This window comes from Mesoplodon mirus (assembly GCF_964341445.2).
Source record: "Mesoplodon mirus genome assembly, chromosome: 14".
Taxonomy (NCBI): Eukaryota; Metazoa; Chordata; class Mammalia; order Artiodactyla; family Ziphiidae; genus Mesoplodon; species Mesoplodon mirus.
The window spans coordinates 39,619,413-39,763,591 of NC_138990.1; the positions used below are offsets into that span (position 1 = coordinate 39,619,413).

General features: G+C 39.1%; 1 protein-coding gene across 11 annotated transcripts; it reads right to left on the reverse strand.

Annotated features, from left to right (window-relative positions):
• Positions 1-2,604: 2,604 nt before the first annotated feature.
• PUM2 (pumilio RNA binding family member 2) lies at positions 2,605-96,396 on the reverse strand. 11 transcript variants are annotated; one of them, XM_082642068.1, is made up of 21 exons: positions 96,263-96,396; positions 75,100-75,168; positions 67,122-67,230; positions 63,894-64,081; positions 63,170-63,339; positions 60,046-60,316; positions 59,710-59,803; positions 51,984-52,109; positions 49,120-49,262; positions 47,499-47,628; positions 36,378-36,521; positions 35,971-36,261; positions 31,600-31,836; positions 16,018-16,285; positions 14,696-14,825; positions 12,972-13,100; positions 9,128-9,265; positions 8,063-8,188; positions 7,714-7,835; positions 6,958-7,150; positions 2,605-5,603 (listed from the first exon to the last, which is right to left on the reverse strand). In XM_082642068.1, exons 2-21 carry the CDS (start codon positions 75,148-75,150, stop codon positions 5,472-5,474), a joined length of 3,192 nt encoding a protein of 1,063 aa, XP_082498194.1. In that variant the 5' UTR covers positions 75,151-75,168; positions 96,263-96,396; the 3' UTR covers positions 2,605-5,471. The 11 variants fall into 11 exon arrangements, with proteins under 11 accessions (XP_082498194.1, XP_082498192.1, XP_082498193.1 ...); XM_082642066.1 differs by having other exon boundaries at positions 12,966-13,100; XM_082642067.1 differs by lacking the exon at positions 96,263-96,396 and adding an exon at positions 95,778-95,920 and having other exon boundaries at positions 12,966-13,100.
• Between the last annotated feature and the right edge of the window lie 47,783 nt (positions 96,397-144,179).

Below are 144,179 nucleotides of genomic sequence, written 5' to 3' on the forward strand. Positions count from 1 at the left end.
CAGGAAGATCCCACATGCCGTGGAGCAACTAAGCCCGTGCACCACAACTACTGAGCCTGCACTCTAGAGCCCGTGAGCCACAACTACTGGCCTGCGCTCTAGAGCCTTCGAGCCACAGCTACTGAAGCCCGCGCACCTAGAGCCCGTGCTCCGCAACAAGAGAAGCCACCACAGTGAGAGGCCTGCGCACGACAATGAAGAGTAGCCCCCGGGGTTCCCTGGTGGCGCAGTGGTTGAGAGTCTGCCTGCCGATGCAGGGGACACGGGTTCCTGCCCCGGTCCCGGAGGATCCCACATGCTGCGGAGCGGCTGGGCCCCTGAGCCATGGCCGCTGAGCCTGCGCGTCCGGAGCCTGTGCTCCGCAATGGGAGAGGCCACAACAGTGAGAGGCCCGCGTACCGCAAAAAAAAAAAAAAGAGTAGCCCCCGCTCGCCGCAACTAGAGAAAGCCCGCATGCAGCAATGAAGACACAACACAGCCAAAAATAAATAAAATAAATAAATTTTAAAAAGAAATCAATATATTGGCAGACCACTCCTTTTACTGAAGCATAATCCCAGAACCAAGGGCCCCCAAACTACTCAGTGAAAATGATGCAAGGGATAGGTGTGAGGAATGGCAGAGACCAAAAACCTCAGTGGCTTCTGAGCCTCTAATATGCTTTCCTAGGTGTGTGTTTTTGTGAGATAGATTTCCCTACCACATTGCCTTTGATTTCCTCACGTTGGCTCCATCCTGGCAGCCATACACATCAGGGCAAAGTACCAAAAAAAAAGACTAACTGTACCAAGAAAAAGAATTAAAGTGCTGTAAAGTTCCTTACTCATATCTTCAGTAGTTTTCCTACTTAGTGATTTATCTGCAGCTTGAATCGAGAGCTCATTTGCAGAAACGTGAGCTCCACGCCAAATGTTCTGAGGTTGTATGTAGGCAAATTAAAAACAAAAATCCCTTTTCAGTTAACTGTAACAGGAGGCACCGAGTACTCACTGCCCCTGCATATCACACATATTTTCATTTAATCCTCACAATTTTAGGAGGCGGGTATTTCTTCCCTTGCCAACACGAGGAAATTAAGGCTTAAAAGATGAAAGTGCTTGCCTAACCATGTAAAACTAAAGGTACCTGGGCAGTCTAGGTCCAGAATCCAAACTGAACCATTACAAGCTAATGCCCAGGAAAATTTGAATCTTAAGGTAGCCAATTTCTTTCTTAAACTATCAAATAGAATACAGAGCTATTTCACTTAAGGTCCTGGTAAATATTTAGAAAAGAAAGTTGTATGACTGGAACATAAACAAGAAATTATCTACAGGATGTGGAGGTAATAAAGTTCAACAAATATTCAACCTAATTTTGAGCTTCCCACAGGATCCATCCTGTAGTTGTAAGGTTCTTAGTATCGAAAGTACTCTCAGATCTGAGGTTCTGTGGGAAGTCAGGATATTATTCCTACTGTACAGATAGATAACTTAAAGGCCGAAAGGGTTACCACACAGACCACACGCCTCAGGGCCCAACCTAGGCCTGACCCACTCCTTTTCCCTCGGCAGTGCCTTCCAGAGGCCCACTGCAGCCTCTTCCAAGTGGGCACTATGCCTTCTCACCTCTGTCTAGAGATGAATTTACTAAATGTCCGTAGCATCCAAATCCCATCAGATATGTTAACCCAGGCCTTTCAAGTTAGATGGGTAAGGCAGACTGTGAATGCTGCTCCTCAGGGCTTTCTCTGCCTTCCCCTACTCGCCCACCCCCTTCTGAGAAACCACTGTCATTAGGGCAAATATTAACTACCCAGGTCGCTTTAGGAAACTACTTTTCTGAAGTTGACAAGCTAGGGTGGGAGGACATGACATTTATTTCCTTTTTAGGATCTTTAATTTCATCACTACACGTGGCGCAAGTAAACAACTCCAGAGGGACTTTCAGTTTGGAATAGAACCAAACCAGGATAAAATTAAAATGGAGGATAAACAATGTGTACGATGAAAACTCCTTTTCCCATTTAGTTTTATAAGATCACCATTTTGGATTCTACTGAATTATCTGTATAGATTTTAAAAAAGTTAGCTATAGAAGGGACAGGAAAATGGGAACAGTATTAGCAGCGGTTGAGAATTAGGTTCTAGGTATCTTTTAATATATATTCTCAATTCTTAAAACCATGGATTTAAAAATGGTTCCATCTCATAGTAAAGATGAAGGCACTGAGGCTGAGATAACACACCCAAGTTCACAAGGTTTGTAAACAGTGAGGTTAACTTTAAATCCATGCCTGAACCCAAACTGTACTTAGTCTCCTGAAGTGCATGTGGAAAGGAAACAAACACGTGTGGGTAAAGATATGTGATTTAATTTGATCCTCAAAAACCATCATTTTATCAGTATCATTTTATCAGTAAGGAAACAGGCTTAAAGTTTCATCATATGAGGTGTGTAATCACGCTATGTAATTAGATTATGAATATTAAAAGACAGAATTAATACCATCAGTGTAATCAGTGGCCCTAGACTAGCATCCATGTGATAAAGATATTTTTGTTTTCCTTCAATCAGAGTAAACCTGAATGGTCAATGGAACTGTAATTGAGGTACAGAGGGGTATTTTATCTAGAGAAAAACACAAGACCAGGTTTATTTCATACAGTGTTATTCACACATTTTTCATTTTCTAATTTATACATAATATACAAAGAAGTGAAGATAACATTATTTCATATGAACCAATAAGAGCCAGGACTTAAGACAAACTGGTCCAGAAACAATCCATATCAAGACACCCAAGAGTAAAGCCTAAGTGGTTCTGCCCAATTAAGTTTATTCTGAAATGTCATTTTCAGATTATACCAAAACTCCATGCCAATTTATTAAAAGGTGGAATTAGAGAGGTGGGCACCAAAAATAGCAGACCGCAAAATTTCTAGAAAATAAAATAAACCCTAAAATATTGGGGAGATTGGTTGTCAACACTGGGATACATGGGAACATCAGGAACCCGACAATTGTTCAGTTTCCCAATGTGCCATTCTCTAGGACTTTCTAAATTTGCAGAAATAATCTGCCTGTGTGAACAGAAGATAAGGATAAAGGAAAACCAGGAATTCAACTGTGCAAATCCAGGAAAGTCGCCACCAATCCGCAACAAGGACAACTTTGATCCTGAAACCATGAGCTGATACTGGGAACAAAAGTTCAACACAGGTCCAAGACATTCTGAGGCTGGCAAAACAAAGTGGGGAAGAGTGGCAGAGAGCAGTTCTGTACGGAGGGGAAAAGGCTCTGTTACTGTGACTGGGACATGCTGATGAACTAGTGTGACTATGAGAAGGGACCGTGACAGTGATAAGTGGTTAAATTTTATGGCCTCAACATGGAATGTTGGGTTAGAAAACTAGAATAACTCAACATCAAACAGGAAGAAGTACGCCTGGCGCCCAAACTCCATGCCGCTAGTCTTAGGTTCATGATAGGAACAGCTATGTGAAAAAACCTTTATATTCAATATTGTGCTCAGAAGATTGCTTTTCTTCTGCAGACTTCTAATAAAAAAATCCCTCACATGTTCAAATTGAAAGAGATAGCATGGTTCATTAGTTTTTAGCATTAAACATAAGTGGGTCAACATAAAAGTTTTATACAAAATACTGACTTCAACAAAATACAAAGCACTTTCTTTATCTTTCAGAAACTGAATATACAAAGCAAGTTTTTTTTCCAAAATATTTTCATAGGCAAAGGATTAAAAACGATTTTAATTATACACATATGGTCACAATTTTGCCTTAAAAAGATTGTTGGGAAATGTACATAAGGCCGCTTGTAAATGTACATCATGTTACTGTTATGTCTTATGTCCAGAGAAAAAATGTTATCATACAGATTTGCTATTACTTGGGAGTAGGCTATTCAAAAATACAGTACTCTTCTGTACAAAGAAAAAAGTCACATCACATTTAATAAGATGGAAAAAGCATTGGCCTCCATGGTAACCAAATATCTCAGTCCAATACTTTCTTTTATGCACAGTACCCTGACTTCTTGAAAGTGATCCAAATCCTAGCATGTCCATATTAACAGAGTCAACAACTATGTTATAAAACAAAATGTTTTTCACAATAATAAAAAGAAAGCTGGTTCATACTTCTGAAACCATATAAAGATAAAAAATTTTTAAAAAATCACTCTTGATTTGGAGAAATAAATTTACATTATACAACACTATATGCCAGGTCAGAGGGCAGGGACATAAATGTACACTAAAATGCAAATGTTTCCCAAAGAGATAAAACAAATTCCATTTACAGCATTAAGGTTTACAAATGTACACCTGTACAACCAAAGAAAACATCATTACTAAATTAGCAAGGCTTTTTATAATAAACATTGAAACAAGATTTGCTTTCAAAGTGTAAACTTACATCTATTACTACACACACACAATGCATATATTTATAGGAAGCAAAAAAAGCTATCTGAATATGTAATCATGCTTAAATGTTGAGCTATCAAATTCACTTTTCAGTGGCCCCTTTTCACCTCTATCTGGTTCCTACTTTCTGAATCTACTATGAAAAAGCAAAATTAATCTCAACACTTTTTCAACATGTCCTTGTAATTCTATAAGCAAAACAATATACAAATCTCCACTCTTTCTCATCACAAACCAAACTGAAAAGTTAAAATGGAACTTAACTTTTCGTTTAGCGTACTTTAACTGGATGGAAGTGTCACCATGATATTGTTTTTTCTACCTCTTACAACAATTACATATGTAAGTATATACAATACTTCTGTACATTGCCAGAGACATTTTGGGGCAGTATTTGTATTAAAACCACATCTACTGTAAATAATGTAAGTTCTTTTCATTTCAAATCATTTAATTCTTGTCTTACTTGCCGAGTTTTTATTTGCACGATAGTTTGTGAATTACCAAAATACAACTTAACTTTCTTTAAAAAATATTAATAATATTTATGCAGTTGATTGTTAATCTGTTATAAAAGGCTTCACACAAAGGACAAAAAAAACCCCATAAGGACTATATTTCTATATACATTTCTATAAACCTGTTGTGCTATGGGGTCCATAGACCTACCAGACTGCAAGCCAGTTTATTAAAAGAATACTGTACTTTTTCCTTTAAAAACTATTTTTGTGACTTTACAAGGTAAAAATTTACAAAATATGTGACAGCATTTTTTGATACAGTTACATCATATACAGGCATTCTGTGCTTTGCCAGCAATCCAATCTGATAGGTCTCCACTCAGGGCTGAATATAATTTATAATTCACCACCCCCCACCCCCAAATATACACAAGAACCTTAAAAAATTTACAAATGGATGAATAAAGTCAATAAATAGTTTCACTTTAAAAAAAATTTGAAGATTCATAGTTGAGTTGTGTTTTGATAATTCACAAAAGAAACGTTCCTCTCACATGGTTACATCATCTTCTCTTTTTCCTTTACAGCATTCCATTTGGTGGTCCTCCAATAGGCCCTAGATCTGGGCTATTTTTCAAATAATATTTTTCCAACTTGGCCAGTATATGCTTCCCGTATGTGTATTTGCGCAAAGTAGTAATGTGAGGTCGAATCTGAAAAATAAATGATCTGCTTAGGAAATCTAAGTTATTTTAGTTTCTGATTCCTTAAAAAAGTGCCCCCAAATTTGGGTGATTTGGAAGAATAACTGAAATTTTAAATTTCAAATCCAAAGAAAGTTGTTTGCAAAAGCAGTTCTGTTCCACTCAATCTCTCCCAACTTCTACTCTCAAAATTGTTCAATGAATAAACAAACCACTATTCCTATAAACTACTACACGTGCAAACAGTAGAGGGCTCCAAACATAGCAGAGAAGTACCACTAATGAGCTATTATATTCTTATAAGGTTTACGAGGGCAAAATTCTATAACTCTATGCAACTGGACAAAAATTCAAAACAAAATGGAGCAAAAGACATGAACAAGCAATGAGACGTGTGATAGCTAATACATTTAACACGTTCAATATCTCCTTAATTGTTTTAAAAATGCAAATGAGAAGAAACATATCATTATCTTTCCATCCAGACTGGCAAAGATTTTATAAATAATAACTGGTACTGATGAGAAGAGTAAAACAGGCACTCTTCTCAAATACTAGATAGAAAAAGAAATACTAGATAGATCTGCAAACTTGTAAAAGATTTCTGGAGAGCTACTTGGCAGAAATCTATTAAAATGTAACGTGTTCACATACTCTGTGCCAGCAATTCCACATCTAGGGATTTACCTTACAAAAACACTTAATTATGCAAAGATGTTTATATAAACACTGCTAAGAACAGTTATTAAATAATCAAAAGGCCCTAAATATGATATTGATTAAATAATGTAGTTGTTAAAAATAAGACTGAAAAAAATGTTATATACATTCTTAAGCAGAACTACTAAATTTTTAAAAACAGAAAATCAACAGGGCAAAAATACTACCAGTGTTCTTTTTAACAGTACGTTTTCCTGTGGAAATTAATGATTTCTTAAAGAATCATTTGATTCTAGCAGGAGAGAGAAAACAGCTTAACTCATTAAAAAAAAAAATCAAACCGATATAAATTTTCTCTTTAAGAAAATTTACTAGGTTAGTGAGAAAATTTAATCAGATTTTAAAATAAATGTTCAGCCAATGTATATGGCAAATCAAATATACCTAAATAAGATGAAGGGAAAAACAATGCTAACGGTAGGTAAATAGATGAGAAATGAATGGGATTTTACTGAGTTGATTACCTTAAGAATTTAATAAAGGGGTATATCATACCTACATCTGCCAACGGTTTTCCACGGATTTTAATTTTTTTTCTGCAGTTGTACCAATTCTGAGGAAATTAAAGCCTAGGGAAGTTAAATGAGTAGGCTGAAGTCACACAAACTGAATCACCTATTTTAAGTGCTACAAACTGTATTACCTTGTGCATGATTATCTTTCTCTGAGCAGGCTCAGCCATGTCAATCATCTTCTGAACTACATAGTTGGCATACTGGTCCTTCATCATGGTGTATAAGGCACTGTGAGGACCGTCATTCTGGCAGCAAACTTCATCGATCAGTAATGCTCTCTCAGCACGGGAGGCATGAGTGACACACTTTTCTACTACATTGCTAGAAAATTAAAGTACACACACAAAAAGTTATTTTGTTATTTTTTAGTAGAAAAATTTCCTTGGTTTTTGAAAGTAGTTGCTCAATGCACTGGAAGACAGAAGAGTCAAAATAGGATTCTCTTGTAATTCTCTTACAGTTACTTTCAAAACAGAAATTAATATCATAGAAGAACCCATATTGGATATCTGCAAGTTTAATTACAGGCCTCAAAATTATAATTAAATAATAATTAAAACTGTAATTCGGGGGGGGGAAGTAGGTCATTAATAAGGTCTGAGGCTTTCATGAACATGCACTAAATAAATTAGATTTGCCTTTATTTACACATCTTGGGAAGAAATAATTTTCCAAATACAGATCTCAAAAATGGAATATACGAGGGCAAACCCATTTGTCGTGTAGATTCTATAAGAACAAAAGCAACATTCTATTATGTACCTTTTGCCTCTACTAAAAAAGACAATATTCCAACATTATATTCTATATGCATTTCTGTGCTTACTAATAAAAGCCAGAGAGTTGAAAGACTTGACCCCTGGGATTAGAAAATAACACAATACCTGGCAAATTTGTGTTGACTCAGGGCTAAGACCTTTCCTCTGATTTCAGAAACAATTTTGCTCTTGTCTTCAGGTCGACCATGTTCCAGTACATGCTGAATAACATAATTGCCATACTGATCCTAAGTGCAGATATTAAAAAATTACTTTCCTTAAGAATAATGGTAATTCTTCAAAAAGATGTTCATCAATTTTCTAAAAATCCAATAGTACAATCAGGAGAATACAACAGGCTTTTGTCTCACTGAGTGTTTCTATAATGTGTTAACAATAAATTATATTTCCTTTTTAAAAAATCAGAATATTTTCAAAAATATATAAACATTTCAAAATATTAGGGAGTTTATACCTGTACCAACTGCTCTGTATGTTGGTGAAGTTCTTCTAAGATAGGTAAGGTCTGTTCTGCAGTGCAGTGCTCTAGGATGCGCTGGATTACTCTGCAGCCGTAAGGATGAGTTGAAAGTACAAACACCTTAAGACAATTAGAAGAAATAAATTTCCATTCTGTGACATTTTTGGAAGGACATGTTTTTGATAACATGCTGAATTAATTTAAAATAGAATGGGGAATTCACATTTATTGATAATATGCCAACTGTCATGTGACAAAGGCTGGGAAGCAGGGTACTGAATTTAGGAGCTAACGGATATCCTTTTGGTTTGTTTTTATACTGATTTTTAAAAAACTCTTTGTTTTATACTGGAGTATAGCCGATTAACAATGTTGTGATAGTTTCAGGTACACAGCAAAGCAAATCAGCCATGATACACATGTATCCGTTCTCTCCCAAACTTCCCTCCTATCCACGCTGCCACATACCATTAAGCAGAGTTCCCTGTGTTATACAGTAGGTCTTGGTTATCCATCTGATATACAGCAGTGGTACATGTCAATCCCACGCTCCCTAACTATCCCTTCCGCCACCGCCGGTAACCATAAGTTCACTAACGGATATTTTGATCAAAAGGAACCTAATCAGAAGATGGAAGGCATGTAATAATGACAAAGAATGGATTGTGCAGTAGGGGTAGTGCATGTTGTAAATAGAAGCTATTAATTATTATGTAATTAATTACTGATATTTATTTTGCCTTTTATTATACAGTCCTAAGTCTTCTTCCCTCCTCTCCCTCTCCCAGAAAATTTGGAAAACACTGTTGGGTTTACAATAGTGGTAAGTAGTTGTCTTTAATTCTTAGAGTAATATAAATTAAACTCTTATTTCTACATTTTTCAGCTGCAAAAAATGAAGCTATCTATTGACTCTATGAAAGAGGCAGAAATTAATGCACGTTCAGTATTTATCTCCTATTTTTGTATGAAAGTACTGGGTATTATCTTTTGATTTATAAAAACTATGTCAGTTAACACTCAAATTCTAACTAATTAGAAGCCAAAAATCAATCTTACTTGTCCTTTGAAAGCATCAATGATGAACTGTAGTGACTGTGGCTGAACACATTCAATACATTTTTGTACAACATGGTTTCCATTTTGATCTTTCACACATTTGAGTACATGACCATCTAGCTCCTTTACCATTTCACTCTGCAAAAGAGAAGACATTTAAATTACCTCACCAAACAGCACAGAAGGATTTTACATAAAAGTACTGAGATAGGAACAAAAAAGTATACTCAAAAATTTGTTTGCAATTTTTTATACGTCAAAGTTTAAAATTCCCACCCCATTCCCCAAAGTGTAATAAGCAGAAGCCACTGAAGGTGAGAATTACTAAAACATTTTACAGAATTATAATGTAAATGATATCTGCTGAAATATAACTTAGTGGTACTCAATTTGCTATATACTACTATCTTCACTGTGTACATCATCCACTTATCTTTCTCAACTGACAACTAATATAATGATTTTAGAATTCTACGTTTTTTATCTACGTAGCATACCCCTTCCCCCAAATAATAATTATCCTTATCATTTTTTGGCTGTGCCGCACAGCATGCAGGATCTTAGTTCCCCAACCAGGGATTGAACCTGTGCCCCCTGCAGTGGAAGCAAGGAGTCCTAACCACTGAACTGCCAGGGAATGCCCCCAAGTAATTATTTGTGATGTCTCCTTGAGTTTATCAAGTGCCCGGAAAAGGGTAAGAAGCTGAGCGAGCACTGATGGGCTATGTGATTTTCACGTAATATCTCAATTATGAGAAGAAATTATTGTTGAGCACTTTTACTCTTCTTTTTAATAATCTTATAACAAAGAACTTGATTCAGGGAATCCCTTGGCAGTCGAGTCGTTAGGACTCCGAGCTTCCATTGCTGGGGCCTGTGTTTGATCCTTGGTCGGGGAAATAAGATCCTGCAAGCCACTTGGTGCGGCCAAAAAAAAAAAAAAAAAAAAAAAAAAAAAAAAAAAAAAAAAAAAAAAAGAACCTGACTCAATATAACTTTCCTTTATCATTTGATACCTTCTTCAGGGACAGATTCTCAGGCGATTTTAGATTTTTGCTCATTTAATGGGCAAAAATGACACCTTTCAATTTATATTTGATTACTAATAAGGTTAAACTTATTTACAGTAAGGTTTATTTACTAAGTACATTTTCTTTTAACTAACAATCTTAATATTTTTCTCATAAGTTTGTAAGACTTCATTAAATAAACATCTTAATCCTTAGGGAAAAATATAGGTAGCCACACAATAACCTGCGTGCCTTATTAGTGCAGTAGGAAATAGCATTGTGAAGAAATGGAGTAAACCTAGTGTAAACATATTCACAGTTTTTTTTTTTGGCTGCGCCGTGCAGCATGCAGGGTTTTAGTTCCCTGACCAGGGATCGAACCCATGTCCCCTGCAGTGGAAGTGCAGAGCCCTAACCACTGGACCACCAGGGAATTCCCGGTATTCACATTTAAAATATCTCTCACCCAGGGACTTCCCTGGTGGCGGAGAGGTTAAGAATCCACCTGTCAATGCAGGGGACACGGGTTTTTGATCCCTGGTCTGGGAAGATCCCACATGCCACGGAGCAACTAAGCCTGTGCGCCACAACTATGGAGCCTGCGCTCTAGAGCCCACGAGACACAAATACGGAGCCCGCACGCCACGACTACTGAAGCTCACACGCTCTAGGGCCCGCATGCTGCAACTACCGAAGCCCGCACGCCTAGAGCCCGTGCTTGGCAACAAAGGAAGCCACTGCAATGAGAAGCCGCACACCACAACAAAGAGTAGCACCTGCTTACTGCAACCAGAGAAAGCCCGCGCGCAGGAACGGAGACCCAATGCAGCCAAAAAAATCCCCAAAACTCTCTCACCCAAAAAACTCTCAACTGTATTCTGACATAACTAGAGGAATCCTTGAAGTCAAGATATCACACAAATGTTAGTTATAAACTAAAAATATGGACTGAATTACAAAATCAAATGTACTTAAGAATCCAAACAGGAGGGAATTCCCTGGTGGTCCAGAGGTTAGGACCCTGCACTCTCACTGCTGAGGGCCTGGGTTCGATCCCTTGTCAAGGAACTAAAATCCCATAAGCCATGGAGAGCGGGGTGGGGGAAGAATCCAAATAGGAAATGTAATACCATTAATCATCTGAAGCTTACTCCCAATGCTTTATATTTTCAAATATTAAAGACACGTAACATATCGTTGTTTTTATTTATTTATTTATTTTGCGGTACGCGGGCCTCTCACTGTTGTGGCCTCTCCTGTTGCGGAGCACAGGCTCCGGACGCGCAGGCTCAGCAGCCATGGCTCACGGGCCCAGCCGCCCCGCGGCATTTGGGATCCTCCTGGACCAGGGCACAAACCCGTGTCCCCTGCATCGGCAGGCGGACTCTCAACCACTGCGCCACCAGGGAAGCCCTCGTTTTTTTTTTTTTTTAAAGAAAGAATTGGAAAATTTTACTCAAGCCAAACTTGAGGATTATAACCTGGGAAGGGAATCTCAGAAAGCTCTGAGAACTGTTCCCAAAATAAAGTATCTATACCAGTCTGAGAGTTAAGAGCAGAGAAGTTCTAAGTACCAATATAGCCAAACTGTTAATCTAATCTCTCTCCATTATGACACATCTTCAATGACTCCAAAACTCAGGATTTCCTCAAGAGGAACAATGCTATTTTCTCACAGATGTTCACTGCTGTGATTAATGTATATACGTAACACATACATATCCATCCATATATATTATTGCCTTTAATTCTCGAATTTATCATATGAATGTAGGTTGAAAGTCAAAGCCAATCTCTTTCCAAACTAATTACCAATACCTTTTAAAAAATAATTATTTTCTTTACTCTTATTATATTTCATTGTAATATATAAACCAGTTATATACAGTATCTATGGGAGGTTATGAATTTCATTTTAAAAGTCTGTTTACCTCATGCGCAAACCATGCTAATTAATTAGTGGTGCTACACAGTTTCTTTAAAAAATCTAGTGGATAAGCAATTTTCCTCATCCCCTACTCTCCTTAATATCTTTGTCTATTTAAAATAATTTAAAAATTTATTTTGACCATTTACAAGAAAATTCCTATGAGTACATAATTGGAATTGTACTAATCTCTTTTTTACTTAAAATACTTAGAACTTTCCAACCAAGAACATGGTATACTTCCCAATTAATTTATATGTGCTCTCTTTTCTCTTAAAGAACTGTACATCTTGTTAAGAGGATGCTTAGGCTACTTTTCCTGTTGAATGAAATTTTTAAAACTTTGTATATATATATATATATATATATATTTTTTTTTTTTTTTTTGGCCACGTCACGCAGCTTGTGGGATCTTAGCTCCCCGACCAGGAACTGAACCAATCCCTCAGCAGTGAAAGCGCGGAGTCCTAACCACTGGACCACCAGGGAATTCCCTGTATATACATTTTTAACTGGCATATAGGAATGCAATTGGTTTTAAAATATTTATTCTTACGATAGAAGTTTAAGTGTAATCCAAATAAACACTGGGAATAGTAAAATGTATTCCTGATACTACAGAAAATCAAATGAGTAGTGGTAGCAGAAACACCCACCATCTAGCACTCTGCTTGACATACAGTAGGTACTCAAATACTTTCACTTAGAAATGAAAAGATGAAGAAAATAGAGGACAGATCAAAGATGTGTTGTGTAACTTTCAATTAATTACATACTGTTTGAGATAGATTTTAAAAAATATTTTAGTCTGTGGAAATATTTAACATTTCACTCCAAGATTACTGTAAGATAAAAATTTAAAAATTGGATAAAATAATACAAAAATTTTGTCTTAACTTACAATTACCTGCTGGTCAGATGAAATAGACTCTAATGCTTTCTGAATAACACGGCAGCCATACATCTGCAATGCTAAGGGTAGAACATGACCACGAATACGAGTAGCCAGGGCTAATTTTTGATCCAAACTCCCAAACTGACAGAAAAAAAAATTAATAAAAATGACTATAATATTACTTTGTTAAACTTGAATAACCCACTGCTTGCACTCTATTTAATCTATTTATAAAATATCACATTTGGCAAGTATGTAGGGAGAAGACATTTAGGTAAAAGCGAATTAAGATAGACCAAGAGATGCTTGAAATAATATCACTTTTTAGAGGGTAAGTCATTCTATCTACTATTTCCTTTTTACTAACATATTAACCACCTGTTATTCTTTTAAAGTAAACATCTTCACTCTTCATTTCAAACAAACACCCCCACTGTCTTTTAATAAAACGAATTTCTGAGGCATACATTCAGACCAAATAATTCTCAACTATATTCTGACTGTGGAGGAAATCTGTTAAGTCAAGCTACAACATAGATGTTTAGTTATAAACTAAAAAATTTGCTGAATTACAAAATAAATGACACCTAACAAATCCACATAAAGACTGTACTACTATTCATTAATTGTTTCACATAAGACTTACTCCTAATGCTTTATATTTTCAAATATATTTCAAATATTAATCAGGATTGGTATTAAACTTCTCATTTAATATAAGACCATACACTTAAAAAATATATACCATAAAATATGACATTTTAACCATTTTTAATTCAGTGGCATTGACTATATTCTCACCATGTGCAATCACCACCACAATCTGATTCCAAATCTCTTCCATTGCCCCAAACAGAAACACTGTACTCTTTAAGCAATATCCCCCTATTCCCCCTCTTACCCCAACCGGTCTACTAGTAAGACTAGGAAACCCTAGTTGGCTTTATGTCCCTATGAATTTGCTTTTTCTAGGTATTTCACATAAATGGAGCCCTGTAATGTTTGTTCTTTTGTACCTGGCTTATTTCACTTAGTTCCATCCATGTGTAAGCATGTATCAAAGCTTCATTCCTTCTTATGGCTGAACAATATTCTACTGCATGTATATATCACATTCTGTTTATACATTCATCTGCTGGATTGTTTCCACCTTTTGGCTATTATAAACAATGCTGAAATGAACACTGGTGTTTAAGTCCTTGTTTTCAATCCTTTTGGGTATATACCTAGGATGGAATTGCTGGGTTATATGGTAATTTTATGTTTAGTTTTTTGAGGAACTGCCAAACTTTTCCACAGTGGCTGCACCATTTTACATTCCCACCAACAATGTACAAGGGTTCTCATTTCTCCACATCTTCACCAACATTTGTTATTTTCTGTTTTTTAAATTACAGCCATCCCACTAGATGTAAAATAGACTCTCCTTGTGGTTTTCATTTGCATTTCCCTAATGACTAAGGGTGCTGAGCTTCTTTTCATGTGCTTACTGCACATTTGAATATCTCCTATGGAGAAATATCTATTCAAGCCCTTTGTCCATTTTTTAACTGAGCTGTCTTTCCGTTGTTGAGTTTCATGAATTCTTCATATATTCTGGATATAAAATCTTTATCAGATTTTTGATCTGCAAATATTTTCTCCCAAGCTCACATATTTTTATATGAAAATAAACTCATCCAACTTTCAGAGCTTTTCTAAGCATTAAGCATATACAAACATGTATGTGTGCTTACCTCAAAAAATTTCTGTATAACATAGTTGCCAAAAACATCTGTCATTAATTGATAGGCTGCTTGTAGAATTTCATTAAATACCATCTGTCGCTCAGCTGGAGTAGCTCTCTCTAGCTTTTGCTGTATGAATCTATGTGGGAAAAATTTTAATGCCATGACAGTATATTGATAATAAGCTCTGGCAATATCCAAATCTGACTCGAGTATTATACACCCCGATATATATTGGATATATACATATATATATGTGGATACATACATATCCACATAAATAAAATCATTTCCAGAAATAGTACTAATACATTTTATTCAATTTAAAATAAAAAGAACAAAGCATTTCTTTGTTAACACCTTAATTTAAAATAACTTCTAGTTAGACTGGCAAAAAATCTGGACATGAAGATGTTTAATGCCTCTTAAGTTAGTTCTGGTTGTATTATAATCAATGAAAAACTACAAAGATATTACTGGTATTCATTGATTTTTAATAATCATATTATTACTAAGTATTTTTAGAACATAATAAAAGAAACCTTTAGAAATAAAATTCATGAGACACAACTTAATTCCTAACTAAGCTAGCTACTGTGGACTTCCTTGATGGTCCAGTGGTTAAGACTCCATGCTCCCAATGTAGGGGGCATGGGTTCGATCCCTGGTTGGGGAAGATCCCGCATGCCATGGCCAAAAAAAGAAGCTAGCCATTGTGAGTGACACAAGGTCGATTTGCTACTCTTAAGGAACTTTAAGAACTTTCAACCATAGGGAGATAAAATCTGTATGCAACTATATAATCAAAAATGATTTAAAAAAATTTTAGATTTACTTTAAAAAGATACCTCAAATTTAATAAATGTGTTAGAATTCTACTACTAATTTCCTTTCTGTGTATTATCTTGAGAACACTAATTTGCATGTACCTCAAGCATTAGAGTACACGTGGTCTGTTTAATGTAAACTTTGTTTTAAATATTTTTTTAGACAAAGTATATATCAGGGACACAAGTCCATAAATGTAATTTGGAGCATTATTTTCAAAAGCAAATTTGAAGAAATTAAATGTATTCTGTCAATGTAATAAAGATAATCCAATAAAAGGACACTGCTATACTTTTACTACAGAAAACTGAAGAACCATAAAAAATAAATTAAAAACCTGTATTTTTACAGTTGATCCTAACAGGAAAGAAAAATCCATATTGGATATTTATTTTTTAAACAATTCTAACTTTTATAAAGGTTAAATCATTCTAGTCAAGAAAAACTTTGGCTCTTTCAAAGCGAAAATGCAATAGAAAGTATCATAAATAATAATCACCTACCTAGAACCATGCTGGTCTTGAGAAAACTCAACTATGTGTCCAATCAAGTCTCTAAGTTGAAGGTTTGGGAAGCGGTTGTTTCTGAAATCTTCCAATAATCTACTTCGGCCAGAAGGCATAATATCAGACCTATTATACCGAAGCCGAGAAGGAGGAAAGAGCTGGCTGCTGGAGCTAAACAGACTGGAAGTGCCTGAAGCACTTCGATATTTTGCTTCTGCTCCAGGTGCTGCAGAGATATATCGACCACTACCATTTGTCAGTCCTCCTACAACAAAGCAGCTGTGGTCAGCAAATATTTCTGACAAAGTTATTCCTCAAATAAAAGTCATTTAAACCAAAAAGTCAGTCAATATAGAAATATTCACCCCACTAATTCCTATATGGTATAACAGAAAATTAAAGTTGAAGGAGAAATCTCACACATTTACTTAATGTGTCTGGCTATAATATGGGGGAAAAAGAGACTAGAAAACATGAGCAAAATAAACCTGTATTTGTTCTTGGCAGTTTAGTTTAAAAACGTCTAATGTCATACACAAAACCTGTATTTGTTCTTGGAAGCTTAGTTTAAAACATAATTATAACAACTAATGTCATACATACTAGTATCAATACCTGAATACTGAAACCACCAACAAAATTTTCAGTTACATTAACAAGCAAGTTACAAACAGCTAGCAAATTCAGATTTTAAGCCACTGAAAGTTTAATTGAAATTTACTCACAGAGTTAATAGAACACCAACTAAATCTGTACTTTTTTGGAATATATACAAATTCATTAAGTCATATATACTTGTATGTAAAGAAAAATGATTTCTTAGTTAACCCGATTAAATTTCAAACTTAAAAAACCCACAATATCAGATAATAAAGCCAAATTACACACTATTTAAATTTTTTATTTAAAAAATACTCTCCATAAAATACTACTGTTTTACAGACAAGAAATAGTAGCAGTAAACATATTTATTACTCCTAGAGCTTTAATGTTGACCATTTAAAACAAATGAATACAAAGCCTTTTTAACTTATATCCCACTCCAAAGAATACTACTAAAGGGCAGTTGATAAAAACAAAAATAAATAGAAGCAGGTAATTGTTCTTATTACAAATAACCATTTAAAAGTACTTGACAGTGTCCTTTTAAAAAAGAAAAATGTATAGAAAATTGTAAAATGCAGATTTAGTAGTTCAGATAAACAAAACCCACCGCCAGCTTTCACTATTGTGTATCACTTCTATTTAGAGTAATGCTGTATGTACAATCCAGGCCACAAAGTATAGATGGTGCCAAGGACACACTGTCAGTGCAAAGTTATAGAGAGGCATTAAAGGCCAAAAAGAGTTACAGGGACAAGGAGCAGTAAAAGAGTTATAATCCTGGAGAGTGAAGCGGGTTAGAATATCCCTCTTTTACTTTCAGTCCCCACCGCCCTAGCTTTACTTTTCTTCATTAAATTTCCCATCATCCAGTATATTATACATATTTATTATTTATTTGAATCCTCAGCCCCATTTCCAATGTAAGTGCCATAGAATTACATTCGCCTACGTGCATCTGATACGTGGTACCTAAAACGATGCCTCATAGACAGTGAGTACACAAATATTTATACATATTTAATGTAATATCAACTGCCTACGGTCTAGTTCTGTAATATCTTTCTTAAAAGTGTGTAATTTTAACAAGCCATTTTATACACCAAAGTCACTGACATCAAATTCTCATGTTCATTCCAGTTCTACATAAACTCGTGCTCATGTGTGAAAAGTCTAAAAAGTAAAAGAATTCAGTTTTTTAATACTGTCTCGATCTCTTCACTATTAATCCTTCTAGTCCCCTATTTTTCTTTCTGTTTATAGTACCATCAACAGTTCACAACAGTAACTGATCATGAGCCCATTCGAGTCTCGATAACAATTCTTTAACCTTTTTGTAGGGTAGGGGTGCTCTGCTTATCATTCCAATCTGTTTTCATAAACAACAATTATATCTTCCCATTCAAAGGCCACTTTGATGATGTCATTTTATACTAAAAACCTACAGCATCCTGCTAGAGTACCTTCTCTATATTCTTCAGCTTACTTTTCAAGTCATTATTCCAAACCTACTTTTCACATGAATTTCCTAATAGTACCCTAATTGTTCACTTCTCTCCTTCTTATTCATTACTATCTCTGTACCACTGCTTATCACTACCTGAAACAAGGCCTAATCCTACCTCTTTATTCTTAATGCACTGAAGATTTCAACACCAAATTCAAAATACATACTTACCCCAGAAAACGACAATTTTATTTGGTACCTTCCAAGTAGTCCTATCAATATCCAACAGGAATTCCTCCTGTGTCTAGATATTTCTTGATTATATTCTATCAGCTCCTAATACACCAAACTCCTGATGCACTTTAACAACTTAAAATGTCTAATGATGCCAAACTGCCTTGAGTTTTAAAAAATCTTGGAATTTCAGTTCTAGAAGCTTAATTATAATCAGCACTTTCATTTATAAAGCTGAAAAATTAATCTCACAAAGGGCCAGGATACCTTTGTTTCCTTACAAATTAATTAAATAAGCATTTCAACTCAATGTAAAATATATATTAAACATTTAAAATTTGGTTTTTTAGGGAATTCCCTGGCGGTCCAGTGGTTAGGACTCCTCACTTTCACTGCTGAGGGCCTGGGTTCAATCCCGGGTCAGGAAACTAAGATCTCACAAGCCACGTGGGAAAAAAAAACCCAAAAACTGGTTGTTTTTAAACACTGAAAGCATATCATCCAAAACTATTTTGGGATTGAGGAATATTTTACAAAATTGGCCTATACCTTTCAAAAATGTTGAGGTCATAAAAGACTGAGAAATAGTTCAAGATTAGTAAGAGTCATGACAAATAAATGTCATGTGTGAGCCCCCAAATCAATCAATCACCCTCTCCGCCCCAATGCCCCCCCGATCTTTCTTATAAAGGAAATCAATGAGACAACTGGCAAAGTGAATAAAGTCGGCTGATTTGATAGTAGTATTGTTAAGTTCCTGACTTTGACAAAAGAGTGTCCTTACTTTCAGGACACACACACACACTGATATGTTCATGAGTAAGGGACACTGTGTCTGCCACTTCCTTTCAAAAGTTATCAGGGAAAAAAATGGGTGTGAAGGGACAGGCAAATGCAGAGAGGGGAAGCGAGGAGAGGGAAACAACAATAAAGCAAATTCAGTTAAATAACATTTGGAGAATTGGGGGATAAGCTAGGTTTTTTTTTTTTTAATTGTTAATGATTTCCTCTTAAGTCTGAAATTATTTCAAAATTAGTTAAAAACAAACATACAAATTGGTCATCTATATTCATACCATTGCTACTGGTCATCTAAAAGATGTGTTCTGCACCAAATGTGTTAAACGGTAACAGTCCCTTCAACTTATCACTGACCTCACCCCTATCATTTATCACTTCTTAATCACTAGCTTAATAAGAGTGTATGGGACATGGAGATCTGTACTATTATTTCACAGATGAAGTCACTATAGTTCAAAGGTGATGTGACATGCAGCTAGGCAACCAGGAGTCTTAGGCCAGAGTTCATCACACAGTAGTGTGCTGCCCCTTATACGCTATTTACATAGGTATCTATCAAGTTCATTCATGACAACTGAATGAAGGCAAACACCTCATAACTATCCTAGTAGAAATAATATGATTTTATAAGTTTTCATTAATTTCCTTGAGAAGTCCATTGTTTTAGAATCCTTCCCTATTTAATGCCAGAAATTAAAAAGATCTTAATACTGTGAAAAACACAGGGGAGAAAATATAAAACAACTGAAACCACCACAAAATAAATCTCGCAAGTTTTTTCTTTTCATTATTTTCCACCTCCCTGGGATCTGGAATAACAACTCCTGAGCCTATTATTTATTTACTTTTTCTATTTTTTAAAAAATAAAGATTCTCAAATCTTTCCCAGTGGATAGTTTTTATTTAAAAAAAAAAAAGTCTACCTGAAGATTATTCTGATAGAGGTTTGGAGGCTAATAAATTACAATCAAGATAAATTAAGGTTTCATTTTAGAGCAAGTTGTCAACTACTAATTTCAAATAAAAATGGTAATCCAAGTAGATTCACAGTCCCGAAAAGGGTACAAATACATATAGGCTACTAGGCAGAGTTCCTTTCAGAAGGCGAGGCTCTGGAAAGCTCAAGAATGGTAAGATGATAATGAAAGATGACTAGTTAGTTGGAGTGGGCAAAGAATAAATGATAAAGAATGCACAGTTGGAAAAAGTCTAAAATGAGGATGACCTATTTCACTTTAAGGTATTACCTTCAGTTACTTCTAACCCAGAGCCCATACACTTAGTACTTTCAGTTCGTTATTTTTTTTCTCTGATTACTTTTCAAAAGAAATGTATGGAACATTCAGAGTGGACTGTAACAGCCATGTAACTCCTTTCTTCCTTCCAATTTCTGCCTTTTGCAAATGGGACTGTCTAACCTATGCCTGCCCCATGACTATATTTTGGAGGCAGATAACTTGTTTCCTAGGTTTCACAGACCCAAAGATGGAGAGGAATTTTGCCACAGGATGGACCACATTCAGAATCTCACCTGATTTAGAAAATAAGATTTGGGATTTTTGGAATGGTTCAAGACTCTTGGGGATGCTGGAATGTATTTTGCATGTGGGCTGAATGTGAATTTTGGGGGACCAGAGTTTAGACGGTACTGGGCTGAACTGGGCTTCCCCAAAAGATATGTTCTAGTCTTAACTCCTGATACTTGTGGATTTGACTTTATTCGGAAATAGTATCTTTGCAAATGTAATCAAGTTAAAATGAGGTGTCATGCTGGAGTAGGTTGGGCTCTTATCCAATGACTGTTGTCCTTATAAGAGAAGGAAAATTAGGACAGACACATAGGGAGAATGCCAGGTAATGACGGAGGCGGAGACTGGCGTGCTGTGTCTACAAGCCAAAGAATGTTAAGTGTTATCAGCAACCATCAGAAGCCAGAAAAAGGCAAGGAAGGCTTGTGCTCACAGCCTTTAAGGGGAGTATGGCCCTGTTGACACCTTAATTTGACTTCTAACCTTCAGAACTGTGAGACAATAAATCTGTTTTAAGCCACTTAGTTGTAATTTTTAACAGCCTTAGAACATTAATATGTAATGCTATCTTAACACTCTGAGACAAGGATATTATCTCCATTTTACTTGTGACACAATAGGCTTAGAGAAGCTAAATCCTTAATAAATCCTTATTCAAGGATGCATAGCTAATAACTAGACTGAGGGTTATTTTAAACTATTATATCTGAATAATTCCCTTAAAGCTTTCAGTTATATTCTGCTATACCTCATGAAGGACATTTAATGCCACATACCATACTTAAATGTGGGATATGCTTGAGGTTACATGGGAGAATAAACCATGTAAAATTTTTAACTATATATGTGCTATATAAAGACACAAAATTTTTACTCGGGAAAAACCAAGGCTTCAATGAATTAAAAAACCTACATAATTCTAGTTAAAAGTATAATCTTCCACATCACCTTAAAAGACTAATATAAAAAGCAAAAAGCATAAATATGTCAAGTGTGCTATCTTAAATTTGTACATTTTATGACCATATGTAAGCAAACAATATCAGGTGCAAACTAAAACCAAAATAAAAATCTGTTGTTTCCATTTCAATTGTTTGTAATTCTTTTCTAAAAGCAACTAAGTAATTAATCTACCTTTTAGCATCTAGTGCTTCAACTTTTTAAAAATATAAAGGTAAGAGGGAGGCCATCTTCACAGAAGATACTTAATATTAATAATCTTCCCTCATTCATCAAAGAGCATTTAAACAGACTGAGTTTTTAACATATGAACTATGTAGTTCAGACTAGTATTATATCTCACTTCTACCTCTACTCACCTTGTCAATTTCCATTATTCCATCAAAAAAGGCTTGTATGATTTCAAGAACTGTCTGAATCTTACATCTTTACTGAAAACTAAACTACTTCTGTGATTACTGAACATGAGGACACTCTAAAAACCTACCCCTACCCCAAACCAAAGAACACACACAGGCAAAAATAAAAACTCACAACCGTCATAAAACTTCTCAAAGTGCACTACTCTACAGAGTATGATCTTAACACACTGATCAGAGAACACACTACCAGTCCAACAATGCTTTAATGTAGAAATCTATGTAGGATGTAAAATAATTTTTTTAAACAAGTAGCTAGTGTCCAAAAATAAATTCATCGATAAAACAGAAAGAAACAAAGCCACTCAAATTACTCCAACCATTTTGTTGAGATCTGAATACAGTTGACCCTTGAACAACACGGGGGTTAGGAGCATCGACTCCCACCCCACCAAAATATATGTATAAATTGTGACTCCCCCCAGACTTAACTACTAGTAGCCAGCCTACTGCTGACCAGAAGCCTTACCAGTAACATACAGTCTATTAACACGTTATATGCTATATATATAATTATAATTTTATGCATTCATGAAATACCTAACTTTAAAATTTTTTTGATATTTCTACGCAGTCTGCGAATTTTTTCAAGTTGCAAATCTCCAAAAAAATTTCCCAATTTTCCCCATTTTTTTGGGGGGGAAAACAATCCATGTATAAGTGAACCTGGGCCATTCAAACCTGTGTTGTTCAAGGGTCAACTGTACTGTTAAAGCTGTGGAGAATGGTTTCAGCTTTCTTGTTTCTAATCTAGTAGGGAGAAAAAACCCAGAAACAACTCTAATATAATCTAGTCTGTGGTTAATTTGGTACAGAAAGGACAGATAATAATTCTAATGGAGAGAATCACTGTGTTAAATAAAGTGCAATAAGGCAATAGCTTTACAATCATTATACTGTTGGTTTACTCATCTGTATTCACCACAAAAAAATCAAACCTGATGATGGTGGGTAGAATGATGTTTTCTTCAACGGTGTCTCTCAAGTCAAGCACAGTCTGGCATATAGGGATTTGACATTGGTTGAATAAATTAAGTGAATTAATTAAGCAAAATAAATTAATTAAATAAAAACTTTCATGAGACCCCGGAATTCTTAAATTGGGGGCCAATAAAACTACACATAAAAGATAAACATAAAATAGGGATTAGTTTCAGTATAAATTAAGCTTATTACTATCCTATTTAGAATATCATGTAAAGACCCTTATCTGATCAGTTTTAATTTAAAAATTAGCAATAAAATATTATGAGATCCTTGAAGTAAGAATTATTTAATTTAGATTAAAAGTCAAATGCAGGGGGACTTCCCTGGCGATGCAGTGATTAAGAATCAATGCAGGGGACACGGGTTCAAGCCCTGGGCCAGGAAGATCCCACATGCCGATGCTGCGGAGCAGCTAAGCCCATGCGCCACGTCTACTGGGCCTGCTCTCTAGAGCATGCGAGCCACAACTGCTGAGCCTGTGTGCTACAACTACTGAAGCCTGTGCGCCTAGAGCCTGTGCTCCACAAGTGAAGCCACCACAGTGAGAAGCCCGCGCACCACAAGGAAGAGGAGCCCCCGCTCGCCGCAACTAGAGAATGCCCGCACGCAACAATGAAGACCCAAAGGAGCCAAAAAAAAGTCAATTGCAGGCAAGTGAAAAATGCCAATATACTGACACATTCAAACTCACTTTCCTCACCAACTCACAATAGGCTAAATTATATTTTACCACAATTTTATAAAAAGTTCACAAAAATTCTAAACTTAGGGAATAGGAAAAGATCCTTTATTTATTTAGGGCGATAGTAGACAGAAACAAAAGCATTCTTTGAGAAGCAGTGTGACACCCTGGAATGAACCAGGTAGACCTGGACTCAAAATTTTTGTTCCTTACTAACTTCATGACTACAAGCAAGTTCCTTGATTGCTTTGAGAATGAAGTTGTGTGCGTGTGTGTGTGTGTAGTGTGAAAGAGGAGTCAAAGTTAATTTCTCCCCATTTGGATATTCAATTGCTCTAGCTGAACTTACTGAAAAGACCATCCTTCCTAAATACACCAGAGTGGCACTGTGGCCACAAATCAGGTAACTAAACGAGCAGGTCTATTTCTGGATCCTCTATTCCACCAATCTATTTCTCTACCCTTGTGCCAATACCACAATTTTAGTAAAACTACCACTGCAGTTTTAATAAGTTTGATATCTGGCCAAGTTATTAAATTCTAAATTTGTTCTTCAAGACTGTCTTGACTACTCTTGGCTCTGTTTTTCCATTCATATTAAATAAATCAGCTTGTCAATTTCTTTAAAAAAGCCTGAAAATTCTTATTGAGATCGTGCTAAATCTATACATCAATTAGAAGACAGTTGGTATCTTTATAATACTGAGTCTTTCAAGCCACAAACATGACATGTCCTTTCATTTATTTGCCTTCTTTAACTTCAGTCATTGCTTTTATGGTTTACAGTGTAAGATCCTGCCCTTCCTCCAATGGACTTATTCCTCGTTAAGGAAACAGTCTCATGTAAAAATATGCTAAACATAAGTCAATTTTCAGTATTACCCCATGAGACCCATGCTGCATTCATTTTTAAAGGTTATTTGGCTAAAGCTGCAGATCTCTCATGAAGCACATCTGCCTATATTTTAAGTTAGTTTTTTGATCCTATGTTTACTTAATGTACATTATTTAGTGTATAAACAGTGCAATGATGTAAGTTCTTGGTGAATTCTTGATAGACTGCTTTTAAGGCACATGAAGACTTATTTGATATCAGTAAGAAGGAAAGGTAGAGAAACAATTGAGGGAGGAGCTGCAATGCAAATATGAAGGAAAGGTAGAGCCAGTGAATAAAAAGTACAACAACCAAATGATAGTAAATAATGATATACAGAATTATAGTCAACAACATTAAAGAAATGGCTCCAATTTGCAAAACACATATCAAGGAAAAAAATATTTAAAAACATATTCAGTAAGAGACCAGACTTTTCTATTTTCTCATCCCATAAGCTTTTTTTCAAAAATTTAAAATATACAATGGCAAGCAGACTTCAGGTCAATAGAAGGAAACAAGGCAGGAAGAAAGAAATCCATTAGGGAGATGATGGGGGACAAGATCAAAGGCTCATATAACACACTAGAGATCCAGGAATTATGAAGTGTGAACTGGAGTAACGCCTTATATAAACTACGAATTGTTCCAAGGTGTCTCTCTTCACCTGAGTGCTACTGGAAATTCCAGTGGGATAATCCTTTTTAAATGAAAAGTTTAGCATCTGGCTGCTGGGTATTTAATGTCCACAGAATCCCCAGTCATGATGACAAGCACGAACTGTTGCCACACATTTCCAAATCGTTCACCTCCTCATTCTAGGTATTTTAAACAAGCACTCCAAGTGATTCTGGTATGGTAAACCACTGAATCGAATCATCAAGTATTTTTCAGTCTCAAATCTGAGATTACCTTAACTGAATTAGCTGGTGAAAACATTCTCAGTCATTAGAAGCACGAAGTCATAGATAACATTATTAGAGGATAATGGATAAAACATAAGGGCAAAAATTAATCATTGTGACCCCAAAGCAGGACTAAGACTAATGAATTTGTACACAGAAATGAAACATAAGATAAAATAATAAATTCTTCCATACAAGTAATAATTTTAGAACTTTTCCACAACATATTTCATACTTTTCAACAAATAAATGACTTTTAGATGCACCAATGGGTTGAAGCAGTGATTTCATTTACACCATGAGAACCTGTAAATAATATTCTGTTGAGAGCTGAGTATGTTGTCCTATCTATTCAGTCCTGTTGTCCAACATATATTCAGTCCCCGAGTGGCCTGCCTTATGAGTAACACATATTCTTATTTCATACAGTAGATAAGAGCTTCTCTATAAATCTCAAGAATAACTGAGAAAGGGATCTAGAAGTCTAGTAATCTTATATACACATTTTAAAAACACATAACCTACACCATTGTGAGGTTAAATTTGAGAGGCTGAGAATATTGTTATTGATATACTTTGTAAAATTGTTCAATTCATTATAGAATAGCAGAACAGAAAAAGAAAAGATAGTATCAGGAGTCAGAACAGTGTTCTAGCTTCAGTTCTGCCATTTACTGGTTTGGGCAAGTCTCTTGGGCTCATATGACCTATAACTGTCTCATCTTTAATGGGCAGATCACTCAGCCAGTTTATGTTAACAATTAGGATGAAATGAAATAATGAATATGAAAGTGCTTTACAAAACTATCAAATGCTATTGAGTTACAGGGAACTTGCTACTTAAAGGATAATAATACCTTTCAATGAAAACTTCAAAATAATTTATATTGTTTTCTGCTTTAAGGACCATATATGAAACTCAGAAAAACTGCACAAAGCCTTACAACCGATTTGGCCATACTTGTTTTAATTCTCAAACATCTCATTCTAAGAGAAGCGGATGACCAAATCTGCCAAAGGTCAGCAATTTCAACAGATTAACTACTACTGAACAGGGAAAATGACTCTAACAGTTAATATTACCATATCTATGTTTCATATAAAATTTTCTGTGATTAGGAGAGAAGATAGGTTATAAAGTTTTTTAATCTACTGCAAGTTAAAGCACTGTGTGACTACTGAATACATGACATTAAGGAATCTTCAAAACTGACAGCCACCTTTGAATTAACTGATTTCACTGAGTTCAAAGCTGGAATTAGACTTTTTATCACCCTTTTCTTAAGAAAAAACAAGCCAGTTCAAAAATGAAGAGGTACAAGGGAAGAAGCCATTAGTTTGTCAAACCCTAAGTTAAATAAAAACACAAAATGTTACTTTATACCCAAGAAGTTCCATATCAATCTATTATGAGCATAAAGATTAGAGTAAATAAGAAATCACTAACATATTTTAAACGTTTACTCAAAGAAGAAAAAGGCAACAAGGAAGGAAAGAACTAGTTAGCTAGCTCCAGGTAGATGAATAAAATAATACTTGAAATATTTAATCTTCCTTTACTGGGAGTAACGTATCTCAAAATAAGAGACTGACTTCTATCATAAAGAATTATAAAAAACAACTACAGGTAGAAGATTTTTTTCCCCCCAACTCTATACATCAGTATAACATGAGAAAATAATTCACTTAATATTCAAGGCTGAACTTGAAGCCCAGAATTTTACATAGCTCTTTGCATTTCAAGATAAAAAACATTAATCTTAAAGTTGTTCCCCTTCCTTATTCTTTTCCACTTGTTTCTCTGATCAGTATTTTAAGCACTGCTTTTAACAAGCTGTAGTCAACGTGGGAACCAATCTGAAGGGACTCCAAATGGCCAAAGATAGTAATATTTTGGCATCAAGAAAAGGTATAAAAAGTGTTATCTCCCAGTCTGCAATGGACTGAAACATAACAACCATCCTAAAATCCATCAATTTACACGATAGGGAACAATGATGATTTAAACACAAAAACAAAAAAACCCTGCAAGTCACCTTTAGAAGTTGCTAGGGCATCAACTCATTCTCATTCTCAATTCTCATTTCCCAAGGTCAGAAAACAAAGGAAAAGAAATCAAGCATCATCCTGACTCCTATATGAACTATATATTTTAGGGTAACCTCACAATTGATGGAAGTTCTTTTCCATAGAAAAATTCCAGCTAACAAATGTAAAAGGAATGACAGAGCATCACCATTTTGCAACCTCTGAAGAAATACGTAGGTGATGATCAAAGGCTGCTAAGCCATTAGGTGGATTTGGCAGACAACCTGACAAAGGAAATAACCAGACATGTGTCTCCTGATATGGTGCAGCAGAAATACAGAACCAAATAGCAAAGCAAACAAACAACCAGATCAAACCCCTAAATTCCATTTTACAGGAAATTCAGAGAATAGAGGACATGTTCAATACCACCATGGAGAAGAAACCATCGAGGTCCAGAATGTGGGATATTCGACAGGACAAAGTTTCTTCAACAAATAAACGTGAAGGAAAAAAAAAAGAGGATGGGGAAATGGTTCCATATTAAAAGACATCAAACAAATGACGGACCTTATTTGGACCCTGATGGAAACACAACAACTGTCAAAAGACATTTAAGTCAATTAGGGAAATTAGAGTAATGAGAATTTATAAATTTTAAAAGGTATGATAATGATTTTGTGGCTATAATTGTTTTTAAAAAAGGAATCTCTATCTCTTAGAAATTTCATACTAGAATATGGGAAGATAAAATTACTTTTTCATGTTTCTGACTTCAATGTATTTAAAAAGCAACAAGGCTGCAAATCTTAAAAAGAATATTTTAGGTTATAAAAAAATGAACCACCAAAATTCATCAGCTGAAATACTTGTTCTTCAATCACAAAGTGACTACTGGTCATCCTGCTAAAAATATTTATGTTGATCAAATGACAACTATTTTTAAAAAATGAAACATCTTTTTTGGAAAGCCAGAAGTACACAATGTTGCTATTCACTTTTTCTGTGAATCAAGTAACTAGCACGAGCAAAGGCATAGGTGGTTAAAAAAAAAAAAAAGTTACCTGTTTCATCCAATATTTTAAGAATATCGATATCCAGACCTACCGATAACTATAATGGCTACGTATCTTAAAAATCTCATAAGAAAATCAGCTGGAACTAATTAATTCCAACCAATTCTAATGAAACTGAGAATTTATCCCTATTTTATGATATTATATTCTTAATATGTGAGCAGAGTAAGATTATTTTTTAAATGGCTATGCAAATTCATTTTCATAGGTATTTTATCAATTAGCAGCCTTGATAACTTGATTCATGAAGAAATCCACTTTAGGGATATACAATTTAAAATATATATATATATATATATATTTTTTTAAAATTTATTTAGATGTTGGGGGTAGGAGTTTATTAATTAATTTATTTATTTTTGCTGTGTTGGGTCTTCGTTTCTGTGCGAGGGCTTTCTCTAGTTGTGGCAAGCGGGGGCCACTCTTCATCACGGTGCGCAGGCCTCTCACTATCGCGGCCTCTCTTGTTGCGGAGCACAGGCTCCAGACGCGCAGGCTCAGTACTTGTGGCTCATGGGCCTAGTTGCTCCGCGGTATGTGGGATCCTCCCAGACCAGGGCTCGAACCCGTGTCCCCTGCATTAGCAGGCAGATTCTCAACCACTGCGCCACCAGGGAAGCCCCTAAAATATATATTTTTTAGGGGTTCCTTGGTGGCGCACTGGTTGAGAGTCCACCTGCCGACGCAGGGGACACAGGTTCATGCCCCAGTCCGGGAAGATCCCACATGCCGCGGAGCGGCTGGGCCCGTGAGCCATGGACGCTGAGCCTGCGCGTCCGGAGCCTGTGCTCCGCAACGGGAAAGGCCATTAACAGTGAGAGGCCCGCATACCGCAAAAAAAAAAAAAAAAAAAAAAAAATATATATATATATATATATATATATATATAGAGAGAGAGAGAGAGAGAGAGAGAGAGAGAGAGAGAGAGAGACCAGAGAGCATGTAAGTCTTGCACCGTGATTCAATGACATGAAAACGAAAGATAGATTATTTCCATGAACACTATACAAAGAGCAAACTTATGAAATCTACTTAATTATTTTCAACTTGGCAGGGTCTATTCCTTGTTAACAAACAAGGTTGCTAGTTATAATATGACTAAAGCTAAAAGAAACTGGGGAATCACAAAAGAAAATAATCTACAGAGAATTTCAATCAGAGGTGTGTTTAAATACTCGATTTCAAGGTGAAGCTAAACTAAGGAGTTCAGCTTAAACTATGGGTACAAAAGTATCAGGCTACAGTGTAGAACTGCTGGCCCACACGATGATTACTTCTCATAATTGACTAGAATTCCTTCTAGAAGCATCTACATGCCTGGGTTCTTTATAGTCAAAAAAGATCTAGATTGCTATTTAATTAGAGACATCTAAAACGTCATTTATAATCCAATTGCTAAGCCAGCTATGTAGAATAATTAATGCCATTTACACAGGCACTAAAGCACAACGTAAGCAGTAACAGTTGACAGAAATCCGATCTGAAACTTATCTATGAAAAAAATGACAGGACGTGACAAAGATAATCTTCACGAGTAAAACACAAGACTATTACGAAAGGTCTATTTTTAGGTTTGCTTTGTTCCAAATTTTGGTGCCAACTTCAAAGTCTCAAAGGCATGTTTTATATGGGAGTGGTAGGAGTGGGTCAATAGAAATAATAAACGTCAGGAACTGAGAAGCTCCTATGACTAAGAGAAGATAAATGAAGGAAAGTGGTAGGCTACAAACTGGTAAGTGTACACAAACAATGCTGCAAAGCAGATCTTAGGGCCCCACCCAGATAAATTAATCGGGTGTACACAGTCAATACCCCCAAAAAGAGCAAAGGCCCGAAGTTGGGGTGGAGGACCAGTCTTTAAAAAAGAAATCTAGCCCACTGTGTAATAACATAAATCTAAACGATGATCACTGTAAGATATTCCTTTGTTACACGGAAACTTACTGTATTACTGAGCTTTAGGAGACAATAACTATAGCCTTATGACGGGGGTGGCGGGGTCAAACATAATCACTAATTTATAATATATCTGCTTACAAAAGCAACATTACTTTTTAAATCACAAGCTGATTTAAATCTTCCTAAGCACATAAGAATCAGCAATAGAATCTCTCAGTTTTAGCTGAAATGACTAGAATTATAAAAATCCAGAATCTAATTTTAATAAAATACTTTCTTTGAAAGACAGGGAGGGATTCATACACAGCCTCTGATATCCAAAAACCCTTCAAAATATACTGTTAACTACATGGCTAAATACTTCCTGGAGTGGGAAAAAGGTAACCACCAATTCAAATAATCTTGGGGTGGGGGTGATTTTAATATACAGATATAAACCAAAGTTCTAAATGTTCCGATTTCAAGGGTACAGCAAGCCTAGAACATTTTTTTTCTTAAACAATGTGTTCAAAAGTAAGAGAACTACATGGACCAAACCCATACATAATAAGATTCTCTAACTCACAAACATACTCAATTCATATACCCTGATATAACCCTGTGGCAAAATGGCCAGGCATTCATTCAAAGGCCAAAGCAAAAACCATTATACTAAACTAAATTATTTAAAGTTCAATAACTTTGTGACTAATGATTGCTTTTGGTGTGCACAAACTTTTTTTTTGCATTTTATTTTATTTTTTTATACAGCAGGTTCTTATTACTTATCCATTTTATATGGTGTGCACAAACTTTTGATCGTGAAATTTCTTTCACTATCACGTATAAATAATTGACTTTCCAGATGATCTAAAACACACACAAATCAAAAGCACAGACGAGAAAAAAAAACACACCACTGTATTTCATAAAAGGAACATAAGATACAATAGGGGTCTTTACCTTACTGTACATTAGACCCTCACTTTGAATTTTCACAGAAGTAGAACTTTTTCAAAAGGCTAATATCCACAAGCAAAAGCAATTTGGCATGTTTTATCCAACATTAAATACTTTACACATATTATAAAACACACACACAAACACACTCACATGTATACATACAAATAAAAAGGGTTTTGGTTTTTTTTTTTACCTAAATGCAAACTGGATGAGGATCCATGTGATGAAAGTGATGGCGGTGGCGTAAGTGAATGTCCTGGAGTTTGGCTTGGCAGAGGCATGCCTATTGGACTTGGAGAGGAGGAAAATCCCAGACTATTGTAAAATGGCTGCCCTATGGGTGCTAGGCTGCTACTAGATCTTTTGTACAAGTCAGAGCTAGTAGATAGAGACTCTCTCCTTGTGGCACTACTACTTGCAGAACTGCCAACTGAAGAAGAAATAAAAAAAACCCTAATTACACACAGTGTTAACTGAATAGAACCTGTCCCCAACTCTTGCTGGGAAATAACAGAAGTGATCACAATAATTATGTGTAGAAACATTATAGAGAAGATAATTACTGTGATAACTACACATACTAACGTGTTAATCATAGAAGGGTATAAATGCACCCCAAGAAAATAACCAAATATTTAAGAGCACTCACTCATATGTTCATTATTTCACACGTATGTACCATCGACACATATGATCACTGTGCTTTAATACCCTGGTATGATTTATAAACCCTGAAATTGTAAGTTGTCTGCTTTAGGATATGCGAGAGATTAAATTCCAATAAGGTTAAATTTTGGTAGTATCCTAATCTCTGGAACCAAGTTCTTAAACTTCAACCCAATGCCAAGAAGAGATTATACTGATAAACAGAATATTAATACATTTCCCTCACCATTCACATTTGATTTGGCTTCCAGCTTGTGTTCAAATCACAGTCCTTTAAAGTCCATATTGGCCCGAATATTAGTCAGCTGTGAAGTATAGATGGCAGCTAACTCCTCAGTACTTTTCACACTACACATTCTCCCTATCCTTCAGCAACTAAATTACAAAATTCATATGGAAAAATCAAACTTTCTCTTAGAAAACTGATAGCTCTCATTACTGTTATCAACCAAAGACATGTGTTCACTTACCCCTCAGGATCTTCCATTCCTAAGATTCTATTTCTGGCCTCATGAACCCCTTACTCAGGTAAAGACTGATCAGCCTTTGTTTTCTTATATGGTATACAATTATATCACATCCCTTATTGTACTACATACCAATTTTTTTTTGTTTTTCACTTAATCCCCAATTCAACTATTAACCTTCTACTTTTCTTTTGTACTTCATAAAATCATAAAAAAATGGTAGGTTCACATTACCATGTAGCTATGCATGCTCAGAAAAGCAACAAGATCTGGCTGTTAATCAACATATATTTGGATAATCAAATTCTTTACTAAGTGTTTAAAAGGATTGTCCAAAACTCCCAATTCATAAGTCTCACTTAGAGCCCATATTTTCAAGTATGTTTTTTACTGTTTCTAAGCCTTTTTAAACTGAAGTCTTTTACATCCAAAATAATTTCATAATACATTTCTTAACCTATCAAGTGTTTTAAGGACAAGCTCTATATTCGGACCAATATGGTAATTCTTTTCAAGAGAATTTTAAAGTTTCTATTAGGTTGTGGTTTTCTAATAGCAAGTCAATTATAAATAGATCATAAGGGTACAGATTAAAGAGAAAAATTAAGCAGAGCACATGATGGTAGACCAAGTTAAGCTTATTAATACAGATAGGAAACTTAATTACATTGGTTTTACCAAATTTAAAATTCTATAAAGGAAAAATACCAGGCTCACACTACTGTATTAAGCAAAATATTATATAAACAGTATTCAACCTTTTAAACCAGTGAGTGCAGTTTCTGGAAGACTGATCATGTTTTATTGAAATTCTCACTTTTTAAGATATATTACAGGGAAATACTGGTAACTATATGCATTTTTAATAGCAAAAAATAAACACTATTGTAAGAATGGTTTTGGCAAAATTGTCAATGTATGCTATATTAACTATGCTAATTTAAAAGGACACTGTCAAAGTGATTTTTCTAAAACATGGCTACATTTAAAATTCCTATTTATTTCAGAAAACAATTTATATGACAAGGAAAAAGACAACAGCTCTCTAATGAGAGCAGCAGCACTATCATTCCCCTGGCAAATAATCAAAGAAACCATAGTTTTGACACATGCGATATTATTTTCCTCTAAAAAGGAGAAGCCAAGCCGAACATTTAAAAGTAATTCAGAAATAGCTTTACTTTAAACCTAACAAGCTGGCTCCTTAAATTTTACTATATGCCTAAATTATCTGCAACAGTATGACTACAAAATATAAAACAAAGTATATCTAAAATATCTAAGTGGCTAGACAGTAGAGTCACTAATCATTTATCAACTGTGGATAAAATGTTAAATTACAAACTTTCAATTGTAAAAGAACGTTCTAATGGGTCATAGAAATGGTGATTTAATTACTTTATTACAATGGCTAAGCTTCCTGGTGAGCTGAGTTATAAACTGGGGTATTTAACACTACTAAGCATTAATAATTTCATCATATGGGTAAAAGAATGATTGTGTGTATGTTACTGTGTGTGTACATGAGCACATAAACAAATTATATTTTAGATTTCATATAGGTATGGAATTGCCATAATGTAAAAAGGCAATGGGTACACTTCGAAGAGTACCTAAGTGTAGCACTTGAATGAATGCTCATGAAATGTCCAAGAGGAGGGAGATGACAGGTTATTTACTGGTATTTAGGGGTGGCAACTGTTAATGTCCTCTGAAGCAAGGTAAAACAGAGGTACCCCAAACTGGAAATCAGAATGGAGTAAGCAATGCTCATAAATAAGGGAGGAATGAAGATGATCAGTTTTGGGGAAAGAGGCATCTACAGGGGACATGTGTAGAGAACAGAATGTTGATGGCTCACCAGTTCCTGAATGCAGGGGGAAGGCTCTTAACAACTAAGAGCAAATGGGAATTTGGAGTTCTTACAAATCTATACCAGACCATCAGTGACATTTTATTAGAAAAGGGAACATGAGATTTATCAGGTCTTTTCTCTATTTTTCCTGGATTATTTAGGGTCTACGATCTATAGAAACTAGTTATTTCCACACAAAAATTTTTTTTAATAAAGTTATATGTTCTTTTGATTTTCTCCAGCAATCTAGGATTATTTGTGGAAAATGCTTTTCAATTGTGTTAGAAACAAAAAAATGAGTCTATGGGAGCACTTGGGCGAGAGATAAAAAGACTAAGCTCCAAAAGGAATGAAAAAAAATCAAACAGGAAAATTAAGACTAAACAGTCTCTATGTTCACTAGACTTTTCCTCGGAAGTTCCCTTGCCCATTTCTTTAGGTAATTTTGTATTAGGCAAGTATATTTCCCTTTTGAATTTCATTGCAACAAAAAAGCATTCTGCACCTAAAAGTTTATAGTTGTTCTAGACCATCATATTTATAAATATGAATGTTCAAGAAGTTCAAAAGATACTGTCTTAGAAAATTGGCAAGCACAGTTAGTAATGACTGGCATGTGTTAGTTTTGCCATTTTTCACACCAGAATATAATTTAATGTGGTGGGAAAACAGAGAACCAGATTTTAAGATTCAAGGACACGAGAGGAATAAAAATCCTCTTGAGGTGTGAATAAATGGCCCTGCCCCTCATAAAGAAAAGGCTGTCAACTGTACCAAGAGAATGAGAGTAAGCTGTTTTTTCCCTGTTTCCTGAATACTCTGGAAACACCAGAGACTGATAATAAAATGTGTGTCAACAGGGTGTCAGCGTGGGCCTCTTCTGATTTCAGCTCTTCCTCAGTTACAAAATCAGTTTGTGTGGGTAAATTATTTATTTTGTGAAGCTATTTAAAATTTGGATTTCTTAAGGATTATATATAAAACTAGGATATGGGGGAAATAAGTCCTTTTAAATGAACTTTTAGTGATAAAGGCTAAGTTGTTTAATATAAAGATAGGCATATTTATCTTAGGGGCTTCTGTTTAGAACATTACATCATAATTTATTTTTATATATTATACCAAATAAAGATCATTAACAACCATTAGCATTTAATAAGAATAAATCATCTGATGAGCATACAAAGATTATTTTAAAACACCAGAAACTTAAGATGGCAAAAATATTTACTTCCTCGAACATTAATATTATAGAGCAAAGGGAAGAGCTAGTAATTAGCATAATATATATTATCCCAAACAAACCTTACTGAAACAAAAATTACAGTAATATAATTCTTAAAGCCAGGGGAAAATGTATTATATCTGAGTAAAGCATGGGCTGCTTGCAATGAGTTAAACATTCCTAAATGTTACAGGAGGTGGTTTTTCAGCTACCAAACTAAACCAATAAACCAGTACCTTATTCCTGTCCTTTCTATACCACAAGCTATTACTGTTTATATTAATATTAAAAACAAATACATACACCTCATGTCCACTTAGCAGAGTACACTCATCTTGAAAAGAAACTTACCTGATGAACCAAATCCACTGAGGGCTGAGCCTATAGCAGCACCCAAAGAGCTACTGCTTCCAAAGCCAAGAGATGTACTTCCAGGTTGGCCAGGTCCGTGAGAAAATAAAGAACTGCTCTGGGAGCTATTAGTCAAAGAAGTGCTCCCATAAAATGAATTAGACTGCAGATTAGTGCTTGGCTGCTGTGGCTGCTGCTGCTGCGGTGGTGGCTGAGTGCCAAGTGGCCGGAAGAGGCCATTTGTGCTGCCTGTGAGACTATTTGCAGTTCCTCCAGCTGCTGCTGCCGCTGCTGTAAATTAAATTTCAGACACTTCTTAAAACTACTCAGAAAACCATTTTCTATTTTTGAAACATCTCAAACAACACCAGAAAAATATTATCCCTGAAAATGTCAGTTACACTTACCAGCTTGTGCTGCTGCTGAACTAATTAAAACAGGTGTTGGAGCCATTAATCGAACTGGAGCTCCAAGGCCAGTTCTCGCTCCAGGGCCAACCACTAAGGCACCAGTCTGATCATAATAGGCAGTTGGAGTTAGTACTTGATAGCCTAGATAATATTAAAATAAATGTTTACCAATGAAAACATTTATTATAGAAAACATGTATTTATTTTCCCCCACATTTGTGTTTTTATCAACCAGAAAACACAGCTATTTATACTGTTAATATAAAACCGTTAGTCACCATATAAAAAGCAAACACAGCTGAGAAGGTATTACTAAATATATGAAAATGTACTAAAGCACAAGTAAATATTTTTCCTAAATTTTAACAGAGATGCCTCTCGCTTATGGACAACAAAATGATGAGATATATTCCTTGATATTGAAACCATAGGTAATCAAGGGCTGATGCTTGAAAGTTATTACCATTTAGTCAGTTGTCCTGAGAGGAGAATGGATAGAAAGACTAAGGGAAGTGAGAGAGAACACTGTACGATTTATTATGCAATTTTAGTAAATTTCTAAACCAAGTGCCTCATTACCAGCATTCCCTTAGATTTTCATTTGTAAGCAGCCCTTTCAAAATTAAATCATGATATAAACAGATAACTCAAAATCATAAGGTTTAACAGTCAATTTGTAAAGGTTCTCAAGCTGGAGTCTGAATAAAAACCACATAGGCATTAGTTTTATTACAGCCTTGACCACAAGGCAGGTGACAATTTGCATTATTCACAATGACAGGTGAGTGAAGTTTATCTCTTCATAGACCTTCTCAGTAGGGACTCCTCATCTGAACCACAGAACAGAAAATGACTATTTGAACAGAAAAGTGACTATTTTGCCAATTCTCTCAAGGATGGTGCATAGTAAGTACCACTCAAGATGCATGGGAGAGAAGTTAACTATATATATATATATATATATACAGTGGATACTTCAAGGCAATAGGGCTTATTCTCTCCCAGAACGCAGGCTGAGAAAGGCTGTCTTATACAGCAACAGAGACTCAGGCTCAGAAGTCTGAGGACCACTTGCAAAACTGCACTGGCAGCCTTGGATACTTTTAAATTTAAACACTACTTTCCCTACTAAGACCAAAACTTTCACATGCAAAGGCTGTTTTAATTAAATACAGTAATTCTGCTTCGCAAATACCATTTTACTAATACAATGGATATGAATTAGGAGGACCAGCCAAATGAAGAGAAGCATCGGGCAAAACCTAGGAGGGAATGTAGAGCTTTCAAGCCCTCTCCTCATGGAGTGAACATGATGAATAAGAAGATTATTAGATATCTAACTGTAACTGTCACATAGGATATGCAAGTCTAGAGTTCAGGAGAGCGGTTCAGGCTGGAATTATAAATATGGGAGTGGTCAAGATAAGGATGGTATAAGCTAAAAAGGACAAAATCACCAAGAAAATAAAAGGGCAGGGCTTACGGCCTGAGGGTACTTTACATTAAGAGGTTGGAGAGAGCAGGAACAGGGGAAGAGACTGAGAGGAAATAGCCAGTAAAGAAAGAAAATTCAAACAATTTGGTCAAAGAAAAAAGAATTTGAACGAAGACTGAGTGATCAACAATGTCGGGGCTTCCCTGGTGGCGCAGTGGTTGAGAATCTGCCTGCTAGTGCAGGGGACACGGGTTCGAGCCCTGGTCTGGGAGGATCCCACATGCCGCGGAGCAACTAGGCCCGTGAGCCACGACTACTGAGCCTGCGCGTCTGGAGCCTGTGCTCCGCAACAAGAGGCCGCGATAGTGAGAGGCCCGCGCACCGCGATGAAGAGTGGCCCCCGCTTGCCACAACTAGAGAAAGCCCTCGCACAGAAACGAAGACGCTACACAGCAAAAATAAATAAATTAATTAATAAAAACTCCTACCCCCCCCCAAAAAAAAAACAATGTCAAACGCTGCTAAAAGCCATTAAGAGTTGAGAACCTGACCAATGAACTTAGCAACATGGAAGTCATTCTGGTAAGGATAAAAGCCAAACTGTAGTGAATTCAGTAAAGAATGGAAGAACCATAAACAAGTACAGAAATGCTTTTGAGGAGTTTTGCTGTAAAAAAAAAAAAAAAAAAAAAAAAAAAAAGGACCAGAGGCGAGCTACAGAAAGGGGGCTGAGAGTAATTTTTTTCTTAACCAGAAAATGTACTTGATTAGCAGAGCATGATACTTAGGTGTCTAAAATTTTTATTGTTACTGTGAAACAGAACACATAAAAAGTACAAAAAACAGTATATTATAATGACTACAACACAAAAAAGTATAACTACCATCCAAGCCAAGAAACAGAAAACTGCCCAGCATCCCACCTCTCGAAAGTCCCTGCTCTACCAGTCTTCTTTCCCTTAGAGTTACACATTCTACTTCCCATAAATGCTTCTCTCTAAACAATCATTTGGTTTGAATTATTTTAAAAATTTTAGGTACGATTCATCCATGTGGTTATACACAGACCTTCTAGCTTCCATCTTCATTATTGTATAGCACCTCATTGGACAAACACCACAATGAATTTATCCATTCTACACTTACACGGTTGCCAGTTTGGGGCCACTGCCAACAGTACTGCCATAAACATTTTTGTATATGTATGCTGGTGTGTTATGTGTACATATTTCTCTAATCTAAGGTATATATCTAGTAGTTGACACCCTGGGCCAAAGGGCATGTGTATTTTCAAACTTTGGCAAATAATGCCAAGCTGCCTTCAAAGTGGCTGTGCAAATTTACACGCTTACCACCTTGGTATTAGAGTTCCCATTGCTCCATGACTTCAGCAATACTTGATAATGTCAGACTTTTAAAAACTGGCCAATCTGAAAGATAGGCAGAAGCATTCTGTTGTGGTTTTGATTTTCTTTGCCCATAAGGAGGCTGAGCATCTTTTCATATGCTAATTAGGCACTGGGATTTCCTCTGGGGAAACAGCTGTTCAAGTCTCTGTCACCCATTTTCCTATTGGTCTGCATTTTCTTATTGATTTATAATTCTTTATGTATGCTGAAATCAGGTGTTTCACCATTTTAATGTATTGCAATGCAAATATCTTCTTCCATTCTTAGCCTGACCTGTGATTCTCTTTATGGTGACTTTTTAAGTAATGGGTTCAAATTTATTATTTCCTTTATTTTCATAAAAAAATTTCCCTATATTATCTTCTAATAGCTTTAAAATTCCACTTTTCCACACCTAGGTCTAAAATCCAAATGGAGCTGAGTACTGAACACAGGATAAGGCAGTGGTTCAATTTGTTGCCCAAATCATCAATTTTCTTTCATCTTATTTATAAAACAAGTCATTCATTCCTCCCTACTGCTTTTTGCTGCTTTCTTTGCTATTAATTAGGTGGCCATTTCTTTTGGGAATCTCACTTTTGGGGTCTCTACTTTGTTCCACTGGTCTGTTTGTCCATGCAGTAATTCAACTGCAGCTTTAGAGTAAATCTTACTCTGTAAGTTAGAACAGAGCAAGCCCTTCTACTTACTTTTGTTCTTTAAGAATGTTTTGGGGGCTTCCCTGGTGGCGCAGCGGTTGAGAGTCCGCCTGCCGATGCAGGGGACACGGGTTCGTGCCCCGGTCTGGGAGGATCCCACATGCCGCGGAGCGGCTGGGCCCGTGAGCCATGGCCGCTGAGCGGGCGCGTCCAGAGCCTGTGCTCCGCAGCGGGAGAGGCCACAACAGTGAGAGGCCCACATACCACAAAAAAAAAAAAAAAAAAAAGAATGTTTTGGCTAATCTTGACTCTTTGCATTTTCATTAAATTTTAGTATCAGCTGTCAAAAAGAACCACCAAAAGAACCCATTGGGATTTTTGATCGGAAATGCACTGAAACTACAGGTTAATATGGGGAGAACTGGCATGTTTAAAATATTGAGTTGCCCAATGGTTTGTTTATTTAGGTCTCCTTTAATGTCTAAACAAAGCTGCTTCCCATAGAAACTGGGCACATTTTTTGTTAGACTTATTCCTAGGTACTTCTGACTACTGTAAATAATAACCTTCAATTTTTTCATTTCAAAACATTATGGTGTTGGGAGTTCCCTTGCAGTCCAGTGGTTAGGACTCAGCGCTTTTACTGCTGTGGGCCTGGGTTCGATCCCTGGTTGGGGAGCTAAGACCCCACAAGCAGCGCAGCATGTCAGAAAAAAAAAAAGAAAAAGAAAAAGATTCTGTTGGTTAACAGAAAAAGATTTTAAACCTGATTTTTATATCCAAAATCCTTAACAAAAACACATTAACTCTAATACTTTATCTGCAGATTCAGTTAATACAATCATATTTTCTGCAAATGACAGTTGTGTTTTTCTATTTACAGAACTTTTTCATTTTACTAGAATTTCTCTCATGTTATATACTGGCTAGGCTCTTTTGAAGAGAAGTATCGTTAGCAGAAATCCTTGTCTTATTCCCAGTCTTAGATGGAACACTTTCAAGTATTTCCTATAAATAGGAAAGTCTATCATCCTTGGGAAGTGGAGTAAGGTGTTTAATTCCCTCCTGACTCCCCAACATATTAAAGACGTTATCTTCTGGTTCATAATTGTTAAAGAGGTTTTTTTTTTTTTAAAGTCAATATATAAATTTATTATGCTTTTCCTGCATCTTTTGAGAAGTTCTTATGATTATTATCTTTTAATGTGGTGAATTACACTGTGATTTGCTAATGCTCATCTTGCATTCTTGGGATAAAACCAACTTGTTCATGATATATTATCCTGCTTTATATTGCTACATCTGGTTTGCTAATATTTGAGGATTTCTAAATCCACGTTCATAAGTCTGATGAGCCTACAATTTTCCTTTTCTGCACTGTTTGACGGGTTTTAATATCAAGACTATGCTAGTACCATAACATGGCATGGGAAGCACACCCTCTTTTTCTGTTCTCTGGAATTTTAAAAATTGGAATTGTTGGAATTATTTCTTCCTTGAATGCCTGATTATCATTCACCACTGAAGTTGTGTTGGCCTGGAATTTTCTTGGAATATTTTTGATTACTCAATTGATTTAATGGTAATGAACTTTAGATTTTCTATATATCCTTGAGTGTGTTTGGTTACATTGTTCTAGTTATTTGTCCATTTTGTCTACAATTTCCAATTTCTGTTAACATGAGACTGGTTCCTAATACCCTCTTATGATTATTTTATTTTTCTGATATTGGTTATTATGTCTTCTCTCTTTACCTTTTTTTTTTGATGAACCTCTCAGAGGTTTATCAATTTTGTTAGTCTTTTCAAAGACGTAAATTTTGGGATAACCTGACTCTTTTAACTATATGTTTATAGTCTATTTCATCCACATCAGTTTCTATCTTTATTATCTGGCTTCCTTCTACAATTCTTTGGGTATATTCTCTTCCTTTCATGGTTCCCAGATAGAAACTTATTTTCTAATGTATGCATTGAAGCCTATATACTCCATTCGCAGCAACATGGATGAACCTAGAGATTATCATACTAAGTGAAGTAAGGCACACAGAGAAAGACAACTATGATATTGCTTATATGTGGAATCTAAAAAAAAAAAAAAAAAGACGATACAAATGAACTTATGCACAAAACAGAAATAGACCCACGGACATAGAAAACAAACTTATGGTTACTAAAGGGGAAGGGGGGGATTAGAGAAGTTTCGGATTAACATATACACACTATTATATATAAAATAGATAACCAACAAGGACCTACTGTATAGCACAGGGAACTATACTCAATATTTTATAATAAGCTATAAGGAAAAAGAGTCTGAAAAATAATATATATATAAATATAACTGTATCACTGTTGTACACCTGAAACTAACAACATTGTAAATCAACTATACTTCAATTTAAAAAAAAAAAAAGCTTATATACCCCTCTTCTATGTTTTGTTTTTAAGTGTAGTCCACAAGTTTAAATATGTATAGCATTTTCATAATCATTCAGTTCAAAAGTTTCTAATTTCTATTGTATTATCTTTTTGTTACTTAAAAAAGACATGGTCCCCACACTCAAGAATTAAACAATTTGTAGCGAAGATAATGTACTATATTCTTAATTCTAAGATGCCACTTATTTTCAGACATGACATTGATCAAATAACTTTCCTTAGGGAGAAATACATAACTCTTCCACTTTAATTTTAAGACACTTTACACCTCCAAACATGGTAAAATAATTAAATTAAGAAAACAAACCACAAGTAGCTAAATGAAATGCAAGGCAAACAGAAGTAGTAAAGAAAGGATCAAGTTATGTGCCACAAGAATGGCAAAAAGAATGATTATTATTATTTTTCTTTTTTTTGGCTGTGCCACACGGCCTGTGGGATCTTAGTTCCCTGACCAGGGATCGAACCCACACCCCCTGCGCTGGGAGCGCTGTGGCTTAACCACTGGACTGCCAGGGAAGTCCCAGGAGGAATAAGTATTAATGAACAAGCACTGGGAAAGATTTGGGAAGGCTTCATGGAAAGGATCATATTAAACGATGAGAAGGAAAGTTAATCACGAAGTATAAAGCAAGGCTTTAAAAAGGAAAATGTGAAAGTATATGTCCCAATTTTGCTTAAAATTTATAAAAGTGTATTCTAAACTAAAAGTATTAGCTAGGGCTAAAGGCATAAAAGGATGTTTGTGGAACAGTATGTGGTCTAGTGTGTTAAAGCATAGGATCAGGACAGTACTGATTAGGTTAAAAGGTATCAATAGTTTGGAGCTATATTAATGAAAATGTTAAGAACCAGAATGGTATAAACTAACCTGTATTTTTGAAAGGTAACTGAGAGGAGAATAAAAAGATGAAATAAACAGAAGAGATTAGAGGCAGACAGAGTTAGTGGGAGAATATAGGAGAAGCTGAACAAGAATAGCAGAGATGAAAAGAAGTGAACATGAGAGAATAAACAACTGCCAAGTCACTGAATGTGGAGCACAGAAGAAAACCAAGAGTTAAAGATGACTCTGAGAATGAAGCCAAAAATTTCTAGCTCAAGGGGATAGCGGGGTTAACAGTGAAATAGGGTAAACAATAAGATAAGCAAATTTGGGAGAGGTGAGTTCATTTTTGGACATTTTCAAGTTTAAGGAGTGGCAGGAACATATACATGGTAATATCTTGTACAAACGTAGAAATGTGTTAAGTGTTCAGAAAAGAATCCAAGATGCAGACATAAACTCACTGGTTTACTGGTATAGGAATGACAGGTGAAAAGATGAAAGTAGTTAAGACTCTTCCACAGAAAAAATATAAAGTGTCTCTATTTTTCCAATATTGAAACTAAGGTTCAAAGAGGAAAGTAACATGGCCAAGGTCACACAATTAACTGGCAGAGCAATATGGCAGATCTGACTCCAAAGCATCTAGTCACTAAAGCCAGAATGTCTTTTACATTTAAGTGATATACAGAGGAAAGGGAGACTGACAAAAAGCAATGAGAAAGATGGGAGAGCCAGGAGAGTAAAATATCACACAAATGTAGTGGAGAGGAGCTGCAGAAAGTTGGACATACAACAAAGTTGTGTAATACAACAAAGAACTGAGAAACCTAAGGATGGAGGAGAGGAAGTCATACTTTGGCACTGAGTTACATTAGAGCTACCGAAAAGGAATCATGGAGGCGGGGCTTAAAAGAAGTGTGGGGGGCCTCCCTGGTGGCGCAGTGGTTGAGAGTCCGCCTGCCGATGCAGGGGATACGGGTTCGTGCCCCGGTCTGGGAGGATCCCATATGCCGCGGAGCGGCTGGGCCCGTGGGCCATGGCCGCTGGGCCTGCGCGTCCGGAGCCTGTGCTCCGCAGCGGGGGAGGCCACAGCAGTGAGAGGCCCGCATACCGCAAAAAGAAAAAAAAAAAAAAAAAAAAAAAGAAGTGTGGGGTAGAATGTAAATTCTGAAAGGTAGTATAAGAGGGAAGCACAAGAGAGAGGAAGCTTTTTAGGATGAAGAGGCAGACTAGCATCGTGGTTATGGAAAAGGAGGTGGCAGAGGGAGAAAGCCTGAAAATCCAAGACTAAAAAACAGCGATGGCATATAGAATCAAGCAGAAGGACTGAAAGTCTATAATCAACATAGTACAAGGAACAGGGATGTGACGGATGAGAAGTGAAGGACAGAAGGTGGAAAAGCTACGAACTGCATGAGATTTGAAGAAATAAACAATTTTCTAAGCAAGCTTGTGTATGAGCTTTATATCTTTAAAACATATAAAGATATAACACATAAAACATTATATCTATGTAACTATTTGAATAAGGGACAATTATTTCATCATAGTCCTGGGCAGAATAAAGTAGAGAAGGTATTAGAGAAAAGTTTTACAGTGAGGGAATCACATGAACAGTCAACAAGTCACTTAGGCACACAAATATTATTTCTAGTAAAGCCCTTTTTGTGAAAATGATTTTTACATTTACAGTTGTAAAGGGACTAAATGTTGTGGCTTAGAAGGTTAGGTAAAATAATCTGGTTTTTTTCCCTAAAAGTTTTCCCTGCTTTTAATTTTCTCATCACTCTGAAGACAGTCAATGGTTTTTAGACAAATATCGTGTAAAAAGTGGTTTTCTTTTAGGAGTACCAAGATAGAGTTCACTGATGAACCAAACAAAACAAAAAAAGCAATAAAGAGCTTTCTTATAGAATGGAAAGACGTGAACATAAAAATAAATTTTGAGAAGAGCAAAGTTGATAAAATTAATAGCAAAATACCTTGATGTTTTTAGTAAATAAGAACATGAGCTGAATATGAGGAAGAGAAGCAAAGGCATTTATAAGAAATGGATAATAGGACCAGCACCAAAAGTCTAAAACAATAAGCAATAAGTTAAAGGGAGAAGCAAATAAACACAGGTCAGAAGCATTCTCTTAAATCAAAATCCTACTTAGAATCTAGTAAGACAGGACTGTTATACTCCATGACTCTTCTCTCTTTTCTATTTATAGCTAAAACCCAAGAGGAATCCAGAATGGTCTTAGCAGTGGCTTTCATAAACTCCCAGCTCAGTTCTTTTTAGCCCTGTTCCATGTCTCTCCATGTGCCTACAACTTCTGCTTCACAGTCCATTTCACTAAGGGCTGCTTTTGCCAGGGTCTCTAATCTACAGCAGCTCTGGGACAGCAGCTTCTATGAAGCAAGTATACAGCTGGGTAAAAAAGGAAAATAATGAGAATGCCCCCATTCTATTATCATTTGTACTCCAGGGACAGCAATATTAACATCCTTTTCTTCATTCAGTAGGCTAAACAAGATGATAAACTCAGACCTTAGAATTTCAGAGAGAACAGAATGAATGTAATTGATACAGAACTCCTCAAAATAATATACAGAAATATTTAGCAGCATGTAAAAAAAACCCCTCAATCATGTAAGTCAGGATCGTTTCCAATGCATTAAACACATCTCCTAAATGACCTGAATAGAAAATTTATCTACAGTACAATTAATGAAAACTGGAACACGTATTTCATTAATCAGTATAGTTGACTCTTAATGCAGGGGTTGGGACACCAACCCTCTGTGCAACTGAAAATATGCAAATAACTTTACAGTTAACCCTCCATATCCACTATTTTGCACCCACAGGATTGAAACAACCACAGATTGTGTAGTACTATAGTACATATTTATGGAAAAAGATCCACATATAAGTGGACCCATGCAGTTCAAACCCATGGTTGTTCAAGGGTTAGCTGTAATCTACAGCTGAAGGAGTAACTACTCATATACTAAAAGTGAAAAAATGGAATGCTTGAAAGTGAGTCTTTAGGAATGAAGAGAAATGAAGGAATAGAATGGGAAGTGATGCATTATCTACGGACATTCAAATGTAGCCTTTAAAAACATAACAAGTGCTAACTGATAACTAATAAGAACCTGCTGTATAAAAATAAAATTCAAAAGAACCAAACATAACAAGTGCTGCTTCATTAGCTTAAGAAAAATACCTTCCTTCTATCTTCCACTATTATTAAAGTACTAATTTTGTATTTACTTTCACAAATTTACTTCACAAAAAATGTATTTTGTTGGCCTTTTCTAAAAGTTGTACTGTGGCAATGGGCAGAAAATTTTAGTAAATACTGATGCCATCAGGTTATAAAAACCAACAGGTTAAAATACTATAAATGTGCTAAACAAGGCTGCGCAATGTTCTAAGTGGAAAATGTTAGCTGTACACTTTTCAACATTAACTAATTAAATGACTAACTATCCTTGTAAGGCAGAAATGGCAAATAGGTTTTGTCTGACATGCCACCTAATGGTTTTATTACTTAAAGCACTGCATTAAGAATTCTGGGCTGAGGGCTTCCCTGGTGGCACAGTGGTTGAGAATCTGCCTGCTAATGCAGGGGACACGGGTTCGAGCCCTGGTCTGGGAGGATCCCACATGCCGCGGAGCAACTAGGCCCGTGAGCCACAACTACTGAGCCTGTGCGTCTGGAGCCTGTGCTCCGCAACAAGAGAAGCCGCGATAGTGAGAGGCCCCCGCTTGCCACAACTAGAGAAAGCCTTCGCACAGAAACAAAGACCCAACACTGCAAAAATAAATAAATTAATTAATAAACTCCTACCCCCAACATCTTAAAAAAAAAAAAAAAGAATTCTGGGCTATACTCCACTGGAAAGACGCTATGATTTACGCCAGACTTAAGAAAAAAAGGTTTTTGAGAATTCTAACACATATTTGCCATCCCTGTCATTAAGTCTCACAAACAATACTGATTTCAACTATTGGCACCTGAGCTGTAAATAATGCATTGCAGGGTAGGCAAGATTTAAAGACATTTCTTTTTTTTTTTTTTTGTGGTACACGGGCCTCTCACTGTTTTGGCCTCTCCCGTTGCGAAGCACAGGCTCCGGACGCGCAGGCTCAGAGGCCATGGCTCACGGGCCTAGCCGCTCCGTGGCATGTGGGATCTTCCCGGACCGGGCACAAACCCATGTCCCCAGCATTGGCAGGCAGACTCTCAACCACTGTGCCACCAGAGAAGCCCCTAAAGACATTTCTTGATTTTTCTCACTCCTCAGTGTGAGAATCTACATTTAGCATTTTAAATCTATTCAAGTTTCCACAATTAACCAACTATATACCTGGCATGCCGGTAGCAAGACCCTGACCAAAAGCCAAAGTTGGATTTGCTGCTGCAAGTGATTCAGCTTGCTGCCCTTGCTGGCCCTGATTGGGAGTAAGAGGGCGCTGACCTGCTCCAGCACGAAGAACCTACAAAGGACAAACAATTTCCTTAAAAACGAAATTATAAAATAACAAAGTTATCTCAGACAACTCTGTATATATCACAGATAGCCTTTGGATATTCTTTGAACATATTTACATTCAATGAAATATCAGTTTACCCTTAAACAAATACAAATAACGTAACACCAAAAACATAATCTATTAAGTAACATGGTAGAGGGTCTTCAGGAACAATTATTTCTAGTATTTGTGCTCTTTAACCTACCAAAGTAGTATTAAAATGAGAGACAGATATTTGGGCGGTGAGAGGGGAATGGCAAAATCTTAGATGAAGACAAAAGTTTAAATTTTATTATTTTCTAAGACTGAAAACTATAAATTAAGTATGATTATTCAATTAGTCTGGTATGAGATTGTGGTGCAAAGTGAAAACTTCAAATTGAACCAAGTTTTCAGAATTCAGAAGCTTTAATTAAAGTGAGTAAAAAGCTGCTTTTTACTGTAAACCCTTAGGGTTAAAAAAGGAACACAAGATTTCATCAAAAAATGTGAAAACTCTTAAGGCTGGTCAAACTTTACTGCTTCATAATACATAGTTGTTGTAGTGAATATACACAAGCATGATACACATTAATTTCACAAAGGTAAATACTTAAACAATTCAGGACAAGGGGGATTCATCTTAAGTCCATCCGTGTAAGCAAGCATCACACACAGGTATATGTAATGTTTAAGCAAGGTGATATTTTTATCTGCCCAAAGAAGACACAGATTTAAAAAGAATTTATTAAATGGTGCTGTGGTATAATCTCCAAGGGCTGAGCTAAAGGATAGCTTTAACAGAACATCAATGTAGTTTAAAAGAAAATTCAACTGCCAAGTAACAAACACTATACTGGTCATTAAGTTGCTTCTTTGGTATAAATATGATAAATTTGACAAACAGAATTCTGGAATTTTTATCAGAATTTTTCTTTTACATTTATTTATAAAAATAGCTCCAGAAAATTGGCTGAAATTAAAAAAAGAAATCTTAAAAATAAAGATTTTCTGTTTTAAGAAATTAAATCTAACCTTTAGTGAAAATATTTCACCTTTCCTCGCTTAAAAACAAAGTACTCAGTAATCTCCTTTTTCTGGTCAGAAATATATTAAGTTAATATTTAAAATAGTAATTTAAATACCCAGAAGAAAATGAAATGACAATTACTTTGATAGAAACATTATGAGCACACTTTAAGAAGTGATGAAAAGAAAATTAAAAATTGCTAGAGATTTCAAGACAGTTTCAATAACAGAAATGTTGAAGTAGAATACAACCAAATCTTCAAGTTCATATATATGACTACTGGAGAAAAAAAAACACATAATCAATATTGGTATACCAACTATATGATAAGTACTGTGCTACATACTGGGGAAAATAAAAAGAAAAAAAACACAGATCTTGAATGCAGGGAGCTCATGAAATTTCCAAGACTCTTCAGGTAGTATTTAATGAAGGCAGGCCTATACCTGTTGCTGTCCAGGCTGAGCTTGTGATGCTGCTTGCTGATTTGCTGTGTTGTTTGCCGCAGCTGCAGCCTGCTGCTGAAATAAATTGGCTGGATACACCCCCCACGGAACACCATAATACTGAGGTGGAACCACTGCCGGACCTAAACCCCACATCCCACCCCCCCAAAAAAAATAAAAAAAGTCACTACATTTTATAGATAAATAAGGTTACCATTAGATCATAAAAAAGGGACAGTGCATAAGACTTAGAGCAGATGTCCTTACAATCCTCTACCCACATAAAACTGTCTTCCCCTTTCTCTTTTTCCCAATTTTACTAGAAAGTCTCACTGAGGTACGGATTATTAAAAAAGAAAGTATTCAGAGGTGACAGCAGTTGTCTTAATGAAAAGATGTGAACTAAACTCAAGAAGCCCAATGAATTGACAGGACACTGAACCATCTATTCAACACCTACTGAATTCTAGTTTATGCATCTGATACTGGCAAATAGGATCATTAAACACCATAAAACTGTAAGATTTCCTATACTCAATTCAGTATTTTCTTTAAAAAGGAATTTTTAAAATTGAAAACAAAACATTTTTGGCTTTTAATTTGTAATCTATAACAAAACTAGGGAACACGTTGGTACTAAGCTTGCTACAACTGTATTTTAATTGTAAACTGTGAATTTTAAAATATTTTTCACATCTGAAACAGAATTAGTTACAATTCTCACAAAACAATTGAAACTCACATAAAAACAAATGAAACATCAGTGTCTTTATGGTTAGGAAGATGGAACTAGTAAGTTAAGACAAGAAAGAACTATGAAATATAATCAAGGACATAGACATAGGACATAAGACAAGGACATAAAAAAGCAAACCAGGAAAAATAGAATGAATTCTTGCTCTATTCTACTTTATTCAAGATAAAATTTGATTTCTGGACTGTAAATAGTATCACACAATAAGCCCTGCCATTAAACTAATGATTACGATGTCATGTTTCCTGACTGATACATGTCCCTAAATCCCATTGATATGATTTTAGTATATCTAATGTGTATACTTTAGAAAGTCAAACTCTCTTGGTTTCACTTTGTTTTGGAAGACAATAAAGCCCAGTGTAACTGACTGAATCACTAAAATGAAAAGTTTTAAACAGTTTAAAGGTAAAGTATATTTCTAAAGATAGTTTAAGCACAATCTACAATGAAGACTCTTAAAATACAGAGAAGGATTTATGAAGAAAGGATACACTGTCAAAACAAAACAAAAGAATCAGACATCCACCTAGAACCTCTCTGTCCAAAAGTAGCCAGAAGTCATTTGTGGCTAAACAATTAAAAGCTGGAGAGCCTGAATTAAGATGTGCTGTAAGTATGTAATACACACAGGATTTTGAAGACTTAGCATTAAAAATAAAATATCTATTAATAATTTTAAAAATATTGATTACATGATATACTGGGCTAAATCAAATATACTGAAATTAATTTCATCTGTGGTTTACTTTCATAATGTGGTGACTAGAAAAATCTAAGTTCCATTATCTGGCTCACGTTCTATTTCTACTGAAAAGTGCTGATCTCAGAAAGGCTAAGTAAGTTCAGAATGCCAGGAATCCTTATCTCAAAACTAATGACCTCTTACAGTTGCTTCCTTCAGTTCCCCAGATGAATGATTTTATGTATGTATGATACACTAGCACTTCCCATACTAACATGCAGTTCAATAGCACCAGGAAAGCTCACATCTTTATGGAAGCACATGCAGATCTATACCAGAAACTACTGAATGTGACAACTTAGTTTCAGTCTGTTAAGATATCAAACAAGAATTTGAAATTAACATGTTTTTCACATCTTAAAGTCTTGAGTATGAAAAAAAATGCCTATGAAAAGACTAACTGTTCTGCAGTCACAATAATAAATAACTACCAGAAGCGGATTTAAAATTAATTGATCAGCGATAATTCAGTGAACTTATCAGTGACAGCTTAAAGTTATGAAAAGTTAGCCAATCAACAGACTCAACCCAAGGAACACACTTCTATGGTTGACATCTCCCTCCTCCTGCCTTGGTAACCAACATAAATCATGCTTAGACAAATTCATTCCTGTCGCTGTAACTAACTCAACATAAAACCACCTTCCCCCCAAACCCTGTAGAAGATCAGCAAATCACTCTGCTCAGTAAGACTGTGCCTAACCGGTACACAACTCTCCCTTACTTAAATAAGACATAAATACAGTTCGGTTTAAAAAAAATTTTTTTTCCAGCTTTACTGCCATACAACTGACATGTGACACTGTGTACTTTTGGTTTTTCCTTCAGATTTTGAGTGGTGCTTATCAGGCTTTGACAGTTAATAAGTTCTTTCCACCTCAATCCCACCTTTTTGTCCCTCAGCTTGCCTGCACATTTTAACATTGCTAATTTAACTTTACTTTTTAGATACTCATTCTCTTAAGATCACTGAACCTCTTTACCTTGTACTATCCCTGACCTGGTTATTTATAGCAGCTACCCCCAGTTTATTTTCTGAGAAGTAACTTTATTTGCACTGTCTCTGTGGGTAATGGGATCAGTCACAAGAATAAAGATTTGTGGCTGCTAATGTAAGATTTCTGAGACTATAAAACTAAAATGTAAAACAACTATGTACAGGAGGAAATGAGTTATCAGACTTAGGTTTTCTCCTGTAGCATTACAGTCGAAAAATAAACGAACTCTCTGGAAACTTCAGTTCATTCTGGATAAATGTTTCAGTTTTTCCTAGAAACTTCAAATTGCCCAAATAGACAAAAATAAAGCTTATCCCAAAATTAAAACTAAATCCATAACAAGCAACAAGTATGAACAGTAAGTTACCTGCTAATGTTGCTGCTGCAGCCAATCCTGCTGCAGTATACGGATCAGTCCCTGGAGGAGCAGCACTAATAATATATGGATTTGGCACAAATGCAGCTGGAGCAAGGCCTGCTGAGAATACACCAGCTGTATTTTAAAGGGGGAGAAATAATAAATAAAACAATATGTATGATTTTCTTCATCAGGTTAAAAAAAATTTTTTCTGAAATTAGGGTTGGTGGGGGAGGAGAGGGTGTATAATGATTCTAATTCTTATTAACTAAGTGACCTTGGGCACGTAATACAACCTGACTCTGGGGTTCTTTGTTTATGAAACTGGTTTCAAAAATCACCAGTGATTTTTGTTAGAATTAAATATACATGACTGTATAGTACTAGCATATACACACAATAAATGTTTAGAGCTAGAACTGCTATTGTTCAATAGTGGTTTTTCATTCAATCCTTATTAACCCATACTGTGAGCTAGGGATTCAACACTGAGAGAGACAGACATGATCTGCGCTCACGAATCACTCCAGCTAGTGAGAAAAACAAACAAATAAGTTGGCAATTAGAATACAGTGTAAGTGCTATATGAGCACAGAAAGTAGGGGTATCCAAGAAGCTTTTGGTAGGATGGAGTGGGGTTGTAGTGTGTAAGATAAGACTGGAGTTATAATCAGAATGAAGACTCATGAAGAGTTTCCTGGGTCATGCTAAGTAGTTTGGACTTTATCCTGAAAATAAAACAATGAAGAGTTTTAAGCAGGAGCGTAAACCCACTTCTGAGTCTAATATATGCCAATATAGATTTGGTTAAGGCTAAGAAAGATTTTAAAATATTCATTTGCAGTACTTATTAAAGAAAGGAGAAAACCGCTGGTATTCAGCAGGAATCAGTATGTAGACCTTTTATCATAAGGTACTAAAAAATTACTGTGAAAATGTACTGCGACTTACTTCACTCTGTATGACAGACTCTAGGTCTATCCACCTCATTACAAATAGCTCAATTTCATTTCTTTTTATGGCTGAGTAATATTCCATTGTATACCATATGCTAACACATATATATGGAATTTAAGAAAAAAAAATGTCATGAAGAACCTAGGGGTAAAACAGGAATAAAGACACAGACCTACTTGAGAATGGACTTGAGGATATGGGGAGGGGGAAGGGTAAGCTGTGACAAAGCGAGAGAGAGGCATGGACATATATACACTACCAAACATAAGGTAGATAGATAGTGGGAAGCAGCCGCATAGCACAGGGAGATCAGCTCGGTGCTTTGTGACCGACTGGAGGGGTGGGATAGGGAGGGTGGGAGGGAGACGCAAGAGGGAAGGGATATGGGAACAGATGTGTATGTATAACTGATTCACTTTGTTATAAAGCAGAAACTAATAAAAAAAAAAAGAAAATGTACTGCGAGAGTTTCTTCTTCTGGAAATTAACTGTGACAAGTACAAGGTAGGGAAATAATTAAAGAGAATGTGTTTAAAGTTAAAGGAGCTCAAAAAGGTTCAAGTTAAAAGATGATGGTGGGGAGATATGGGCATAAAGCAGGTGGACATAAAACGATTTTTAAAAAAGTATTCAAGAGGTACATTTATCTTAAAATCTAGGTCTTAAAATCAAGATTCAGAAACCTAATTCTAACTATATTATAGTGGCTTTCACATATTTTGACTATGACCCACAATGTAAAATATATTTCCCTAGTGTCCATATACACACACGCCACAAACAAAAATCTCAAAAAGATATTTATCCTTATGAGGTTCCAATGCACTCTACTTTCTATTTAATTTTTCTCTTCATTGATTTCTAAATTACTTAATTTTAAGAAATACTGGCCACAAGCTACAATACTGATTTCATGCCCAGGCATAGCATGGCCATTTGAAAAATCTGCTTTTAATAAAAGAAATAAGAATTAAACAGAGGGTTCAACAAAATCCTTGCACTATTTAAAAAATCATTTGCTCAAAGTTGCTTTCTTAGCTATGCCCTAGGTCGAAGGTTTCAAGATTTCCTTCTGGTTCCTCTACCGTGATTATGACAAGAATAGAGATGTATTGATATCCATGTTCTACTCCTATAACTACAAATCGAAAAGTCAGGGCCTAATTTTATATTCTATATTTTTATGATTAAAAAAGACTGCTTTTAAAAAATGAAATACTATTGAAGTATATAACGTGGAAAGCCAAAGTCCTCATGTAACCTTTACTGGCAGGTGGTTTACAGCCTTCTAAAACTTTTTTTTTCAATTTCAGACATGATTTTAACATAGCTCTCTCCATATTTATATTACAAAGCAGATAAAAAGCAGGAAGGTTTCAAATATTTGAAAAACAAGGAATTAGTGTGACCTAACAAGATATATATTGAACCTTCTGCCAAAAAAATGAAAACTTATTTTAAGCTCACATGATTCACTGAGAAATATTTGCAACACATTAGACATCAAACCATATGCTTGTTTGTGTACATATAAATATGTATATGTTTGCATGTATATATACATGTTTTTGAATCTGTGTTTACATATGCACATATGTATAAATGTATACCCTTCTAAATTTTTATATTTATATATACACACACACACTCATACATTTTATATTACAGGGTATAACGGTACTTTAATATGCTTTTTTCACTTGCCAATTAACCACAGATCCCTTTCTATGTCAACAGATACCTATCTAATTCATTTTGGGGGGGTGGGGGGAAGGCGGGGGTGCTGCGTGGCTTGTTGACCTTAGTTCCCCAACCAGGGATGGAACCCTAGCCCTGCCTTGGCAGTGAAAGCACGAGTCCTAATCACTAGACCACCAGGGAATTCCCTAGTTCATTTTTTTTTTTATAGCTTCATAGTTTTGTATCCCACTACACAGAAGAAACATGATTTAACCAGTCTACTACAGATATATATTTAGATGAGTCACAAGTTTTTGCTATAAATAATGCTATTATTCTTTAAGTATAATACAGTATCATCATATCCTCATGAAAATTCACATAAATGGACAAATATATATACTTTTTTTTTTTTTTTTTTTGCGGTAAGCGGGCCTCTCACTGTTGTGGCCTCTCCCATTGCGGAGCACAGGCTCCAGACGCGCAGGCTCAGCGGCCATGGCTCACAGGCCTAGCTGCTCTGCGGCATGTGGGATCTTCCCGGACCGGGGCACGAACCCGTGTCCCCTGCATCGGCAGGCGGACTCTCAACCACCGCGCCACCAGGGAAGCCCTATATATAAATTTTTGATCCACATTTCCAGATTACCCTCCAGGAAAGTTGTACCAATTTACATTACTACCATAAGTATATGAGAATACCACTTACACTCGCACTGAAATAGGATATTATCAAACTTTTTAAAAGTTGTCAACGTCAGAAGTAAAATAAAGCATTCAAATTTTTTGGTTTTAATCTATAGTTCTTTGGCTATCAAAAAGAAAAAACATATCAAATCTTTTATACCTTTATTTTTTCTCATTAAAATTTTTAATCCATCAGGAATATGACCCAATTATCTCCAACTTATTCTCCAAAGATATTCTTTTATAATTAGTTTGCAATGTCAAGGTTAAAATTACCCTACCACTGCACCCAAACACACACACACACCCATTTCAGAGTGTTCTTGTTTACTGATCGACTTGTGTATTTCTAGGCCAGTGCCACACCGTTTTAATCACTGTGGATAATAATTGTTTTGAAATATAGTTGAGTACGTCCACTTCTCATTTTAGTGTTCTATTAATTTTCCGGTTTCATTTTTCCAAGATAAACATCAAAAGCAAACTTTCAAGTTCAAAAAAAAAAAATCCTGTTGGGATTCCAATCAATATATTAAATTCACAACTTAATTTAAAGAGAATTGACCTCTTTACAGTAATGAGTTCCCCCAAAGGGCATGTGTCCCCATTTATTTAAGCCTTCAGAAAAAGTTTACGGTTTTCTTTACATACACCTTGCACTGACTTAGTTACTCCCTACTCCACCCCACATCTTGATTACTATGTGCTATATTTCAGTGTTCGTAAGTTTTATCTTCTGCTTCATTTCCTCCTAGGTGATAGCTAGTTAATTATGCAACCCACCTATGTCTTTTTTTTTTTTTACAAGGTTCTGAAATGGTCTGTTTTCACATCATTTTGTTGTTTCAAGACCTCCGATCTTCGATGACTTAAGTCCTTTATCTCTTAATATTCTAAATAAACACTTTAAAGTTCTTTTCAGAACTTTAAAGTTCTCTTATTTCTACATCTTGGGTGTAAATTCTACTATATGTTATATGACTGCCTTCTGACTGCTCTTTCTTGTTTGCACTGTAATTTCTGTTTTAGATATTATCTTATATGAGAGATTCTCTTACACTTACTCATCCCAATTGCCAACTACACACCATAAGGTGAAGTCTCCAAACCAAGTCTTTATTAGTGACTTGGGGGTCTAACCCTCCAACCCCAATCCTGGCACTGTGCAGGCCTTCTGCTTATTTATCCCTCTTGCAGCCCGCTACAGGCCTCATAGATTTATTTCCACTTTGCTCCTATGGATCACCTCTCAATTTCCTATCCTACAGAAATTCTCCAGCCATCAAAACAACCCCACGTTTTTCTTTTCTCTCTCTCTCCCCCTTTTGAGTGTGGCTCTATATTTTAAAACATAAAATGTATTGTATCTATACCTCTTTCTGGTCCAGTCCATGGGCCAAGTTCTAGCCTGCTACTTATTTTTGTATGAATTAGCTAAGAATAAACATTCTAAAATGGTTGAAAATAATAATTTGTAACAAATGAAAATTATACGAAATTCATATAACAGTGCCCATAGTAAAGTTTTATAGAACACAGTTGTACTCATTTATGTATTGTCTACGACTGCTTTGTGCTATAACAGCAGGGTTGAGTAGTTGTGACTGAAACCATATGGCTTGCAAATTTTAAATATTTACTATTTGGGACTTTACAGAAAGTTTGTCAACCCCATTCTAGAATATGCACTGTCTGTTATGGTAGTTATTACCATATATAGCTACTGAGCATTTAAAATGTGACTAGTCTAAACTGAGATCTGCTCAAAGTGGGAAAATGCATACCTGATCTCAAAGACTTCATATGAAGAAGAGAATTTAAAATTTCTTATTAGTGTTATATTGATTATACTTGAAATATTTTGGATATAATGGATTAAATATTATTCAAACTAATTTCACCTACTTTTTACATTTTAAAATGTAGCTACTAAATAATTTTAAATTCTATGTGGCACATATTATATTTCTCTTGGGACAGTGCTGTTCTAAATGAACTATCAGCCAGCTAAGAGATGACTAAGCAAACCTGGATAAAAGGACTATGATCAACACTCTCTCTCTCTTTCTATTTAACTATGGAACAAAGATGAAAAGATGGGATCAATTTTGCTAAGTTATGCTTTCTTAGAAATTTCCATTTTATTCAGGTTTTCAAATTTATTTGCATAGTTTCCCAGATGGCTTCACAAAGTTGTTCTAAGTTGTGCCAAATCTTTAAAGATCATGTAAGACAGAATGTAAATGAAAATACTCCAAGGCATTAAAAAAAGGAACATTTCTAAATTATTTTTATGAAGCAAGTATATTGATATCAAAACCTAACAAAAAATGCAAAAATGCACACACACAAACTTAAAGACTAACTTCATTATATGTTGATTAAAAAAAATCCTAAATAAAACATTAGCAAATTAAATGAGCTCATTAAAATAATTATATACAATTCTTCCAAATTCTAAGAACACAGAAATTATTCAATTATTAGAATATATCATTCATAAAATTAATAAATACTAATTAAGAGCTTTCATAGATACCAATTTAAAGACATAATGAAAAGACAGGAAGGCATTTACAGTGACAGCAAAAGATAAAATACCAAAGAACAAACTTACTGAGAAATATGCAAACTTACATGAGAAAAACTTTAAAGCAATCATAAACAACACAGAAGCAGACTTGAACAAAATTAAAGATACACTATGTACTGGATAAGAATACTTAATGTCATAAAGATGTTGATCTTCCTAAGTTAAGATTTTAACCTGATCTGGAAGTAAATAAAAGGATTCTAAAGTTCATATGAAAAAGCAAATAAGAACCAAAAATTTAAAACTCCCAAAAGGAAGAGCAATAATGGGTGTCCTAGCCTGCCACATATAAATCATACCACAAAGCATCAAGAAATAAAAAGTGTTGTACTGGCCCACGAGTAGACAGGAGTCAGTACGTTTCTAACAACGAGTAAGAAGTAATGAAGGACAGGAATACAGAAGGCTGAAGAAAACTGGAAAAAACAGGTCCAGAGTGCATGCTGCTACTAGAAGTCATCTAGAAATGTGTGGTCATCTTTGATTAAAACCAAAAATAAAATTTTGGACCTGGAAAGACTTCTTGGATTGACATAGAACAATACACAGTTAAGGGAACAGAACCAACTTAGTATATCCCACCCCCTGCCCCCAAACATACTGATGTTGAGAGAGTTCACAACTTTCCCAACCAGGAAATAAATCAAGGTCAGCCAAAATCAGGTGTAAAAACGGTTCCACGAACATGATAAAATAACATAAATCTATACACACACATTTACCAACGTCATATACCTGGTTTTGGTATTGTACTATAATTATGTAAGATGTAGTCATTTAGGGAAAACTGGGAGGGGAATCTCTTTGTACTCTCCTTGCAACCTCATGTGAATCAGTAATTATTTCAAAATAACAACAACAACAAAAAGCCCAAGACACAAAAACACATACTAATGCCTGAATTGTACCAGTAACACATATGTAATTGTAATAATTCACATTATAACTAAAGACTATAAAGGTCAAAGACTAAATAGCTTAATGAATTAAGGAAGAAAATAATGAAAGAAATTTTCTTGGGATTCCTATTTCCAACCCATTTTAAAAATAAACATTCTGGGCTTCCCTGGTGGCGCAGTGGCTAAGTCTGCCTGCCGATGCGGGGGACACGGGTTCGTGCCCCGGTCCGGGAGTATCCCACGTGCCGCGGAGCGGCTGGGCCTGTGGGCCATGGCCACTGGGCCTGCGCGTCCGGAGCCTGTGCTCCGCGGCGGGAGAGGCCACGACAGTGAGAGGCCCGCGTACCGCAAAAAAAATAAATAAATAAATAAACATTCTGACTTGATATGAACACCCATAACTACACTTGAATTTCCAAGTGTTTGATGCTCTCGACTTCACACTGAGAAAAAAACTTATGTGCTCGGACTTCCCAGGCGGTCCAGTGGTTAGGACTCTGCCTTCCAGTGCCGGGGGTGTGGGTTCAATCCCTGGTTGGGGAGCTAAGATCCCACATGCTTCATGGCCAACAAAAACCCCAAAACATAAAACAGAAGCAATACTGTAACTAATTCAAGAAAGACTTTAAAAATGGTCCACGTTAAAAAAAAAATGTTTAAAAACAAACTTACGTGCTGACAGTTTTTATCAAGTTATAGATTTTTATTTCACCAAGGATACAAATCAAAGCCAAACTCTTCTTCCCTAATCTTCGAATCTTTTACTCTTGCCATGTAATCTACTACTGTTTTATCTCAATGAGATGTTTCAAAAGTAATTAAATAACACCATTCAATAAATACGAAAGGAACATTCTAAACACTTTTAACACAAGATTTTCTAACATTGTCATCAAAATGGTAACTTATAAAGACTCACCTATATGTGGCTGCTGAGCTGTGGCTAATGCATATTGCTGCTGTTGAGCTGCAGTTAACTGCTGAACTGTCAGTGCATTAGTCCTCTGGAAGAGCTATTAAGAAAAATATTAAAGACAAAGATGAGTCTCAGAGCACTTCATTTCTGCTTAGAAAGCTAAGAGTAGGATATTACAAATACACATGTGAATCACGTTTTCAACTACAAGGACGTTTCATTCGATAAAACACTGAACGTTCAAGAATAGCCCTATTCTTTCTGTCAGTGTCTCGCAGCACTGCAGGCTATATTAGTACACAGTTGAGAGGGCTTCTGTAAAGGAGCGGCATGCTCTACCTGCTGCTGGGAGTTGTAGTCGAAAAGGCCCACAGTAGCTCCTGAAGAGTCCATTGGTACCTGATTACCAGGGTAGTCAAACTGTAAGGAATCCAGACCAACTTGTTCCATGGCATCTAGACTCTGAGTTTCAGGATTTGAAAATTCTTCAACAAGTGGTTTATTAGCTGTAGGATTAGGAAGAGGCCCCAATCCTTCTGGGGGATTAGTACTGGGGCCCAGGCGCTCAACTACTTCAGTTGGAGAGGCTTGACGACTTCCAGGAGTACGACTATGTAAACAAAACAGAAATGAGTAAAAGTAACAAGTATGTCAAAAGGTGAAATGGGAAAGTAGGAGAATCATGAAAAAACAAATGGTTGTAAAACACAGAGGGCAAATTAGGCACCCTAGGTCACTAACCATTCCACTTTATCACTTTTTTTGGTTTAATCTAGCTTCCTCTTAAGAGCTGACATGGTTTCATTATTTAAATCTCATTAGTGACCATTGTCCCCGATTCGAATAGCATAAAGATATAACTCAATTTTACAGATAAGGAAATTTGCCAATACCACAATTTAAGCTTAGACTACCCAAAACTTTTGTTTCAAATCAGACAAAATGAATTGTAGGTATGAACAGCAGACTATCAGGTGACAAATATGGGAAGGCTCAAAACCAAAACCCACGTACCATACTCCCATCCTGTCCACCAGCACATAATTTCCCTAACATCTTGCTTAATATTTCAGAAAAAAAACTGGCCATAAAGAATCATATGGCCTTCATGACTTAAGGGTGTAAAATATGCAATACGACAGAAAAGGGCAGTGAACCAAGTCAGAAAGCTGACTCCTGATTCTATCTTTAAGTAGTATTTTGAGCAAATCATTTCATCTTCCAGGCCTCAGTTTCCTTTCTGAGACTGAAGAGGTGACCTTGTGGTTCCAAATAATAAGAACAAAAAGACTATTTGTGAAAACCTTCTATGAGCTCTCCAAAAACCATCTTTATCATACCAAATTGTTTCAGTTTAAATCATGAGAATAGAAATGTAGAGCATATTAATCAAAAATTAAGTATGCACATCAATGAAAAATATAATCCTACACACACAAAAAGCAACTTTCCCCACTGACTAGCCTTCTTAATTTTCTGAAGAAATTTATTAACATTGGACTAAATTTTAAGCACTGACTCTCCTCTTTTTATCAACATCCTTCACAGTCTAAACTTTATTTTCACTTTATTTCTTGACATAATTAATTCTCATTTACAGTCTCTTTCCTTCTACAGAAATATTTTATTTAAGATCCTTTCCCTCACAAGAAACAAGTCTGTTCTGGAACCATCAGTTCATAGTATATTCAAATATAAGTACATTAAATAAATGGCAGTAACTATTTTACCTGGCTTTCAACGTCAGTTGTTACACCTATGTAACTGACCCCAACTTCAGGTGCTTCACACTGGGATAAATTTGCTAACATGTACAGAACATTTCACAAAGCAATTGCTTAATTACAAGAATTGTTTTCCAGATATTTAGGCAGACTTACATTTTATTTCAAAATTAACCATTGTCCTTGCAACATCAGAAGAAATTTCAAACTCCTTTCCCCTTTATCCGCACCTAATTTTTCATATGAATAATCCCAAGGCTTGTTTTTCATTCAGAATATAGGGGAAGAAAAAAATAAAACTGAAAGGGTCCTCTTTAAAATCAGCCAATTAAAAAAAAGCAAGCAAGCCTGCTATAGTTCTTTCATTCCTTTCAGTTCTACTCCAATAATATATATGTGTTGATGATGTATCAGTTAACGTACATAATAATGTGTTACCATAATGACCATATGACCACAGCTGTTAGTTTGAAATGGTTTTATACTGCTGAAGACAATATTGTATCTGAAACATTTTATAAGCAATTTTAAATACATACCCCAAACTTAAAGAGGATAAAATTAGAATGCTACTGAATGTAAAGTTCACATTAATATGAAGAAGTACAGCCTCTCATACAAAACAACTTTAATAGCAAAACGCAGAGAACAGAAAAGTCATTATGCTCTGAGTGGTGCTGTTTTCTTGCTATAGTTAATGGTGTATTAACACTTCAATTATAAATGTATACTCTGCAGGCTTATAGTCGACTCAGTTGTAAATGCACACCCTTGACTAAAACATAGGTTAAGTAATAGCAGAAGCACAAAATCAGAATGAGGTCCTAAAACAAATTGAATAGCATTAATTTCTTGTCAAAAGAGGTTTACTGGTTTTGGATGCTTTTTTGCATTTAAAACAGATAGAAATGGCAGTTTTTAAGAAGCGTTGTTAGTCTGCTTTTGATAATTAAAGGCAATAAACGTAAGCATGTACCTACAACTAACTGATATTCCATGGTTCACAAGATCGCAAAGAAACAGCTTATTTTCAGGTACAGGCCCCAAAGCATCTGACTACTGAAGTATAAAGTATAGGAAATCAGTATGAAGAGACAACTCCCTAATATTTAGATAAATGTGCACTGTCTAATCCAAGTCCAAAGCTTAGAAGAAAAGAAACAATTACCTGTCATAAAGAGACAATAAAAAATCTGCAACTGAACTTAAATTCTGAACTTAAAAACTAACTTTGGAAGTCTCTAATATGTTCCCCCCCTTCCTAATTTCAGCAAGATTAAGTATTAGCACAAACTCAGAGTAAAAGGGGGGATAGGAGATACAATACAGGGATAGAAGGAAGAGGAAACTCTACACAAAGGTGCTCAAGAGCAAACCCAAGAAGAGTTTGCCAAGAAAAATCACAGATTAAACCTAAAATTCACTAAATTTTAGCAGGGAGAAAACAGTTAAAATTTATACTACCATATTAGCAGAAAGGTAACGGCAGCTTCTAACATTATTCCTTCAATGGAATGCATTGTTTTAGACTTTTAAAGAATTGTTTTTTTAAAAAATGGCACATAATCATTAACTAATATTCCTTACAAAAAATTTTAAATCTTCCTCCAGATTAATACAAGGTACAAAGGGAAGTAAAAAAAACCAAAATTGGAAAAATGTCTACATCAGTCACATCAGCTAGTAGCAATAATCCCTAAAGAGATATGCTTTTCTTCTTGAGAAAGTTAAAATCTTACTTAAAATCTTTGCAATCGGCATCCATTCCATTTGGCAAACCTCTGCCATTTATTTTAGAATCATCATCATCTCCTTGTTTAAGATCTCTGTTTTGGTCCTCCTCAAATGGAGAAGCCTTGCCTTTTTGATCTCCTTTCTCAGGTCCATCTGTTTCAGCATCTCTAGTGCCCTGAGGAAAAAGAATCTGTTTGATTCTGAATATTTAATAGAACACAAAAAAAGGCACCATGAGGTGACCTAAAACTATACTATAGTGCATGTAAACAATAAAAACATTGAATCTTATTTTAATTTCATAGTCAACTAATTTACAAAAGGCCAAAAAAATTGAGTACAAACCAGTGATTTATAACAGAAGGGCTAAGGCAACCTTAACTATAGCGGTGCTGGAAAAGCAGTAACACCACAAATGAGATTAAAAAATTCTACTTAATGAATAGATGATTTTGTTTTTTTACTTTCATATCAAGTACTACCATGAATATGCAATTTTAATCTTACAAATTTTGTTTTTTAATTAATATGGTTTTTTTGGTAACATGGTTAAGATTAGAAATATTCCCAGTGGTTATGTATTTCAAGTGGCCAAGACAAGAAAATAAGAGCACCAATAGCTATGAAATTTCCTTTAGTTCTAGGAAGGGCCAGAAAAAGAAACTGGCTTAAAGACAACCAAATAACCATCAAGCAATTTAAGAACCTTTCTTTACTCAAAATACTTACAAAAGTTCCCTTCCTAAATCGAGAATCCAATTTATCAGCAGGAGAAGAACTTAATACATATTCTACCATGCTCACACCAAGGCCTCCACTTTCTGATCGCGGAGACAATATTGCATTTACTTCACTGTTTCCATGAAAACCCTGTCCAGATCTTCTCTGTACCATAATAGGCTGGGACATTGAATGGTCTGTTTGGAAGAAAGAACTCAATTACAAATTCGTACTTTTAAGCTAACAAAATGTATTTACATGAATTAATATACTAAAGTAAGAAAAATCAGCATATTGTTTTATTTTGAATATTACTGTAATCTTTATAAAAAGATCTTCAGTCTGTTGAGACTCACTGGCCTGCGCACATTTCTTGAGAATACAGATTAAGAAAGCCATTTGCTAAAAAGCAGGTAAAAGCCTCTGTGAAGAACAGTCAAACCCAAAGGTCAATGGAGATAGAAACTAACTTGACATCTCCACTGCCTGTAAGCATCTTATTAAAAAGTTCTAAACAATTCAAAACAAAAAACTTTAGAGATAAAACCTGAAATAAAAGTAACTTCTAAACTGGCAGAGGCACTTCTCAAGCTCACAGTTACGTACTGGACAGATTCAGAACACACGGCTGTACTGCTATAAACACAAATGACTAAGTTTAGAAAAACCAGTAATATCACAGAATTTTCTATTCTTGGTGTAAAAAATTAAGTATCACTTAAGATTTTTAAAAAAACACCTTCTAGTCTAAAAGTTTTCCATTTATTTTTAACAAAAAATTCATCCATATGGTACGAATACATTTTCTACATATTTTTGTGACAAAAAGAAAAAGCAATACTTAAGATCTGAAAGCAAAGAAGATACAAACATACTAAAACATTTGAGGAAGAGTCACATAGATTTGCAGAAAAGAATTTTTAAAAGGAACCAATAAGCCACTATTTATATCTGGCTCATATGTGAACACGTACCATACTAAATATTAGGCATCATCCTTAAAGGGCTGAACTATCATAGAGGTATACTCACTCATCATTTTATTAACTGCAATAATTTTTAAATGACTGGTACTTTTGTTAAACCATATTAAAACACTTCCATGTCAGTACCTTTATCCATGAGAGATTAGTCATTATATTTTTCATTCAGTCATTCACCCATTCATTCACAGTTTAAATGTTGATTTACTGTCTCTCCTATGCTGGGCACTGTGCTATGTATGGGGAATCCAAGAACAAACAGTCCCTGACTTCAAAAGAGATGATAGGTGTAACAAGAGGCAATCGTAAGAGAGTAAAAAGCACTTCAATAAAAATAATCCAGGATACTATGGGGAACAGAAACAAAGGGCATCTATCAATTCTTCCCAGTCTTAGGGTGAATCCCAAAGGAAGTGATATGAACAGTAGAGAACAAAAAACAGGTGAAAATGGGGGTGGAAAGAGCATTTCGGTTTGAACATCCTGGTTTCTCTAAGGCCTAAAAGTGCAGGAGAACACAACGAAATTAACAATCACAGGTAACTCAGTTCAGCTGAGAAGGAAATATGTGTATGATAAAATCTCCTGTACTCATGGAAAGAATCGCAGAATGACAATTCTTTTAGGACAAGGAATGTGTTATTCGTATTTGTACATGCTTGGCATTCAATAAATGCTTGTTCAGTAAACAAAATAATCCATTCATTTCTATTTTTCTCATTTCTCCTGGTAAAGACTAATACTCATCTTCAAAACTTTATCCGTACAACTAAAAAAGTTAAGTTGGAAGAGGGAGTGGTACAAGGAATTAACTAAAATTATAAACTTGATGCTAAGAAGATACATCAGGAATATATAAACAGTTGCTTAAATGTTTTATTGCTGGTACTAGTTGTCCTCCAAATATAACATACCAAAGATACTTCCCTACCATCCATCTTGAAAATATCTCTCATTACCATGTTGTGCTCGAGATGTTTTGCTTTGGAATGCTTTAAAAAATTTTGGTTCTGGTAAATAGAGCAATTAACCATTCAACTGTCAAAATAAAAAACCAAACACGTCTATCAACCAAGTTTTCAAGCACATTATTTTAGCAAAGAAAGTGCCTTTTGTGGGAAAAATGTATCCTAGTCCTTATGAGTGCAATCTATATAGGTTAATACAAATCCAGAAAAAAAAATTCCTTGAGGATGGGGATCATATATCTCATTTATCTTTGTATTCTCCAAACCTGGCATATTATATTACATATTGTTTGAAACCAAAGAAAATTCCCAGTATTTTAGTCTAATTTAGTAGTTAGCAAAGTTTTCAATCTTTTTCAGTTTTGACTATAAAACAGTATTAATCACTAAAATTTTCCAGCTTTTCCTAACTTAAAAAAAATTATTTTACCCTTAAAAATAAAATTTAAGACTATACAGGACTTAAAAATCTTTTTAATAATTTGGAGGATAAAAAAGTACCTGGTAATTTACACCCAAAATATAAGGTTAAGTTGATAATTATCATCCAGAAATTTGTTTTTATATTACTTTGATCATTTTGTATAGCTTTAGTAAGCTGCATTAAACTTAGTTACAAAGAGAAAACTTATTTGTAAAATACATGTTCAAAGTTCCATGTGTGTATCTCAAATTTTACTAGTCAGAAACATTTAAAAATATAATCAGTACTATTTTAAGAATATAATTATGCTCTTTAATTTACCAATAGATACTGTCACCCCTGTGAGTTATACTCCTTACACCCAGTTCCTTTTCCCTTAAGAGTTTCTTGGACCTATGTCTCTCTTCACTACTTACGGATATCAAAAACATTCGAAGTCTGCTCCCTTTCTGGGAATTCTACCTTACTAAGGGGGTTTACTTCCTTTGTGGGTGTGGCTGACGTCTAATAAAGTTTGACTGAGCTGCAATTAAATAAATCAGTCACTGTCCATTAATACAACTCAAGCTTAAAAATTCCTATGGTTAATGTGTCCTCTATTTTAACTGACATTCAGAATTTTATAAGCAGTTTAACCTCAGATAAAACTTCTTAATAAAATCTTATTGTGACAAACATTCCTAATCAATAAGTGGACCATTAGATATGAGTTACTTTACATAAGAAAATGTGCATTATAAGGATATATGAAATCCTCACAGATATTGCAAAGTTTCTCCAAATACTGTCTGGGGGGCAGAGTTAAAAGAAAATTCAAGTATTCAACAAATTCAGAACTCTCACACATACACCAATAACTTACGAGAAGTTCCCCATGCAGTCTCTCTCCATTCATCATCTCCAAGAAATATGCCTTTTTGTCCATCTTTTGTTGAATCATCAGGTTCCCAAAATTTTTTGGTAGGCAAAAGCTATTTGGAAGGGAAAAAAATATTTTATTTAAATTTTATTCTAATTACAAAGAGCTAAAACATAGAGGAAAGTAAACTTACCACCAATAGGCACAAGTTAATTTTCAATGCTAATGAAAATTCAGATGACCTATTTCTTAATTTGTCCAGTTAACAATAACTCCCCACTTATGCTTAGATACTGGCTCTAATAATTCTAGACCTGAAAAGTCAACTTCAGACTTTTCTACATTTTTCAAATGGTTTTACTGTCATGTGATATTTTTTATAATTTTTTTCAAAAGACTTACTAAATTTCTTAATACAGTAACACAATAAAAATATCTAAACAAATGATTAAAATTTTTCCTTTACTTCCAAGTATTGCCCTTGGATCACCTCCTATCCTACAGCTTCAATGATAGAAAATTTTCATTCTTACTTCACAGTGCAATGGAGGTGAACTTCACAATTCTTCCTAGGTCCTCAACACTAACAATCTATTGATCCCAAATCAGGAAGCTATGGGATGGCAGAAGAGACACATAGAAAAGACCCTTAAATACTTTTTGAGGTAACAATGTCAAAGCCCTGTGCCCTATCCTATACTGTTAACATACACAAGCGTATAAAAATTGTGTTGATATAAGCATTCAATGATGATTCAAAATGTACATTTAGCCAATTCCTAATGAGACTTTAACGTTCATCCAGGTCTCCCCTCTCTACCTTTCCTGACACTCAGAGAAGGCAAACTGAGGATATGTTTGTTTGAAAAGAACAGACTGGTTTGTAAGACATGCATTTGACATTTAAATAAGCATTTGTAAGACACCCATCCCTCTCAGCCCATAATTAGGTCCTCATAATCAAACCTGTATATACTTCTATTACTACACTTATCACACTAAATTACCTGTGTTTGCCTCCTTAAGGGCCTGGTGACCTTATCTTCAGAGAGCTCACAGAGAGCTCACAAATATAAACTAACCATAATAAAATGAACTTAGTGAAACCTGAATTGGGTCTGAGAGATAAGACTGTATGTGTGTTGGGGGTTTAAAGTGTGAATGTGGGGAGGACACAAGAAATTATGAACAGAGGCACAACTTGAGAAAATGTACAGTTTGTAGAATAGGGTGTGAGATGGAGGAACAGATGTGGAAGCTGATGTTGTTAAAGCTATCTAGGCAGACTGTGAGGAACCTCAAAGACATGCTAAAGAAATATCAATAGTATATTACATTGAAGCAACAGGGACTCAAGAGAGGATGGCAAGAGTGACACTGTTTCAGAAAACAATTCAAGTTGTAAGTTCTAAGAATGATGGATAATCTAGACTAGAGGCAAAGAAATCGTTAAGGAGAATTACAACAGAGCCAAGACAACAAGAACTGAAACAAGGTACTGGCAGAAAGAACTGAGAAAATAAAATGGATTTCAGAAACATTCAGGAGAGTCAACAGAATATGAATAAAAATAAGGGGAGGTCTGGGACTCCCCTGGTGGTCCAGCAGCTACAGCTCCAAGATCCCAATGCAAGGGGCCTGGGTTCGATCCCTGGTCAGGGAACTAGATCCCACATGCTGCAACTAAGAGTTTGCATGCTGCAACTAAAAAGTCCCGCACACGGCAACGAAGATCCTGCATGCTGCAACTAAGACCTGACACAGCCAAATAAACAAACAAACAAACAAATAAATATTTTTTAAAAAAAGGGAAGGTTGATAAAAAGAATAAAAGTTTAAATGTGGGTAACGAGGTAAATGATACTACTGACCAAAACAGAAAAAATAAAACAACAGGATAAGCGGCTTTGGAGGGAGGAGGGAAAATTCAATTTGGGCATATATCCCTAGGATCTTTTGCTAAACTAAATACTGTTAATTTTACTGCTATTTTAAGAAAGAAAACTTTTTGCATGTTAGGATCTTCCTGAGCTGCAAATGATTTGTATTATAGACATTTTATTTACTTATTTTTATTATTTTCAAAGATTTTATTTATTTATTTTGGCCATGCTGCATGGCTTGAGGGATCCTAGTTCCATGACCAGGGATCTAACTTGTGCCCCTGCAGTGGAAGGGTGGAGCCTTAACCACTAGACCACCAGGGAATTCCCTAAAGTACAGACATTTAAAACAATAATCTGCTCTAATAAAGATCCCGGTAAAATACAACCTCTGTTGCTACGATTTTTAAAAATCTCACTATAAAAATTTCATGAAAATATTCAAACAAAATGTAAATCTGATAATACAGTACTAAAACACTGCACTTGATATATTTAAATAATTGAACATTTATTCATAGTAAAACCCAAGTTAATCCCTTTGAAGTACTGTATAAATAAGCCATTTCAGGCAGAAGGAAATGGCTCCTGAGCAAATAATGCTTTTATCCCATACTTCATAAAGAAAAATGTTTTAATAGCAAAATAAGGATAACAAATAAGAAATCAGAAATGAAGTTATAACAACTTAGTAGAAGCATTTATTACAGACATAGAAGTGGCTGAAACAAACTAACCTTCTGAGGTAAGAGAAATAATAGAATCTTTTTGAGGAGCCTATTCCAGTCTTTTGGGATAAGATTCCATGTAGTACAGTAGTACTTCATAGATCACTGCTTTGACACCCAAACTATAAAACTGGGGGCGGGGGGAGTCTATGTCCAGCACTTACCCAGTGTGCTTACTTTCTGCCAGGCACTGGGCTATGAATGTCTCTTCATTTTGCAAACATTTATAAGTTATCACGGACCCGGCAAACAATTTAGTAGTTAATAAAATTAACACTTTTCCTAACAAAGGCCCTTATCACCATTCTAGAAACAGCTGTGACAGTACAGACACTGATTTCAAATATTTTTAGAGAAACTACTGGCTTGTGACCAAGAATTAAGTTAAAATGGACTAAATATAGGGGGAGGCGACAATTCAGGATATCCAGGATAGAACAGTTAAAAAAAAAAAAAAGAAAGAAAAGAAAAGATTAAGTGGTACAAAGGTTGGAATAGCAATAAAAGTAGTGTTTTGCCCCTGGAGACTCTTTTACTATAGTAGAAATGGGAGAGCACAAAAACAAGGGCTAAGAGATCTTGAAGATCTGTAAAACATATTATCCAAATACTGTTTCATATTAGTTCCCTAATTCACAAAAGCTCTAAACCAAGGTCAAGCAACTCAGTATTTCTTGTCAACCTATTCCTCCATCCTTCCAACTCAGAAATGACTGGGTGGACATACAAATTCATCCCTCCACTAGCCACCATTTTATTAGTTCTTTCCTTCAAGAAGCACTTATAGCTTGCCCTTTTCCATCTCCAAAGAAATCAGTCAACACCACAGTATACTACCGCAAAATAAATAATTATTAAAATTCCTGCTAGAATTTATACTACGAGGTGCACTTACACTTCAGATTTTTCTAATACAAATTATTACGCAAGGGCTCCCCTGGTGGCGCAGTGGTTGAGAGTCCACCTGCCAATGCAGGGGACACGGGTTCGTGCCCCAGTCCGGGAAGATCCCACATGCCACGGAGCGGCTAGGCCCGTGAGCTGTGGCCGCTGGGCCTGCGCGTCTGGAGCCTGTGCCCCGCAACGAGAGGCCACAGCAGTGAGAGGCCCGCGTACCGCAAAAAAAAAAAAAAGATAATATTGTTATGTAAAATCACCAAGCCAACCAAATTAATACAATCCTAAGGATTAAAAGAACTTGAAGGCTCTATGTCTACATTATAGTGTTTATATAACATCTAAACTGGGACACTTCTGAGAATGGGAGTGCTATTAACAATTATGCCACGAAAACACGTATCTGGACAGTCTGGGCAAATTAGGATGTAAGGTGACTGACTCTATTTACAATGGAAGGTCATAAAAGATAGGCGGGCATAGATGCTAATAACCAAGTGTGTAGAACAACAGCCACAAGGGAACTCCAGAATGATGCTTTTCCAGACTTTAATCTTTTCCGTTAATGAAAGATATCAATACTTAATGTTTTCAAATCATACTACTTCCCCAAATCTTCTACATTCCCAATATCCCTTAATATCAGCAGCAAATGTTATTAGATGTCATCACTTCCAATGGGAAGCAGTACTGTAAACAGTCAAGGCACTCAAGAGTTCAAACTGCTGTTCAAGCTCTGTTACTTGGTATTGGGCCAGTTAAGTAACTGTTCTGAGCCTCAGTTTCTTCATCTGTGAAGTAAGGATAATAATAAAGCTACTGTTACAGAGTTTTCTATGAGGCAATAATGAAATAATATAAGTAAACTACTTAGAACAGCATCTAGCACGTGGCAAACGTACATATTACGTACCTTCACTACGAAAAGTATGAATCCTTTAAGATTCTAAAACATGAGTAACACGCTGGCCAGCAACATTTAACTGGCTGATTATTTTAAATGATTATAAGAGTATTCATTACAAAAATCTTGTCTATAGCTGTTTGCCTTCTTTTTTAGTTTGAGTATCCTGGAGGATCATGAAACTACACTACTTACATCAATAAAAAACAGTTGCCTAATAAAGTCACATTTTGCATAAGGAAACAGAATCAGAAGTTAAATAAACTATCCAAGATTACATATAAGATTACATATATAGCTAGTAAGTGGCAGCATTAGGAGCTGAAACCATAACTGTTTAATTCTAAAGCCCATTTTCTTTACACTTAACTACCACAGAAGATGGTTCTTTCCAATCATAGTCTAACTCATCAATATTTCTAAAAATATTCAGTTATTAAGCCACGACTAGCCACAATGAAAAAAATAAAACAGTTCAAGATGTTATCAGGATATTCAGACTATATAATGTGGGAATTCATTAGAGTGGATGAAGTTTATGATAGAATGTCTAAGATAGGGATTTATAGACATTAATGATAATCAGCTATTTAAAACAGCTGGTTTCCATTCCAGTTATCCCTAACAGCTCAGATCAGAGCGAGAGCATTTGGGAGATGTATGTGATTCATACAAAAGGCTATTCTTATTACTACCTTCAAAGAAGTCAGTCTTTCTCACTAGTGATACAGCAATAGTGACAGACCGGAGAGAAAACAGGAGTCTCCTTACTCTTCTCTCCAGTACATTTTCCACCTCACCATACTACCTGGGATCTTAGTACATAAATTTTCTCTAATGTTTTCTCTAAATATTACTATGTCATAAAAGAAAGGAGGGAACTTTATCATACTAAGCTATGAAAATATTCCCCCCAAACACATTAACTCAGTGATTTAAAGTTAAATTCTGGGTTCCCTAAAGAATTTCAGGCAGGAGCCTCTTTTTCCATACACACATACACACACACACGAAGTTCCTGTTTAATTTTTATATATAAAAATAAATAGGTATGTGTCTCTGCAGTATAGTTTTAAAACACCATACTAATGAAGCTGAGTCCAACCGCCTGTGGGTTAGCTTTGCTCTTTTTAAGCCATGTGACATATGCAAACTGTTAGGCCTTCTGACAAAAATGTGCTATGGAAAAAATTGGAAAGGATGAGTTTATGAATGGATGAATACAAATCTGTTCCTACTCTGGATGAACAACTAGAAGAAACCGCCCTTCTGATGATGAGTCAGTAAAAGCTATCATGATCTACATAACCCAGTACATTTGAAAATAACCCTGTATGTAATGCAGTGCTTTGTACATTATAGATTTACAGCAACTTAAGACATAATAAGTAAAGCTTTATTTTTAAAGAAAAAGATAGGGCAATATATTAGAAAAGGATGGCGCATTAAAAAAAATAAACAAGCAATTTTAGAAAACTCAAGAGCCAGAAACTCAAGGCTGCTTTTAGGTTATTAAAATGAATGAATTCTGGGATAAAACAAAAAACCTCACCTGTCAGGAAAGGAGGAGAAGACTGGTGAGAGAGAGACAGGCAAAGAAGGAAATCCCAGAAGGTTCCCTGCTGCCTGCGAGATGAGGAAAGATAGAAAGGCTTGTGGGAGAGAGAACCCAGAGACAGAAACCTCAATAGGTTTCTTAGCTATCTCTTAGAGGTAACAGAATTAGTTGGTAAACTGTTAAGAAAAAAACTTAATTAGTGAATAACAGCTTATTTAAAAATACATTTTTAATAGATGAAGGTCACAGAAGCACTGACCTGCTGCTACCTGCCAAAAGACCAGACAGCCTAACCCTAGCCATTTTTACTCTGCATATCTGACATTTCCATTAAGAAAAGCCTAGATTTAAGCTTAGATAATTTAACATGCTATTAAAACCAGCCTCTCTTCTCCAAAAACCTCAAATACCCCTCCCTCCACCCCCCAAATACCTAAACTCTCTCAACTACTGTTTCTGATCATGACATTTTTTTAAAAACTGCCAACATGTCTTTGGGTTTATCAAATACTACTTAAAAAGGGAGGGAAAAAAAAGAGCCAATTTGTAAGTACATACACAATGTAGATCTGCAAAGTAAAGTGTCATGGGGTCTAAACAGAATCAAGGTAAGGGTGTGACTTTATCTGGTCTTTAAGAAAATCAAGTTCAAGTTTGTCACAGACTAGGCTAAAGCACTGTTCAAACCTGCTTTTAGGATATGTTATTCTGCTTTCTAAAGACCAAAGAAAACAAGTAACAGGGAAAAAAACAAAAGCCCTTTTCAACTGCTTCTTTTTATTCACCCGTAGTGTAAATAATGCCTAAGCCGCCACGGCACCGCAGTGAAGCTGCAAGGTTCTTTTTTAACTAAAAAATTATTCCCTCTCTCAAATTTTCTTAGGGCCCAGAGTTTTACCTTAAGCGCTGGACTAACAAGTTTACTTTGGCAATACTTATGCTTAAGCACCTTAACTCACCCTTAAATCAGTCCTCTGAAAATGACAAACTCTTTGGAAAACGCTGTTCTGAAGAGGGGGAGGGTTAGCTAGCTGCAGGGTGCCCTCTTGTGGCCCAGAAGAGTGACTGGACTCTTTTTCTGCATCTGAAGAGCACAGCATTGGATGGAGTGAGTCTCATGAAGGTCTACCAAAGTAAAATAATCTCCAGGAGCAAGCGGTTAATTACACATCTTAGGTCTGTTCACGGTTATTTTCTATTACCGAAGTCCACACTATGTTAGTACTACAGAACATGACAAAACAAAAATGTGACCGCAAGGGTTTTCATAATCAATTAAAGTTTTCTAAATATTCATTAGGTATATGGAAAACTAAGTAGTTTTGATGTCTTAAATTATGTAATGGTGAGGTTAAATGGGATGCCCCAATGAAAATCATAGATTAACAGGACTGATAAAAGCCAAAATTTTAGAGTGCCCACTGTGCCCTAGTCATTCAAAGCTAACAATCTACAGAGGAGACTAATATAAAACAAATGAACTGTAACCAGTAATATAATAAAAGTATGTACAAAGATCCATGAGAATTCAGATGAGGAAGTAATTAATTTTACTGCAGATATCAATGGGACAATAAAGAGTCTTTTTCAGTAGAGTCCTGCAGAGGATTAGAAGTCTATTAAGCAAACAATGAACAAGGAGAAATTTTTGTAAGAAAGAACAGTGAACAATTAAGTGTGGCTAAAGCAAACATAGCATACATATATAAAACAGCAGGACAAAGATCAAGGAAGGCTCTTTTCTGATCAAAGTAATTATGGTCCATTACCAAAACAGAAGACATTATCAGGTCAATCAAATCAACTAGACACAAATAACCTCACTAAAATTACTGCTAGAAGTTAAAAAAAAAAAAAAAAGCTGAAAATCTCACAACTACAGATTTTAAAAGCCCACATCATTTGAAAGATATAACCACTATTTTCAAGGAGATTTATGGTTAAAAAACAAGTCTCAATGGCTCAAATAATCAAAGTGAGGTATACATTCTTAGTATTCGTAAATATTTACCTCTCCCATTCCCCGAGATTCTAATGCAAGAGCTTGAAAATCATGATTCATTTCATCCACAGATCAAACCTGTTGAATAACAAAAAGAAACATTAGTAGAAAGAAAAATTTGAACAACAGACCACATCAACTATTTTGATATTACATTGCTGCTATTACTGATGTTATAGCATGAGCTGAGATGGACGAGAATCCATTTCTCTATAAAGACAGGTTTTCCTAAATAGAACACCATAGCAATCTACACTAAAATTTGTGGGAAACCTGGTGTCAACGGTTCTTGGATTATTCTGTGTGCCAAAAGAAACCCCTACTAGTTTCCTGCGCAAAAGAAAAGAAGTGAGCTCACGTACTAAAATACAGTTACCTTTTTTTTTTTTTTTTTTTTGGCCATGCTGCGCCCCATGTGGGATCTTAGTTCCTGGACTAGGGATTGGATGCCTGCCCCCTGCCGTGGAAGCGTGGAGTCTTAACCACTGGACCTCCAGGGAAATCCCCAGTTATCTTCTTGTAAAAAAAAAAGTGTTGTAATTCCTATTAAAAAATTATTACTTTGCACTACTTCTTTAAGATTTCTCAAAATTTCTCAGAATTTCATTATTTGTAGATCTTATACCAATGATAAAAAAATTTTTTTAAGTGGTGATCCAGTTCTACCTCAAAGCAACATATAATCTGCTGTGAGAGTAATTATAAAATTCAGAGGTTTCCTTAAGAATAATTCCTTTCCCTACAATAATCAAAACAGCATAGAAATGGCACAAACACATACATCAATGGAACAGAAGAGAGCACAGAAATAAACCCAAGCACTTATGGTCAATTAATCTATGTAACAAAGGAGGCAAGAGTATACATGGAAAGAAGACAGTCTCTTCAACAAGTGGTGCTGGGAAAACTGGACAGCTACATGTATTATAAAGCAATGAGATTAGAACATTATCTCATACCATATAAAAAAAAAACTCAAAATGGATTAAAGACCTAAATGTAAGACTTGAAATCATAAAACTCCTGGAAGAGAACAGAGGCAGAACACTTCTGACATAAATCACAGCAATATTTTTTGGATCTGTCTCCTGAGACAAAGTAAAAGCAAAAATAAACAAATGGGACCTAATTAAACTTAAAAGCTTTTGCATAGCAAAAGAAATCATCAATTAACTGAAAAGACAACCAACAGAATGGGAGAAAGTAATTGCAAATGATATGACTGACAAGGGGTTAATATCCAAAATAAATAGCCGATACAACTCAATTAAAAAAAAAAAAACGCACCCCCAGCCAAAAAAAAACACACACCCCAATCAAAAAATGGGCAGAAGACCGGAACAGACATTTTTCCAGAGAAGAAATACAAATGTCTAACAGGCACATGAAAAGATGCTCAACATCACTAATTATTAGAAAAATGCAAATCAAAACAACAGAGATATCACCTCACAACTATCAGAATGGCTGTCATCAAAAAAATCTACAAATAACACAGGACTTCCATGGTGGTGCAGTGGTTGGGAATCTGCCTGCCAATGCAGGAGACAAGGGTTCGATCCCTGGTCCGGGAAGATCCCAAATGCCGCGGAGCAACTAAGCCCATGCGCCACAGCTCCTTAGCCTGTGCTCTAGAGTCTGCGAGCCACAACTACCGAAGCACGCGTGCCTAGAGCCTGTGCTCCGCAACGAGAGAAGCCACCGCAATGAGAAGCCTGCCACCACAACAAAGAGTAGCCCCCGCTTGCTGCAACTAGAGAAAGCCAGCACGCAGCAACGAAGACCCAACGCCGCAATCAATTAATAAAAACAAGGGCCAGAAATTCCCCTAAACTTGATGAAAGCAAAATTTACGGATTCAAGATGCTCAGTGAGGGGCTTCCCTGGTGGCGCAGTGGTTGAGAGTCTGCCTGCCAATGCAGGGGACGCGGGTTCGTGCCCAGGTCTGGGAAGATCCCACATGCCGCGGAGCGGCTAGGCCCCGTGAGCCGTGGCTGCTGGGCCTGCGCGTCCGGAGCTTATGCTCCGCAACGGAAGAGGCCGCAACAGTGAGAGGCCCGCATACCGCAAAAAAAAAAAAAAAGATGCTCAGTGAACCCCAGGAAAGATAAACAGGAAAAACAAAAACGAGACCCCACATCCACGCACATCATAATAAAAGTGCTGAAAATCAAAGAGAAATCCTGAAAGCAGCAAGAGGAAAAACATTACAAAAAGGGGAAAAATGATGAGTGACCACTGACTTCGCACTAGAAACAATGGGGACCAGAATAAAAAGGACAGACTTTCGAGGGCTGAAAGAAGAAAAATGCTAACCTAGAATTTTTATCTGATGGAAATCTCCTTCAAGAATAAAGGCTAAAAGACATTTTTAGATAAAAGGAAAATAAAATTTGTTAAACATACTTCCACCTCAGAAAATCCCTTAAAAAAATTCTTAGGTTAAAGGAAAAGGGTACCAGATGGAAACTCAAATCAGGAAGGAATTAAGAGCACCAGAAATGCTAAGTATGTGCATAAGTACAAAGGACTAGTTTTTCCTCTCAATTTCTTCAAAACACATATGCCCATGTAAAGCAAAAATTTCATTATGGGTTTGATAACATATGTAGATGAACCAATTTACATGTACAACCAATACCTACTACAAAAAATATCTCTAGCCATACCATCATGACACCTAGTGATTTAAGCAAAACCCAGTTTGAGATCAAAATACTCTTTTATCACACAACATTATACAGTTGGCCCTCTATATCCATGAGTTCCACACCTGCAGGTTTTACCAATCAGGGATCAAAAGTATTAAAAAAAAAAAAATTCCAGCAAGTTCCAAAAAGTAGGGAATTAAGTTCCCTGAGGGCTGGCAATTATTTATCAATACATAGCACTGACATTGTATTTACAACTATTTACAAAGCATTTACATTGTATTAGGTATTATAAATAATCTAGAAATGATTTAAAGTATACCCTAGTATGCACACAGGTTATATGCAAATGCTACACCATTTTATACAAGGATGGTGAACATCCTCAGATTTTGGTATTGGGCTGGGGAGGCACCTGGAATCAATACCCTGCAGATACCGAGGAACAACTGTACATCCTTAAATACATATATAGTTTGGAGGGGCCTCCAATTATCTGATAAGTAAAAGAATCTTAGTCCAAATGTGTCCTACACTTCTCAGTCACGCAATCAAAGTTCTACACCTCACATGACACAATTCATTCTCATGTCTAGTATGGTCTGCTCAAACCATCTTTGATTTCCCTTGTTTCTTTAAAATTTCCTAAATTTGGGCAGCATCCATTTTATTTTTCTATTTAAATACTTCCTAGGGTCCCCATATTGCCCTAGATTCGATGTCCTTTATATTCTTTTTCTTAAGACAATTTACATTTGTGATTTCACTTTCTTTAAACCTTACATTTTATAGACCTTGTATTTTCTAGATTTCCCATCCCATTACAGCCTCAACTTCTTCCAAGCATCAACTGTTTCCCAAACCTAATGGCCAATCATTTGAAAGCTTTGAGATACTGCTGACATGTTATCAGGAATCATGTATTGATATTTTCAATCACCTAAAGAGGTGTTCTAATTTCTTAAGAATGCTTCAAATTTAAATCCTACCAACTTGACAATGCAGCCATATAATTTTGAGTTCATAATTCAATTTATGAACACACACTAAATGATATTAAGCCTTGAAATCTGGGCTCAACATACAAAGATCACACCAATTACAGTCATTAAAAAAAAAAATCTCCCATGTGACATCTTATTTACCTGTATCCTCTGAGGACAGACTGTCCTTAATAAGGTAATTATTCCACTAGGGCCAAAAACATAAGATTCTTATTATTTAGGATGGAAATAGTTCTAAAATTGATTCATTATTCTGCAATCCTGAAGAAAGAATAATGGACAAATTTTATATTTAAGATAATGTGGTAGAGTACAAATAGTATGTGATTTTGATTCAGAATATAAGAGTTCGAGTTTTAACTTTTGCCCGTTGTCTAACCTCTAAATCTTACTTATCCTTTGTGAAGATCAAACTAGATAATGTATCCAAAAGTGTTTTGTGAGCAATTAATAAAAAGTGCTCAACAAATAACTAGTTATTATTAAGACCATTATTACATACTACTCGAGAAAGAACTGATACTTCCTGAGACTCTTGGGGTGCTCAATGTTTTGTGTTTCTTGTATGCTTCTGTTCGTGTTTCAGCCTCCTGCCTTGTTGTCAGGTTAAATATCACTTGACTTGAACATACAGTATCCCTTCTGACCTTTCTAATTAGGTTGCTTTTAATTTGTAGTAATCTGTAGCCTCAGATGAGTGTGGTAGACTTGTAAGAGTAAACAAGCTCTAAGAAGGAAACTACTTCCAACAAACACAAAAACACATTCTAAAGTTACAATCCTTTCTTAGGAAAGCAATTTGGCATCATATATACAGGTTCGTATATCTTGAGCCCGTCTCCCCAACTTTGAAAATCAATCCTAAAAAGAAAACCTAAATACAAAAAAGTTTTATGCAGAAAGATGTTTGTAGCAGTGTTGCTTGCAGATCCTGAAATTATAAGCTGCATAACTGTCTCACAATAGTTAAGTGATATAACACATCTATAAAGTATCGTGTAGCTATTAAAAATATTAAAAATATATTTTTTATTTTATTACAATAAATTTGTACAATCTATGAATGAAAGAAAGGAGAATTTATTAGGAAAAAAGGACTTAAGAAATCTTCTCAGGTGGCAGTGTCTTATTTAGTTAAACATGCACTTACCATGTGATCAAGCTATGCGCATCCAAGGTATTTATTTACCTAAGAGAAATGAAGACTATGCCCACATAAAGTCCTGTACCTATTCAGAGCATCTTTATAATGGAAATGACGGAAACGCCTCTAAACAGATGACTGGATAAACACAGTTATGCCATACAATGGTGTACTGCTCATTGATAAAAAGGAGCGAACAGTGCCACAACAGGGATGAATCTTCAAACGTGGAATAAAAAGCTTCACACAAGAGAATGCATAGTGTGATTCCAAAATGAATCAGTAGCATCAAAAAGCAAATCAGTGGTTACTTGGGGTTGGGAAGAAGAGAGAGGATTACCTGAAAAGAAGTACTTTTGTATATTAATTCTGGGGTTGTTACATTAGTGTATAGATTGATTGGTATTGGTGAGCCATATACTTTTTAGTGTATGTAAATTAGACCTCGATAAAGTTGATGTTTTAAAAGATGACTGTATAACATGAATTGAAATTATGATAAAACTAAAGAGATCAAAATAATATGGTATTGGTACAAAGAGAGACAAAGAGAGGGACAGAACAATAAATTCGAGAAACTGAAAAAAAAAAAAAAGATATCTTCTCAAGAGTAAGTAAAAGCATCAGAGCTTTACCAAAGCCCCTTCTTTGCTTACTTCTACATTTTCATCCATGGTCCAAACAGATAAGGTAATAAGTTAAAGAAACTCTGGATAAATGCGAGAGGTCTCTTAGCTATATGGATCCACATACTTTTGTGGTGAATCATGCCCTAGTGCAGGGGTCAACAAACTTTTTCTGTAAAGAGCCGGACAGTATACATTTTAGGTTTTACAGGCCATATGGTCCCTCAACTTCTCAACTATGCATCTGTAGCACAAAAGCAGCCATAGACAATAAGAAAATGAATGAGCACGAATGTGTCCTAATAAAACTTTATTTATGAACAGTGAAGTCTGAATTCCATATTTTTTCATGTGTCACAAAATATTATTTTTCTTTTGATTTTTTCCCCCAACCATTAAAAATTCTAAAAGTCAATTCTAGAGAGCAGTTCAAACAAAAACAGGTCGTGGGCCAGATCTGGCCTATAGGCCAAAGTTTGCTGACCTCTGCTCTAGTGCATTTACTCTCGACTGTTCCACAAAACATCAAATGCAGATAATTCACTCTCAAACTCGAGCAGACCCAAAGTTAAGCATCAGGTTTTGCTTTCAACCTTTTCATTTATACTCTCACCATGTACATTTTTTATTTTAATAATGCATGGGAATTTCAGATTATGTTTAATGGAGATTATTTCATTATTCTCTTTCAATGACCAGGGTGGGTTATGGGGAAAAGACTTTAAAAACAAGACAGGAGCTTCCCTGGTGGCGCAGTGGTTCAGAGTCCGCCTGCCGATGCAGGGGACACGGGTTCGTGCCCTGGTCCGGCAAGATCCCACATAGCGCGGAGCGGCTGGGCCCGTGAGCCATGGCCGCTGAGCCTGTGCTCGGCAACGGGAGAGGCCACAACAGTGAGAGGCCCGCGTACTGAAAAAAAAAAAAAAAAAAAAAAAAAGACAATACAAAACTCACAAAGCAAGACTCAAGCTCAGCTTTTTAGTTTAAGGTGTTACCATTTATTTCAACTATGAGAACGCAAATGGAGGAGAAAGTGGGCAAAACAATGAGATACAAAGAAAATAAACACTTTCGATTCTTCTGCAATGACCTTCATATTAACCGTAATGAAACTGCAGGGGTGGGGGTCACACATATGCCAGTAAGGACTCTTAAAATTTCTGCGCTGGTGTCACCTGATGGCAAGGGAAAAGAATCTGGACATAATTTAACAAGTCTCCCCTGCGTGGTTAGACCTAAGGGAGAAAGAGAACAATCTCTTCTTTCAACAAGCAATGGAGTATCTAGCTATCAGTTATATAATACTGACCTGACTAGTTCCCTTGAAGAAAATGTATCCCAGAATTACAGTACACACTATACTGCTTGGGGGTGTAAAGTCTGTCTTCATTGTTTGTTTTTTTTTTTTGGCCTGCATTATTAAGCCACGAAGTTTTCCAATATTATTTCCTTAAACAATTAGAATTTGCTAATACAGAAAATACATAATAGAAACTTTTCTATGGACAAGACAATGTGTAATCTTTTTTTTTTTTTGAGGTACGTGGGCCTCTCACTGTTGTGGCCTCTCCCGTTGCGGAGCACAGGCTCCGGATGCACAGGTGCTGTCAGCGGCCATGGCCCACGGGCCCAGCCGCTCCGCGGCATGTGGGATCCTCCGGGATCGGGGCAAGAACCCACGTCCCCTGCATCAGCAGGCGGACTCTCAACCACTGCGCCACCAGGGAAGCCCGACAATGTGTAATCTTGAGGTAAATTTAAATTAAAAAGTTAATAGTTTTTGAGGTTATGATGTTTCCTAGCAAAAGAAGGGTGTCTTATTAAGTTCTAAAATTTAACAGTATTAGCTAATTTTTCTGTAGACAACATTATTACTAATTATGTGAGAAAAACAGATAAAGTACTTCAAATAACAACTTGGTTACGTTTTGTGGGTTTTCGTATTTACTAATGCATACGCCAAAAGGTTTACAAATAGTTGGTGTAATGAACCAAGAATATGCATTATTTTCTTAGGTAACACCTGATCCAATTCCTTACCATATGCCTACCATAAAAAATAGGCTGGGGGGGCTTCCCTGGTGGCACAGTGGTTGAGAGTCCGCCTGCCGATGCAGGGGACACAGGTTCGTGCCCCAGTCTGGGAAGATCCCACATGCCACGGAGCGGCTAGGCCCGTGAGCCGTGGCCGCTGAGCCTGCGCATCCGGAGCCTGTGCTCCTCAAGGGGAGAGGCCACAACAGTGAGAGGCCCGCGTATGGCCAAAAAAAAAAAAAAAAGGTTAGGGGGGCAAAAACCATTTAAAGCTACAATAAATGGTATTAAAGCACCAGCATATATGACCAATTACATTTTCATAGTTTTATAATTAGTTCTATTTTAAAGCCATAGTAGTAATTAAACTCTGGAGTTAAAGGGGCTAGGAACTGTGTCTTAGCCACCAAAATGCTCAATATATACTGAATGAAAAAAATCATTCTATATTTTATGAAATGTAAATTCAGATCATGAAATCATCTAATATCTGGATAGTGACTGTTTATAAATGCCTTCATATATATGAATACACAATGCTCATTTTAATAGAGATGTAAACAAGACTTTTCCTCAGACTTTTTGTACAACTGAAAACATTTACCAAACATAAAACAAGTACAACTTCCCATTGGCACTACTTCTCCAAACTAGTCCTCTAATACCTAGAGGCTGCTGCTACCTCATGCATCCATTACAAAAACAACAAAATTACATGAAAACTGGGACTTTCCTGCTGGTCCACTGGATAAGACTCCGTGCTCCCAATGCAGGGGGCCTGGGTTCAATCCCTGGTCTGGGAACTAGATCCCTCAAGCGTGCCACAACTGAAGAGTCTGCATGCTGTAACTAAAAAGCCTGCATGTCCCAACTAAAAGATCCCACATGCAGCAACAAAGACCTGGCGCACCCTAATAAATAATTTTTTTTTAATTACATGAAAACTTAATTGATTCACATAAGTCAATACACACAAAGAGTAACTTAAGCTGCTTATAACATATTCTTAGTAGTCATACTCCTTAGACTGTTTTTAATGAACATAATCATTGAGCATTAGTGGTATCCATTGAAAACAGGTACTAAAGTCCTTACAAATACCTTAGTCTCTTCAGCATAGTAAATCACTTACGCAAATTTTCCAACAAAATTCATTTGTTTAGCAATGCCTTTTCTTATCCATATGACAAAGGTAAACGTAAATCCAGGTTTAAGTATTTCTGGTAGACTATTAGCCTTCACAGACTTAGTATTAGAAGTCTCTAGGAACCACCATCAACACCTAGTAATCTGTTATTTATCTGGGGGTACAAATTGAATCACACACTTTTCTAATGGTGTTGAACAAGTCACTCAGGTGGTAGCTAAGCCAGGAGCCATAAATATTTTTTTGATATTTGCTACTCATTTGTCCATGTACTTCATGGGGGAATTACATACTTGTTTTACCAGCATTAAGAACAGTACTGTGTAACTGACTTGACTATATTAAGGAAAAGTCAAATTTTACATTTTGAATAAAACTTGGCAAAAAAAATGTGTTATCAATATACAGACTCCCAAAAACTAGAAATCTTCAAAGACCCTAGCTCAAATCTTCTAACTAAGATCAGAAATTAAGATTGTTTCAGCACCGCCATTAAGACATTAAATAAAAGTTTACCAAATATTTATGTGCAAGAATACTTTAGCTCTTTGAGGATCAATCTCATATATCATATTTCTCAAGGAGACTGAATAGGGTAAATATATACTTAATGCAAATATAAGACAAGGCATTTTTTTTCCCTTAGAATTCTCTCAAAGGCGAATCACCATATATTTGAGTCCTTACAAAGTCTCTTATATTACAAGGCAGTGTCTCAATTGGTTTAGTTTAAGAAATAAAATACTGCTTATGGAAATTCATTTTTTTCTTTGAAAAACAAAATACTGTTTAGAGAAGATCTACACACTAAAACAACCTCAATCAATTCTAGTTTTTCATGCTTTTACATATCACCGGAGAGAAGTAGGTCAAATAACTTAGATGGAAATGAAGATAATTATTATTTAACGCAAAGTGGCTCTAATGAGTCCAAGATACATGTGAAATGTCCAAGATATATTATGAAGTGAGTCCCCCAAAAGCAGTATTTCTAAATTAATGTTCTTATATGTAATTTAATATGCCATCACCCTAAAAGTGGAACAAGCAGACATTATATGCCTCATGACATAATGTAATACAAAACAGTACCACCAATGAAGAATTACTGCCTAAACTCAATCTAATAATAAAGCTGCTAGATCTAAATACTGATTTATCAGAAATATGAGAGAGAGAGAGAGAGAGAGAGCAAAGCCAATAGATAACACAAGGAAGCAATCGCCCAATCTAGAATATGGAAAAAAGAAAAAATTCACCTCATTTCACTATCAATGAAATTTTAAAAGAGAAGGAGAGGGAGGACTATTATATACACTAAAAGACTTAAAAGTCAAATACATTGTATAAACCTTGCTTGAATCCTGATTCTAACAAACGAACTATAAAAAAAACTTTTGAGAAAATCAGGGAAATCTAGATATAGAATGGGTATTAGATGATATTAAGGAATTTTGTTAGCTGTGATAATAGCAAGAAGATTGCATTTTTTAATAAGTTCTCATCAGTAAGAGAATTTATGCTTAAACTGGCTACTGTCTGGGATTTGCTTTGAAATATTCAAAGAAGTAAAATATGGGTATAAAGATTTCACACAACATTGAATATGGATGATAGATCTCCAAGGGTGTACTGTACTATTCTACTTGTGCTTGAAAATTTCCATAATAAGTTTAACAAAATAACAATATGACAAGCAGCCATATGAAGCAGGTGGTATTTAAGCTGGGCCCTGAAGGACAGGTACAATTTGGACATCCCCCACCACCACCACCACCCCCACACACACTTTTAAACAAAACATTTATAAACTGCAGCTTGTACAGGGGGTTACTCTCCAGAAAGTTAACTGACTTACAGTCCAAGCTGTTGTTTAAACCTAACATCACTTGTTATTTCAACCATATTTTTGACAAGTAGTATATGAAATTAAAACAAAAAAACTGATTTCCAAATGAGCATAAACCTCTTTGCACTAATTTCTATCAGACACCATCCCCCAAAGCGAACAAGAGAATGTACTGAGCACTTGACTTTACGCCAGAGATGACACTAGACACATTATATTTAATTCTCATTACAATCCAGCCAAGTAGGTATTGTATTCCTACTTTACAAATAAGGAAATTGTGGTCAATTTCCCTATCCTAATAGACGAAGCTACTAAAATGGCAGAGGATTCAACACCATCAAGACTTCAAAAGCTCCATGCTCTTTACCATACCAACCAAGCATAAAACCATCACTCTGTTCCCCAACCTTCCTTTTGCTAAACTATTCCAGTCCTCTGGACAGCTCTTTGCCATTTATCTCTTCATGTGCAGATCCTACAGATCCCTTAAAGTTTGGCTCAAATGCCACTTTCTCCATTAAAACCTCCCCCAAGTCATCTTCTTCTCAATTCTCATGGCATTTAATTTGTATTTTTCAATGTATTAATATCATCTTATCCATTAGACTTTAAAACTTCTCTCAATCAGAATTATGACAGAAAAACATGTACCACAATTTTGCACTTTCTGGTTATGCCAGTGTTCTGTGAAATATTAACAGTCATGAGGAAGGAGACCAAAAGAAGGATACTAAATACTGTAATAGGGAGAGAGGGAAAATGATAATATTATCAACTATACACCCATTAAAAAGCATGAAATGGATATATTTATGCATACATGGAAAAAATTCTAGGATACTAAGTGAAAAGGCAAGGTGAAAACAGTGTTTCTATCATTCCACTTTTGTAAAAACAGAAAACAATCAGAAAGAGTGACACAACCGTTAACAGTGGTCACATCAGGAAAAGGGTATGCATGATTTTTATTTTATAGTTTATAGTTCTATACTCTGAATATTTGCCATTTGTTACTTATATTTTTAAAATATTTAAAATATATACATGTTAAAAATCACTAAACAGGTTAACTTGGAAATCAAGTTATATGGTAGAACTCAAATATACATACACCTATACATAAGAGAGGTATCATGACTTATCAACAAACAACAGAAAAATATCTTCAATAAATTAAGCATCACTTAAAAATATTCTCTTGAATTCCTTGGCGGTCCAGTGGTTAGGACTCAGTGCTTTCACTGCCATGGGCCCAGGTTCAATCCCGCCCCTTATCTGTAAACTTCTAAGCGTTTTTAAGATGATATAAAGGAATTTACACGTATACCCAATACCTACTATAGTAACTATCTCTAGCCACACTTTCATGAGACTTTGAGTTTAAAAAAAATCAAAATCCAATTTGTAGATCTAAATATTCTATCATCACCTGATTTAAAGGAATTACACTTGTGGTCAGCACTTAGTTTTTTAAATCTAAGTTAGTTCTACCCTACTCTTTGATATATTTCTGTAAAGTGTTAAAAAAAAATAGAGCCAACCAAATCATAATTTAAACACAATATATTTGATAGTATGCTATAATAAACATGATTTACGTATTTCTAGCTTTCAAAGTATTTCAAAGTACTGTTCTTTGTAAGTATTCTTTGACAAAAAGTTAGGAAAGAAGAGGTGAACTGGGTTAAAAACAATTTGCCATTATTCCCTACCACTCAAGACTATCACTGACCCGAATTCAGAAAATCCCAGTAGAAGCCAAAATACGCCAGTTCTAGGCTATATTTCATTCCTAACAGCAATGTGAATACATAAGATTAACCACTACAGGAAGCTAACTCCAAGTCTGGTGCCCTGAAGGTTTAATTATCCGGGGTAAAATACACCACATTAAAATCTGGGATGGATCAAAGATGTGCCTTTCTCAGTACACATAGTGAGGATCTGTAAATTGATCCTCAGGAAACTAAACGTGCTACTACCATTTTGGAAACACTTCATGTACTCCTCAGGGACATTAGCACCTCAATTTTAAGGTCACTGGTTCTCAAATCCTCACAGTGCATTAGAATCTAGACAGAAGGTTTGAAAACTACTAACACTCAGATCCCACCTATCTAAGACTTATTTGAATTAGTCTGGGTAGGGAGAAAGGCACAGATTTTTATTAGTATTTTTAAGCTCTCCAGGCAATGCTTCCCTGTGCAGATAGGACTGAAAGTCTTACATACACCATACCACCTACAGCTAAGGGATATATTCACAAGCACCTTAATGGTTTTCCAACTAAAAAATTTTGTGTCATTCATCATGGTGTAACAGAAACAGAAACCAGAACCAAAAGATCTAGAACATGGTACCAGGTTTGCCTCTAACTAGCTGAATGAACTCAGACCACTTGAACTCTCTGGTTCTGTTTCCCCATTTACAAATGAGGATAACAATGCTTCCTCATAAGGTTATTGTGAAGACTAAATTAGATAATATGTGAAATTGCAATGTAAGTCCTTTCTAGAATATTAACTCACCATAATGACTGAACATATTTTTTTCTGTTTAAGACTCAATATATAATCCTTTGACACAGTAATTTCTCTTCTGGTAATTTAACTTACATAAACAACAGCAACAACAAAAAAGGATGAACTGAGTAAAGGTGTTTGCCGCAGCACTGCTTGCAGTGGTTCAAAAACAGAAGGTGAACAACCTAAACTCGACAAACATGGGTTAGTAAAATAAAGAGCCATACACTAAGTATGACACGTTATTAAAGTTATACGTGCTGATACAATAAAATGTCCATGATATTAAATAAAAACACCAAGTTGCCTAAGGTGTGTAACCTGATCCCAGTTTTGTTTAACAAAAGAGGGGCAATGTATGTTTGTGTGGAGTATGAAAAAAGTAAACACCTAACTTTGGTAGGAGAGGGGGTACTGTTGGCTTTATCTTTTTGTATTTCTGTGTTGTAAGGCTCGTTGACGTTAGCAAATTAAAGTATTTTTTAAAAAGGTCCTATATTAGTACAGTTTAAACACATTACAATTTAGAAGCTTTACCACAGTCAACAGAGTACAAGCAATCTTGTGCTATTTTCAGTTCATTTTAGTACTAGGCTGAATGCCCAACGGAAGACTTGTCTGAATGGCTACCTAGTAATTTTCAATTGTTACACAGTATCAATAGAATCAGTATGGCACCAAGGAGAAATAACTTAAGAAATGTTAATTAGGTTGTAACAGAACTAAAGGAAATCATTTGAGTTCGTGGTCTGAGACAACTGGAAAAAATAAAAACCACTTTAAGCAGCAGACTTTAGTGCAGTTTTTAGAAGATTTTTTCTTCAGACAAAAAATTTCCATAATCACCAACGCACAGTGTTCTTTAAAATAAGAGGTTCCTCGTCCAATACATTTAAGATATGCTGCTCCCCAGCACCCACTTGTTCTTTTGCAAGCTGAGTACATGGTCATTCTGGAATTCATTCTCTGTGATAACAGCATAGTAAAGGCTCTGAGAAGTCCCACAATTAAAACTGTTTAACTGGGAATTTCCTGACAGTCCGGTGGTTATGACTCCGCGCTTACACTGCTGAGGGCCTGGGTTCCATCCCTGGTTGAGGAACTAAGATCCTACAAGCAGCACAGTGCAACATGCATGCATGCATGCATCAATACATAAATCTGCTTAACTTTAACCCAGTATTATTGTAACTTTCTGTAAGCATGTTAACACAACGCTGATTATTTTGAGAAGCAGCTATTTCTAGTCATTTTCAAGAAAAAAATGAACGAGTTATCTATTTCAACTTTCTTGAACTTTTGTCTAGGAAAAGTCATAACCTATGACGGTTAAAAGGTTTTAAAATGTTTAGTTCATGATAGGCATAATAAACAGTCTAAGAAAAATATTAGCAGTACAAATCTTTGAATTAAACAAATATGAGGAAATCTTTTGGGTGATGAATATGAATTGTGATTTTTAAAAAAAATTCCTCAAATATTCAAGAACAAGCCTTCAATTGGTGATCTGTTTCCCAATGACTTTAAAGTGATATGACCAAACCAATTTCCTAAAGACATAAAAATTAAAAAAAAAATTCTAAGTTGTTGCTTAGAAAACAACAAAAAACCAAACACCTAGACTGCAGCGTCTGAAAAGAGAAACCAAATCTATATCAGTTTCAAGGAGTACTAAGTTTATGCCATAAAAAGTGTCTGTGGTAGAAATAGTCTTGAGTATAATCTAAATGAAATTTACTCTATATTCATTTAAATAAAAATTTGTGGAAGAAGCCACACCAAGTAACTCATAGGAAATGTACACAAAACAAAAACTAATCTTAGGAAAGTAACTAAGCAAATACTAAATAACAAAAACAGTAAGAACTTTAACTTCTGAAAGACACAAAGATGGGGGAGTGACACAGCACATTACAAAAAATTTTCATTATCCAATTCCTTGGAGACAACCTTATTTCTAACACTAAGCTTTAAAAGAAATCTCTTATATGGGGTATTATAGAGAACACAGAGTTGTAATAGAAAATATGCTCAACAACTCTCTTTGCAAATGCAAGGTTTCAGAATCTCATTTTTTTAGAGTCAATCCCTGAAGGAAAGTCATGTGTCTAACTCCTAACACAATCCAGGGAAAGCGATTCACAGTAATTATGTTAAGGGTTCCTGGAAAATATAGTCTGAATCTTCCCAAGATATAATCTTGGATCTCTGGTGAAGTCTTCTTCAGAATTATTCAAATTAAAAAAGGCCCTGGATTTCCCTGGTGGCGCAGTGGTTAAGAATCCACCTGCCAATGCTGGGGACACGGGTTTGATCCCTGGTCCAGGAAGATCCCACATGCCGCGAAGCAACTAAGCCGTTGCGCCACAACTACTGAAGCCCTCGCACCTAGAGCCCGGGCTCCTCAACAAGAGAAGCCACGACAATGAGAAGCCCACGCACTGCAATGAAGAGTAGCCCCCGCTCACCGCAACTAGAGAAAGCCGGCACACAGCAACGAAGACCCAACGCATCCAAATAAATAAATACGTTAAAAAAAAGAAAAAGGCCCTTTAATCTAGTGTGCTGCTACCTGTATCTCTAATCAAATCTTTTCAATTCTCCTCCTTACCTCCACTTTAAGCTCTGCCATTCTCCCCTATCTGGGTCACTACACATACTAAAGCCTCTGGCTAAATGCTACTACTTCACCCATCTCTTGACTAAATTAACTTTTCTAAGTCTTTTCATAGTTAACTTTACCTCTTCTGGAAAGCTTTTCCTGACCCCCTGCAGTGTCTACCGGAGTCCAGAGCACTTTGCAACACCACCTCCAGTGGCACTTAGTGTACTGCACTGTGTAAACATGAGTTTAATCCTCTTCCCCTCCACTGTAAACATAAGCTCATGGTTACAGTAAAACTATAAGAACAGGGATCACTGTACCACAAACATCTAAGCACAATCTGGCACATGATAGGCCTGCTAACCTCAAAAAACGAATGCAAGTTTCTGGTAGTCTAGCTTGATGAAATGATACAACTTAGAATATCCAGAGTAACAAATGGACTGAAACTCAAGTAATACTCCATGAGTATCTTCTCAACCAGACTCACCATAAAAATTAGTAACCATTTTATCTTTGGCAAGATCCTTGAATACTCCTATGTTTGCCAGTGTAGGAGCCAAATAATTTAGAGATTAAATGCAGGCACCTTTGGATGAAAAGCAATCAATTATATTTCAACTGCAAGGTGGTCCAAGAAAACATCTGTAGGCAAAACCTGGAGCTATCACCTTCTCTGAACTCCAAATCTTAATTCTGTTTGTTAAATTGGTTTCAAATGACTCAGGTTTTGCCACAGAAAGTATAACCTTTTGCATTAAATCATGCTAAAAGTGCTAATACTACAGAAATGTTAAATAAATGGCCTGGTCACCAAAATGGAAGACACAAGTAGCTCCTTCCTGTATATAATTCTTTGTTGGTATGTAACAAAGTCATAGCATAGTCCATATTTTTCTCTACCAACAATTTGCCTCATTTGACTGCTTAGCAAAGACCTGTACTTCGAGTCAGCCTGCCTCCGCCATTTATTTACCTTTTTTTAACCTCAGAATGAATAAAACCATCGTATACATTAGTGAAGACTATCTGCTGCTGATCTCTTTCAGAAACAGTGCCTAAAATCAGAGATTACCACCTTGAGATCTAGAACTTGCTACTCTTGACATAAAATGTCCAGTAAAACTGAAACCACAAAGATTTCTCTAAAACTAGTCTCTCTACACACTTTTTTTCTGGGGGACTAAAGGAAAAGAAAAAAGTTAACCCCCCTCCCCATACTATTTTCTATGTACTCTGGCGGTTTTATTTTCCTAGACAGGTATCAAATAGGTGGTTTTATAATGTCACTTTACAGTCAATTTCACCAAATCCCTTCCAGGAAGCAGATTTTTGGAGATTTTTATGGTCCAAATATACATATCGCCCTAGGTAGGTGAAAATGACTGCCTTCTTTTGCTGTCCCGTTTGCAGTCAAAGTATTCTGACACCCTAACTACCCCTTCTCCCTTCACACTTCTTCCCCCTTTTTGTATTTGGTAGCTACAGTGAAATTCTGGAATATATATATAAGGTGTACACAATCTAGATGTTTTCTAGTACTCTAAAATCTTTTCTCGCTCCATAAGAGAATAGTAAGAGAATAAGAAGTGAAAATCTGTGATATGTAAACTGAAAATGGATGGGATTACAGAAGCTATATTTGCAGAGGTGGTATACACTAAAGAAACTATCTTTTTGCCAACATGCTTGAATAACCATCCCTTTTAACTTCTTTTTTTGAATTTTATTTATTTTTTTATACAGCAGGTTCTTATCCCTTTTTAATTCTTTAATGCACTTTAGAAAAATGAGTCAGGCAAGGGCCAAATACAACTTTTCATTTTAAGAAAAATGAGGGACTTCCCTGGTGGCGCAGTGGTTAAGAATCCTCCCGCCAATGCAGGGGACACAGATTCGATCCCTGGTCTGGGAAGATCCCACATGCCGTGGAGCAACTAAGGCCCTGCGCCACAATTCCTGAGCCTGCGCTCTAAAGCCCGTGTGCCACAACTACGTGCCTAGAGCCCGTGCTCCGCAACGAGAAGCCAACTGCAATGAGAAGTATGCGCACCACAACGAAGAGTAGCCCCCCCCCCGCTGCAACCAGAGAAAGCCTGTGCGCAGCAACGAAGACCCAATGCAGCCAAAAATAAATAAATAAGATAAAATAAAATAAATTTAAAAAGTCAATGAAACAAAACCCTCTGCAATTTCAATAAGAGTTAAAATGACCCTCTGTGGGGATTCCCTGGCAGTCCAGTGGTTAGGACTGAGCGCTTTCACTGCCGTGGGCCGGGATTCAATCCCTGGTTGGGGAACTAAGACCCCGCAAGCCTCGCGGCATGGCCAAAAAAAAAAAAGACACTTTGGAAGCTGACACTTGTGTTCAATTAGGCAAGCTTTAATTTCTCATTTATAAATAAGTAGGATCTTTTGAGTTACTGAAAGGAAAAGTCACTAGGGAAAAAATATTATTAAGCTTATGTCTCTAAGCATACTGCTACATGAAAATCTGAGAAGAGAAAGCATATGCCATGCACCTACCTACCTATGCAATAATTCTATACAATGTTTCACTGGAAAAGCATGAAAATAATATTTCTCTGTAAATTCACTTTTCCACTGCAAAAGCAACTTTAAAAAAATGTCTTCTATCTATATTGCTAAATATAAAAATCACTACTTAAACGTTAGCTTCTAAATGATAGGGTTTGAAGAAACCTTTTTCCCACCACATCAGAATTCAGGAGTGAGAGACATTAGGAATTAGGCTGATGGTAATCCAAATAGCTCCCTTATTACTGAAAAGCTACACTGGAAAGCATAATCTAAACCTAGACCAACAGGGCTTCCTAACACCACACCCCATAATTATCCTAACCCAGTCACAGGTAGCACCGGACAACCATGGTCCTCCTCCAGAAAGGGACAGAGTCTATCCCTGGTGGCCTCCAGACAAAGCAAAGTGCTTTCTGCAGGGGGCAGGCTCCCAAAAAGAAAGAGGAAAGGGGCTGAGCCGTACTTGATCAGTTCCTTCTTACAAACTCATCAAAGGGAAGAGTGAGAAGGTGGGACAATAGGAGCAAGTCAGACTATTTTTATGCTTTCTTAAGAACAGCAAAAAACTCTCTAATATGTCACAAACCAATTTACACTATTATAAGTACAATTATTATCTTAATCACACCTGTCAGTAAAAATGGCCTTAAACTGTGAATGTAAGCTAGACGAAGCCATATGTGGTACAAACATTCAGATGTTTAAAATATGTATCCACAAGTCTTACAAACATGAGAAAATACAGAATATCTTCCTATCTTAGAAACCCAACGAATTCAAAGGTTGTTAAATTAGAAACTACAGAGAACTTGAGTCCAGGAGAATGAACCAACCTCCACTTAAAATTATGAAGATCCTATCAGTATCTATAAAAAGGGGACCGTCTGGTCACCGAGAAGATTGGTTTTGGATGTCACACCTGGCCCAAATCTCTGATAATTACTTCTGTAAATAGGATAATAAGTACCTGCACAAGAAAATAAATTATCTTTCAACACCAGAAACGTTTATAGATAAGTATGGAAGGTTTAAGAGAAACAAAATCCTCATATTCGTATCTGTGTTAAGACTGCATTATTTGGTTTATATACTTGTAATGCCTAAGAAAAACTGGCCTATTTAAAGTGACAACCTTGTAAGACCAACTTTAATACGGCAGTAATTAACTTACTTTTAAAAAACCTGAAATCTTACTAATATCAAAACATCAAAGAACTTCAGACTCAAATTAAGAAAACCATGTGTTAAAATTAAACAGTTTAAACTGTTTGAAGATGTTTAGGCTTGTTAATCGCAAATCTAACTCGAAGATAAGAGACCTGTGCAAATAACAAAAATGAACTTTACAAAAAACTGAACTTTAGAAGTGAGAGAGTGGCATGGACATATATACACTACCAAATGTGAAACAGCTAGTTAGTGGGAAGCAGCCGCATAGCACAGGGAGATCAGCTCGGTGCTTTGTGACCACCTAGAGGGGTGGGATAGGGAGGGTGGGAGGTAGACGCAAGAGGGAAGAGATATGGGGATATATGTATATGTATAGCTGATTCACTTTGTTATAAAGCAGAAACTAACACACCATTGTAAAGCAATTATACTCCAATAAAGATGTTTAAAAAAAAAAAGAAAGCTTAAGAACCAGGATTCTGGTTAATTTTTTTTTTAAGTTTTTTAAAAAAAACTTTAATTTTTTAAAAAATACGACTTACTTCATACAAAAACCGCCCTCAAGGACACCGAAAGACAATTCTAAAATAACTCAATTTCACCAAAAATTGGACTTCTAAAGACATTCTTATAAGGGAAATGCCAGCAACTATTTAGGACTGTGCAGATGAAGCAAATCATTTTTTAAAAGCAGGATATTAAAAAACTAAGAAAATAAACGTATCCAATTAAAGCTATTTATCTTTGTGTTTTTAAAAGGATTCCTAGCCAGAAATCCTTAAATCATCCTCCAATGCTCCAGGTCACATGGTGAAGAGTCACCTATTAAACACGAATCCAAGCAGTAAACAAGCTTTTAAAATCCTTAGTTAACACCCTTTATTAAAATTTTCTTGGTATACGATACCTTCACAAGTATTACATTTCTCTCAAGCATTTAAAAGACTTTTTCTAACAAAGGTTTCCTCAAAAACCTTCACCCCAAAAAATCTGTCACCGGTTTTCTTAGGTTAAAATCTCACGAAGTACTAAAGTCCAGATTTTAACACGATTGTCTTATTACACCTAATACGTCCGCAATTCCCATCCTACCCAAATGTTTAAATATGTGTTACAATGAAAAGCTAAGAAAAATCGGTTTTCCCTAGCTATGTTCTCAGAAGTAACAGTAACTTTTACACGCGTGTTTGGGCATACAACTTTTAACTATTTATCGTCCCCAAATTTGGCCCAGTTCAGATACAAAACGACTGCTAAAATGTTTGAAGCCCCTAATCTCTTCTTTGGTTTTAATTTACACATTTCCCCAAGTATCGAAATCTGTTCCGATAACAAAAACACAACATTCCTAACACACCGAACCCAAGTCGCCTTTTCTTTCAAACCCACACCTGTCTACCGGAAGCTTTTCCTGCACACACTCGGGCCCTCGAGAATTCCCACACTTGTTTTCATAAGCCCACGCCTTCCTCTTCGCCCACTTCCAACTCGCACGCTTCTCGGGATCCACCCGGCCTCTCCCCCCATTCCCGGCCCAAGGGCTGGGCGAGCGGGGGGACAGCTCGGTCTCTAACCCCGAGCGCGCCGAAACCAAGGAAGAGCCGGGTGGGCCACCCAGCGCCGCGAGGCTGAGGCGTGAGGAGGAAAGGAAGCGGGAAAGCCGAGAGCACCCCGCGCCGGGCCCACACCCCCTTCCGGCACCCCTCCCCCGGCATTGTGCGAGCGGGCCCAAGGCCGCAGCCCTCCCGGGCAGCCCGCAGGCCCCGTCCACCCTCCCTCCGGCAGGCGGCCCCCGCCGAGGCCTCCACACAAAGCCCGGGGAGCCAGCCCCGCGGCGCCAGAGCACGGGGAGAGGGTGCAAGCGCGACTGACTTACGGGGCTGCTGCGGCCGCGCTGCCTCAGCCGGGGACACCGACCGTTGGGCACACGGCGGCGTCGCTCTTGGCCGTCCTCCCCTCCTCCGCCTTCGGTGGTGGCAATATCTTCTTTCTCCACCTACCTCCCTCCCCCCCACCCCACCTCCTCCTTCTCCTCCCCCTCCTCCTCCTCCGAACCACCGAAGTACCGAGGGTGAGACACAGAGACTCACAACAACATGGCTGCCACCGCCGCCTCCCCTCCCCTCCCCCCCGGCCACCGGGCGCGCGCAAAGCACTCCGGGAGATAAGGGAGGGGGAGCACTCACCGAGGTGCAGCTCCTCTCTGTGGCTTCCGACGCTTCTCCCGCGCTCCGGGCGGGCGCCGGCCGGCGGGAGCTCTGCGCGTGCGCACGCTCTCTGCGCTTGCGCGTTTCGGCCTTCCCTCCCGCGTGTGCTCCCCCGCCCTCACCTTTCGGGCTAGGTGCTGGTTCTAGGCTCGGCTGGGGCGTCAGGCGGGAGTGCGCGCCGGGCTCGGGAGCGCGCGCCGGGCTCTGGCGGCGCAGGCGTGGTGTTTCCGAAGTCGGCTTAAGTCTCTGTCTTCCCGCGTGGGGCCTAGTCTTCCGAACTCGCTTACCCTCGGCTTCCTGCCCCGTAGCTCATTGTTCTCCCCCAGCTGCCTGTGCGGGTATCAGCGCCCCCGACCGCGGTGTACTCCTCGCACTTCGCTTTCGTGGTGCTGGCACCCACAAGAGCCAGACAGTAATCCAGGACTTTAGGTTTCACCCTTAGCCTCTCCCCGAAGCAAGACGGTGGAGACACAACTTGGGTGGAAGAGTGAGCCCTTTAAGTGGACTGTCATTCTCCTAGTCCTTGCTGCATGGGCAGGTGGAGCCGGCTCAGCAGATTGCCGCCCCCCCTCCCCACCCTTGCTTGGCCCGGTAAACACAAAGGAAACTCAGGTGGTTCTCCTACGCTAGTGATGCTCGCTCGCGGCTCCTTCCCAGGTCTGGATTTCTGTAGCAGGCTCTTAATAGCCTTCCTGTGTTAAGTCTCGCTACCTCCAGTGAGTTCTGGTCGCTGCCATCTAACATGAAAATCTGATTCCTGGCACTCATCTTCGCCTTCAGCTTCTTGGTTTCTGTTACCCACATTGCATTTCCCAAGTGTGTTCTGTTCAATGTTAATAGATGTCCCTGTAAAAAATGTCCTATAATCAAGTAAGCATGGGAGACACTGGGATGTAAATATTTTGCCTGCTTTCTCCTTTCCCGCCATTGAGCTGATAACAGCAAAAGAGTCTTTATGTACAGTTGCTTAGTCTGGGTAAAAAGAGGTGAACCCATCAGAGGCCCTCCCTGAGAATTCGGAACTGAGACTAAGAGACCCTAATCTCTCCCTAAGAAGTCTCTTAAACCTGGGATCTCTGGGCTGATTGGTCCCACCGTGTGGACAGGAAACCCATGGAGACGAGTGGAGTTGAGGGAGAAGAGGAGAGTTCTGACATTTCTCTCCCCCTTTGTTCCTGGACCTTGTTGGCGGCCTCTTGGGTCTGAAACAAATGCCTCGATTTAGATAATAAAATCTGCTTTTTTGCTTTAGCTAGATAAAGAGAGTTCCTGTACTTCCAAGAGTTCTAACTAAAAGCCATGCGTATACCATAGTTATTATTTATTTAGTGCTTATAGTATGCAAGCACTATAGCTTTTTCCTTGTCCCATTTAATATACTCATAAGCAGGACGCTTCACTAACATGTGACCTGTGCAAGTCCCACAAAGCCTCAAGCTTTAGAAAGAAGCGTTCCGCAATTGGTTTAATGCTTTGTTGTTGCCATCTAGAAAGCCTTAGTTTTTGGAAAAGAGAGGGCCCTCGTTTTCATTTTGTACTGGGCTCCACAAATTATATATAGCCCGTCCTGTCTATGAGGTATTATCGCTGTTTAACAAAAGGCTTCTTTACTACCAGACTGCTTAGCACCCTTAAAATCAAAATATGCTTTGCAAATATCCAAGTGAGGGACATGGTATGCAACATTTCCCAGACAAATTTGACTGTATAAGACTTTTTTCCATGGGAAATCTGTTAGAGGTTTTGTGCTCTGCAGAACACAGATCAAAGCCCAGCCCTTTAGTGATTTGACTGCCTATCTCCAGCTCCTGATTCCCTGTGCATGGTGAGCAGTTTCTTGCCTCTGTGCCTTTATGCTTTGCAATCTGGCCTTGCTCATTAAGCACCTTATGATTATAATTGGCTTCTCTTGTAGATTTACCTGCAAGGAAAGAACACGCGCCTCAGCTACTATAAATATCAGGTGTGCTTGATATTTAAGGTGGACATTGTAAATGTCATTGACGTTGACGCCTGACAGCCACTTTAATCACCTGGGAGCTCATTAGAAATGCAGAATCTCGGCCCCACTCCAGACTTAATGAATCAAAATCTGCATTTTAACAAGATTCCCAGGCAGCTTCTCTACACAATAAAGTTTAAGAAGCATTGGTGATCCAATCACAATAATTCCATCTCACTTAATAAGAACTGTTTCTGGAATGGGTGGGTTATCCATTTTGAGCCAGTGAAACACGAAGATGCCAACTCAGAGCGTCTGGGAGGGGGGAGCGGGATCCAGTCTCTCTCTCCTTCTGGATGTGAAAAAGACAGCAAGAAAGCATGTTGCCTCAGTTCCTGCTGTCAGGCATCTTACGACTACAAGGAAACCTAGACTGTGGCCAAGTAGCCTACCCAGAGTATTCATTCTCCCCTTGTTGAGTAGCCAACAGGGCCAGTGGATATTCCCATGGGACAGAGGAGGCATAGGATGGAACGAGTGCCCTAGACCTTCCAGCAACACGCATTGCATCTTAGGAATGTGTCTATACAGCCTGTTGAGACAAGTGGTTCTCAACCAGTGTTGCATATCAGGATCACCCGGGCAACATTTTAAAGATATCAATTTCCAGGCCCCATCCCAGAGATTTTTATTTAATGGGTGTGGGCGAAAGTCTGGACATTGATGTTTTTTAAAAGCTCCTCAGGGCTTCCCTGGTGGCGCAGTGGTTGAGAGTCCGCCTGCCGATGCAGGGGACACAGGTTCGTGACCCGGGCCGGGAAGATCCCACATGCCACCGAGCGGCTGGGCCCGTGAGCCACGGCCGCTGAGCCTGCGCGTCCGGAGCCTGTGCTCCACAACGGGGGAAAAAAAAAAAAAAGCTCCTCAGTGGTTATATTGTGTAGCCATTGAGAACCACCAGTTTAGACAGATTACATCTTACAGCATAATGCCATTTCAGTATTCCCTATGCAAATGCCCCCTTTCCACTGGGACTGCTCAAGAAACTTCTTGTAAACTCCTTTTATAACTTTGTCATTTTTATGAAAATAATTTAAACCTTTTATAAAAGCTTCAAGAAGTAAAAGATCATATCATCCCAATTTTAATATCACAGAAAAACTACAAATATCCACAGTTGGTGAACACCATTATTAAATAGATACATACAGATAGAAGGATGGATAGAGAGCTACATAGAGTGTAACAGGAACAGGCTCAATTCGCACAGGCTGTTTTTAAAGTACAGCGTTGACTTTAGTCTTACTTGAATTTAACAAAAGAAGTCAATGAAGGAAAAACTCAGGTGCATGTTTCTTCACTGCAAGAGAAATTGACTTGTAAAGGGTTTCTCAAAGGTTAAACACAATTATAAAAATCACGAATAGGACCGAGTAACTTTTTCAAACTACATGCTTCAGTATTGGTCAGTACTGACTTCGCTGCTATGAAAGATAGATCTGCACACTTTCACTTCCTTCTACCGCCTTCCTGTACTTCCTAATTTTTTGCTCATATTATTTTTCATTTTGTCAGGGTTTATAACATTTACATTCTATTTTAATCCATCATTTCCATATTGATTTGTCTTCATTTCAGTATTTAAATGTATTTTTATTTATTTTTTAATTGAAGTATAGTTAATTTACAGTATTGGGTTATTTCTGGTGTACAGCAGATTCAGTTATACATATATATATATATATATATATATATGTATGTATACATTCTTTTCAGATTCTTTTCCATTATAGTATATTTAAAGATACTGAATATAGTTCCCTGTGCTCTACAGTAGGATCTTGTTGTTTATCTATTTTATATGTAGTAGCACATATCTGCTAATCCCAAACTCCTAATTGATCCCTCCCCCCATCTTTGTTTCCCCTTTGGTAACCGTAAGTTTGTTTTCTATGTCTGTGAGTCTATTTCTGTTTTGTAAATAAGTTCATTTGTACCTTTTTTTAGATTCCACATATAAGTGATATCATATGATATTTGTCTTTCTCTGTCTGACTTACTTCACTTAGTATGATAATCTCTAGGTCTATCCATGTTGCTGCAAATGACATTATTTTATTCTTTTTTATGTTGAGTAATATTCCATTATATATATGTACCACATCTTTATCCATTCTTCTATTGATGGACATTTAGGTTGCTTCCATGTCCTGGCTATTGTAAATAGTGCTGCTATGAACATTGCGGTGCATATATCTTTTCGAATTAGAGTTTTCTCCAGATATATGCCCAGGAGTGGGATTGCTGGATCATATGGCAACTCTATTTTTAGTTTTTTGAGGAACCTCCATACTCTTCTCCATAGTGGCTGCCCCAGTTTACATTCCCAGCAACAGTGTAGGTGGGTTCCCTTTTCTCCACACCCTCTCCAGTTAAATGTATTTATTGTTCTTTGCTTCTTCATTTCTGTCTTCATTTTGATTTGGTTATATGCATTTCATCATGTATCAGCCTCTACTTGGGTTGCAAACCACCCCCAACAGTCGTTTCCTAGATCCCAGTTCTGTGGGTTAGTCAGCTGGGCTGCATTCAACTGGGGTTTTCAGCTGGTCTCTCCTGGGTTCACCTATGCAACTGCAGTCAGCTGGTGGCTTGGTAGGGAGCTTTGGCTCCGGTCAGGTGGTCAGCCAAGGCCCTTTGTAGCCCCTCCAGCAAGCTTGCTCAGGCCTGTTCACGTGGTGGCAGAGAGGGAGACTGGAAGTTGCAATGTTCCCTGAGGCCTAGGTTCGGAGCTCATACAGTGTCCCATCCATTACAAGTCACTGGCCAAAGCAAATCATAAGGCCAGCATGGATTTGACAGAGGAAGACACAGACTTTATCTTTTGATGACAGAAGCTTCAAAGTATTTGTGTCCATTTGCAATCTTTCATGGTAGTTTCATATTCCCTAAGTTATTTCATGCTTGAAAATGCCTTTCTGTTTTAATTAAACTCAAGCAACAACTATTCTTGGGTCTTGCTGTTTTTCCCCTCAGGACTTTGTGAACATTGCTTTTAGGGAAAAGACTTATGGAAAACCTGAGGCTGATTTGATTTTAACCTACTTTAAGCATTTTTTCTCTACTTTTGAACCTCAGTGTCTTAACCACAATATGTCTCACTGGCAGCCTCTAACAGATTTGCCTGGTATTAAAATATAACCTTGATATTTGGAAATTAAGTGTTTTTTTTTATCATTTCAGGGAAATTTTTCTGTTTGTACATTTATATAGTCATTTCTTGTTACAAATCCAAAATAAGTTATAATTCATGATTCCTGTACTAGCTCTGAATATTTTTTCTCTGACATTTGATAGATTCTCTACTTCGGGGACAATGATTATTCTTATTTGAAACATTTTCTGCAACTACTATTGTAAAGCTAATGTAAAGATACTATTGAAAAGAATTTTTTTTGGCTGCACTGCGCACCTTGTGGGATCTTAGTTCCCTGACCAAGGATCGAACCCGCACCCCCTGCAGCAGAAGTCGGGAATCTTAACTACTGGACTGCCAGAGAAGTCCCTGGAACTAATTTTTTTGAAGTCATGTTATTAAAGTTTATTACAGCATAAACATTTGCAGAAAACGTGGCAGTTTCTTTTCTTTTTAAATTCTTTTTCCATGCCTTCATTGTGAATTTTTTCTGCATCTTATTTTTTGTTTAAATGAGTCTCTTTTTAGACAACTTTTTTTTTTTTTTCGGTACGCGGGCCTCTGACTGTTGTGGCCTCTCCCGTTGCGGAGCACAGGCTTCGGACGCGCAGGCTCAGCGGCCATGGCTCACGGGCCCCGCCGCTCCGTGGCATGTGGGATCTTGCCGGACCGGGGCACGAACCTGTGTCCCCTGCATCGGCAGGCGGACTCTCAACCACTGCGCCACCAGGGAAGCCCTGGCTTTTATATTTAAAACAGATTTACAGGCCATGCAGTTTGCCTGTTTAACATGTACAATTCAGTGTGTTTTAGCGTATCCACAGGTATGTGCAACCATCAGCACAGTCAATTTTAGAATATTTTCATCACTTTAAAAAGAAAACATACCTTAGGCTATCACTCTACTGTCCCTGATACCTCCTAGTCCTAAGCAACAACTAACTCACTGTTTTTCTGTGTAGATAATTTGCCTATTCTGGACATTTTATATAAATGGAATCATATTAGATGTGGGTTTTTGGTGACTGTCTTCTTTCACTTAGCATAATGTTTCAAGGTTCATCTATGGGGTAGCATGTATCAATACTTCATTCCTTTTTATGACCAAATAATATTCCATTGCACAGATATGCTACATTTTGTTTATCCATTCAACTGATAGACATTTGGGTTGTTTCTACCTTGTGGCTTTTATGAATACACTGCTGTGAACATTTGTGTACAAGTTTTTGTGAGGAGTGCCTTTGTTCTTTGATTATGGTTTCTCTCATAGTGGGTTTGCTGTCTTTTGTGTGAGGTATTCCTTCTCCTCCCACCCCACCCCCTCCCCCCTTGTAGTACGTTTGCCTAATGGAAAGGCCCCTTTTATTTTCTTGCTACCCAAGGTCACCCTGGGCAGACCTGGCATGCTTTCTTTTTGCTTTGAGCAACTGCCAGTGAAATCTCTGATAGCGTTCTCACTCATCTGGGACCAACGTGTCTTCCCTTCAAAGCGTTAGTTTGAGTACTGGGTATAGTTTGAAGCCACTTTTCTGTAGCCTGAGGAAACCGTGTTGGGAGAGGGAAAGAGCTCAGTCAGCACTAAGTTGAATTCTTGCTGGATGACCTCGATTCTGGTCACTCAGTAGAGATTCTCTTAAACATTCTTTGCCAAGGTCCATGACACCCGGTCAAAGGTCTGTTCCATTCCCCTGGGCTTCAGCTTGTTGTGTCAACTAAGAGTGTTCTGCAGGTGGCAAACTAAGGTGACATCCACTTTGCCTCCTGGCTTGCCCTATCGTAGCAGCTTGGTCTGTTAGCATCCTATCTCACTGCTAAAGTGAAGCAGGAGTCCTGACCAGCCCGTGCATAGCTGCCATAAGCCTCCTTCCCCTTCCAGGACAGAGCCCAATTATTTAAGGAACTGTATAGTTGTAGAGGCTTGGTTTATAACAATTTTCCATTTTCAAAATTATGAGGAGAAATTTTTCTTAGATGTTCTTAGTCTGGTAAGTTTCTGTAACATGGAATAATCCCTTGCTCTCAAGGTGAAACATTCAGTCTCAAGTATAGCATTTCTCCAAAGCTTTTATTTCCAATCTCAAAGTGGTTTCTACAGTTTCCTTCTGTGATTTTGGTGGTATTCTAAGGAACACAAGGCTTGAATTCCACTCCCTTGCCCTAAAGCCTGTACAAAATAAAGAACCCCGCTGTTAGCTAAACCTTGACTATCATTGCTCTTCCAAGACAGGCAATTAAACAATGGGATCTGGATGGTGGTATGTTTTGGGTTTGGGGAACAGGTGTTCTAGCTTGGGTAAGCTGTGGTGGCTGTGGATTTATTTGCTTGTGTTCTCTAAATGTTTGTGCATAGAGCGAGGGCTGCTGTGATCTTATATATTCCATTGCCCCTGAAGGAGAGGCCAAATGAATATTAGAGGGAGAGCCAGAGGGGTTTCCCTGAATATAAACACGCCTGGATAGGGTGGGTTTTCCCAGCTTTTTATGGTTTCTCAGAGGGAAAATCCTGGCCATTTGGGCATAGTGGAGAGTAACAGCTTCCTTGGCTTGAAATAAGGAAGGTAGGTCCTAGAAACCGGGAGATCTATGACTTTTCCAATGTCTCTGACCAAGGCAAGGACAAAACTGGAACAAGAGACTTTATACTATCTCAGACACACCGCACTTCCATAATTCCCAGAGTCTGACCTGCATACCATTGGGGTGCTTTCTGAGGCTGTGAGGTGAGTCAAGGGGTCAAACTATGCTCATAAATTAAAAAATAAATCACCATCAGTCCATAATGTCTAGGAAAATCTACTAGTATCTTCTGTTTATAGACTGCCAGGGATGGAGATTTTGAAAGTAGATTGTATTTTCTCATTTTGTCATTAAACTAGAGATGCATGAGGAAAAAAATATATATATAAAATATTATTGGAAACTTCCTAGTAGTGCATCAGGCTCACTGTGAAATTGTGATTTATACTAAGAAATATATATTTGGTCGTAGGCCCCATTCCTGACACAGAGCTCCTAAAACCCTTGGAATCTTCTATGTGAAAAGAGAAGCAAAGGTGTCTTTTGCTATTCATAACAAGTCTCTTTCAACCACACCTGAGTTTACATTAAGAAGGTGACTTTTGGAAAACCTCTAAAGATGGGGACCGGTTGCCAGGGGAACCAATTGGGTAATTAAAAGATTGGAACTTTCAGCCCCACCCCTTGACCTCCAGCAGAGCAAGGAGGGGCTGGAGATTGAGTTCCATCACCAAGTCCAATGATTTAAACAATCATGTCTACAAACGAAACCTCCAAAAACTAAACAACTGGAGTTTGGAGAGCTTCCGGGTTGGTGAACATGTGGGGCTGATGGGAGGATGGCACACGTGGAGAGGGCATGGAAACTCTGCGCCCCTTTCCTCGTGCCTTGTCCTATGCATCTCTGCCATCTGGCTGTTCTGAGTGGTATTCCATTATAATAAACTGGTAATCTAGTAAGTATTTTCCTGACTTCTGTGAGCCTCTCTAGCAAATTATCAAAACCAAGGAGGTCATTGTGGGAACCTGGGAACCTCTGATTTATAGCCAGTAGGTCAGAAGCACAGGGAACAACCCGGACTTGTGATTGGCATCTGCAGTAGGGGAGGGTGGGCAGGTCTTCCGGGACTGGGGTCTGCTCCAGCCCTGGGTAGATAGTGTCAGAATTGAATTGAATTACAGGACACACAATGAATGTCCACAGAGAACTGGAGAATTGCTTGGTGTGGGAACCCGCCCTCCCCCACCCATGACATATTTGGTGAAAAGAATGAAGTATGGAGAGTAGCAGAGGGAGAAAAGAGTTTTTCTATTAGTTGGTACATGGAAGAATCAAAGAGTTTTTCCTATTCCCTCGCCCTCTGTGTTCATGGTCCCCTGTATGCTGCATGTGTCCAAGGGGCTTTAAGATATCCCTCCCATCGCTGATGCTCACAGAGAGGGCTGATCCCAGAGAGAAAACAGCGTGGCAGGGAAAACAGAACTGCCCTGTTGCACAGTCTTCTCAGGTTAACAAGTAGAGCCAACATTCAGCATTTTATAAAGCATGTTAGAGAGAAGCAAATCCTCCTTTGAAATACAGACATAAGTAAAAACTGAGAATCCTTGGCCATGAATAGTAACAAATGGGTTGAAGGAAGAGGTAAACCTCCTAGAGCAAACTACACCCTGGGGGACAATCTTGGCATGGACCCCACAAAGTTGGACATGGAGGAAACCTGAGGGGAAGAAACTATTCTCTTGGCCACATGAGTTACAGACTTTCACCAGTTTCTAAGGAGAAGAAACTGGAGCCAAGATCAGAACCTTCTGCCCAGCATTTATAATTCATTGTCTTTGAGAATTTAGAGTAAACCGACTGTGGTTCTCATTCCAGGGTATGTGTTCCTTGTTCTCAGCTAATCCTTCTGGTGTCCACACATAGTCCCACATAAAACCTCAAGATTTTGCTATAGATGATATCAGAGCTGGGAGAATCTTACTGCACTATTCAAGTCAAAAGTCTAGGGCATAGATTGGTCAAGATAAGATGAGTAACTGCTATTTCAGTGCTGCTTTAACGAGATTCTGTCTGAGAGTACCGTATGGTACATGCATCTCATGATGCACACCTGTAGCGTCACCCTCCACGTGTGCCGTGTGCTAACCTGCATCTGCACCCACATGCCCACCACCAGTGTCCTGTCTTCACTGTGCCCCTTGTGCACCTACATACCCATCAACACCTTCGCAGGGTCACCATCGTCAGTGGGCTAAGATTACTAAGTCCAGGTCCTTGGCATGTCCTAATTTTCGTTTCCTTTTCAAAGAAATACAAGATCCCAGGGTGGAAAGCGTTTACTCGTGGTAGCTTCGTTCTTCCTCTTTGCTCAGATCAACAGTCTGAGTCATCCCCGGAGTCATCTTTGACTTTTATCTTTCTCTAATACTCCACATGCAATCTCCCTGAAAATCCTGTTAGCTCTGCCTTTGAAATATACTCAGATTCCACCCATTTCTTACTACTTCCACCATAACCGCCAACCACTGTGGTCTAGGCTACCAGCATCCCCCAGGTGGATTATTGCAAAACCTTGTCTCCCAACCCCCACCCTTGCCCAGCTCTAGTCTATTCTGCACCCAGCAGCAAGTGTTTCCCCTTTATAACTCAAGTCAGATCATGTCTCTCCTCTGCTCAGAACCCTTTAATAGCTGCCCGTGTCACTTGGAATAAATCCAGAATCTTTACCATGACATTCGTGGTCTGGTTCCCAGCTATCTCTCAGATCTACTCCTCTTACCCTTACTTAAGCCACACTGGATGCTGGGCTGTTCCTAAAACACATCAGACACTCTTGCTTCAGGGTCTTTGCGTGTGTGTGTTTTTTAAAATAAATAAATTTTATTTATTTATTTATTTATTTATTTATTTATTTATTTATTCATTTTGGCTGCGTTGGGTCTTTGTTGCTGCGTGCAGGCTTTCTCTAATCACTCATGTTCTTTGCAACCATTTTGTATCCTCTTACTCTGATTGATTTTTCTTCTTGGCATGTAGCACCGTCTCAAGAATTACTTGTTTATTTATGATCTGTCTTCCCATTCCAGGATGTAAGCTCCATGAGGGCAGGGACCTTGTTGTGTTCAGTGCTGGACCCCAGCTCCTAAGACAGTGCTTGACACGGAGAAGGCATGTGAGAAATATGTGTGGGGTGAATGAATGAACTCCTTGTGGGAGGCGTCTACTCATACTTGCATGTCTGGGGAAAGAGCTTTTATAGGGATTTCCTCCAGACCCTCTGAAGAGAAGCAGTCAAGGAGGCCGCTGTCTGGCTCTGCTTTCGTCCTCACCGCAGCTGGCACCTGTCCCGGGAAAGTGAGGTTGAGGTGTGGGAGAGGTGGAAAAGTGAGATGCTTATGCCACTTTTTAGGAGTGCGGGCCCCGTGAAATGGAGCCATCTAAACCTGTCTGACAGGAGTGAGGGCCGGATTCTGTCCAGACTTGTCAAAATTCTGCCCAAACTAGAGAATCTTGGGGCCTTCCCAAGTCCTGATCCTGTCCGTGCCAAGTGAGACTTGCAGAGAGGGCACTGTGACAGTCCCAGAGTTCTTGCTAAGGGCCAGGGACCAGGGACTGAGACAGTGAAGGAAGGGGTATCATCCCAATCCACAAAGGAGGTAGAAGCTGCAACCTGTTTTGCCATGAAACCAGCAGCTACAGGTAAGCAGAGTCTTACTTTTAGAGTCATCCATTCATTGGGTGAATATTTCCTGCGTATGTGCTATGTGCTAAGCACAATTTTAGGCCTTATAGGACTGCTCTAGGAGCTGAAGATTCTGGAATGTGGACCACGGGGCCACAGGGAGGGACTGAAGTTGGCTCAGGAGAGTGCTCAGATCCTCTTCAAGTCCCAGACCCCCTCCCGTCTCCCCTTGTCTCTGTAGGAGAGGCAGTTGAGGTATCAAGGGCTGCCTTTCCACCTCCAGCAGGGATCAGCACTGCCTGGGTCACCGAGGCTGCTGGTGACCCACGGAGGCACTGGGCAGCCTCTGAATGTTCCTATCCCTTCTCCTCACCATGAGGGCCCCTCGGCCCCTCCTCCTAACTCCCTAAGGGATGGAGGGTCGTCTCCATCACCTGCTGCCCTGTGCTCTGGACCCAGAGTTCCACCTGCTGACGGACTATCCCCTTCAGGAGAGACAGGAGAGGGCCAACTTATAAACCAGTCTGTCATGTTGGGAGTTTAGAATGGAGCCCAGGCACTGACGCCCAGAAGCCAGTCTTGACTCAGGCAGAAGTTTCCCCCTCTGGGTGCCTCAAGGCCTGGAGGGCAATGGGAGATCCAGACTCTCCAGACCCCTGAGGTCTTACAGGCTGGCCTCACCCATTCACCCTCAGGCACAGGGGCCTAGGCGCCAGCTCAGATTCTATAGGACTTTGGGAGTGGCAGGACTTCTGTGATAACTGTCTTCTCCCTGGCAGCTGGAGGGGGTGTAAACACTTGGGTGGATGTCTGAAACAGCAGGTGAGGCTAAGAACTCACAACGGCTGATGTGATCTGGTTTCCAAAATTCGCCACTCCCTGCCTGGCCCATGAAACCCATCCTGGGTTCGTGTGATGACCAGCCCAGCGGGGCCGGGGCTGTCCTCACAAGTAGAACAATGGCATTACTTTGGGTCACCTCTGGGGATGCTTTCAGCACTGCTGTTCTCTGACTCAAGAGAAGAGGGCTGTGTCTACTGAGCTTTTATTTATTTATATTTATTTATTTATTATTTAAAAATTTTTTTTGGTCGAGCTGCGAGATCTTACTTCCCCGACCAGGGATCAAACCTGTGCCCCCTGCAGTGGAAGTGTGGAGTCTTAACCACTGGATGGCCAGGGAAGTCCCTCTACTGGGCTTTTAGACTTTTGGGTTTCTCTATAAGAACACTCCGAGCTCTGAGCACAGCACTTTGTATTTTTCAGGGCATATTTATACATGGTTCTTCGAGAGAATCCAGACCCACTGGTGGCCTGGCCAGAGGTTGGCGTTTGCAGAGTCTGGGCACTGGGGTTGTGCTTGAACCTCAGTTCTCCAGGCGAGGGAAGCTAGGGAGTGACAGGAAGGGTAAACCATAGACAGCAAAGCATTCCCGAGGGCCTCAAAGTACCTGAAGGGAGGTGCTACCAAATGGGCTTCCACCTCAGAAAGAGAGAGGGAGGTGGGAGGTCGAGGAGGATCTCATGATTGTTAAAAATTAGTTTGATTTTTTTTTTTAATGACCTTATCTGGTGGCCAGAGGTTGCTGAGATATGATCATTTGGGTGAAATAAGCAGGGTTGCTCCAGGGCTGGGGAGGTAAAATATTTCACAAAATCTGGGACATTTCTGCCTGGAGCCCAGCACCTCTGGCCCCTCAGGCAGCAGCTTTGGACACAGGAGGGCATTCTTGGGAACCATGGCATTTGCATAAGGGGCACTGGTGCTGAGGCAGAGGAGAGTGCCCTCCCTGCAGGATCCTGGGAGGGGACTTGGAGGGGCCGGCAGCAGGGAGAACAGGGGGAAGGTGGTCCACGCTGCCTGTAGCTGCCCGACTGGTCTGTGAGCACACGAGGCACTGCCTGAGAGCTCCTCAAAATGCTTAAGAAGTTTTCAGGGCCCTGGAGCCCAGAGTGGGCAAGTGGGAAGGAGAGTAGGAATCTGACTTATTGAATTTGCATCCACAGGCAGACGGGATGTGGGGACTTTTGGGTTGTACCTACAGTGTTCCTCTAGTCACGTAGGATTTGTGTTTTACAGAGTGGGAAGCAGCCCGTGAGGCTCATGGTAAAACACAACGTCTAAAGCACAGTGTCCTGGCCCTGAGGTGCCGCTCTCCATCCCCTGAACCCACTGCTGAGAGCAGGGTCTGCCTCCTTGCACGAGTGATGACAACCCAGCAATGGCTTCATGGGGACCCTGAAGCGACCCCCACTGTAGATGCAGGACACTTAGGCCTGACAGGTGGGAGATGGCTGGGGAGGACAGGTTCAGGTCAGTCATAGCCAACAGGCCTCAGCCTCCCCAGTTCCCTCATACTGAGAGCACCCTGAGCTGGCTCCCCCCACCCATTATTTTTTTGGCAGTTCTAGGCTCTAACCTTATTTTCTTTCTTTAAACTTAAAAAAAATTTTTTTTTTTCATTTTTGGCTGTGTTGGGTCTTCGTTGCTGTGCACGGGCTTTCTCTAGCTGCAGCAAGCAGGGGCTACTCTTCATTGCGGTGCATGGGCTTCTCATTGTCGTGGCTTCTCTTGTTGCAGAGCACGGGCTCTAGGAGTGTGGGCTTCAGTAGTTGTGGCTCGCGGGCTCTAGAGCGCAGGCTCAGTAGTTGTGACGCACGGGCTTAGTTGCTCCACGGCATGTGGGATTTTCCCGGACCAGGGCTCGAACCCACGTCCCCTGCATTGAGCAGGCGGATTCTTAACCACTGCGCCACCAGGGAAGTCCCCCCAAATTGCTGGCTTCTTACCTCAGACACTAGTTTCTCTTTCCTGCTGACAGCATTCTACCCCTCATTTCCCGTCTATTTTCTTCTTTCCCAATCTTTGCTACCCTCTCTCTATTACGTCCCCTGCATAAGACCCCATGGGTGCTGGTGGGAAGAGAACCACGCCGCCTCTTCTTTTGGCCTCTGTCTGATAGGCTTTGTAGAGAAGGTGTAGGTGGGAATGGGATCCCTGGGGAATTCTACTCCACCGAGAAGTCTCCGTGGCACTTTACCTATTCACAAAGCTTCTTCATTACACCAGATAGCAACTGGTCATCATCGTGCTCCAGTAATGCCCGTTGGGGAGCACTTTCTCATATGCTTCCCCCACTCTGGACACCACCGCCTGCACCAGAATTAGCAGCTGAGTCCACTTACCATGCCTACATGCGACTCCAGAGCCCTGCAGGCTTGACTTACACGGATCAAGAAGGGTTCTTTAACTAAGACTTTTATTTATACAAGAAATAGTTTTTGATTATCTGAGACAATTGAAAACAACCAAAATAACTCACACAGTACACTGGCAGTCAATTATACAATGATCACAAATTCTGTAGAGCTGGGCTGTCTGCTGTGGTAGCCACTAGCTACATGGGCCTATTGAAATATTTTAATGAATGAAAATTACGTAAAATTAAAAATGCAGATCCTCAGTTGCACTAGTCACATTCCAGGTGCTCAATAGCCACATGTAGCTAGTGCTGATGTATTAGTGCAGATAGAGAACATTTCTACCATGGCAGAGAAAATACATTACGACTCTGTTCCACAGTCATCCAATCTCTGAAATTGCTGAAAAGCTTATCCAGCTGTGACTAATGAAAACAGTCCTGTCCAGTCCTGTCCATATGTTCCTCATCATTAATTCTGAAGCTTTCTTACCTGTGACCCTCATCCCATGTTGTCTGACCCACAAGGAGGAACTCTTGATATCTTTGCTGATCTGCTCATTACAAAGAATTCTGTCTTTCCATGTGCGATTGCTTGGAGTTTACATTTTAAGTGCTAAATCCTCTTCAGCAAGAACGGCTTTAGAGAGTGAATCCTAGGAGCTTGCATGAAAACCTCTCCTTTCTGGAACTTGGCTGAGTTGTCCTGGGAACATGTGTCCTGCATTCACACAAGTCTGAGTCAGTAAGGTGCCGCCTGCTTGTCCTTTGGTTCAAACGCCCTTGGGCTGCTGTAATCATTAACTCTTGCAGGAGGCTCAGAGCATCTGCTTCTGATCAACTAGAGGCAGCTGCTGTTGAAGTCCTGAGTTGGGGAGAAGAAATGGGTGAGAGGGTGGCAGGCAAGAGCTTGGGGGCGGGACACTGGGGAGGGAGGGAAATTGACCTGCAATGCAGTGTCCCTGATCAGCTCTGGCACCTTTGTGTCTCCACAGTTGTGTTGGTCCCCAGGGACAGCCCTGGGGCCAGCTGCATGGTCTGAGCAGCCTGTGGTCTCCTGGTCGTGCTGGGCACTGTGTGCTATACTGTGCTGGGCACCCTGGTTCCTGAGTCCAGGGGCGGGAGGTGTTCTACATTTACATCTCCCCTACCCATGTCTCCTTGTCTGCCTTTCTTATCACCTACACATTGGCCCTGATAACGTGCCAAAGCTCTCTGAGCTTTGCTGAGTATGCACGGCCCCAGGCCCTGGTCAGGCCACAACATGTCATGCTGGACCGCCTCCCATCCTGTGCCATTATCATGCTGCTTGGGCTCAACACCCTGTGCTGAGCTGTCCCACCATGCTGAAGCCCTCCTCACCCACTTAGGCTCCAGCACGGACACTTACCTCACTCCACTCAGGCTGTGACATCCTTTGCAAGCCACCTGTTCCCCACGTGGCACCCTCCCTAGGCTCCAACCTCACTGGACGGGTCACTCTTTGTCTTAGTTCAGGCTGCTATAACAAAGTGCCTTAGACTAAGTGGCGTATAAACAACAGACATGTGTTTCTCACAGTTCCGGAGACTGGACATCTGAGATCAGGGTACCAGCAGGGTTGGTTCTGGTGAGGACCCTCTTCCAGTTTGCAGACTGCTGACTTCTCGCTGTGTCCTCACATGTGGAAGGAGAGTGAGGGAGCTCTCCGGGGACCCTTTTGTTTACAAGGGCACTAATCCCATTCATGAAGGCTTCACCCTTATGACCTAATCACCTCCCAAAGGCCCCACCTCCTAATACCATCACATTGGGGGTTGGGATTTCAACATATCAATTTTGGGAGACACGTTCAGTCCACTGCACTCTTTTACCCAGATGTCTTCCTTAATCTGCTGAGGCTCCAACATCACTGCTTTCCTCCCCTCCCTCCATGCATGCCTGTTTTGCTTGGTGCCACCAAATGTCTTTGGGACTGAATTGACTAGAAGGGAAAGGGAAAAGAAAGAGGAAGAGAAAGGGAAAGGGGGATTATGTCTTTATTTTTAACATCTAATATGTTTTGGCACATACTGACCACTTTGTGGTCACTTCCCCCGGTGCACAGTCTGTCAAGTTGCCTTTTATTTCAGGAACATTCTTGCATGATTTGTCCAGTTCCATAGTATTGCTTTCCTTCTTTGGGGACTCCAGTTCTGTACTTGCTGCAGCTCCACTGTCTGTCTTCTCTGTGTATCAATGTCTTTAGGATTTATTTATAAACGGTTTCTTTTCTATGCTTATTTCATTTCTATCCTCAAAAGATTTTACTGTATTTTCCACAGTATTTGTACCCCCTCCCCCATACTCCTCTACTTTTGTTTTGATTTCTGTGATGTTTCTTTCTTTCTTGTACCTCTTTTCTGAGTTCTGCAAATGCAAATGATCAAGTTTTCTCTTGTCTTCTCACCATTTCTTCTCTGGGACTACATATTTTTTTTATTCATTCTTCCTTATTGAGGCTATTTCTTTATTAAGTCTTTGAAAGTAATGGCCAAATGTTTGGTCAAAATTTTCACCTATTTCATGGCAACTTGATTGGTGATTCTTTGTAGCTGGTAAGTTTTACAGCAATTTCCTGCCTGTTTTTATTTTCCCCCGTTTGAATTAAAGCTGGCTGCCTTTGAATTTCTCTAGTTGACCTGTTTGTTGGGGTTTGCTTCAGGGGACAAAGTTTTGCTAATGTTTTCTCATATTGGTTGTTACTAGGTTGTTTCACTTTCCCCCAAAGAGGTCTCTATCCTGTCCTCCTAACTATCACAGCTCTTATACTGTGTGCAAGGGGTAATGATTTATTACTTCAAATTGAGCCTTTTACCAAAAGCAAGTTTTCATGCTGGGGTTTCTGGGATCTGTTCCTTCTGGGCTGTTTTGCATTTCATTTCCCTTCTCTACTCCAAGGGGCTTTCACAACATATTACCTTCATAAAGATTATGAAGTAAATTTAGCAGCTTTCGGTAGCATTTATGCATTTTTGAGTTGTGGGTTGTATGTTTCCTAGTTTGACAGAAAAAGAAGTTTCTATTTATTTCCATTATTTATGCTAAAGAAAACTCCTGTTTCCTTTGCTACTACTCACACTACTTCTGACACCAGATGTGAGTGATTTTCCACACCAAGCAATTCTCCAATTTTCAGTAGACACCAACTGGGTTTCCTACAGTTTAATTCTGACACTAACTGCCTGGAGTTAGCACAGACCCCACAGGTTAAGGGCTCAGTTCCACAAGATTGCCCCTCATTTCAGATGCCAATTGCAAGTCCCAGGTGGTCTGTCAGCATCCAATCACGTGACAGAAACCACACAGCAATTTTATTAACAGTAGAAAGTTAATATAGAGAATTGTCAACTCCATAAAACCACTGAAAGGGCAAAAGAAGAATGGTATATGTGAAATACTAAGAAATACATATACTGGTCTCTGTCCCCAGCTTCTGCTAGTATTTGGTCTTTGACGCCAGTTCCACAAACTTTCTAAACCCCTCGTAATTCCCAGAGTGATAAAGGTGCGAGGAGCACCTTCTGTACTAATATTTGTTCTCTGACCCTATTCCTGACACAGAGTTCCTAAAATCCTTGCAATTTCCTGAGTAATGAGGGGGTGATAAGAGTTAGCAGAGCTCCTAAATCCTTGGAATTTCCTGGGTGATAGGAGCATTTTTGTTCTAACGCAGTGACTCTGGGTGGGCTCCTGGGTGGGAGCTGGTCACCAGAAAAACTAAGCATGATTAGAAGCTTGTAACTCTCAGCCCCAAACCCTGTTCTCCAGGGAGGGAATAGGAGCTAGAGATTGAGTGAATTATCCATCATGTCTATGTGATGAAGCCTCCATAAAAATCCCTAAGGTATGGGCTTCAGGTAGTTCCTGGGTTGATACAAGGTGGTGCACCCCAGCTCCACAGAGACAGAAACTCCTGCACTGGGGACCCTTCCAGACCTTGCCTTATGTACCTCTTCATCTGGCTGTTCATCTGTATCCTTTATTATGTTCTTTATTATAAACTGGCAAGCATTAGTGTTTCCCTGCATTCTGTGAGCTATTCTAGCAAATTATCAAACTCAAGGAGGGGGTTGTGAGAAACCCCAGTTTATAATATTAAACTCTAGCAAATATGTTTCCTGCAGCTGTTGAGATAATATGTTTTCTCCCTTAATGTTTTAATAGGTAAGTAAGTTATATTAATAGGTTTTCTGAAATTTAGACATCTTTGTGTTGGTGAGATAAACCAATTTTATCATGAGAAACTAAAAAAAAATTGTTAGATTCAATTTTCTAATATTAAGTTCAGAAATCCTGCATCTATATTCATAAATGGGTTACCTTTTAATTTTTCTTTTCTTTTTCTTTCTTTTTTTTGGCCATGGTGTGTGGCATGCAGGATCTTAGTTCCCTGACCAGGGATTGAACCCGCGACCCCTGTAGTGGAAGCGTGGAGCCCTAACCACTGGACAGTCAGGGAATTCTCAACATTTAATTTTTCTTTCTTGACCTGTTCTTGTCTGGTGGTGGTAAGACTATTCTAATCTCATCAAATGATTTGGGCAATGTTTCCACTTTCTTCTTTTCTCTGATAATTTGCATAATATTAGAATGATCTGTTCTTTGAAATTTGACAGATTGTTTCCTTTTTTTTTTGCTGTTGTTTTTCTTCTAAACTTTTTAACTTCTGATTTATTTAATGGTTTAGCATACAAGTTATCTATTTTTTCCTAACTTTCAGATTTGTCGAAAAAGTAGTATGTAATGTTCTCTTACTCTCTTTCCTTGAGTTAACTTTATTTGTATTTAATTGTTTAAAAAGTCAAAATATTACAGATCTCGGTTCCATTCCTTCCCACTCCTCTTGCTTCTATCCCAGAGAGAATCACTTTTGACTCTCATAGCTATGTCTTCTTTCTTCGAGAATTCAGACTTTCTTTTTCCATATGAGTATATTTCTGTCTTTTAATTCTTCCACATTTTCTTTACATTCTTTTATAACTTTTTTGCATGATCTACTTAATCCATTTAGATTTTTTTAAATGACATTAATAAGGGAACTAGCTTTTTTTCTCATTGTGTCTAGTGAATTGTACCAGTATAATGTATTGAAAAGTCCTTTCTTCCTCTGAAATCCATTTTCTGCGGGTCCACGGAGCCTGTGCATCTCATAGCTACTCCCAGCTGATTACTGAGTAAGCTGGGGATACTACGGCCGGCCCTTTCCTGGGAGACAGGGGACTCCTGGAAGGGTGACTGTGGCCTGAGAAGTCCTTGCTCAACTTTCCTTCTAACTGCACTGAAAACTTCCTTCCAACTTTCCTTCCTTCCTTGCCTTTCTCCTTCACTCCAGGTCAGGCATATATCATGGGCTGACATCTCTTCCAGCCTTTCCTGACTTCCTCCCCATTTTCCTTCACTGAGGATTCCCCTGATAAATTTCCTGTACATTTAATCTTGTCTTGGTCTCTGTTCCTTGGAGGACCTGTGGTAACACATATGTGCATGTATTGGGACAAGAGTCATGTAGAGATAAGAGAACCTCCAGATATGTTTGGGGATCTGAAGGTGGAGGAACCTTTGCTTACTTCCACGGGGAAGACCCAGGAAAGCACGTCAGGTCATAGAATTCCCCCATTGTGCAAGACAACATGATGCAGCATAGAAATGTAGAAATGTTGGCATGACACATTTAGGCAAAATGCCTCAAGATATCCTCACTGGAGCCTTCTGTGGCTCCACAGTGGCGCGAGAGTATCAAAACATTCCCCATGCTCCTTACACCTGCAGCAATAGCAGGTCAGCTGTTAAAGTAGAACAGACCCCAACAATGGCCATGGAGGACCTGGACAAAGTGAATCCTCCCTGTCTATAGAGACTTTAGCAACCTAGTGGCTCATTTGAAACTTAATAAGTAGCTGTACCTTATAACTCCTGTTTAGCAAGGTATGGTATAAACTCTGGATTGGTGACTAATCATATCTGGCAGCATTCTTAGTTGTAAACAACAGACACTGACTGATTTATGCATAAAAAGGAATTTATTACGATGATATTACATAATAAAGAAATACTAACATTTATTAAGCGCTTACATTTTGCCAGCCATCATGTGAAATTCTTTGCATGTATGAAACTCCTTGTAATCCTTACCACAACCTTTATAACAATCATAGTACCTCTGACACTGATACTGTGGTTAACCCCACATTTTGGATGGGAACACAGCGTAGAGAAGTTAAGGAATTTTCTCAAGGTCACACAGCCAATCGGTAATAAAGCCAGGGCTTAAACCCAGGCAGCTGGACTCCAGAGCTTCTCCATTGCCCATGACACTCTGGAGAACTGGTGATAGGAGTATTGTGTGTGTTAGGCTGGAAGGATACGAAGGCAGGGACAATAGTCTAGATCATAACATACAACTTCTGTGGTGAAACCCTGAGGCTTGCCTTGCCCACACAAGGATGCTGCCACTGGACACTGTCCCTAGAACTGTCGCCACTCACAAACCAAATGGGTTTTCTGCCTCTTCACATCACAATTCTCTGATTCAAAAGGTAAATGCATCTGAGTGGCAGAACCAAGGCCATGTGCCCACACCCAAGCTGGAAGGGACTCTGAGGAATATTTTTTTAGTTGCTATAGTGGGATGTATACAGGTTCTGCTTCATAAGGTGAGGGACTCCTTATATGTAAAAAAAAAAAAAAGTTCAAATGCTGGGCACCCAAAAATAATGACAAATGTCATTACACTAGATATTTTGCCTTTCTTTTTCTGTTTTCTGAAAGGGACTTTGTTATCTTGTTTTTCTCCAGCATTGTTTACCAGGTGTTTTGGAGATAATTGAATTCCTCACTTAATATGTGGGTTGCTCAATCATATCTTAAACTTACAGAGAAGAACAGAGATAATTAAGAGATCCTGGACAGCAGACTGTAACAACTGGATATAATCCTTGGTTGTTTCCCTTTGGGAATAGGATAAGTGTATCAGTTAGCTTTTGCTGTGTAACAAATTACCTTAGCATACAGTGGCTTAATATAGACATCATTTATTAATCAATGATTCTGTAGGTCAGCGATTTGGGCTGGGTCCAGTGGATAGTTCCATGGGTCTCGGCTGGGCCCATGCAAGCTTCTGTGGTGGCCTTCCTTCAGTTTTGGAGGCCTTTGGTCAATAACCCCCTCACATTTCTGGCTGTTGGCTTGAAGAACAGAACAACTGGTTTTGTGTCTCTCACCACTCAGCTCATTCACCTACCTCATGCACGTGATTGATGTCAGGGTTCCAAGTGGAATAAGAGAGGGTAAACTTGAACATGCAAGCACTTTTTAAGTCTCTGCTTGCTTCAAGTTTGCTATTGTCACCTGAGGTGACATGAGACCAAACCCTGGGCTAGTATGGGAGTGGACAGAATGATGAGACCTTGAGAGCTGAGTGTTAAACTTGCACGACTTTTGCAAGCTAGTGGTTAAACTGCTTGTAGTTGAAATTGGCCATGGTGCGAATATTTATACCATAGAAATTGGCAAATGCTACAAACCAGGGCTTTTTTTTTTTTTTTTCTTCTCTTTTCAGAGAACCAATTTAACAGTATGTCACTAGATCTATATGAGGGCATGGGCACATAGAGAGAAATTATAACAGCTGTTCTGGAAACAATGTAATGAATATGGTCTTTTTTAGATTTGAGACTCACAGTTTCTAAGCATGACCATTATTAGAATTGCATATATAAAAGATAGGATTGCATGTGTGTCAAGCAGCCTAGGGTTCACATTATAGTGGTCATTTACTTCTTTTAAAGCGTCCTTTCATCTTTTCCAGTAACCGACCCTGCCTGAACCAAGCTAAGCCACTCTCATGACATAGTGATTTATCCAAAGGACAAGCACATGAACCAAACTAATTCAGTCAGAATTATTCCCCAGGGTTTTTTCAAACTGAAGTTGGGGGAGGAAAGTCCCTCTCCTTTCTCTTACAAATTATGAAGATATGGGCTAAGAGCTAACAGCAGTTGAAATGACATTTTTGTAGGGGACAGCTGGCCTAAGAGAGAAAAAGCTAACAGAGAGAGATTTGCATGACAGAGAGACAGAAAAACAGAGAGTGAAAGAAGGAGAGTTGAGGGGGAGAGAGGAAAAGATGGATCCATCCCAACCCTTCTTGCTGTTTGGTTGCGTCTAACACAATATATGTATATTTTTGCCTATAGTAGATTGAATTAACAGTTTCTGTCACTTGCAACCAAATAGTCCTGACTAATACATGAACACAGATATCTTGTTGAAGAGGCAGAGAAACTAGGACAAGGAAGGGACCAGTATTGCAGTGCAAAGACAGGATCTGGGTCAGGGTGTCTTGTTCATTCTTGGGAGGTAAATTATACAAAGGAGAACATTGGTAATATCATATGAAGAGCTCCTCTGAGATTTGTAACTCTCCTCTCTATCTACTGTGTCAGTTCAGGGTATGGTTGTCGATAATGAAAATGACTCCAGACAACTGAAGTAGAAAGAGATTTAATACAGGGAGTTAGGTGATTACAAAATTATTGGAAGGGCAGGAGGGCCCAACTGGACACTGAGCTTCCAGGACTGGCTCCCCTATAACAGTGCCGCAGAACTGGCCTGCCAAGGAAATCATTGCCCCAGCTGCTGACTTAGGGATATACCACCTCCACTGCAATTCACATAAAAAAATTGGATGCCCTGTACTCTATCTCTTTGCAACTACAAAGTTAGACCAGCCAAGGAGGTTTCTGTTTTTGCAGCCACAGGAGAAACAAATGCCTCCTTGACCATACTTTCCAGCAGAAACACCAGCAGCCACAGAAGCAGGTACTCACTTCCCAATCTCACTCCTTACAGGCAACAACAGGTAACCTTTTCTGAAATGTTCCAAACGTACACAAACATATGTGTGTGTGTGTGAACGTATGCGTAAAACAAAGGGGATCACGCTGAATATTGGTCTGGTTGCTAACTGATTTAAAGGACCTTTATTTGGATGCCTTTTCTAGGTGAAGAATGAAAGAATATAACTGAGTTTCTTAAGCAGATCACTCTGAGCCCTAATTTTAACATGGAAACAGAATCCTTGGGAACAAAGATAAAATATTTAGGAACAACATTAAGAATTAAATTAAATAAATAATGGAAGAGGCACACAATTCCTTGAAAATCACACCAAAATGAAGTATTCTTTTGAAAGTAAAGTTTGGATTTGTATATACACACCTTTTTCATTTAAAAATGAATAGCTTTTATAATTTATGAAGGTAAAAATGTACGTTATTAATTTTTAAAAAGCAGAATTGTATAGTTTTATCTAAATGCCATTTCAAAACTTACAAAGAGCAAATACATTGCTCTTTCAAAAATACAATATAAAGAGCAAAAGTTAAAACAATTTTTATATATCCGCCAAAGTTAGAAACTAAAGAAAACCTTCAAAAATATAGAAAGAAATAAAAGTTCCTGAATCTAAGAGTAAATGGCATGTATAGGCTTGATTTCACAGAAGAGATAATAAGATCAATATATCACCTAGTCAGTGCCACAGAATCTGACTCTATATAGTTCAGTGCTATAAGACAAAGAAAAGTCTAGATGATGAGAAGAAAAAAGAAAGATAGCCACTTGTCAGAGAAGAGCACCGGCCTCATCCTCACTTCTCGCTGGACGCACGCATGTCCCGGGCCCTCCCACGCGCCTGGGGACTGTGTGAGGGACACGCTGTGTGAGGCTGGGGGAACCTGAGTTACTGCCTTTGTGCGCTGACCCTGCTCCAGGAGCCCATCTCTGTCTGCGATTCACTGATCCTGGCGCCATTCACGACTGTTAATCATCGCAGCCCAGAGCGGGGGCCTCTTGAGTGGGAGCCTCAGACAGGGAGAGATTCCACCCCGTCTCTATGGGCAACCAGTCAGTTCTAAAGTCTGCATCACTCGGCTTCCCGCTCCAGCATGGGAACGTGCCCCTGGCTCGCCTGCTCTGGGAGTGTGGTGGGGCCACACTGAGTACGTATGGGGTCAAGAGAGGGAGAGGCTGTGAGGGCAGTTTGGCTCAGACAATGGGGGCCTCTGCGTGAGGCATCCGGCCTTGAGTTGAACTGCAGCTTTGGGGAGGAGAGCGGTGCTTTGGAAGATGAATCTGGCTCCTTGTGTTGTAAGGAATTGAGGGTGAGGGCATCTGTGGAGGGGACCTGGGGTGGTAGCAGTGGGTGTGAGGGTCGTGGAGGGACCTGGGACCTACGGCAAGGAGGACTGGCCTGGTCTTCTTGCTTGTGGGTGAGGAGGAGGGGACGCTGGCCAGGACTCGGGGTTTGCCCCTGGGTGACTTGGTGAGCGTGTGATGGTTTATGGAAATGGGGAAGAGGGGAGGAGGGGCAGGTTTGAAGGAAAAGGAGGTGTTTTACTTTGTTCAGTTTGAAGTGCTGCAGGCGGTTCCTGTGAAGATAGGGGGGGTTTGTGTACCTGGAGCTCAAAAGCCAAGTCAAGGTTGGACATCCATGTTTAGAAATAAAGGTGGAAATGGAAGCCACGGGAGTGAATAAGAGTGTTGAAGACAGAAGTTTTCAATGCCACGGACAAGCTGTTTAAGGGAATGACCAACCTCATAGAAATCTACCAGGCCTGTTCTGAAAATACCCCCCACTGTTCATCACAGATACACACGTGCATGTTTCCTGCATTCGGGTCGCAGCACTCAGGCCCCTCTCTGAAGTGCATCTCAGAGAGGAGCTCTTAAAGACCCTTCCCCTTAATATGGGGGAGGGGCTCAGGGCTCTGTCCATGCTGGCCACAGGGCACTCAGCGGATAGCCAGCTCCCTTGTTGTCTGCGGGCAGTCACGGTCCCCTGTCCTTAGAGCGGTCCCCTCCCCTAACCTGCCACACTCGGAGTCCTGGCCCCGGGTCTGGCCTCGGGGATGTCTGAACAAACCACCAGCGCTGGGAAGGCAGCTTGGCTTCCTTGGCACCACAGCTTCCCTGACCCAGGCCCTGCCTCTGGCCCCCACTTCCCAGGGCCTGGAGTTTGCTTCTGACCTGCTCCGGCGCTGGCTCCTGCCCCCAGCTGCCCCTTGCTGGTATCGAGTGCTATGTAAGAGGGCCACCTCACCTTGACCTTGCTGTTGTCCCCTGGGAGTCTTTCTGATGCTCCCTCCCCACTGCTTTACCTGGGTGCTCTCTGCACAGCCTCTCGGCTCCTGCTTTTTGTCAATTGCTCAGCCGCGGAGGCGGAAGAGACCTGGAGGCTTCCCCTGCTGCTTTCCGGCCCGTGGGCTCGTGCAGGGGAGAAGCTGGCAGGACAGTGACCAAACAAGAAGGAGCGAGTGCCTTCCCTCCTTCTGCCTGCCAGTCTGCTTCTGGTGCCACCTACTGGCAGAACATACCAGGGACCACTGACAAGGGAGACGTGGAATTTGCAGGGCTCCAGCCCCAGCGGCACAAAGCAGAGGATCTACGTGGGTCTGGAGCGGAGACACCACAGCTGGAGGACTAACCAGCACAGTGCCCTGCTCACTGCATTTCTTCACAAACTGTTGCCCGTCCTCTGCGTCTCAGCTCAGGGGTGGTTTCCTCCTGGCAGCTTCCTCAGGACCCAGCGCCCTCTGTGGTTTCCCACAGAATCTTGCATCCACTTCTGAAGAGCACAAGCCAACTTGCAGGAAAGCCCTCTCTTTGTATGTCTGCCCCCTTACTTGGCTGTGAACTTCTGAAGGAGAGAGACTTTGTGTATCATCTTGTAAGAGTCTCAGGGATACCACACAGCACAGGAAGTCCTTAGTGAACTGCAGTTCCTGAGTTGTAAGCACTCTTTGGAAGAAAGCTGGGAAGTAAGTGAGCAGCGATGGTTTTGTTCCAGCTTATCTCCCAAACTGGGGTTCCTGGTTAAGCCACTTCTTTTTTTTCTGACAATGGTAACAAGTAGCGTTTATTGAACACTTGGGAGATACCATCCATTCTTCTTCACATTCTGCATGTATCAACTCATTTAATCTTCACAAACTTATGAATGAAGTTACAGAGAGCTTTGGCAACTTGCCTAATGTCACACAGGTAGAAAGTGGTAGAACCAAAATTGGAATCCAGGCAGTCTGAACTCCAGAGCCTGTGCCTTTAGTCGCTCTTTTGCCCAAGGATAAGGGGAATTAGAAAAATGTGGCCAGGTTAAAAGTGTGGCTGATGCCAATGATAATAATGATGCCACTGATAAAACATGACCTTCATAGTAGATACCTTTCCCCCTTTCTGAGGAATTCCCCCTTTCTCTTTTCTTTTGGGGAACCAAGGCTCCCAGATCTCCAAATATATGGTTCTAGAAGAGGGTGCTCAACCTAGTACCCTGCATCCACGGGTGGACACGTGACCCAGGTGGGACCGATGAGAGCCCTCCTTGGCATTTTTCATGTTGGCGCAAATAGATGAGGGAAGGACCTCGTGGCAGGTGAAGCTGGGAGATGCTCCAGGCTCATGGGAGAAGCCAGACTGCCAGAGAGAGAAGCTGATTTGCAGAGAGAAGCAGGGATGAGAGAAGAGGAGAGCGCCACCTTTCCCTGTCCTGCTGTTGATACTCTGAACCAGTAAACTCCCCTTTTGCCTCATCTGGTTTATGTCTGGTTTTCACACACTTGCGACTAAGAGAGCCCTAACTCACAGCATTTTATAGTTTATGAAATCCTTTCACAAGTAGTTGGTTCTTACATTAGCCTGGCGGGGTAGTATCATGTCCCCATTTTACACAAGGGAAACTGAGGTTTGGCGCAGCTAAGTGACTTGCCAAGCACCAAGTGAGGGGCGGAGCTGGCAAAGTGGCCAGTGGTTTGCCCCTGGGGCCAGGCTTCTGTCTCCTCTTCCGCCTGTGCTCCCAGGGGGCCCGGTGCAGGGGGTGTCTCGGCCCCGCACCTCCCTCAGCACTAGTGGCCTTTGCCCTTGACCTGGCCTTTGCAGCCCCTCATTCCTCTAGTTTCTTGACATGGGGCCTACGCGGGGTGGGGCCACAGGGTGGGTGACGGCTGACCCCAGGACCCTGGGCTGCCCATGACCTTGAAGCTCACAGGGCCACGTAGGACTGAGAGGTGCCGACACACAGTACAGCATCTGTGAGACCTCCAGCAAACGGAGCACCCGGGGCTGGGGCGCCACTCACCCTGCACCGCGCCCGTCCTGTACTCCTGGACACCTTGATAGCCTGGGAGAAGCTCTTCCTCTCGCCAAACTGGGTTTGGAGTTCTCCTCTGGTCTGGGCCCTGGCACAGGGAGGGGACTGGGTGGGTGTGAGGGTCTCTTCTGGCTGGGAGCTGGAAAACTGGAGGCACCTCTGGGTTGGGGGCTTGGCCATCCCGCTTGGGGTTACTGAACGCCAGCACTAGTGACTATTCTGAATCCTGGTTTAGAATCATCTTAACCCTGGTTAGAAGAGCAGTGAGCCTGTGGGTGGAGGGAACTTCCTGTTTACTGCTGGTGTCAGGGCTGGTCTGAGAGTGACATCCTTCTGTGGTTGACATGAGCTGTGATGTCCCCCAGCCTCCTCTCAAGCTGACTCACCCCCCGACCCCAACCTCAGTCCCCATCCAGGGTTGGAGGCTGGGCTTCCTGAAGCCCCGGGGAAGCAGGTCTGCTCCCCCTTGGTGGCCTGGCCTTGAAGCTGTCATTATGCTACCAGAAGCAGCAGTGGCCTACCCTCTCTGTGCAGCCCACCTGAAGCCTTCTCACACCCCCTTTGGTGGCACCCCGTTTCACAAAGAAACTAGGGTTGCCAAATTGAGCAAAAAATAAAATACAACAAAAAAGAGGATGCCTAGTGAAATCTGAATTTCAGATAAGCAACAAACACTTTTCAGTGTAATGTTGTGCAGTGCTTTATCTGTGAACTCTAAAAGGAGCTCAAGCCCAGGGAGGTGCTGTGGCCTGCATGGGCCCTGTGCCTGGCCGTGCAGGGTTCCTGCCACTCAGCCAAGGGCTCTCTACACCCCATGGTCTGCAAGCAGGTCAAGCTTGGTCATTGCTGTAACACCTGCCCCAGAGTCATGGGTGCCCCCTCTAGATTGTGAGGATGCTGCTGGAAGAGGGAATAATGGTCTAACCCCACCTCAAAGGGAGGCAGATACTCTGCAGCAGTGGTTTCAAAACCTCGTCATGGACCAGCAGCATCAGCATCTGTGTCAACTTGACTGTGTCACGTGGTGCCCAGACATTTGGTCAAATGTTATTCTGGGTATGTCTGTGAGGCTGTTTCTGGATGAGATTAACATTTCAATCCTTAGGCTGAGTAAAGCAGAGTGCCCTCTCCAATGTGGGTGGGCCTCATCTAGTCAGGTGAAGGCCTGACTATAACAAAAACGTTGACCCTCCTGCAGATAAGGGGGAACTCCTCCTGCCTGACTGCTTTCGAGCTGGGACATCCGTTTTTCCCACCTTTGGACTCAAACTGAAATATTAGCTCTTCCTGGGTATCAAGCCTGCTGACCTTCAGACTGGAATTACATCATCGCTCTCCTGGGTCTCCAGCTTGCCGGCTGCTGATTTTAGGACTAAGATCACCTCTAAACCATACATAGATAGCAACCGCTACACAATGGTAACATCTAAAGCTTACATCATTGAGCAAAGTCCTGTTAGGAAAACACTTCAAAAGATAAAACTGAGTAGTGATACATCTAACCCAAATTAGATTATCGATTATATGTACTCTCAGCCTTCATAATCATGTGAACCAACTCTCTCTCTCTCTCTCTCTCTCTCTCTCTCTCTCTCTATATATATATATATATATATATATATATATATTCCATTTAGACCCCCAATAGTGTGTATACACATACACACACACACACACATATATATATTCCATTTAGACACTCAACAGATCGGACGATGCCACGTTAGTGAGGGTGACCTCCTTCACTCAGTCTACTGAGATTCAGATGCAGATCTCTTCCAGAAACACCCTCACAGACACACCCAGAAATAATATTTTACCAGCTGTTGGGCATCCCACAGTCTAGTCAAGTTGACACATGAAATTAACCATCACAGGCACCCACGATCATTCTCCACTCCTCTCTACTCCACTCACCCTGTTTCTAAAAGATTCTCTTGCCTAGTCTGAGGCATCTGGTTAATATTCTTGTTGGTTCTGTCTCGCACTGTGGAGCATTTTTGAACAAGTTTCTTCAGCTCTGTGTGCCTCAGTCTCCTCATCTGTAAGACAAGGAGGTTGAGCCTTACTTCACGGGGAAGTTGTAAGGGTTTAGCAAGCTTCTGAGGATTGAGCACGTGAGGTGGGGGAGCTGTTAAAATTACATGTTCACCCTCTTCTCGTGGCCACTTACATTGGGCATCATGGGTCACCAGAGGAATGGAAAGACTGGCTGGGTTGTACCAGGCCTGTGCACTGGACAACATGAAGGGCTCTGCAGCAGGCCCCGGCTGCAGCCACAAACACCTCCTGCCACTTGGGCCATATGGTCCAGTAGGCCCCGTGGTGATGGAAGTATCGGTGGTGGGAAAAGATGCCATGTAGGGTTGTGGCTGGTCCCAGTGGGAGAATCACAATGAAGATCCTTGCAGTTCTGGAGCAAGGCCATGCCCTCTGGGGCAGAGAACTAAATGCCTTTTGAGAAACAACTTCTGGTATGTTTCTGGGCCCTGGAACAGACAGAATTTCTGAGCACAGGACATCAAGTGATGATGTGGCTGACACTGCCCATCGTGAACTGAGTCCTATCAGAATCACCAGATCATAAGATTGAGCAGGCCAGCAGCCCTCCACAGTAAGATGGGAGGGGGGCATCTCTGAGTGCAAGAAGGACCAGAGGGCCCAGCAAGTGGGTAGCCCAGAAAGAAACCCCACGGCTCTCAGCACAGTTGCACCAGTGGCTGTAGGGAGGACCCTAAGTGACCAGCAGAAGGAGGAGAAAGAAAAATAAGCTTGCTTTCTGGATAGATTCCCTTGGTTATGTGGGTGTAAGCTGGAAATGGATGGCAGCCACACTATAGACTCTAAATAACATAGGTTAGAGCATCACGGGTGTTGATTTTCATTAATTCATTTTCTCATCTGTACATTAACTTCATCCATTCATTCTCTTTCATAAAGCACCTGTGGGTTGGTCCCAGTGCCTCCTGCCTCTTCTGGTAGGACCTGATGCTTTTACTCAGGTCTTCTCTCTAGCACATCTCTAGCACTTACCTTTATGTGGGACCCTTTCCATCAGTTTAAAAATGCTTAAGTTTCTTTCACTTTATAAAAAAACAAAACTTAGACTTTCTTGGAAAAAAAAGACCAAAGAAACAAAAGTTCACCCCCCTTCCCTCTATGTCTATTGTCCATCTCTCTTCTCCTCTTTATGGCTGAACTTTTTTTAAGTTATTTTTTTTTAATTAATTAATTATTTATTTTGGCTGTGTTGAGTCTTCGTTGCTGCCCGCGGGCTTTCTCTAGTTGTGCTGAGCAGGGGCTACTCTTTGTTGTGGTGCGTGGGCTTCTCATTGCGGTGGCTTCTCTTGTTGCAGAGCATGGGCTCTAGGCACGTGGCCTTCAGTAGTTGTGGCACGTGGGCTCAGTAGTTGTGGCTCGTGGGCTCCAGAGCACAGGCTCAGTAGTTGTGGCGCATAGGCTTAGCTGCTCCACGGCATGTGGGATCTTCCCGGACCAGGGATCGAACCCATGTCCCCTGCATTGGCAGGCGGATTCTTAACTGCTGCACCACCCGGGAAGTCCCTGAACTTCTTAAAAGAACGGATACCTGCTATCTCAGTTTTTCACTTCCTTAGCACTCCTCAACCATCTCCTCCAGGCAGGCCTCCATCTCTGCTGCCCTGTCTTAATGGCCCGTATCCCTGGCATGCCCCCCTTCTCTCCATCCCCACCATCACCAGTCTAACCTCCTACACAGGTCTCTGTGATAACCTCCTAACTTGTCTTCAAGTAACATTTTTTTTTTTTTGGCCGCACCATGCTGCATGCGGGATCTTACTTCCCTTACTTCCCTGACCAGGGACCCATATCCCCTGCGTTGACATTGCGGAGTCTTAACAATTGGATGGCCAGGGAAGTCCCCAAATAATGTTTTGTATTCCTTGGGTCTATCCCACACACAACAACCAGGATGATGTTTTAAGAACATAAATCTTCATATGCCTTATTTGTCTGCTAGGGTTACCATACCAAAATACCACAGACTGGGGAGCTTAAACAACATAAATTAATTTTTTCACAGTCTTGGAGGCTGGAAGTACAAGATCAAGGTGTTGGCAGGTTTGGTTCCTAGTGAGGATTTTCTCCTTGACTTGAAGGTCTTCTTGCTATGCATCCTCACTTGGCCTTTCCTTGTACAAGCCCATGCTGTCTCCTGGTGTCTCTTCCTTATCTTATATAAGAACACCAATCACGTTGGATTAGGGCCCCACGCGTATGACCTCATTTAACCTTAATTACCTCCTTAAAAGCCCTATTTCCAAATACAGTCACACTGGGGGGATTAGGGTTTCAGTATATGAATTGGCAGGGAACACAATTCAGTCCGGGACGGACCAAAATCCTTTATATGGTCTTCAAGGTCCTGCATGATCTCCTGGCTCTTGTTTGTTCTCCTGTCTCATGTGATCAACTCTCCCCTGTCTTCTATTTATTTCTCAGTTCCTCAGACATGCAGGCTTCTTCCCTTTCTAGGGCCTTAGTACATACTGTTTCTTCTGCTTGAAATATTCCTTTTTACCACCCTCCCCCATACCCTTAGCCTATATAATGCCTACTTATTCCTCAAAAATTAGCTCACATGTCTTACTCAAGGAAGTTTCCCATGACTCCAGCACCAGGTCAGGGCCCACAACTTATATTTCTTCCTCGCATGACTAACTTCTCCTATGATACTTAATACTATTGTAATTAAATCTTTAACTGTATAATGAATTGTTTAATGCCAGCCTCCCTTCCATGGGATGAAAGTTCCAACATAATTAGGGACTATATCTGTTTTGTCCAGTGCTGTATCCCCAGCTCCTAGCATAATACACCATACACACTGAGACCTTAAAAACAAATTATTTAAAGAATTAATTCACAAAGGTTGAAGGTAGATTCTTTATTGGATTTTCAGGTGAAGAGAAATGCCAGAATCATCAATAATTTAAAAACTATCCCTCAGTGAACCTCTTTCTAGTCAGGAAAGCCAGGGTGGTGAGAATTATATCATCTTGACCTATTTTAGAAATTACACAGAAGACTCTGGCTAAAGTCTCAATGTTAGATTTCTAACTCTGCCCATGTTGCTCAATCATGCAAGATCATTTTCGAAGACAGTTGAAGCAATTTGTCCAATGTGATGTTGCAATATCCCATGACTTGCTCTTCCTTCTAACAAGAGGGAGTGACAACTAGCCCTCTCCTTAAATCCGGACTGGCCCTGTGACTTGCTTTGGCCAGTAGAATTTGGCAGAAGTGATGCTACGTGAGTTTTTGGCCCCGCCCACAAGAGTCCTTACAGCATCTGCTTCCACGTTCTTGGAATGCTGCCCCAGGACCACCATGCAAAGTGGCTGGGTTAGCCCCTCGGAGGGTGAAAGAGTGAGTGAAGGGGAATCAAGGTAACCCAGTCGACAGCCGGCACCAACTTCCAGACATGCAATCAAGAGACTCTTGGGTCTTTCTGCTCAGTGAATCTTCCAGATGAAATTAACCACATGAGCAAGCCCAGGAGAAGCCAACAGAGGAACCCACAGAATTGGGAGAATAGTAAATCTTTGCTGGGTAGTTTATTACCCAGCAATGGCTGAATGGAATGTCAGTCCTCCTGACTTCTACCTAATAATTCCATTTCTCCTTCTCTAAACACTCGTGCCCTCCCTCCGGACTCTCTCACCATTCACACTAGGTATGAATCATCAGAAAACTCCAGAATGTCAATATTTCCAACTATAAGTCCAAAAGGGAAAACAGACAAGAGAAATGATTCACAGTGGGTTCTATATATGTGGGGTCTATATATGAGTCTGGATGTAGGGCGTTGTCAGGACCATATTCTTGGAGAGGGGGCCACATTCACTCACCTAGGACATGGAGCTCCCCAGGCAGAAACAGGAGGCAGAGTCACGGTGCACGCTTCATTTGCCCTTGGCTGCAATTTCGAAACCTGAAATGAAACCCAGGATTTTTGTCATATGAAAAGCTCCTTCCCGTGACACGGGTGGATATCCTAGAAACCCTTCCACGTGAACACATCAGCCTGTCCCACTGCAGCACTTGACACTGTAGCATGGTTTGTATCAGAAAAAACTTGAAATAAACCAAATGCCCAACAACAGGACAATGGGTACATATTTACACAGTGGAATACTATACAGGTAAAGTGAATGAACAATAGCTATGTCTCAAAAGGCATATCACTGAGTGAAAACATCAAGCTGCCGAAGTGATGTAAAGTATAATACTATTCGTGTAAAAATTTAAAACATGCAAAACTCCACCAACTAGTCTTTAGGACACATTCATATATAGTAAATATGTAAGTACAGCATATCTGAGGGAGGGAGGGTGGGGAACAGGATTGGGGAGGGGTGCACAGGCGTTTCATCTGAACTAAAATGATTTGAAATAAACATGGACTATTCAAAGATTGGCAAAGCTGGTGGCAGACATTATTCTCTATATATTTTTCTTACGTTTGAATCATTATGTGACAAAAAATATAAAGCACCCAGCCCCCACCCTAACCCCCCCACTTGTTTCTGGTCAGGTACGTCTTTCCTACAATCCAAGGTTTTCAATATTACTTTGCTGGCAACCCTTCTGCCACTTGGGATAAAGTAAAAACATAAAGGTGTCAATGACCTGCTCAGTTTTATTTTATGACAATAGAACTTTAAGTCACGGAGAGTTTCAGAGGGAAAGGGAAGTCGCCTCCAGGGAGTGCTGTTTTCCCAGTGTGAACTCAAGAAATGACTGCGGAGGGAGTGAATGATTTTGGCAGTACGTCTTGTTCCGACAGCGCTCTGCCAGGGCTGCTGGCCCCTCATTAGCCACGGCAGGCAGCTGCTGGCTTTAAAGACAGACACTGCCTGGTTAGAGAAGCTTACGCAGAGGCCTGCTTCTAGAAGGGAGCAGGTGATTCACTGAGGAGGGACAGCGGGATGAGGGGACAATTTGGGAAACCCACTTCAAGGCAGGGAGTGACCAACACAGTATTCACAGCCCAAGGGTTCTGGAGTCACTTCTCTGTGTGACCTGGGCAATTAAAAGACCCTCCGCTGGAGGACCCTGGAAATAGCACCGAGTTTTCAGGCTCCTCTGAGCCAGTGTGGTAGGTGGCTGCTGTGTCCAGTACAGAGTGTTCACCAGATGCTGGTTTCAACATTTACTGGCAGTGTCACCCTAGGCCCTTTACTTCAACTCTCTAACCTCTGCGCCCTTATCTCTGAGTGGTGGAGCTAATCATAGTGTAATGCAAACAAAAGTGGGCCGGCTCACTTCTAGCTCAGTTCTGGGTTGCCTCTAGAAGATGCATAACTCCAGCTCAAAAAAGTCTTGAAAAGAAATGTAAATATGTATATAAATCCCCCAAAGAGGTGCCAAAGGGGAGCCATAGTGCAAAACACACAAGAAAAATTCCCTGAAGATCCTCTTTCCCCAGCAGATTCCCCAGAGCCCTGTCCTCGAGGTAGCCCCTCTCCCAAATCTCTCTTCTCTCAATCTCCTCTCACACCCACTTCTCTCTGGACCTCTCCTCTGTCCTTCTGGACAAGTTGTTTTCTTCTGGGAGAAGCTCCAGGACCTTTTAAAATGTAAATCAACTTAGCCTTTTGGCTCCTTTCAATTCTCCCCTCCACTAATGATCACAAAGAAGCATCTGCGGTCCAGTGGGCAAACCCAGAATTGCTCTGGAAAGGGGCGAAGGGGAGGTGGCAGCTGGATAAGACTCTCAGTATCAGACACCTTTTGTCTCCGCCACAATCACACCTTGCTCGGGCTTTTTGTGAGAATTAGATGAGATAATGCATGTCAAGAACTTAATAGTAACTAACACATAAGTCCTCAGACGGTTACTTATTAATCCTATTATTATAATCCCTGTCACTGGTATTATTATTTCTAAGGACTTACTTACTTTGCTTGAACTCCAAGAACTTTAGCCAAAAGTTTAAAAAATCCGATTGCAGTCAAGATGTTGTGGAACGTTCTCCATTGGGGATGAGCCACCGTCTGCCCTCTCCTACCTGTGACCAGGGACATTGGCTGTAGTTGGTTCATGGAGATGCGAGGGTCTGCTGGGCCACCCTCTCATGGTTCTGGGGAGCCCACTGAAGGGCTTTGCCTTCCCCTGGTCTCCCCTCGTGTGCTGGCCAGGATGCCAGGGTGTTTTACACCCTCACCATGCTGTAGGGACCATCTTGGGCAGCTCAGCATCCACTGGACCTGGGACACCCTGGTGGCAGCACCTCTGCAGAGGGCCTTACCCTGCAGCCATCTGACTGGCCTGGCCGCAGAACCAGCAGGTCTGAAGACCACCCCTGTCTCAGCGTCCTGGCCTTGGGAGTGTCCCTTAAGAAGGGCTTAGGCAAACCGGTGTGCGCTGAGAGGCCGGCTCCCAGGAAGGCAGCCGGGACCTGCAGAAATTATGGGGTTCTGGGGACTAGAACAGCCTGAATACAGGAAAACTTGGTCAGAGAGTAATTTCCAAGAACTGAAGGCTGTTCTGTGACAAGGGAGAGACTCCTGTGTCACCTCAGACCCAGCTTCCAGGAGCCGCAGGAGGGCGCTCTCCCTCAGGGCAGTCTAAGCATGGGATGCTGTTCCCCCGTCCTGCGTGCACGCGTGTTGCTGGGAGAGGTGGGGCAAGGCGAGGCTGGACGACCCCTCACTTAGGAATGACAGCTAAGAGTTTCCAGGTACTTACCACGTGCCAGGTTCTGTTGTAAACACTTGACACGCGACAGCTCACTTAACTCGCAATAGCCCAGTGAGGGAGGCAGTGCTAACGCCTCGATGCATAGATGAGAAATTGAGGCAGAGGGAGACGCTGCCCAGACCACACGATGGTCAGCAGAGGCCGGGGAAAGCTGCAACCTGGCTACAGCACACGTTCCACCAACCCATGGCCACCATCCTTCCTCCAACATAAGGTGAGGACAAGCAGTGCTTCTCGGACTTTATGTTCAAATGAATCACCTGGAGATCATGTTGAACTCTGGATTCTGAGTCTGTAGGGACCTGGGCTGGGTTGGGGCCTGAGATTCTCTGTTTCCAACAAGCTTCCAAGAAATGCTAATGTTACTGGTGCCTGACCACACTTTGAGTAGCAAAAGCCTTGAAGCCCACAGAATCCTTCACAGCTGTAAGGTTCACGTGTGCCCTCAGGCCCTGTGGGCATCCAGGAGAGCTGGAGCCCTGTCTGGATTGTGGTGGGAGGGAAGAGAGCAGGGCAAGGGCCCTGGGGCATCAGGTCTCCAGAGAGTGGATTCCCCCTCCTCCTAGACAGACACAGAGCCAGCCTGCCCCTCCCCTCCTCTCTTAGCCACAACAGGTGCCCTGTTTAGGGCATACCTCTCCCTATGGAGGGTAGGTGTGGGAGGTGAGCTGGCCCCAACACACAGACACATAGACACGCAGATACAGAAGACACACAGGCACAGATAGACACAGACACAGACAGACACACATACATAGATACACACACATATAGACACACACATAGACACACCACAGACACATACAAACACACACACACAGATACACACAGACATAGAAACACACAGACACACAGATATAGACACACATTTTGCAGACAGACACAGACACAGACATACACAGACACACACAGACACAGACACAAATAGACACACAGACACAGACACACATATACAGATAGACATAGGCACAAAGACACAGACACACACCCAACCCCTGCTGGGCCTGGCAGGCCAGATCTCTCCAGGGACTAGACGGAGTGCACATGGCAACCTCACCTGCAGAAGGCCTTTCTCCAAGGTTCCCACTGACTGGGAGAAGAGGTGACAGCCTGGGAAGTGACACCTCCCACAGGTCCTGTTGTTTTCTCAAACCTCCCCCTTCCACTCCATCCTTACTCTGCCTGGATGACCAGAGGGGCCTCCTAATCCGAAACCTGCTTCTCTGCTTCCCCTACTTGGGCTGGCTCCCATATGCAGTTAGCATGGCCTTATGACACAAAACATAACATGCCACCCACACTTTAAAATCTCTAATGGAATAACATATTTACATTAAAAAAAAAAAAAACCTCAGGGACTTCCCTGGCAGTCCAGTGGTTAAGACTCCATGCTTCCAATGCAGGGGGCATGTGTTCAACACCTGGTCAGGGTACTAGGATCCCACAAGCCATGTGGCATGGCCAAAAAAAAAAAAAAATCAAAGACTTTCTATTGCCCACAGTATAAACAACTTACTTTCCGTACAGAAAGGAGTTAGATCTGACTGCTTATCCTTAGAAAGGCCTGCTCACCAGGCTGGCCCCTGTCTGGCATCTGGGAACAGAGATTTCGAGTCGGGGGGGGTTCCTATATATGAACTGAGAAGAGTGGCTCCCTGTCCCTAAATTGTCTGTAGAAACAGCCAATATGATTCATGCTGAACCCCTGCTTTCCTTCTTGGAGTCTGGAATTTGGGTACGTGCCAGGCAGAGGGTGCCTCTGGGATCAGCCCCTGTATTAGTCAGAGTTCTCTAGAGAAACAGAACCAATAGGATATATTTATGGAGAGGGGGCAAGCGATTCATTTTAAGGAATTGGCTCATGCAGTTGTGGGGTTGGCATGTTTGAACTCTGTAGGGGAGACTGGCAGGCTGGAAATTCAGAGTCGATGTTGTGGCTGTGAGCCCAAATTCTCAGGGCAACAGGCAGGATGTCTACATTGCAGTCTTTAGGAGGATTCTCCCTTCTTAGGGAAATCTCAGTCTTTGTTCTTAAGGTCTTCAACTGTTTGGATGGAGCCCATCTATATTATGGAGAATAATCAGCTTTACTCAAAGTCCACTGATTTATATGTTAATCTCCTCTAAAAAAAAATGCCTTCACCAGCAACATCTAGACTGGTGTTTGACCAAACTGGGCATGGTAGCCTGGCCAAGCTGACATAAAAAGTTAAGCATCACAGCTCCCAGTAAAAATCCCGGGCCCTGAGTCTCTAACGAGCTTCTTTGGTTGGCAGTGTTTTATGCCTGTTGTCATAGCTCGTTGCTGGGGGAAGTAGGTGTGTCCTGTGTGGCTCCCTGGGAGGAGACTTCGATTCATACTCTCAAGAACCATTTCCCTTGCACCTGCTGTCCCCCTGACTTTGCCCCATATGCCTTCCCTTTGCTGATGTTGTTTTGCCTCCTGTTCTAATAAATCACAGCTGTGAGTACAGCTAACCACTGAGTCCTGTGAGTCCTCTTAGTGAATCGTCGCCTTGGGGGTTCCCGACCCATCCTCAGATGCTCTTATCTGGGCCTGGCCAGCCTCCTCAGTTCCAGCCCCTGCTTCTCTCCACCGTATATCCCACATTCCCGCCATACTGATCTACCTAGTGCCTGAATATGCCGTGCTATCTCATGTCTCCATACTCTAGAATGCCCTTCTTTTCCTTTCTTGGTCTGGCTAACTTGTATGCAACCATCAAGACAGCCTGTTTGGTTATCCATTCCTGTGGAACAAACCATCCCGAAACATAGTGGCTTAAGACAGCAACAAAGTATTATTTCTTATGATTCTGTGGGTTGACTCACGCAGTTCTTCTCTTTCCCATGGTGTCGGCTGGAATGTTAAGAAGGGTTGGTGCTGGCCACCGGCTTGTAGTTTAGCTGTGGCTATTGGCCAGGGACCCAATTCTTTTCCATTTGGGTTTCTCCACTTGGCTAATTGAGTTTCCATAAAGCATGGCAGCCCGGTTCCAGGAAGAAGCACTCCAAAAGGGCAAGCCCCAATATGCAAGTACTTATCAAGCTGTAGCTTGCATCATTCTTGCTGATGTCCCATTGGCTTAAGCTAGTCACATGGTCAAGCTCAGACTCATCATGGGAAGGGACCACACAAGGAGATGGGGGTGTGTGGTTCATTGAGGGCCACCAAAGTACCAACATAGCTCTTCGTTCAAGCCTACTCTGGCCCCTCCCCTGTGCCTACCCATTTATAGCACTCACCACACTAGATTGAAATAGTTTAATTGTTATGGCTATTGTACTGTATTGCCACTTGTATTTATGGACTGAAGCTGCTCTGAGGGCTGGGACTCTGTCAAATTGCTCCCTGGCACAGAGTATGTCTGCAGAATAAATGATTGAATGAGAGCAGCAACTGTCATTACCTCCTTCATATCTGCCTGGTTCAAGCCCTGTCCCTACCTCAGTTTAGACATAGGAAGTTCAACAGCTGTGAGACGCCAACTATGTCAGGTCCTTGAGTGCCTTAAAGCATGGCAGCTAGCCCTATACCGAGGTCCAGGCATACAGGAGGCACCTAACACATGTTAGTGGAATGAATGGATGAATGAATGAGTGAGTGGATTTCCTAGGCATATCACTGAGATTTCCAAGCTACAAATGCATCAACTTCTTTCTTTCTTTCTTTCTTTCTTTTTTTTGCTGTACGGGGGCCTCTCACTGTTGTGGCTTCTCCCGTTGCGGAGCACAGGCTCCGGACGCGCAGGCTCAGCGGCCATGGCTCACGGGTCCAGCTGCTCCACGGCATGTGGGATCTTCCCAGACCGGGGCACGAACCCGTATCCCCTGCATCGGCAGGCGGACTCTCAACCACTGCGCCACCAGGGAAGCCCCAACTTCTTTCTTAAACATACATTGTGACCAAGCTGATCAGAAATCACACAACTCCACTTTCCAGAGATGAAATAGTTCCATGAGAGAATTGTCGAAAAAAGAGATTTTTCAGTGTTTTCCTTTCTGATTGAGGACCCTCATGAAGAACAGTCTTTTTTGCTGAGCCATGTTCCACCATCCTGTGTGGCTGGAGCAGAAGCAGAGGTCCTGGAATGGTGGGGTGAACTGTATCCATCATAGTCTCCCCACGACCGTGACATCTTGCTCCCTAGATTGCCTGGTTCTGAGCAGTGGCTCCTAATATAGGCTCTGTCTCATGCTATAAATAGTCACAGAGCCATCTTCAGTGATAACACACTGGAGTGTGGAAACCCATTGCGTATTCAACTCCTCCCTATTGCAAAATTCTGACATCATCAGAGAATAAAAGGAGTGAATCATCCCTGTATAAATACTTTGATTAGATCATTTGCTTTCAAGACTAAAAAAAATGGGAAGAGAAAAAACTTGGTGTTATTGCCCTCTGGACTGACATAAGGGTGTAACATCTCACACCCTGCTCAATGCTAACCCTGAGGTAGCTGTGAGAATAACTTATTCCTTTTTAAAAAAAAAATAAATTTAGTTATTTATTTTTGCCTGCGTTGGGTCTTCGTTGTTGTGCGTGGGCTTTCTCTAGTTGTGGTGAGCGGGGGCTACTCTTCGTTGCGGTGCACGGGATTCTCATTGCGGTGGCTTCTCTTGTTGCGGAGCATGGGCTCTAGGTGCACGGGTTTCAGTAGTTGTGGCACGCAGGCTCGGTAGCTGTGGCTCACGGGCTCTAGAGCACAGGTTCAGTAGTTGTGGCGTACGGGCTTAGCTGCTCTGTGGCATGTGGGATCTTCCCGGACCAGGGCTCGAACCCTCATTGGCAGGTGGATTCTTAACCACTGCGCCACCAAGGAAGTCCGAGAATAACTTATTCTTACTTAAGACTATGTTTCCCTAGTTTCCATCCTTTGGACTATTTCATCTTTTGGACCTCGGTATAAGTAACTCAAATAAAAGAAAGTTTTGAAAAATAAAATTCAAAAAAAGGATATTTTGTTTTATAAAATTATTTTTTCAGTTTATGAAAGGATCAACAATATTATTTTCTACAGGTGAGCCCTCTTGCTCTGTAAAAAATGAAATTCATCTAGTCAGGGGCCACAGATTTGTTCTGCCTGGCCAAATCCAGCCTGTTCTGTTTGTGCCTTTTTTGGATAGCACAGTAGTTTGTTTTTAAATTCTGAACTTTTATTGCTTAGATAGGGCATGTTCTCTGGTTCCCTACAGTGTCCACCACTGCCATTATGTCTCACACACAGTTAACTGCAGGACTCCTGTGGACATTTGAGTTTCCAACCTCTGAGTTCTCTCTCTCATTTTACAGATGGGGAAACTGAGACCTGGAAAGGTTGATTTGCCCAAGGCTGTACAGCTAGGAATTGGAAGACCTAAAAAGTAGGTTTCCAGGTTCCGGGTACGAGGTTCTCTCTCTTCTGCTTACTACATCTCCCCATCACTTTCCGGTAGCTTTGGGGAAATTAACAAATCTGTATGAAATTTCAGCATCTGTCACAGAAACAGCAAGCATTGCTGGGGTGGATTTTGTAATAACACTTATGTAAGGGTGAGTTCTTGTGACCTTCCTCTTTCCTTTCTGCCTTCCCATGCCTCAGGGTGAGACAAACCTCACCCCCACGATGTCTTCAGACAAACTCAGGCGTGGAAAGATGAATATTTTCCTACTTCTCCCTCTCAACAAATGGCTCTGATCGGAACATTTCTCCACATAATACACGCAGTAAATGTTTCAGATGGTGCAAATGGGCACCTCTTCTGGAAAAATCCTACTGGTTACCCAAAGCCTTGCTCAGCCGTGAACACCAGTGTGAAGCTGGCTCCATCCTTCATTTACATATTAGTGAGGTCTTGTCCCATAGTGGGGGAGGGACAAGACTTCACTACCTGTTAGTCCTAAGCTTACTTATCTTTTGTGTCTTCACCTCCCCATCTCCACTCTCCTTTCAATCTACATTAACTGAATTGAATTGAGAGAATTGAGGTTGATATGAGAGTTCCAGAAAACAATCTACACCTTCCACTTTTCTACCAAAATCAGACAAGGACTAGATGTTGATTCCCTTTTCTGGAAAGGAAAATAAGACGCGTGCAAAAAAGCCCAAATAGCCTCTACTGTTCAAGAAAACATCGCCTAGTGCTGGGGTGAGAGCTGGACAGACTAGGGAGGGGGCTGCTGTTTAGGGGGACAGATGAATAGTCCTAGAGGTGCCTGGCCTGGAAAGCAGTGATGGAAAGTGGACAGGGAGGTCCCAGATGGCCCCAAACCACACTGTTTATCTGAGTGTCTGAGCCTGTCTGAAATCCAGCAGTGAGTTTAGAACAAACAAAAGGAAATCCTACCTCTAACCCCCACAGGAAGATTAAGGGGATCCAGGGGGTTCATATAAAGGTGACTCCCCAAAAGGGTGGTGAGGGAGGGAGTAGCCAGGAAGCCACATGAGCTTGTAGACGTTTTAGAGCGGTACTATCCAAGAGAAATACAATGTAAGCTACATATGTAATTTAAAATGTTCTAGTTGTCACAGTAACAAACAGAAAAAGGTCAAATTTATTTGAATTATATATCCAAATATATCTAACATATTAAATCTCATATTTTAAAAAAATCCACTATATCCAAAATATCATGTCAACATGTAATTAATATAAAAATATTTCGTGGAGTATTTTACATGTTTTTCAACCTAAGCCTTTAAATTCTAGTGTTTATTGTACAGTACCAGCACATCTCAATTCAGATGTTAAATTTTCATCAAAGATGCTCAAATTGTATTTAGATTTCAAAAAATTTCCGGTAAGAAAAAGTAGCTTCATATACTCAAGCTGTTTCAAACATACATAAACATTTCCCAATAACTGAATCGAATATCAGTTTTTATTAATTTTTTATTTAAAAAACTTTTTGGTGGTCCATATCAGTATTTTTTTAATAGGTCTTTATTGGAGGATAATTGCTTCACAATACTGTGTTAGTTTCTGTTGTACAACAAAGTGAATCAGCCGTATGCATACATATGTCCCCAAATCCCCTCCTTCTTGAGCCTCCCTCCCATCCTCCCTATCCCACCCCTCTAGGTGGTCGCAAACACCAAGCTGATCTCCCCGTGCTATGATGCTACTTCCCACTAGCTAACTATCTTACATTTGGTAGTGTATTTATGTCGATGCTACTCTCACTTCGCCCCAGCTTCCCCCTCCCATCACGTGTCCTCAAGTCCATTCTCTAGGTCTATGTCTTTGTTCCTGCCCTGCAACTAGGTTCATCAGTACCATTTTTTTCTTAAGATTGCATATATATGCGTTAGCATACAGTATTTGCTTTTCTCTTTCTGAGTCACCTCACTCTGCATGACAGACTCTAGGTCCATCCACCTCACTGCAAATAACTCAATTTCGTTTCTTTTTATGGCTGAGTAATATTCCATTGTATATATGTGCCATATCTTCTTTATCCATTCATCTGTCGATGGACATTTAGGTTGCTTCCATGTCCTGGCTATTGTAAATAGAGCTGCAATGAACACTGGGGTACATGTCTCTTTTTGAATTATGGTTTTCTCAGGGTATATGCCCAGTAGTGGGATTGCTGGGTCATACGGTAGTTCTATTTTTAGTTTTTAAGGAACCTCCATACTGTTTCCCATAGTGGTTGTATCAATCTACATCCCCACCAACAGTGCAGGAGGGTTCCCTTTTCACCACACCATTTCCAGCACTTATTGTTTCTAGATTTTTTGATAATGGCCATTCTGACCGGTGTGAGGCGATAGCTCATTGCAGTTTTTTTTCTTTTTTCAAACCTATTTCTTTCTTTTTTTTTATAAAGGTGTCACATTTTATTTATTATCTTTGGCTGTGTTGGGTCTTCATTTCTGTGTGAGGGCTTTCTCTAGTTGTGGCGAGTGGGGTCCACTCTTCATCGCAGTGTGCAGGCCTCTCAGTGTTGTGGCCTCTCCTGTTGCGGAGCACAGGTTCCAGATGCACAGGCTCAGTAGTTGTGGCTCACGGGTCCAGTTGCTCCGTGGCATGTGGGATCCTCCCAGACCAGGGCTCGAACCTACGTCCCCTGCATTAGCAGGCAGACTCTCAACCACTGCGCCACCAGGGAAGCCCCCTCATTGCAGTTTTGATTTGCATCTCTCCAATAACTAGAGATGTTGAGCCATCTTTTCATGTGCCTCTTAGCCATCTGTATGTCTTCCTTGGTGAAATGTCTATTTAGGTCTTCTCCCCATTTTAAAATTGGATTGTTTGGTTTTTTTTGATATTGAGATCCATGAGCTGTCTGCATATTTTGGAGATTAATCCTTAGTCTATTGTTTCATTTGCAAATATTTTCTCCCATTCTGAGGGTTGTCTTTTCGTCTTGTTTATGGTTTCTTTTCCTGTGCAAAAGCTTTTAAGTTTAATTAAGTCCCATTTGTTTATTTTTCTTTTTACTTCCATTTCTCTAGGAGGTGGGTCAAAAAAGATCTTGCTTGGTTTATGTCAAAGAGTGTTTTTCCTATGTTTTCCTCTAAGAGTTTTATAGTGTCTGGTCTTACATTTAGGTCTTTAATCCATTTGGAGTTTATTTTTGTGTATGGTGTTAGGTAGCATTCTAATTTCATCCTTTTACATGTAGCTGTCCAGTTTTCCCAGCACCACTTATTGAAGAGACTGTCTTTTCTCCACTATACGTTCTTGCCTCCTTTGTCATAAATTAGATGGTCATATGTGTGTGGGTTTATCTCTGGGCATTCTATCCTGTACCATTGATCTATATTTCTGTTTTTGTGCCAATACCATAGTGTCCTGATTACTGTAGTTTTGTGGTATAGTTTGAAGTCAGGGAGCCTGATTCCTCCAGCTCTGTTTTTCTTTCTCAAGATTGCTTTGGCTATTCGGGGTCTTTTGTGTTTCCATACGAAATGTAAAATGTTTTGTTCTAATTCTGTGATGAATGCCATTGGTAGTTTGATAGGGGTTGCATTGAATCTGTAGATTGCTTTGGGTAGTATAGTCATTTTCACAATATTGATTCTTCCAATCCAAGAAAATGGTATATTTTTCCATCTGTTTATGTCATCTTTAATTTCTTTCAACAGTGTTTTATAGTTTTCTGAGTACTATATCAGTATTAAATCAATTATTTCTCCAGCTTTATTGAGATATAATTGACATATAACATTGTATAAGTTTAAGGTGTACAACAGTGGTGTTGATTTGAAATACTTACATATTGCAAAACGATTACCACTATAGCAATAGCCAACGCCTCCATCACATCACATCATTACCATTTCTTTTTTTTTAATATTTATTTTTATTTGGTTGTGCTGGATCTTAGTTGTGGCTCGCCAGCTCCTTAGTTGTGGCATGTGAACTCTCAGTTGTGGCACACATGTGGGATCTAGTTCCCTGACCTGGGATTGAACCTGAGGTCCCTGCATTGGGAGCTCAGAGTCTTAACCACTGCACCATCAGAGAATTCCCAACCTGTGCTGAGAACATTTAGGAACTACTCCCTTGGCAACTGTCAAGTATATAATATAGTATTATTAACTAAAATCACCAAGCTAGACATTAGATCCTTATAACTTATTCATCTTCTAACTGGAAGTTTATACTCTTTGACCAACATTTCCCCTTTTCCTCTACCATGAATATCAGCTTTTAAATTTAAATTTATTAAAATTACATAACATTGAAAATGGTTCTTTAGTGGTATCAGCAGGATTTCACACGTGGCTATCGGCTACTGGATTGGATGGTGCAGTTTTAGAGTGATCAGGAGCTAGGCCCTGTTGCCCACTGCCAACTCCCCTTAGCATGACCCTGGGCTGGACAGACAGGGAGTCTGATCAGAGTTCAATGCCTACATTCCAAAGTTTAACATTCTAGCTATGGTGATTCTCCTGTGAGCACAGCCTCTCTGCCTTAGGCCTGGGTCAAACTGGGTCACAATCTCGGGACAGGGGAGGGATGTTTGAATTGCTGTTGCTTACAGCTTGAAGACCCCAGAAAGCAGTTTGAAGGCTCAGCTATGTAACTCATGGCTGAATGGGTCCAAACGGACCATATGGGACCACTTCGGTTTTTCCATGTGAAATAGTATGGTTCGGTCTAGAAGAGCCTTTCCCTGTTTAAAACTCATCGCATTGAGAAGGAAGGTTGACAATTTTCCTAGAGACCCTAAGCTACTTGCTTAAATTAGAAATAATTTAAAAATTAAATGACTGCCAGGAATGTCTATGGTATTGCTGGTTTCCAGTAAATGCTTATTGGTAAGTGAATTATTATTACTTCCAGTTATACCAGATTATCCAATAATGGCTTTCTTAACTGGGGGGAAGAAAGCAGATGATTTTTGCAGTTCAAGTTGTTTTACAACTTTCTGTACATTGTAATTAGGTTAAAAGAAAGTCCAGTGTTATATAAATTAGTAAGGTTCCACAGCTGTTATCTCTTCTAATCTCTTTTAGAAGTTACTATTTAACTAGGAAGGAATTAATTAAATTTTTTAAGTGTATATGAAAAAAGTTCTATGTGTGTATAAATATGTATGTGAAGAATTTCTAAAGAAGCTGCTTGTGAAACAAATAGGGGTTTTACATCCTGTGAAACATCTTAAAATAAAAATAGTCATAAAATGCATGCTTTTTGGCTAGATAAATTTTATATAATCATATATATAATATATAGAAGATATTTATAAAACATTTAAATATAATTATATATATATGTTAAAAAAAAAAACCCTGTAAAGATTGCCACAAGGTGGCACTAAAATCTAATGAACACTCCAGTCTCTGGCTGGTCTTGTCTCCGAAGAGTTGGGGGGTGAATTACAGGAGATCTGTAGGAGACTGGACAAAAAAAGGCCAAATAAATAAAGCTGAAGGAAGATTGGAGGTAGATTAACATCTCCCTTTTGTCTGAAGGATAACTTCCCTCTCTCACTAGTGTGGGTATCTGTCATACAACGAATCTATATAGGTTACTAAAGTTAACTATTAAAATGATTTGCTCTCCTTGACAAGTCAGTTTTATCCTTGCCCTTTGCCAGTGTATTGTGAAGGCAGAGCAGAGGCAGTGAGGAGGCCATTAAGCACATCCCCTAGTTTGGGAGAGTTTATCCCGTGAGTGGTACAGTATTTGAAGTAGC

Excerpts from the sequence above, each read along its gene's own strand:
- PUM2 (XM_082642066.1), bottom strand. The coding sequence starts at position 75,150 with ATGAATCATGATTTTCAAGCTCTTGCATTAGAATCTCGGGGAATGGGA. Across the intron at positions 64,082-67,121 it reads GACTGCATGGGGAACTTCTC|ACCATTCAATGTCCCAGCCT; the intron begins GTAAGTTATTGG and ends TCTTCCAAACAG. Across the intron at positions 60,317-63,169 it reads GCCGATTGCAAAGATTTTAA|TCGTACTCCTGGAAGTCGTC; the intron begins GTAAGATTTTAA and ends TTGTTTACATAG.